The sequence below is a fragment of the Salvia splendens genome, chromosome 14 (assembly GCF_004379255.2).
Source record: "Salvia splendens isolate huo1 chromosome 14, SspV2, whole genome shotgun sequence".
NCBI lineage: Eukaryota > Viridiplantae > Streptophyta > Magnoliopsida > Lamiales > Lamiaceae > Salvia > Salvia splendens.
Genome location: NC_056045.1, coordinates 23,646,279 through 23,768,996, shown reverse-complemented (window position 1 = coordinate 23,768,996; position 122,718 = coordinate 23,646,279). Strand labels below are relative to the sequence as shown.

The following is a 122,718-nucleotide window of genomic DNA, read 5'->3' as shown; positions in this document are numbered from 1 at the left end:
TATGAAGTAGCTCATGGATCCATTTTAGGCCCATGTAGAAAATGTATTAGGCACTGACTAAAATTAAGAAAATACAGGAAATGAAATTGATACATATAACTTTATTATACAGTGCATGGGCAATTAATCGTCAATCCGCATACATCTTTAAAAAGCTAATGCATCTTTAAATAAATTATTATCAAATTATGCTTTAAAATAAAGTACAAAATCTCTCGCTTCACCCACAAATATTCGCCTCTCATATAAAATCCTTAGCATGGATTGCCAATAATTTTGAAAAAGAGTATTTTCATAATTACACATTTATTTATAAATTAAAAAAATAATAATAATACTCCTATTCAAAATAGAATAATTGAAAAATAACTTATTTCTAACTCTCCTCACCTCACCTCACCTCACCTCACCTCACCTCACTCACACAACAATTAAAATCGCATCAATTTTTGTCAAAACCTGCCAACGTTGTCGTTTGATGTTGGATGTGCGCCAATAAAAATTTTCGTTGAACCTCCCAACGTGAAATGTCTACTCCATCACTATGTAGAGAAATGGATAATTTTGAGATCTAGCATATGTGCATTAGAGATATTCTGTAGGCATATCCCTTGAAGATGCTACAAATGCCAACCTAAATTTCACTTCTTTTTTGTCCCTTTTTGTTTGCCTTTAACCAAAGTCCAAAAGTGACCACAAATTCCTACTTAAGTCACATCATTCTTTATTGGCCTCATGGCTTCCAACATATGCATTCTTTATATAACATCCAAACCACCCTTCTTCATCACTCCCTCTTAATTCAAGAGAGCCAGCTGCTGAGTGGATCCGCCTACTACATGGCAGGGCGGATCGAGAAAAAGGCACGGCCGGCAGAAGCGGTTGCACCACCACCTGCATGGTGGTCATTGGGCTTGATCTAAATATGGTGTGATTCTTGCTTGATAGGGCAACTTCCATCCTTTGGCATTCTATCTCTTTTCTAGCCTTACTCTATGATGGTAGGCTTCATGTTTTTGGTTTGAAGTTTAATAAATGTACTGCTTGACCTTTGCTTTACACAAAATAAGGATTGTTTCTCCAGTTAGTTTTTGTAATTTGATTAAATAACTCTCTCATGTTGTTTGATGTTTGATTTGTTTTCTTCTTGGAATTTGTTGATTTTATTTAATCTTTTAATTTTCTTCGTATTATTGGATTTGATTGGTAAATTTAGGATCAAATATGTAGGTGTTCAAAAACATGAAGCATGCTCTTAAAAGAATAGATAAATATATAATACATGATTATGTAATTAATGTTGCTTTGTCGATGTCGTTTCGGTGCTCGTTAGCTTTAATCGGACAGAAAAGTTGACGGGTACTATTAAGTGAGCAATTGAAATAAATACAATTTGTATTTATAAATTAAAACATTTAAAACTAAAAATTATGATGAGATCAAAGTATATATGGGCTATAATTTATGAATAAAGTGTAAATATTTACCCAAACTAAAAAATTCAGTAATTCAAAGATGGAAAATGAACATAAATTAAAAAATTTATATTGCCAAGATTCAAATACAAAATCTTTAGCCTTATATAGTAGTATCAACTTATCAGTAGGTCAATTAACACAGAATTAGTAGTGTCGTACTGTACATAAGGCTGCCCATCACTATTTTGGGCCTGTGGTTTAATTAAGGGTGAACGTACTTTTGTTCTGATAGTGGGCTGAGTTCACGTTTGCAAAATAGGCCTAATTTAATTAGAGTATTGTATACTTTATGGTGTCGCATTAAAGACCAGTTATAACAACTCAATAAAATGTTCTAAAAAATCAGATTTTCAGATAAACTGCAAATATAAATGTGAATCAAATTTGTCCTTCCCTCTATCTCATTAGAAATGAAACATTTTCTTTTTTTGGTTGTCCCTTTAAAAATGAAATGTTTCATAAAATGGAAACAACACTATCTCTATTTTTTACTCTCTCTTACTTTACTCTATCTTCATTAACTCACAAAACAACACTGCATAAAATCTACTTTTTGGTTTTGTGTACTTTTTTAAGTATTTTATAAATGAGTGAACTATCTCAAAAGTCCATAACTTTTCTGTTTGTGACACTGCAGATGACCCTAACGTTAAACATAATCACGAATCATATTTTTTTAGCCACTTTTCGGACGAAAATGCCCAAATGGCTTGAAGGGCATTTTTGGCAATCCCTAAATTCGCTGACATATGAATTATGTCACATTTATTTTAACAAATTCTTATGTGATATTTTAATAAGTTCTGATACTTCATACGTGATTAAAGTTTTGTCAGTCTTTGTACACAGAAAAAACTTCTTATATTCCTCTATTTCTAGTTAGTAGTAACAATATACTAGTTATATCATATAGGAAATTTATTGAGAAACAACAAAAATATGGAAAAGTGAAGCTATTTATGAAATAAAATATGAATCAATAATACACAGAATAAAATATATTTCATATTTAATTAAATGATACATTATTATTTTCTTGAAACACTGACATTTAAAATATTTTTTCATCATATATCATCGAACTAATTTGTTAATGTAAGCCTAACTTTAAGACGATTTTATATTTATTAATATTTTATTAAGAATTTTAATTTAACTCAAACTGAAATTTTTAACATCATATGAATATTCAATCTTTATATATAAATTTGCATAGTTTCTTGTCATTCATGATAAAATTGAAACATGAGCAATATTTTGAAAATATTCAAGCATGTGACATTAGCTATTTAATCCTTATAGATTTTTTTATTAATAATAGTATCTGAAATTAAGACAATGTAAATTTATAAATTAATACTGCAAAATTGGGATACAATCATAATAAATAAAATCGATCGATAAATCAAGGTAAAAAATAAATAAATATTAGAGGAAATAGAAAAGATCGTAAAATACCTGAAAATGAGTTTATAAGGAAAAAAGGGTCTCATTTTATTATTTTCATATTAATTAATGCAGATAATGATAAATATGTACATTATAAAAAAAATTAGAAAGTGTAAATAATGACAAAATTTTAAATACGTATGAAGTACTAGAATTTATTAGAAAATTACATAAGAAGTTGCTGACAAAAATGTGGCAGAAATCACATGTCAACAATATAATGGAGTGACAAAAATGCCCTTTTAGGGCCTGAGGGTATTTTGGTCCGAAAAAATATGATTCGTGATTATATTTAACGTTAAGGTCCTCTGGCGCTATTTTTTTTGTTAAGGACCTGCAGTGTCACAAATCGAAAAGTTAAGGACTTTTGAGGTAGTTCACTCTTTATAAATTCATTATGGTTTAAGATTGTAATATGGACTCAGCCCATATCATCGTTGATCAGCCCATATGGTTTAAGTATTTTATAAATTCGTTATGGTTTTAAGATAGATATGGATTTTCAAGATATTCTTGTGATGTGAATCCGGGTATTCACAATCATAGGATACAACGACATCGAGGGTCATGGGTTGATTGGGGTCCGAGAAGAAGGTGGAGACATGACAAGGACCCAAGCCGGATTTAGAGGTCTGATTCAAACCAGAATATTCCTATGAAGATAAAGTCCAAATTCTCTCCTCAAACTACCATTGTCTTCATCGTCGAAAGAGCTTCGCGTGAGTACCTTGCACGCTTCAATCGGAGCCTGGATAAGGAAGTTATGATCGTTTTACATAAGTCGCGCAGTTCACAAGCAAAACGCCCGACCCGGGCATTTTAACACTAAAAACGCCCGATTCCAGAGAAAAACGCCCGACGCGGGTATTCCTAAGGAGGAAAAATGCCCGACTGGGCATTTTGTGCGACTTGCGTTTTTGAACTCTTTTTGCCTCTTATTTTAGCAATTTTATCCTCTGGTATAAATACCCATGTCTAGGGTTTTTGTCATTAGACTTTGAACATTATTGAAGAACAAAGACTCCATTGTGAGCTCACATCTTCATCATTGAAGATTTATCCAAAATCCCTTGTGGCTGCATTTAATCTATTGCCGGGCATAGATTATTTATTAAGGTATGCTTGTCAGTTCTTGTGTTGCTAGTTGGTGAAGCTATTAGATTTTTATTTGTGAAAGTAGCCATCGGATTTTTCTTTCTTGAGCTTTAATCTAAATCATAACACATATCATCTTCTCCTTCTTTTCCATCTTTTTATTGTCATATTTCATGTTTGGGTTATTGGGCAGTTTTGCAATAACAAATTCGGGCACATATGATTCTTGAATCAACAAGATTCCCATTATCTTGCCTTAGTAGTAAGATATCATTTTGAGTCATAGATTATGTTTTTTATCTTTATATTCTTGAGTTTTCTTTATCGGCTTTTTCCCGAATCGTATTAGCAGTCGAACTGCATAGAGTTATTAGAGATATTATAAATAGATATCTATGCTTAGTTAATTTATTTTATTTCTTCAGCTTATTTCTATTTAATCTTTTTAGTCTTTAGGAGTTTTTCATCCAAGACTTTTTTCATGGATTCGACTCTTATTTATTACTCCATTCGTCCCTGAAAAGTATGAATAGTTGGTTTGGCACGAGTTTGAATGTGTAATTATAAAGTAAGAGAGAAAGATATATAAAGGGTATTGTAAGATTTCAAAATGGGGGGTCCAAAATTAAACTTCAAAAAAAATTACATAAATTAAATTATAAGGTTCAAAATGTAAAAGTCAAATGCAATCACATCATAACATTTGTCTTCTATTCTTCATCTTCTGAAATCGCTGTATAATAGTTTCATTGGTAACTTTAACAAACACATCCTTTTCGATGTAAGGAACTAAACAATCATTCAATAGTTGGTCTCCCATGCTATTACGTAGAGAAGTCTTGATGATCTTCATTGCTGAAAAGGCTCTTTCTACTGATGCAGTGGCAACTGGTAAGATCAATGACAACTTAACTAATGAATAAACCATTGGAAAAACTTCATGTTTCCTTGTAGAAACCACTGATTCCTGATATTTGTGAAAACTTTGTAACACTATATTCCAACCAATCCTTAAATTCATCAAACCAATGTGAGACAAATTTACGTTTTCGATTTCCATCTACTGTAGGACGAAAATCATGATTACGTGGTTGACACGGACCTTTAAGTAAGTAAGCTCTGCGAACTTGTTCTATTAAATTTGGTGGATAACTCATTATATCAGGTCGTTCTCCTGGACCACTTGGAAGATTCTCTAAATCAACCTTACTTTTATCTTCATTCGATAATTCTTGAGGTTGAAGAAGTGAAGGTTCAACTGATGAAGAATCAACGGAAGAAAGTTTCTTGAAATAACGATCCATATACCTACAAAAATAGTCAACACTGATTAAGTTCAAAATATTTGATATTTTCTGTATGCAAAACTATTAACACACACATCAAATAAAGAATTGGAGTTATAAAATTCCAACTACAGAACCACCGTAGTCCGTAGCCATTGAATTACATAAGCTATCTTCTTTCTCCCCCTTTGAATTATTATTGCAGCCAAACAAAAAAACAACCTATGTAGAAAAATTAATTGAATTATATTTGAGTTTTGAATATACCTAGTTCTAGTTTACCAGATTTCAGACTTGGAACGGCAGAATGAATACGCTAAATTCAGACTTGGATTGGAACGGCAGAATGAATACGCTAAATTAAGAGGCACGATTCATATATATTTTGCTGAAACATATCTCTAATATTATATTTATTATAAATTATAATTATTGTGAAATTACTAAAATACCCCTAAGTTTTATAAGAATTAGTGGGGGGACCATGGGCCCCCTGGCCCACCCTCCCTCCGCCCCTGACATCATTAGTAGTGTAGTATAATGATATAAGTTGTAAATAACATGATGAGTAGGGTAGTGTGTTGTTTAACTATTTCAAAATTAGAAAGTTCATACTTTCAGGGATTGACTAATAAGGAAATAGTTCATAGTTTTCATGGACGAAAGAGTATTTTTGATATAATTTTTTTTGAGTTTATGAATGTGCTTAAGGTATTTATAGCTTATTGTGAATATGTGCTAGATATTTACATCCTACGTATCACAACTATGTGTGATAAAAATTCGATATTACAAAATACGTACTCCATAATAATGCATTGAATGAGGAGGATGAATCTATCAGTGAATTTGACGATTCATATATAGACAAAAAAAATGTTAAGGATGTTCTACAAACTTGAAAACTTGTAGGAGCTTTTGTCGCATGCTACAATTGTTGTAGAGTGTTTTTCAGATTTTTAAGGCCATATCATTTTTAAAATACAGCATGAAGGCCGAATCATAAAGTGTAATTCAACCTAAAATTAATTGATACTTCTGATATAAAATTAAATATACTAATATGTGAAAAACTAAGAGGACTATACATGAATTTGGGCATTTCTTCTCCAGAATATCTCATTCTAGAATATCTTGTTATATCTTTATAAGATTATATCCTGTTATTAACTAAATCTCACTAACTAAATATGTACTAGTATTATATTTGATTCATCGAATAGAATCTCACTAGCTAAATCTCAAATGGATAATCCTTTAATAATAAATTAGTCCTTCTATTTCAATTAAAATAATCTCACAATCTAATTCTAAATAAATAATCATATAATAATAAGTTGGTGACAACCAAATAACATCTATATTATCATGTATAGTTGGCCGAGTAAATAACTCTGATCCACACAAATATAGTTGGCCGAGTAAATAACTCTGATCCACACAAATCCCATCTCTGATCCACACAAATCCCATCATTGTAAATTACTCTCTCCGTCCCTTAATAGGAGTCGTTGTTTGACTGGGTACGAGTTTTAAGAAATGTAAAGAAAAGTTGGTTGAAAAAATTAGTGGAATGTGGGACCTACTTTTTTATATTGACTTTATAATAAAATGTGAGTGGAGTGAGTTAGTGGAATGTGAGACCTACTACCATTTATGGTAAAAATATAGAGTGACTCTTAATGGGGGACGACCCAAAAAGGAAATTAGCGACTCTTGTTTGGGGACGGAGGGAGTATTAAATTTCCTATTTAAAACCTTTCTATCACTAGAAAGTTCATGGAAAAAGTCACATGGATAGTTTGGTATACCTTCTAGAACACACCACACGATAGAGCCTTTTATTTTTCTATGAAAATGATATCTTGTGGAGCTACTTGTCTTGGTTTTTAATGGCTACTAGTAGTACCATTTTTTTTATTGGTAGCCCAATTCTAGTTGAACAGACAGAGAATTCATTATGAATCTAGAACCTCTCACATCAATTACGATCATATTATAGGGTAACTTGTAAAAATGTCTGAATTATAAAATGTTTGTTGTAGGAAATAATTGAAAAAGTGGGTTAACGTAATTACGTAAATCGATAAAAGTTAATAAGAAAGTACATAATGGTTATTAAAGTGACAGGCACAATGCTTCCATAACGTCATTTTGCGGGCACACACAATCGACTTACATAATATTATGAGGAATCTGTTTTTAAGCACTTGCAATTACTAATTCTTCAAATTTCTTTATCGCATTTCTCTATCTTTAATTTCTTTGAGACAATCACTTGATCTATCCAACAATGCACTTACTACTTCCACCAAAAAAAATCATTTAGTAATAAGAGTAAGATCCTACAGCCACAAAACTTAATAATCATGATACAACTACTCACTTACTTCCACAAAGAAAATCATGTTGTTTAAGCTTACAGCCACAAAACTTAATACCTCTCTCTTCGTGTGGCATTAAATTTGCCATTAAGTTATTCATATTCTTATTTTGGAATGTCAACTAATATCCATTACATATTTTTTTTTATATTTTTTGATAAATGAATAATCATTTTCGATTAATTCATTTCACCAATATATTATTATAAAAAAGTACTTTAACTTCCCACTTTTAGTTGATGTTTTTATTTTAGGTGAGAATTGAGAAAAAAAATATTTAATGAGGCAAGTATAGAATTAAAAAGAAGAAAGATATATATGTGAGGAAAGAATACTACTCCATATTTTTTGTTAAAAGAAAGAAATAGTGATAACATAAATATGAATTTGCTTCAACTCTAATAAATTATACTATGACATTAATTCATGATTAACAAACTAACATGTATTCGAGATATAGAATCTGTGGTGAAGACTGTATACACTATACACCCTCCTTTCAATGCTAATTCCTAAATTTGACTAGTAACTCTCTAATACATTGACTGCCATTTCTGCATTAGCTCTAACCACATCTTCAATAAACAACGTGACATTCAAGAAAGACGAACCCCCATCTTCAAACGCATCCGTCGCCGCTCTCGCAAGCGCCTCCGCTCTCTCTCTCATCCCTCTCTCCCCCATCAATTCCACCACGGCAGATCTCACCCGCTCCCTCCTCACCAAACCCTGCTTGTCCGCGCAGCTCTCCACCCCAACCCTCACCCCAATCCCCAACACATCCACCACCATCTTCTCATTGTAAAACTGCTCCGCAAACATGGGCCACGCGATCATGGGCACGCCCGCCGCCACTCCCTCCAGAGTCGAGTTCCATCCACAGTGCGTCAGAAACCCCCCCACCGACGGGTGCGCCAGGATCATCACCTGCGGCGCCCATCCCTGCACCACCACCCCCCTCCCCCTCACCCTCTCCTCGAACCCCTCCGCCGCCAGCCACTCCTCCACTTCTCCGCAGCTCTTCTCCTGCTTCCTAATAACCCAAATGAAAGGAGAATTAGACTCTTCCAGCCCTAAGCCTATCTCGGTTATCTGCTCAATTGATAAAGTGCACAAGCTCCCGAAACAGGCATACACGACAGAATCCCTTTCCATGGAATCCAGCCATTTTAGACAGTAATGCTCGTCGATGGACGCCTCGTTCCCTCTCGAGAATCGCTCGGAAGCCCCCCGGTTTGAGAGGGAAACCGGGCCCACGCTCCACACGCTACCTCTCTCCTCCATGCATGCGTTAAGATACCACGGCTCGAGCTCCTGGAACGTGTTGACCAGCGTGCCCCGGGGCGGAGCCGGATCCGGGGTCGGTAACCGAGTCCGGATACGTGGCAGCTGATTTCTGGAAAATTCAACGCTGTGTGGAATTTGTGGAACCTGGAAAAGCTCGGAGTCGAAGGAAACAGAGTCCACGAGGTGAGAGATTTTTCTGGAGCAGTGGAGAGTGAAGGAGGAGACGGTTTCGAAGACGTATCGGGGGATGCGGAAGGAGTCGGCGAGGTCCTGCGTCCAGGAAATGGCGCTGGTGGAGATGATGCAGTTAGGGGAGGGGTGGAGGCGGCGGATGAGGTCGTGGAGGGGGGATTTCAGCAATCTGCAGGCGTGGAAGAATTGGCGGGCGAGGTCGAGGGAGTTGAGGGAGTCGAGATTCTCGCAGCCGTCGGGGAGGCCGGCTTCGCGGCAGGGGAAGTGGAGGGGGATGAGGTGGATTCGGGGGGAGGAGGCGAGGGTGGGGTTGTAGCGCTTGGCGTTGAGAGGGGTGGTGACGATGGAGACGAGGGCGCCGCGGCGGGCTAGGGATTTGGCGAAGTCGGTCAGGGGGATTATGTGGCTCTGTGACATGAGGGGGATCATTAGGAAATGGAGCTGCTGCGCCATGGCTGATGACAGAGTGAGAGAGAGGTGTGGATTGTGTTGCAATGAAGGCCGTGCTATATATTGACTCGGTTTAGTAGAGTGTAAAGAGTTTTTTTTTTAACAAAAAATACTTTATTCTTTAATACTCCCTTCCTTCTTCGCTAATAATTTATCACAATTTAATCTGATACGGATTTTAAGAAATATAAGTAGATTAAAAAAGTTAGTGGCATATAATTTCTATTTTTATATATTAGTTTTATAATAAAATTAGAGTAGAAATAAGTTAGTACAATGTGGGGTACACTACTAAAAATATAAAATGAAAGGTTTTCATGGAGAGAGTATTATTTATTCATTCTTACTATTTATAACTCTATTTGTCTTATTAAAAATGAATTTTTTTTTTGTCTTCTTTTTATTTTTCTATTAAAAATGCAATATTTCTTAGAATAGAAATAACAATATATGTATTTTTTTTACTTTATTATCTTTTTATTAATTAACAAAATAACACAATATAAAATTTCATGATAAAAATTAAATGTTTCATATTTAATTAAACAGTGAAAATACTTTTTGACTTAAATTTTTAAATCATACTCCATATTTAAAACAAATGTCTGACTATTGTAAAACGGAAGGACTAGAAAGGAAAAGGTTATGACTGACTCTCTGAGTTGTTGACACAGAAATGCATTATGGCGCATTTAACTCAATGAGCTGTTATTGAATGGATATCAAAATCTTCTAGAAGAGAGGTTTTTGAATAGAGTGATGTCTAGTACAGTTTCGCGAACCGTTACTTAGATTTTTTAACTACTTAGATATCCCAATTATGATTTCATCGAACGTTTTGATTATGGAAATGCAGAGTACAAGTAAAAAGTAATTATTTATTTCAAGGATAATGTGAAATGTATACAATATTCAATCTACATTAGGACCAATTACATACCATTAAATTTTAAAATGAGTGAATCAGATCAAAGCTTACAGATTACAATAAACAGTAGTAATCCATAAATAAAATATCAACAAAATGGTAAAATAGTCAATCTGTTACAAATATATGACATGATAAATTCAACACAAGTATCCAAAAACATCAACAATATTTCATAGATATTGTATATGAATTATATTGAGATTTTTTGATACATTTATTAATATAAAATCTGCTTATCAACAAATACGAATATTGAAAATAAAAATTATAAAAGTCATCATTTGATCATCGTCAGAACATATGCAATTGAGATCCCGTTAGAATCCTTATGAAGTTACCTTTAATTTGATACAATTTTTTACGGAAAATAATTTAAATCAAGAAAATTACATAAATTTAAAGTTTCAAGATGATTTTGAGGAGAGAGAAAGTGGTTTATTAACTAGTACTCCCTTCGTCCCACTACAAGTGGGGCTTTCTTTTTGGCAGTTATCTTGCGAAAATGATAATAAATACTCCCCCCTTACCACAAGAATATGCATTTTTTAATTTTGGAACTATTTTCTTTCTAATAAGGTGAAACTCATTCTCCACTAACAATACTTTATTTACTTTATCTCTCTACATCTCTCTTACCCTATCACTTTTGCACTAAAATTTGTGCCGAACTCAAAGTGCATATATTTTTTGAAATCGGAGGGAGTAGTTTAAGTGGAGAGAAAGTAAAGTAAGAGAGGGAATACTATAGAAGAGAGTCGTATATACATTATTCCCTTACTTTACTTTCTCTCCACTCTAACTATTTATTACTCCATCCGTCCGCTATTAGGAGTCTCATTCCTTGGCGGTACGGGTTTTAAGAAGTTTTAAGAAAAGTGGGTGGAAAAAAGTTAGTGGAACATGAGTCACACTTGTATATATTAGTTTTAAATGAAATATGAGTGGAATGAGTTAGTTGAAGGTGAGACCCTATTACCATTTATGGTAAAAGTGAACCGGGACTCCTATTCGCGGACGGACTAAAATGGAAAAACGTGACTCCTATTAGCGACGGAGGGAGTATCATTTTTGCAAAACAACATCCAAATAGAAGCGCCTCACTTGTAGTGGGACAGAATGAGTATCATATATAAGAATTGACAATAATACTCTTTAAGTTTATTTAATAATTCTTTTTAATTTAAAACATAATCTACCTGACATTATTTTAATCATTAGAACTCTCAATCTAATGGCTAAGATTTGGTCTTAATTTGGATTGCTAATTAGTTAGCAATTGATCACTTCCTTAGGGGTGCGTTATAATACTATTTTTTCTTAAATTGCTAACTCATGAACACAGTGTATTAAAAATGTCAATACGATTACAATAAAATGTCAACATAGTGTATTAAAATATCAACTAAGTTTATGTTGACATTTCAATATCATTGTGTTGATATTTTTAATACACTGCGTTGATGAGTTAGCAACGGATCACACCTCTCCCTTAGATATATATACTGAAAAGATATGTCATGATGTGGTTATATGGGAGCACTAGAGCGCATTCTTAATTAGAATGCTAATGTACATCCAATCTCATGCTGTCACGTGGCACAAAAAATACAATATTGTAAATACTAAAATGCAGTATACATTTGTGAAGCTGTATATGCATGTTCGAAGATTGCATTTTAGTTATAGGAAAATTGCATTTTATATTTTTGCATTCTAACATAAATTGTCTACCATGCAAAATAAACTATATATAAATGCAATCCATCTATATATAAAATGCAAATTAAACAATCTATATATGAAATGCAAAACTCAACAATAAAAAATGCAATCTGCCGAAATCCATTTATCACTTTTACAAATGTATATTGCATTTTAGTGTTTATAATATTGCATGTTTCGTGCCACGTGCAGCACGAGATTGGATGTACGTTAGCACTTTAAAATTAGTTACTACTCTCTCCGTCTCACAAGAATATGCACTTTTTCTTTTTCAGTCCGTCCTACAAGAATATGCACTTTCCAATTTTAGAAACTCCTTTTCACTCTAATGAGTTGGAACTCATTCTCCACTAGCAATACTTTAATTACTGTTTCTCTCTACCTCTGTCTTACTTTCCCAATTTTACATTAAAACTCGTGCCGATCCCAAATGTATATTCTTTGGGAACGGAGAGAGTATATTAGTATATCGCTGTGGTTAAATTTTGACTTTAATATACTAGGAGTATATGATATTATTTGTGTAATTCCATTTATAAATTTATTCGGGTCCACAATGTCAAAATATTCTAAATAATTACTAGTATTTGGTATCCACGATTGCATAAATAAACCTAAGATAATTTTTGTGAAAATTTTAATATTATTGCTACTATATGGGGTATTATTTGTGTATGTGTGTTTGGTACGTAGGAAAGGAAAGCAATACAGTATAACATTAACGAGAAGATGTGCTAATTTGGTGCCCTGGTATTATTTTTATTTTATACAACCCTTCTTTTTTAATGGCAAAAAGAAAGATTAATAATAACTTCTTCCTTTATCCCATGGAGAAGCTTGGACCTCTAGCAATAGTCTTAGCAACGAATTTGCGCTTTAGGTATATCACAACGTTCCCTTCTGTAAATCATAGAGACCATAGCAATTATCCCAAATTTTATGACCCCTGAAATCGATCGGTTTATCGTCGCAAAGGTGCATTTTCCTTGCTTGTTCAACGAGTACGGCTCCGTAGCAATTAGGAGTAATCGCCGCCATAAAGTTGACGCAACAATCACCAATGTAGACTGAAGCAAATTCATCTTGGCATAACTTATTATAAAATGTATTCAAACATTCTGTCGGAATATCCTTAATACAATCTGGATCATAATCAGATCCTTCAGTGACGAAGAATGATACTCCACTTAGTGCTAAGCAAGCTAGGATACGAATTATAGTTTTGGATTTGGGAGTCATATTTTGTTTTAGTTTATGAAATTTAGATCTCATTTAACCGACGAAAGTTACAATTTAATGCATTTATGTCTGATTTAAATGCATGGAAGGAAGAGAAGAGAAGAGAAGAGAAGAGAAGAGAAGAGAAGCTATGGGTAAAGTGAAATTTATTGACCATATAAATAAATCTATAAAGTACACCAAAAAAATTTATAAGTAAAGTTCAAACTGAATTCATATTTTATTGTATCTGTGAAAAAGTTAATGGTCAAGAACCTTTAAGTCAAATTAGTAACTTAATTATATTTAAATTAAAATTAAAAGGAGAAAGTCATTCTTTTTTTTTCTTTCTTTTTAAATATTTGTGTTTTTTAAATTTAAGTATTTTCAAAATACTATATTTACTATCAACTTTTTGACATAATCGACTAATATTTATTGCATATTTATATAGGAATGTATTCATTTCCTTTTCTCATATTTCCTCCTATTTCCTTCTTAATCTTAGCCCTTGATTTTCGAAATCCTATGACCTAAATTTGTTTGTATAAACATTAAGTTTAATGATTAAAAAACCCGAAAAGGGCTAAAATGGAAATCAAATTTGGATCAGTTTCTCTCCACCCTTAATTCACGTGTTTCCTTATTTTTAATATCTCAAAATAGTCTTCAATCTGGAAGGAAGATATTCACGAAATCGTTGTGCCAATCAATTCATTCATCAAAATCGTTGTCAACACCAGTGAATTCTATCCTTCAATTACTATGATTTTTCTCGAAATCCAGAGAATGATTTGTTCTCTCAAGTCCGACGATCAAATCGAATCCAAAACCGCAATTCGAATAAAATCTAGAAGGATCCTTCAATCGCTGCAACGACGTGATTGAACTTCAATTGGTACGGAGATTGACGATTCCGCTCCTCTGCAATTGGTGAATTCAGAACTGCAATTCTTTCTTAATCAACTCTGAATTTCATAGAGTTTGACGATCCCCTGTCATGGAGATGAGTCAATTCCCCGAGGGTAAGAAAATCATCAAGCCGTCGTAATGTATTCTCTAATTGAAATTCATGAATTCCTTGCTGCAAGTCATTGTTGCTCCTTCGATAATCTGTAAACTTCATGTGTTTTTTTATTAATGATTATTTGATAATCTGCAAATTCATCGTTTGTTTGATTCATAATTGTTTGATAATGTGTAAATTTCATGTGTTTTTAATTAGCTTTGTTAATCTGAATTTGATTCATGAGTATTATTTATTCTTATTTGTCTACTTGATTTATTTTTGGTGTAACAAGTTGTATGAATCTCATATGTTTGGTAATGTATTATGAATTGCATTTCTTTGAACTTGCAATTGCACAATTACTGTTCAAATTCATATTGATTCGTTTACGAACAAGATATACCGTGTTACACTGTTGGCACACGTTTCTTGTTTCCCCCAAGGGTTTAATAAGATTAGGGGCTAGGGTATAGTACGTACACATTAATAACAAATTATAAACTGATTTGAATAATGCACCAAATTGTAACGAGTAATGAATACTAGTATTTACACCCGTGCTATGCACGGGGCATATAATTTTTAAATAATGAATATAAATTTTAATGAAATATAGAAACTAAGAATTAAAAACAATATAAAGATTTACAAAAACATAAATGTGATTATAAATAAAACATTTATAATAAATGAAGAATTTACTCATCAACTATAAATGGAATATTTCATATTCGACAATCAATTTTATACAATTTTAATTTATGATATAAGTGGAGTAAAATAAATGACAAATAAGAGATGTATGACTAATGATCAAAGAGTATGAGTTAGTTAGAATAAGATACACAAATAAAGAACCTGTTATTTGAGTAGAGATTAAAGAGAAAAATTAGAAAACAACAACAAACCAACCAATAGTTCATAATTTTTGAAAAACTTCTTTGTAAACAACATTAACAGTAGCATCGCTTCTATTATCATCTTCATCTCCACAAACTAAAATCTTGAGACCTCCACGACTCGTAACTCTAGATATAGCAACATACAACTGTCCATGACTGAAGACTGGTTTTCGTAAAAATAATCCAACATGAGACATATAATTATACCTATATTTTTAAATTAAAAATCTAATAAAAGGCAAAATAATAATATACAAATTTAATTACAAAAAGAATTTAAATTAAAAGATATTATCATTATATTTAAAACACAAATATAATGATAATATAGCCATAACACCCAATTTGGAACTCTAAATTTTTATAAACTAAAATACCAACACAAATAAAGCCCAAATAATACACTCATTAAACTAAAATACCAACACAAATAAAGCCCAATTAATACACTCCTTAAACTAAAATACCAACACAAATAAACCCAAATAATAGTACTCAATAAATTAAACCCTATATGAAAAAGCGGCGCCTCGACTAAACCCAAACAATAGCACTCTTTAAAACTACTCGACTACAACATCCTCCATTTTTTATTTATTTTTCGATAGAAAACCTACAACTTTATTTTCGAATTCATCAAGTTAAAGATTTATTTTACTATATATAACAATTTCCAATAATTATACCTATATTTTTAAATTAAAAGTCTAATAAAAGGCAAAATAATAATATACAAATTTAATTACAAAAGAGAATTTAAATCAAACGATATTATCATTATATTTAAACATAAATATAATGATAATATAGCCATAACACCCAATTTGGAACTCTAATTTTTTATAAATTTTTAATCATAAAATTCATCACAAATAAAGCCCAAATAATACACTTCATAAACTAAAATAGCAACACAAATAAAGCCCAAATAATACACTCCTTAAACTAAAATACCAACACAAATAAAGGCCAAATAGTACACTCCTTAAACTAAAATACCAACACAAATAAACCCAAATAATAGTACTCCATAAATTAAACCCTATATGAAAAAGCGGCGCTTCCCTCCCCCTCTCCCCCCAAATCGGCGCTGCACTCTCACTCTCATTTCCCTCTTTCTCTCTCAATTGGAGGAATTGACTCGTGCATCGCCACCACGCCGGCAAGCCCATCAACCTGCATCGCCGCCACGCCTTCCGCACTGCCTCGCCGCTCCTCCATCCCCCTTCCTCTGCCGGTCTCCTAGTCCGTACTCTTGCAGAAAATGACGTCCGGCGATGAGGGAATAGATGGAGTTGTGCCTTAGGGTGTATTGTAGAACGACAGCTGATTCTCCCAAAACCTACTCCGCCGGTCTGCTCGCCCGGAGAAGACAGCCGAGGTCGCGGCTGTCTCGGAGTTTGATCCCCGTCGCGGCTGCTACTCGCCATCATCAAACGCCGTCGTCTCCTGCAGCAGGTCGCTGGTCCGGATTCATGGGCAGCATCGCGTAGCCGCAGACTGGCAGCCTTGCCCCCGATCAGATCTTTTCACCTTCTTTTTCTTCTTCTCATCTTTCTCTCTAATTGCATTGAAGTATTGTTGTTTGTTTCTGTGTTGGTATATATAGAGATTTTGTTTGTGTTGGTTTATATAGAAATTTTGTAAATAGTTTAAAGATTGACTGGTACGCTTTGTCTATACTTGCAAGATTACAGCTTTTTATTTCTTGAAAATTGTCGCACAACCTGTTATTCACTCAATTTTTCTCTCTTGGAAACTGCTGAAAATATAGGCTGCAGTATAAAAAAAAATCAGAAAATAAACTCCAAATTTAGCCAACTTGATTTACCAAAAGTGCCCTCTCACATACTGTAATTTTTTCTCGCCAAAAAGGATAAATTTGTCTTTTCATTGAACTGTCACTTTAGATTTGTATAGATTATTGACTATATAATGCAAAACATGTGAACTGCAATGCATACGAATAAGATGTACCGTGATACGATGTTTGGCACACGTTTCTTGTTTCCCCCAAGGGTTTAATAAGAATATGGGCTAGGGTATAGTACCTACACATTAATAACAATGTTTTTAAAAAGCGCTTGTTTGTACTTGTATGCATTCGCTGAACTATTTGCTTTTTTTTACAGTGGTGGTTGTACTTGAATGTTCGTCGGAGTTGAAGCCTTTATATCTCTCATAATGCAACGTTTGGTTTTTATTTAATGAAGTCAACTATGTATCAGTTGTGTTCGGATGGATTATTTTGTTTGTTCCAATTTTTTTTTGTTTTCCTAGGTCATAATGCACCGTTTTAATTAAATAATGCACTAAAATGTCTACTGCAGAATTTATTTCCGATTTTATTATTCCATGGACCCCTGAATTCTGGTGAAACGTTTAACTTAAATAATTCACTTATTGGAGTAAATAATGCATCCCATTGATAGTTCGTATTCAATACAAAATTTAAATAATGATAATATCTTGGTAAATAATGCAACGTTTTAATCAAATAATGCACTAATTTATCTATTGCTGAATGTATATCCAGTTTTAATATACCATGCACCCCTGAATTCTGGCGTAACCTTTAAAAGAAATAATGCACTTATTTGAGTAAATAATATAGCACATTGAAAGGTGGTCTACCATACACCATTTTAAATAATGATAAGGTCTCGGTACATAATGCAACGTCTTAATCAAATAATGCAATTATTTGTGTACTGCTGAATTTATATACACTTTAAATATACCATGCATACTTCTTATAATGCATAATTAATTGTACATAATAACAATATAATTACACATAATGCTCAGACTTTGCATATACACAATTATTATCCTAATGAACACTATATTGCAAATAATGACAGTCGATAAAGGAATAATGCACAGATTGTAAACCACAATGCATAATCTTTAATGCTGAATAACGATAATTTATGCAGAGTCTCAAAATCAGTAGCTAATATTCGAACGCACTTATTAAGTTGCGAAAAAGTACAGTGTTAAATTGAAACATCTATTCGAATATCAGTTAACTCATTAACCAAGTTCACCCTATAGCCGAACCAAGACTCATGCTAGACCATAATTCTCGACCCACTATTCAAAGTTGAACTTGGGAGGTCTCTCTCTCCAATAGAGTCGATCAGTTAAGGAATTCTGACGACGTTCACCGACAGTAGAGTCGATCACCTTTTCGACCTGTAGGTTGATTCGGCTCACCCTCACTTCTAGACGTACTTGCGCCTACATCAGCCAATCTCTCTCTGAATTTTTTTACCAACGCAACTGGTATAATGTCGTCCACTGCGTCGTCTATCTCGTCTCTAAGCTGCTTCTCTGATATTACCAAACAACACAACACATCAGAAAATTATCACCAACTCAAAAGACAGCATGATATGAGTTGTGTAAGTTTGTTGTGGGAAGTACATTAAGTTAATCAACAACCTGAAACTTAATGCATAAAACAGAATCAATAATGCGTTTGACAAAGCAAATAATGCACATGTATTAATCATAACAAATATTGCTTCAGTCAGAACACATAATGCATAAAACAGTACCCATAATGCGTTTGACAAAGCAAATAATGCACTTATTACCATCAAATAACATATTTGTCAATTTAATCAACAACCTGAAACTTAGTTTCTAATCTGAGGCAATTAACAAATACAATCAACACCTCTTATGTGCTTACTATACTCCTAATAGTTACCTAAACCGGTTGTACAATGGCATGCCAGATACTAATAATACCCTGTTATAATGCATAATATACTTCACATAATGTAAATTTCATAGGACATAATGCATTGTCTAAACCCAAAAATGCACATGTATTACACCCAAAGACTATTAACCAATATCAAGAATACAACTCATAATGAACCATAAACTACAACATATGCATAATTACAGATTCATACTCCAATTCCCAGACCAAGTATTAACCATATTCAATCTAGACTGAGTTGTTTAAACATCATAGACAATACCCGTATTTATGCCTAATATAGAGAGCATAATGCAAAATACATGATACATAATGCACAGTCCAAAAAAAATAATGCAAATATACAATTATGCCTGAGTTTATTAAGTAAAAAATAGGACATAATGCATTGTCTAAACACAAAAACGCACATGTATTACACCCAAAGACTAGTAACCAATATCAAGAATACAACTCAGGCTGAACCATAAACTCCAACAAATGCATAATTACAGATTCATAATGCACTTCCTACACCAAACAATAATCATATTTATACTTTGTCGGAGTTGCTTAACCCCCGTAGTCAATACCCGTATTAATGCATAATATAGCCAGCATAATGCAAAAATCATGTTACATAATGCATAGTCCAACATAAATAATGCACAAATATAATTTTGCCAGAGTCTAGTCAGTAAAAAACACAACACCCTACATAATGCATCATTTACTGCACATAATGACACTTACATATATACATAATGCATTAATCACACATGCAATTATCCTTCCACAAAAAATATAAACACATACAGATTTTTAACGAAGCTCTTTTCATCAACAAAATTAAAGAACATGGTACAATTATTCCCTTTTTAAAATGGATAATGCGCAATAAACAGACATGCAAATACCATTCCACACAATCAACAAATACGATATTGAATTGCACAAGTAGCGACGCAAATATACCTGTAGCCTGTGATGCTTGAGAGCGCGGACGACCTCTCTTCGGCATTTTGGATCTGGCAGAAAACAAAAATATAATATACCGGAATCCATGCCTTTTTAACCCAACACAGTGTCTACCCGTCAGATACAGAGAAAACCCTAAACAAACAACTAGTTATTTCTGAATTTTACCAGCCGGGGCATATTCAAAGTTCCAATTTTTACTTTTCGGGTCTACAAAATCAGGACAAATAAGTACCGAAATCCCTTTTCAAACATACCTAGTCGAATGGTTGAATATAACACGAACCGGGTCATCAGTCGTCGGTTTGGGGTAGATGTTAGCACCGGTGGAGTGTTATCGCTGAACTCTTGGACGACTGCTGTCAATTCTTCAATCTCGCAAAACGGCGGAGAGTATTAGGGTTTTAGAGAGTGGAGATAGGGGAGAGAGTGGATTCAGATGAGAGAGTAATGAATGAGAGATGTTGAGGAGACGGATGGTTTCAAATCGCTTGAAATTCGGTCTTTCCAAAAGTATGTCGGTTCAATTTTATCCGATTGACTATATTACCCCTATAATGCATAAGGACATGCTATATAATGCAACGCGTAACTAGAGTTGTAGCATCAATCTGGACCTTTGATGCATAAGATCTAACGCCTAATATTAAGAAGAAAAAAAGGATCTTAGGGGTGAATAGGAGAATAATGCTCCCCTATTTATATATATCCAAAATATTTTAAGTATCAAAATATTTATTATACTCCATTTTTTGACAAATAGGTTGCACCCCACACCACACATTCTTAGCAGCTATACAATAAAGTATACATAAGCTTAATATTTACAACATTTGTAAAAAAATAAAATAAAAAATAATTGCAGTCAGTTCACATTGCCAAAATGGCATAATAGTCATTTCACCCGACTAACACCTTTTACTAGTGTATATATATAGATATAGATGGAAAATAATTGCAGTCAGTTCACATTGCCAAAATGGCATAATAGTCATTTCACCCAACTAGCCCCTTTTACTAGTGTATATATATAGATATAGGTAGAATGAGTCATCTTCTATTGCTTATAGCATCATAATCCAAAATAAAGACCAAATTTCCACCATTAGATTTCAAAATGAGTGGATGAGATTAAATCTTACGAATTTTAATAAATAGTAGACAAAATATCAAAAGGGTAAGATCGTCATTATATTATCATATCATAATTTTCGTGCTTTTTTTATATCATCGTAGTGTATTACAAATATCAACACAATGACATGAGTATTTCAACACAAGTATACGAAAATATCAACACAATTTTATTGAGATTTTACATTCATTATGTTGAGACTTTACATACATTATATTGAGATTTTACATGCATTCTATTGAGATTTTACATTCATTATATTGAGATTTTACGTACATTACATTGAGATTTTTTGATATATTTGTTGATAAAAACTGTTTATCAACATATACGAAAACTGAAATAAAAATTATCAAATTCCATCATCCGAACGTCGTCGGAACATATGCAATTGAGATCTCGTTAGAATTCTTATAAAATTACCTTTAAATTGATATATTTTTTACGAAAAAATAATTTAAATCGAGTTAGTTACGGTTTAAAGTTTTGAGATAATTTTAATAATAAAGAATTGACATTAATACCCTTTAATTTTATTTAATAATTATTTAAATTTAAAATATAATCTAATTGGCATTATATCAACCACTAGATATCATAATCTAATAGTTAAAAATTGATCTTAATATTGGATTGCTAATTATTAGCAATTGATCAGCTCCCTAGACAGAAGTTAGTAATTTTTTAAAATAATAATATTTTATTCATAATAGTTTTAATTAATCAATTTCCATGAATATTACTCTCTTTGTCTCATAAAAATAAGGACATTTTCCATTTTGGGTTTCCGTTTTGGGATGTCCCATAAAAATATCCTCATCGGTTTTTAGTACTCCTTACTATTTTCTCTCAAAAAGGTGGGTCTCATTTTCCGTTAACAATACTATAATTATCTTTTCTTTCTATCTCTTACTTTACCAATTATGCATTATTTCTCGTGTCATCCCAAATGTCCATATTTTTTGGAACGGAGAGAGTATTATATTATAGATAGAGTATATCGTACATGTATGGATAGTGGTGCTTTAGAGTGACAACCAACGTACCACCAGCCTCGTGCTTCCACGTGGCACATAGTATGCAAATTTATAAACGCTACAATGTAACATTCATTAGTAAGCGTTGTAGATGGATTTCTGCAAATTGCATTTTAAATATAATCGGATTGCATTGTAGATCGTTTAGTTTTGCATTATAGACAATTTTGTTTATAATATAAAATAAACAATCTATTTTTATATTGCAAATTAAACAATATATATATATATATAGGGTTTTGATCTATGCAAAACTAGATTTAAATACAGAAACGCAGAACAATATCATAATTAGGTCACTTTTAGGTCATAATTAGGTAATTTTTAGGTCATGCTAACAAAGCATGACCTAAAACGATCTTATCATGACATTAAACCCAAATATTATAATATGACCTAAAATTGCTTAATTATGACCTTCCGTGTTTTTGGTTAATTATTGACCATTAGATCATCTAATCCTAGGGCCAAGATTTGGTCTGCATTTCTGGATTTAAACACATACTTATTTTGATCATCTCCCTATATATATATATATATATATATATATATATATATATATATATATATATATATATATATATCTATAATGCAAAATTAAACAATCTATACACAATTTTATTTATAATGGGATGGAGAGAGTAGCATTTATAATTTTGTATGTTACGTGCCACGAGGCACCGTGAGGTTGGTGGTTGTCACTTTAAAATTTATTGTCAAATTAATACATCCTTAAATGCATATATTACTTTAAAATTTATTGTCGAATTAATACTCCCTCCGTTTTTTAAAAATATGGAGGTTTGAAACGGTACGAGTTTTAATGCACAATTTGGTAAAGTAAGAGAGAGGAGGAGAAAATTTGGTAAAGTAAGAGAGAGGAAGAGAAAAATTGGTAAAGTAAGATAAATGGAGAGAAAAAAGTAATACAATTAATGTTAGTGGATCATAGGGTCCACTTTAAGTTGTTAATTGTAGTGGTATAAATGATAAATAAATTGATGTATATGAGTGTAAAGATTTCCTAAAATAGAAAGTTTGAAAGTTGCTATTTTTAAAGAACGGACTAAAATAGAAAGAATTGCTTTATTAAAAAAACGGAGGGAGTACATCCTTGTAGGCATATATCACGTATTTAATCAAGATATAGTTAAAGCCCAATGCATTAAAGGCAAAGCCCAATAACATAACTAATGCCCAAACCTAAATTCATTTCTTCCACGCTATTCCTCTGTCTCTTCTTTCCCGCTCCGGCACCAGCACTAGAACCACCCGCCCTAGCTGCCTTGCTGGAGCAGCAACTTGGCTTGTGCTACGGCCATCCCTGGTTAAGAGTCATCCCTACTTAGTTGTTAGTGTAAGAGTTTTTTTTCTTTTTTTTTTAAATAAATGAAGAATCCTAACCCTATCAATATAGTATGTTACTTGGACCGGTTCATGAATTTCGAGGCTCCTACTTAAAACTGCAATTAGAAATTTAAGTTGGCCAAAAATTGATCGATAACATTTTTTATTGTGCTCAATCTTCAACTAAAAATACTATTCACTCGTCTAATTAGGCGACAACAATATAAACTTGATGGATAAAATTTTTCATTAACAAGTTGAAATTCAAATTCAATAGGTTTAGATTAAAAAAAACTCTAAAAATAATATATGAACAAACAGGTAATTAGTTATTGCAGTTAATAGGATAGGAATTTTTAGTGTCTACAAGTCGACAATGCTCCTCTCGAAATACCAATCCCCCACGGCTTGTTGAATTGTCTGTAAATTCAAATACAAAATACATAATACAAAAATTAATTATTTAATTCATGATCCAATTCAAATCTAGAAAAATCACTGGTAAATTATTTGAAATGAAAATGCAAGTAAAATCATTAAAAAAAACTTGCCTTATTTTGCAAAGTGGGTGTTTCTTGCCAATTGGATGGATTATGGATAAAACCATGAATATAGCACGAGTTGATGAATAATCCTCTTGATGGATTATCATCTAGCCCCTCCTCCAATGTCTTCAGAAACACAGTCTGAAAACCTGATATCAAATTAAAATGATTACAGAGGATAAGATTAATCAATAATTATGATTGGAAATTTAAATACTAATAATGAACTGAGAGTACCCATTAGTATTATGTAGTTAACTATGGTGTTCATTAATTTTGAAAAGAATTACTTCATGTATTTAAGAGAAACCTACTTTCATATAATTCAAAGAAGCTCAAACTAATGATGTAATTTCTAAAAGCAGTTTTAATTTCTGTAACTATAGAAGATAAGATAGGATAACATGTTACATATTCTCTTTCATCTTTCCTTTTAATTCATATTATAGTTTCTATAATTATTAAGAACTTACTCGATATTTATAATATTTATATATATATGTAATAAAAGAACTTATAATATTATAATATTTACGTATAAATAATAAAGGAACTTACTTGAAAACTGTCAACATTGGAGTTCAACAGAAGTAGCGGCGTCTGGATATCATCGACCACATTTTCCGGGAAAAAACACTGATATTATTATTAAAAACTCAATTAGTTAAGAGTCATGCTGCAAATATAATAATGAGAAGAAAAGAAGACTGAAGAAATATAAATCCGTCACCAATTCTGGGACCAGTCTCTGTGTGCATGACTTCGGTAGATATTCGGCTAATTTCTGAAGGAAAAAAATTGAAACTATAAAATGGAAAATGCCCACATTATATGTTACCAATAGTTAGAATTTATATTACATAAATAAAAATACTTACATGAAACTCTACTACCTCAGAAAAAACGTGTATGGCAGGGCAGGGTCTTTGGCTCCAGGGAGATCTTTCCTACAGGTTCCGAAACAAACAAGATGTGTAATAAGTGTGCATTAGAAAAATTCAATTCAAGTTTTATATTAAGTCTTCGTTTGAATCTTACGCTTGTATGAAGAAGCCGGAATCTGAAATGCATTTTACACGAGAAGCATTGGGGAGAAAAGAATGGAAGCGATCACAATTTAGGATCGTGGCCAACCCACCAGCCGAGGCTCCAATGAGTATAGCCTGGTCATCGATACCACCAACACCCTTACTATGTGTTCAAAAATGACAATATGTTTGAATAATAAAATAATAGTAATTAAGTCAGAATAAATCATACATTTGCAGGCGTTTCTCATTCCTTTAGTACTCATGAGCTCTTCCAATACAGAGGTGAAGATTCTCCGGCCTCTAAGATAGAGTTTTGTTTCCTACACATAGTAAAAAGTGTAATGTTATAGTAGTAATATTTATATGTATTAGTAAGTTTTTGACTATTTAATAGGGTGAAAATAGTAATGAAAAATAGTCATGGATATACCGGATCGACGGCTTCGACATCTGCCATAAAAGATGCACCGTCACAATACTAGATCAAAACCATATTCCAGTTATAAAAATCTGAAATAAAAATTAACCAGTTATTAATTTAATCCGTAAAATGATATTTTAATGAAATTCATGCTTGATGCTATTGCATGCACACATACATGAATTTGTACGACAATTAAAGCTCATACACACATAGTAGCATTTTCAAACTCAATTAATTTATTTATATTTAATTAATACCTGGATTTGAGCTTTTGTTGTGACTCATGATGGTAAAGAAGTCTTTAGGAAGAGCATTTTTACTGGTTCCTGTGTTCGGATAATACTTGCTCCTTTTGAGGCATTCTTCCTTTGAATTACACCATGCTCCTCCCTAATATGACAAATTCCAAACTCTAGTTAAGTAAACTAATCAAACACCACTTCTAAAATATCATATAGATGTCGCATATGCATATATAAATATTCTATGATTTCTTCTACTAATTAAATGAACAAAACAAACTATATAACATGTGTGGGTGTGAGTGTTGACCGGTAGATAGATAATCCAGTTGTCGATCCCATTTTCAAATCCTGGAGAAAAAAAATATGCTCCGGGGGTTCCATCCAACCAAACTATAAAAACAAATTGTTTATCAGCACATTATAACTATACAATATTATTAATAAATAGTTGGAAAGTAAAGTTATTACCGGCCCCTTTCCCTACACCATCTGTGATGAATGTAACATTGACTTTTTGGTCAATGTTTTGACCATTGACTTTAGATTCAATTAACACGATCATGTAAAACATTATTTTGAACCAAGGGGCAACTGTAATTTGGTTGTGACTACCCATCCTTTATGGGGGAAAAACAAGAAACGGAAAATTACAAATCTATTTGCAGTCATAATATCTAATAGCATATCAGATATTAAAATAATATTAATATATGTTCACATTTAAGATGCATAATCAGAAAACTAACACATGTATCTTTGAATAAGCCAGAAATGTTTTTTTTAAACAAACTAACATTATAAAGAAACAACTTGTGAGGTTTGAACCCCATATATGCATAAATAACAAGGTCTGTTGGAAAGAAAAAAATTGTAGTACTATTGAAATATATAATTCATTTCAAATAATTTAGTCGAAGCTGATTAGGAATATTTATGTATTTTTTCATGGGCGGGAAATTAAACTACACATTAACACAGCATATTTTATTACTATACAATGAGACAGTGCTCAAATTTTCTATTAAAATTGTTGTAATTAAGAGACGCAAATTATCATATAAATATTTTTTTACTACGAAAAATTAGTAATTGCGGATATAGTAACAGAATATATATACAATACAGATTAACGATGAGTCTAATTTTATTTGAAACAAACACAAAGTAAAATAATGAAAATATTCATACAAAAAGTTCAGTAGTTACCTGTGATGGTTCTTTTGTGAAGACAAAAGCGAGCAAATGAAAGCATAATGCTGAGACAAGACCTTCCATACCTTAAGTAGAGAGAGACAGAGAAAGAGAGAAGTTAGATTGGATAAAACAATAAGATTGTATAATAGAATGTAATGATTATCTTAAACCATACGTTTGAATACAAGAGGGTGTTGAAGCTAGAGTTATGTGTTGCAGCAAAACAGAGCGAGAGAGAGAGAGAGATATTTTGTGTTGGTGGTGTTTTGAAGGTGAATGTGTTCAATACTTATAGAAGAGTTAGGTATATAAGTTTTGTTAACGTTAATGATAAACATAATAAATAAGTCATCGAATAATAACACATTGTATTTTAGCACTTATCATATCTGAATCAATACATCACATTTTTACAAATTATTTAGTTAGGCTTTCCTAAAAAGTTGGCAAAAATTGAAATCCATGGCAATTCCTTTTGTAGAAACTGTAAAATCTTATATATCTATAATCAGATTTTGTGAAATCTAGAAAACAAACAAATATATATTACGGAGGGGAATCAGACAGTTAACTAATCAACAAAATAATAGCCATGTAAATTATCTGCACATAAATCAGAATGCAACGTCCATTGAATTTCATCTATAAATGATGGAATTAGGTGGCGTAAATTAATGCATCGCCCTCCTGAAATATTGAAAGGATTGTAATATGTTTCGATTATCTCATTAGTCAATAGGTGTGCCTTAATATAGGCCATATTACATCCATGTATAGTAGGGAATAATCTATTCCTAGACTATATAATTGTGTATCAATTACCTATTAATTGTGTATCAATCATGGGCTAATTACATATTTTCTTGCCTTTTTTGCCTTGTGCTTTTTTTGGTAAGTCTTTGTGACACTCCCCCTCAAGTTGAGCAACGGCATCTCTGATGCTTAACTTTCTTAAGACTTCCTTGAACATTTTTGGGTTTACTGCTTTGGTAAGAATGTCTGCAAGTTGGTCTTGTGATCTGACAAATGGGAATTCTATAATCCCTCATTCGATCTTTTCTTTGATAAAGTGACGGTCCACTTCCACGTGTTTCGTTCTGTCATGCTGAACCGGATTCTCAGATATGCTAATAGCTGCTTTGTTGTCACATAATAACTGACTTCTTCTTTTGGGAGGAAGACCAATCTCAGTGAGTAAACGCCTTAACCACATAACCTCTGTCAGACCACTCTTGATTCCTCGGAACTCAGCTTCAGCACTTGACAATGCTACCACTTTCTGTTTGTTGCTTTTCCAAGTAACTAAATTTCCTCCGACGAAGGTAAAGTATCCTCCAGTAGACTTTCGGTCTATCGGGTTGCTCGCCCAGTCGGCATCAGTGTATCCATATACTTCAAGATCATCATTCTTCTTTAGCAATATTCCATAGCCTGTTGTACCCTTCAAATAACGAACTACCCTTAGTGCTGCGTCCATGTGATTTTCCTGAGGTTTGTGCATGAACTGGCTTATGACTCCTACTGCATAGGATATGTCTGGCCTTGTATGGGCGAGATATATTAGCTTACCGACCAGACGCTGATACTCTTCTCGATTGGCTAGTTTTGCCCCATCTTCAAATCTCAGGCCATGGTTCACCATAAGTGGTATGTCTGCCGGCTTGCAGTCAGGAAGCCCAGTTTCTCTAAGGAGATCCAACACATACTTTTTCTGTCGCAGGAATATCCCTTCTCTGGATCGAAGTACTTCAATCCCTAAGAAGTATTTGAGTGCACCCAGATCCTTCATCTCAAATTCCTGAAATAAGTTCCTCTTCAAGTCTTCTATTTCTTCTCCATCATCCCCCGTGATGATCATATCATCCACATAGATGATTAAACAGGCCATGCGGTCACCTCTTCTTTTTATGAACAACGTGTGGTCTGATTGGCTTTAAGAGTATCCATACTTGGTCATGGCTTGTGAGAATCGCCCAAACCATACTCTGGGGGATTGTTTTAGTCCATAGAGAGTTTTCTTCAATTTGCACACTTGTCCTTCTCCGAATTCCGCTGAGTATCCTGGAGGAACTTCCATGTACACTTCTTCATCTTTCTTCAATTCTCCATGTATGAAGGCATTTGTTACGTCAAACTGGTGCAGCTTCCAATCCTTGCAGGCAGCTACTGAAAGCATGGTTATGGTATTCATTTTTGCCACTGGGGAGAAGGTCTTCTCATAGTCGATCCCATAGGTTTGGGTGTACCCTTTTGCCACCAGCCGTGCTTTGTACCTCTCGATGGTTCCATCTGCCCGTCGTTTGATGGTGAACACCCAACGACACCCTACTGGTTTCTTTCCGTCTGGAAGGTTGCATTTTTCCCAAGTATTGTTTCTGAGAAGTGCATCCATCTCCTTTTTCATTGCCTCTCGCCAGTGCTGGTTCTTCATTGCTTCTTCGGCTGATCGTGGAAGATCCTCTTCATACAAGGCTACTTTAAAGGCTCGAGCCATCTCAGTGAGGTGCCCAACCGAGAGGTTTGCCATAGAGTACTTTGTTTTGCGTCCCTTCCAGTCAGGTAAATATCTTTTTGGTGGTACACCCCTTGTGCTTCTTGGTGGTAGCTCAAACATTTGGCCACTCACACCTGGTTCTTCACTTGTCTCATTTTCCTGTCTCACATGGTCAGTATTAAGCTGAGCCGTGGGAATATTCTAAGGATTACTAACCTCAGGAATTGTAGGCGGTTCTGACGGTGAGGCTAGTTCATTGGATTCGCAAGGTAGATCATGGGATGAAGACGGCCCGGTAGTGCCGCAGCTCGCATCGTCTGTTGGACCATCTTCTGTCACAGGGCTTGGCAATGGCAATAAGTACGGAAGTGGCTGGTCTGAAGGTAGTGGATGATCTGGATTTGGTCTTGGGGACCAACTTAGCGGGTCACTAGTGGGTTCAAAACCCTTTTCCTCCCCCTGACTGCTAAGTTGGTTATAATAATATTCATTTTCCACAAAATCACAGTTCATGGTAACGTACAGACGCTTCGTTTTGGGATCGTAGCACCGATATCCTTTCTGATCCCTCCCATATCCTACGAAGACACACTTAACTGAACATGGTGAGAATTTCGTTCGGTCATGTTTTGGTATGTGAACAAAGACAGAGCACCCGAAAATTCTTGGGTCGAGTGTGAGTGGTGGTGGGATTTGGTTTTGTGTAGAGAAGACATCGAAGGGAGTTTTGAAGTTTAGGATATGGGTGGGTAACCGATTGAGTAGGTATACTGAGGTAGCTACAGCTTTCTGCCAAAAGGTTTTTGGGACGTGCGAGTCGATTAAAAGGGCTCTAGTCATTTCTAGGATTTTTCAATTTTTTCGCTCAGCCACCCCATTTTGCTCAGGAGTATGTGGACACGTAGTTTGATGTACTAACCCTTTTTTCGGGAAAAAACTGTTGCATTCGTGAGTTAACAAATCCCCCCCCTCGTTGTCTGACCTAAGGACTTTGATTTTTTTGTTATACTGAGTGTGCACCATATTGTAGAACAAGGTAAACTTCTCAAAAACATCAGATTTGGATTTCAAAAAATATACCCATGTTAAACGTGTGCAATCATCGATAAACAACAAAAAATACTTAAATCCAAGGCTACCCAAAACAGGAGCTGGGCCCCAAACGTCAAAGTGAATCAAAGAGAAAGTAGTGTCCATACGAGAGTTGTTGAGCTTATATGAGTGCCTATGGCTCTTAGCAAAAAAATAAGTATCACAATTGAAAGAAAACTGAGTAATGGCTAAACTGGGAAAAAGCATACGCATGTATCCTAAGGAGGGATGTCCTAAACGGCGATGCCAAAGCCAACCCTGTGATTCTGTTGGTCCGTGAGTCAGCATCGCAGCACCTGGTTGGGCCATCTTGTCCACATAATACAGTCCTTGTTGTTCAGTGCCATGCCCAACTGTCGTCCCCATCTTGATATCCTGTAGAACACACAAATTGGGCTCCATTAGAAGCTTACACTTTAATTCTCTAGTTACATGACTAACTAAGAGTAATTTGTGTGCCAACAACGGCACATATAGGCAATTTGACATCTGCAATGTTGGAGTGATCCTGATTGTGCCTGCCCCTTGGATTAGAATTATACTTCTTATGTGGAGTAGACATATTAGTAAAATCAGTGAGTTCATAAGACATAGTATCAGTAGCACCACAATCAAATATCCATTCATCATTTTTAGATTGACTTTCAGACATCGAGGAGTGTGCCAGGGCATGGAATTTATTGTGGCAAGGGATATTGGGGTTGATTTCCAATTTTAAGGTATCTGGGGGTGTATTTGCAAAAGTACAGTAACTGGTGGGTGCTTTTGAATATTTCTCAGAAATGTGTGGGTGTTTTGTGATGGAGACTATTTTCTGGGGGTCAAATAGAGAATACCGAGAGTTGGGAGGCCTTTTTAGAGGTTTATTCAGATTATGGGGCAGAATTCCAATTTTATGGATCTTAGAGCATAAATCGGAAAACATTCTACCTCCTTCGAAAACCCTAGCCGCCGATGCTCTGGCTACCTCGTCGCCGCTGTGGGTCGTTCCTTCATCGACCGCCTCCCGTCGAGCTGTGCCAGTGCTACCCACCGGGTTTCCGATGTCGGCAGCCCGGTCGGTGATTGCGATCGCCGCTCTTCCTCATCCGTTTTTGTTCAGAGTCCGCGCCGCCCTAGCCTTCTTCATCTCATCCCACCAATCGGGAAATCCGTTGAGGTGAAAGCATCCGTCTTTTGTGTGTTTCTTTCCGCCGCAGTGGGAGCACGTTAATCGGCTTCTGTCCTCGTCGAGTCGTCGGTTCCACGGTCGATTGGTGGTGGTAGGTGGCTGGTTGGGACGTCCACGGTCGATTGCGGCGAGACCGGAGCCTATTCCGTCCTTCACGGTTCCTCCAGTTCCGACGCCGAGGATGGCGTTGTTGTTCGATTCACGACGAACGATTCTGTAAGCCTCGCGCACCGTTGGTAAAGGGTCGCGTCTGATTATCTCCTTCTTTATCGCATCATATTTGTCATCCAATGCGGTAAGAAATTGGTATAGCCGTTGTGTTTGCTTGTCCATCGGTTTTATTTCCCGTCGGTCGATTGACATCCACAGCCCTTGGAATTTATTCCATATGGCTTCGAGTGAGGTTCCTTCTTGTCTAACTGTGTTGGTTTGCCGATGTAGGTCGTAAATCTGGAGTGGGTCCCCCGCTACCGTATGTGATGGCGAGACCTTCCCATTGGTCGTATGTCATCTCATATTGCGAGACCTCATTAATCAGGTCCGTCTCGATGTTATTGATTATCCAATTGAACACGCAGTGATCGCATTGTTGCCATTTTGGAAAAAACGGATCCGATCGGGCTGGGGGATTTGTAACTCTGTCTATGTGAGATGACAACCACTTTCCCCCGATTCCGCGATCCATCAGATTGGACCAGAGAGGGTAGTTCTCTCCGTTTAGTTTTGGTTTGACTGTGATATCGCCCAATGATTCTGGGTGATGGGGGTGGTGAGTTGTTGAAGCTGTGTTGTGTTTTGGTGATTCGGACGCCGATCTGAGGCTATTCTGTTTCAAGAATTCTGCGAATTGCGCGGCTAATTCGGGTGGAAACACCATCATGTTGGATGTTTTGGTGGTTTCGTTGTTGCCGGAGTTGTCCTCCATGTGCGACATGTTTGATAATGCCGCTGGTTTTGCCAAATGTTTGAGAAGGGTTTATGGATGATGATGATAATTTTCTGAATCCTTACCCGCTCGTGATACCATCTTGAAATATTGAAAGGATTGTAATATGTTTCGATTATCTCATTAGTCAATAGGTGTGCCTTAATATAGGCCACATTACATCCATGTATGGTAGGGAATAATCTATTCCTAGACTATATAATTGTGTATCAATCACCTATTAATTGTGTATCAATCATGGGCTAATTACATATTTTCTTGCCTTTTTTGCCTTGTGCTTTTTTTGGTAAGTCTTTGTGACACGCTGTAGCACCCCGGAAAATTTTTGATTTTTTTTATTTGATGGCTTATTTTCGTTTTATTAATGTGGATGTTGATTTGGAAATGCATTTTTGGAAATTGATTTCTATGAGGTTGTGTTAATGATGTGAAATTAATGGTTGAGAGTTATGTGGAATAATATGATATGTTTTCCAATGGGCGGGATTTAATTAAATAGGATCATGCATATTTGTGCCAGTTACCTTATTCAAATTCTTTTCGGCATTTCTATTTATTGGAAGTAATATCTTCTTTCTTGGATTTATTTATTTATTTTGGGATATCTATCCAAATTAAATCCAAAACCAAAATATTCTTATTTATTTTTCCATGATTTTTGAAATCTCCTATTTTTGGGAGAGGAGAAATTAAGTATTCTATAATTGATTTCTTACTTATTTCTTTCCATGAATGAATTGGAATATTCTAGCCAATCTTGCATTACTTTATTCTATTAAAGATTTGGAAATTTTTCTGGTGGGAGGAACCTTAAACCACACGCCTACTTCTCATTATTTTTGGAGGATTTTACAAATTTCTCTACTCCGTATTATTTTATTCTACTCCGTGAAATACCAAATTAAATCATAAGCTAATTAAATAGCTATGATTTTCAAAAATCCTCCCCTTATTTCTCCCCATAATTCACGCCTCCCTCCCCCCCCCCAAATCTCTCAAATCTTTATTTGATTTATTCTCCCAAATCTTTAATTAATTGCGGGATATATTAATTCCTAACTCTATAAATAAAACCAAAAACCTAACCCTAAACCCATCTCACACGCCTCCCTCTCAAATCACACGCCCCTCCCCTTGCTCCATCTTCTCCCACACTTGTTTTTCTACTCTACTCAAGATCCTTTCGATTCGCCAAGAGTTTGTTGAAGAATCAAGAGTTATATTCGTTTCTACCGATTGTTTCGTTCAAGAAAGGTACAATCAAACCTCTATTCTTCATTCCTCTCCATCCAAATATCCTTTCGACTCCCTCATGCATCGAGTGAGTGTAGGGATTTCAAATCTAAGGATTTAATCGGTGAGGAATTTGTGTTTGCATGAGAACTTTGATGAATATGCGATTTTGAATGAGTTCATGTGAAGTTTGATTTGAATCTTTGGTGAATGATGTGAGTTTATGTGCAAACATGGTTATGAGAACCTTTTTAAGCATGATTGTGTATTATAAGCATGAAAAATTTGTATTTGGATGAATGAAGAAGAAACCATAAATTCGAATTTGTGAGCCTGAAATCTGTGACGTTCGAACAGCGGTTTCTGATGTATAATTGACCTATCAAACCATCGAATTTTGACATGCAATTTTTACTGAGTAAACTTCAAGGTGTTTCTTATGTTTCGTGTGAATTTCAGCCCTTTTTATCGAAAAATGATTTTTTAATAAATTTTTGAAGTTGACTGCGAAAATCTGCCAGAAACTCGTGTTCTCACCAAGAATGTTTCGTTTTCTGTTTGACTGACGAAATTACCTCCGATTGATGTGATTCTTGAACTAGATGAAAATTTGAAGTGTCTTCTGAGTCGTGTTAAATTTTCAGCCTTTTTGGGCATTGTATGAATTTATGGTGAATTTTTCAAATGAACTGCGCAGTGCTGTCAGAAATTGTATGTTCCGACCAGAGAGTTTAATATGTGATATGACTGACTAAATGACGTGATTTCGGTGTGAAAATTTTCATGGATGAACTTGAATGTGTCCTCTATATTGTGACCAAAATTTTAGCTTCATATGAGGTCGGGTGAATTTTTAGTGATTTTTATAAAACGGTCACGTAGTTCTGCCAGTTATATGCCTTGATAAAATGACACTTATTTTCAAGTTTAAAAGTATTATATGATGCATGTATGTCCAAGGAACGTGTTTAATGATGTGATCACGTGAGATACGTTGAAATATATTATGGTGTGTTTTTCCATCTTTGTGACGAACATTGGGTTGAGTAAATTGAGAAAAACGATGAGAGAGAAACGATAGGACATGCATGGTAATATGATTCTGTGGAAGGCTGACTTGTGTTGTCGTTGACAAGGGTGATTGTATTCGTGAACTCGAGGAACGAGAGTTGCCATAAGTTGGATTGTGAATTGTTAAGCGAACGAGGTGGGCTTTCTTTTCAAACCTCTTTATTTTTCCGAAAATATGATGTGGTGTTATAAGGGTGGTTTAAAGTGTTATGTCATGCCGTGATTGTTTTGATGTTGAGATTTTTGCCTGATGCCTAGTTCGTTTGAGCTTGCTCCGTTAGGCTATAGGGCTATGTTGAGATTGTGCTTGATGCCTAGTTTGTGAGTTCGCTCCATTAGGCTATAGGGCTATGATAAACGAATTCGGGTCTGAGTAGGGCCGCAAACCCTATCAGGCTGTGTACACAGAGGGGATCGTGAGCCGTCCTTGCTAGTCGGCCGGTCTCGTGGGCGAATAGTGTGGCCATACTTTCGTCGCACTATGGTAAGAGGATGTGATTGATTGATTGATGAGAAAGTGGGGAGATTGTTTTGACCGGCCGGTCTGTGAAAAGTGTTTTTGTGATACTCGTGATATTTCTTAAATAAACGTAAAAACTCGAGTTCACCGGTATGGATGACATAACTGTTATAAAATGTTTTCGGCATGAGCCCATTGAGTACAACAAGTACTCAGCCCTGCATATCCTTTTTCTTTATGTGCAGGTTGAGAGGTGATGTTGCGGCGGATGTTGAGTGAGCTTTAGGAATTCCCGGATGCGTCGTGTGTTCAAACATGGGAGTCATCCTATGACTCTCCTCTGATACTTGTTTTTCCGCTGCCGTGTTTCGAATCGTTCTTGTTAAAGTCTTTCGTTTTGCCCCACACTACTTTTTAACATTATTTACCTTGAGATATTAACCCGCTCCTTAATTGTTTAATCGATTAAAACTCTTCTTTTGAAGCTTTGTTTAAGATGTTCTCTCATTGTTTTCCCCTTCTTCTTCCCCGCTCCTTAGTCCCTTCCCTAGTCACGATTTCCCCGTCTTTACTATCCTTAGTGAGGGCGGTCGTGACACACGCCCTCCATTTAAATGGTAATTTTCTGAGATTCCAATAATTTTAAAGCGAAATATTGGGTGAAATCATAACAATTACAGTAATGAGCTCAAGGAACATACCGGTGAAGAGATGCCAATAACGATGGAGATCAGCATTGTGACGGGTAGGGGCAGCGCTGCTCGCCGGAATCCACCACGATGGCGACAATTTCACGGTGACAGAAGAAGAAACGAAGGGGTGAGTGAGAGAAGAAGTGTGTAGAAAATGAGGGGTACGATTTAGGAATAGTCGAAAGTAAAGTTGATTTGTTCACATTCAACTTCTCCTGTGTGTGAAAGTGAAGAGATGTGAATAACACAAATTCTTTTACTCCATTTTCTTTGTTGAATTAATAAAACAACAATGTATTCAATTAATTAACAAATACTCACTTCGTCTACAAAAAATATAGTCTTATTCGTGGACGGGACGGATTTTAATAATAAAGCAATAGCGTAAGAGAGAGAAAAAAAAGTGGATAAAGTATAAGAGATATGAGAAAAAGTAAGAGATGGAAGGAGAAAAAGTGGATAAAATGTGAGTAAAAATTTCCGTTTTTGAAATGGGATGATTTTACGTGGACATCTCAAAATAGTAAAATTAGACTATTTTTCAATGACGAAAAGAGTTTTATTGATTATAATCTTAGTTTTCTTATAATTACATATATAAAGATTTATTTATACCATGTTTTTTCTTTCGCTTCTTTAATCCTCTCATAGTCATGATAAAATGAGTTTTTTATGTCAATCCTTTCATAATCACGATAAACTAAGTTTTCTATGACGTGATAGTAATAGTCCCTTCGGGGAGCCATCGGAAAATTTCTTTTTTTTGTTAATGAATGTTAAAAGAATTCCAATTTAATTAAGAGCATTAGATATATTCCGGCTCAGTGAGTGACGCATAACTGTTGTGCGTCGTTATTAATGAAACGCACAATGGTTATGCGTCTTTAAAGAACGACGCACAAAGGTTATGCGTCTTTAGATAACGACGCACAAAGGTTATGCGTCTTTAAAGAACGACGCACAAAGGTTATGCGTCGTAAATGAATGACGCATAAGAAATATGTGTCGTTTAAGAATGATGCATAAGAGTTATACGTCTATAAATCGGGCTTAAGAGGGCAGAAAGCTCCCAATTCACTGACAGAAGCAGCGGAGCAGCGCGAAGAGGCGATTTACTCGACGATTTTCGGCGATTTTAGACGTTTTCCGACAGATTTCAACCAAACTCCAAACATATTTCGGTAATTGTCCTTCCACTTGGCTACATTTATCAATTATTGCTTAATTTGTGGAGCTTTTCCCTAATTTAGCAAAGTTAGGGTTTATAATGAAATTGATGAATTTATGGTCGATTTTTGTTATTGTGTTGCTTACTTGTGTTGTTTTGTTGCGTATTTGTGTGTTTCACATGTATGCCAGTATCTCTTGTGGAGCTTTTCCCTTATTTGTGTTGTTTTGTTGCGTATTTGTGTGTTTCACATGTATGCTAGTATATATTGTGCAAAATTGTAACATTGAAGTTATATAATGCTAGTATCTCTTGGGTGAATGTTTTGAAGTAGATGGCATTTGCAAGTTCCGAACAACAGTTATGTTATGGACCTGAGGATCCATCACTACTGTTTCATCAGAACGAACACATTTCAGCCTCTTTGTTGGCGAATGACACAGCAAATGTGTTGAGAGTTCGTAGGACGGAGTGTAAGGTTTGGGCATTGCCAATACATGAAAATGTGATGTATTGGCTTGATGTATGGGGGTTCAGAGGCGTGGTTGAATATGGAAGGCCGATGAGGATGGACAATGAGCTAATAACTGCCTTGATCGAGCGCTGGAGGCCTGAGACACACTGTTTCCACCTTCCAGTTGGTGAGGTTATTGTAACCTTACAGGATGTGCAAAGCCTGTGGGGTTTGAGAGCAGACGGTCGTGTTTTCACTGGTCGTGACTACCCTGTTGGATTTGAAGATTGGCCCAGCAAGTGTAGAGATTTGTTGGGATGGATACCTGATGCAGAAACAGAAACGAAACACTTCCTAACTTCCCACATATTGTCATGCGACCTTTGTGTAACTGAAACCTCCCACTTACATTCCCTCGCCTTTTCAGCGTCGGTGGTGCTGATGATGCCTGCCCCTGTCACTGTCGTTCCTGCTGGAAATTTGCATACAGCATGCCACCTTCTTAATATGCTCTCGACAACCTTAAACTGTTTTTCATTCCACAAACTCCACATAGTTATAGCAGTCTTCACGTGTAGCTTGGAATCAAATTTTGTTCCCAACACAATCTGATGCGGCTCATTCTCATTCCAATACAAAAGGCTGTGTTCATTACCACCCACATTATCCGATACTCCAGAAGGACGACTTGGTAATTCATGAAAAAATCTAAACCCACTAGGATTGTATTCCGGAAGTGGTTGTTCACCTTGCATAACAGGTTTACATGGTACTATCTCATCACCAGAACTACCACCGACATCATCAGCACCATCACCATCACTAAGATCGGGGTCTGACTCTGTCTCAGATAGTGGCCTTGGCTCATCAAGCTCATCTGCAACATCTACCTCATCATTCAATCCAACACCAACATCAGCAACATCTACAACATCTCTCTGCTCATTCATACTACGATCAAAGCTCATTTGGCCCACCCTCGCAGATGATCCAATACCACAGTCAAAACTTATTTGTTCAAACCTCGCAGATGATCCAATACCATAATCAACAACTGGTGGGATTTCTGCACTCCTCACCGGTGAATACTCAACAAATAATTCAATACACCCACTTGAATTTTGAGCATTGTTGAACATAAACATTACACTTTCATCATTGCAAATCACAGAACATGTATAACCCATACCGGAAGCAAAGACTATACATTGTCTCCATAATAATTCAATTGTGTGTTGGTTCATATCTATTCTCATCGCATCACAGATCATTGCTACCAATTCAGCATACGAAATACATGAATTTAATTTGATGGAGCTCCTCGCACGAGGTGGTTCATAACCAATACCCATATGTTGTAGTTGAACTACTCTACCACCCCAATACAAACTCACAAATACTTGCATGATTTCTGCATCAAAAACATTTAAAACAACGATAATTATGGACATTTTTCCTACAAGCCCTAATTTGTATAAATTGGGTAAAACTAACAAATGAAAGCACAATAAACATGAATAATGATGAATGTAGCTAAATTGATGAACAAATTACCGGATCTTATGGAGAAATCGCCGTAAATCGCCGAGAGAGGAAATGAAAGTGTGTTCTGTGCGCTGCGTCTGCCTGCAGGGGGTTAAAAGCCGACTGAACGACGCATAACCCTTGTGCGTCGTTAAAGAACGACGCATAAGGGTTATGCGTCGTTAACCGACGCATAATCCTTGTGCGTCATTAAAGAACGACGCATAAGGATTGTGCGTTTCATTAATAACGACGCACAACCATTATGCGTCACTCCCTCATTCAGAATAAATCTATTCTCCTTCATTAAATCGGAATTCCATTACTTGCTTAGAACAAAAGAAGAAAATCCTCGGGAGCCATCTTCAGTGCTCACTGCACGGATTTTAAGTTGATCATATTTCTTTAGCATCTTATTGATCCAAAATCTGGACATTTTTTATTATGATTGTTGCTTTTAAAGTATGGTGTTTATAATTTGATAAGCATTATTTCAAACTTTAGTAAAACAAACCAAGCACCTGTCATGCAAATGCAATCTTAGAAACCTAAAATTAATTAAGTCTCTGGTGGCTTAATTTATTTTCAAATTTCAGTCGATTTCCTATGACAACCACTAATAAGAATTGAATTTCAACAAAAAAAACGGTCAAAATTAATTTTAACATCACTAAGCTAAAGTTTCTTCCAACAATGGCCTACCTCCTAATTCCATAACTTGCTGCTCTACATCTTGAATCAACAACATAATATTCCTGTAAGAAGACCCTCCTTCTTCCAACGCCTCCCTTGCCCTCTCCCCCAACTCCTTCGCTCTTCTTCTCCTCTCTCTTCCCTCCTCATCTCCCTCCATCAACTCCTCGATCGCCCTCTTCACCTGATCCCACTTCACAAACGCACCCTTCTCATCTCCCTTCCCCGATCCCGTCTCGACCCCGACCCCGACCCTCACCCCGGTCCCGAGCACGTGCACGATGAACTTCTCGTTGTAAAACTGCTCCGCGAACATGGGCCACGTTATCATGGGCACGCCCGCGCTCACCCCCTCCAGAGTCGAGTTCCACCCACAGTGCGTCAGAAACCCTCCCACCGACGCGTGCGACAGTATCATCACCTGCGGGGCCCACCCGCGAATGATTAGTCCCCTCTCCTCGAGACTATTATTTTTTTCCTCCAACCATTCCACAACTTCTGCGGTTAGAGAAGCGTCTCTTATGATCCAAATGAAAGGGAAACCCGAGGCCTCCAGCCCTAACCCGATCTCCTTGATCTGCGCAGCTGAGATTCGGCATAAGCTTCCGAAACACGCGTAGATAATCGTCCCGGCCTCTTTTGAGTCGAGCCACGACTTGCACTGGCGCTCGTCGATGGAGGCCTTGTTTCCTCTGTCGAGTTTTTCATTGGGTCTCTTGTTGCACACGGACACTGGGCCGATGCACCAGAGCGCTCGTGCCACCTCTGCATACCCCTCGACGTATCCAGACTCAATCTCCTCGAAGGTGTTCACGAGCGTAGCTCGTGAAAAGCTTCGAGCTTTTTTAATCTGATCAATGACTGTTTCGATGTTATTGTCGGACGATTTCTTCTTGGCCTGATGCGGCATCTGCGCCTTGGTGAGCTCGATTCTGTGGGGTATATCCGGCACCAGAAACGGCTCTGAGTCGGATTCTGCTGCCGCGATCATCTCCTGCGTGCTGTCAAGAGACAGCACGTGGGAGCAGAACAGAGTGAAGCACGATATGGTTTCGAAGATATACCTCGGAATGCTGAAGCTGTCTGCGACCCTCTGCGTCCAAGGCAGAGCGTTGGTGGAGACCACGCAGCTCGGCCTCGGACGCAGCTCGGCCATCAGCTTCAGCAGCGGCGCCTCGAGCATCTCGCACGCAGCGAAGAACTCGGGGGCGAGGTCCATGGAGGTTAGGGAGTCCATGTTCTCGCAGCCCCGGGGGAGGCCGGCCTCGTCGCCCGGGAATTCCAGCGGAATCATCCGGATTTGGAGGCCAGTGCTGGCGGCGTGGGCGATGGCGGCGCTGTATCGGGTGAAGTTGCGGGGCGTGGTGATGATGGAGACGATGAGGCCGCGCTGCGCGAGGAGCTTGCCGAAGTCGGTCAAGGGGATGATGTGGCTCTGAGACATGAGTGGGATGAGAAGGAAGTGGAGAGGGTGGGGTGAGGGAGGCATTGGTCGATGAGGTCGAGGGGAGGAGGCGGCCTTGTTTGTTATTGAGTGTTGAAGTATGTATGATTGGAGTGGAGAAATCATGTGGAAGGCATCTTTTGTTTCCGTTGTAATGGCATGAGAGGTCGCTTTATGAAGAGAATATAAACGGGGCAGAAAAAAACAGTTGATAAGGTTTATGTGGTCCGTAGCAGGTCATACTCATACATTTCTCGTGAAGTCAGACGCAAAATGTCTAGAAAGCAAGGACAAATGAGTAGATGTTTACGGAAAAGTACAAAAATTTGGATTGGTATATATGTTAATTGAAGAAAAGATTTTGTTAGGCAAAGCAAAACACATCATTAACTACATATACTCTGATAATTTGTTTTATTAGATTTTTGTACAATTTTTTTGTGTTAGTAGATTTTTTACTTTCAAATTGATACCATGAAATCCTTAATTAAAGGAACTAACAAAATTATTAACCTTTCCTTCAGTTAATCACCTACTATAAAAAAATTTAAACGTTAAAAAGATTGTTCATAGGAGGCAAGCGGATTGAATAGCCATATTTGAAGCTTGACAATTCCAGAAGAAATTTGTAAAGGAAATATGCAGAGTGAGTTGGACAAGCTTTTTTATTCTTTTTCTTGGACAAGAAATTGAAGCCTATGCAAACATAATAAATACTACTCCATACGTACCAATAAATATCCTAAGATATATATCAAGTACCACAATAGTGGAAGAATTTTTATTAAAATAAAAATAATACTACTCCATACGTATTAATAAATATGAAACATTTGGTTTCCAACAAAAGACTTTATACAATTTTGTTTTGCAAGTTAATGAAAAGAGAATAAATTAAGACAAGACAGATGAAAAATTAGAGATGTTATTTTCATTTTAGGAAATATTTTATTTTCACTAGGACCATTCAAAAGGAAAAATGTTTCATTTTTAATAGGAAGCAAGAATCTAACTAAACAAATGATAAAAGTATATGGACTCATGTTTTGCCATTCCGTTATAATTTAGCAAGCAAAAAATAAAAACTAAAAAAAGGGGATCATTTAATTGAGTTACACAATCTAAACTATTCTACTTCAAAGTAATTCAATTATTTTGATTACATAATCGAATACTGAGCAGCTTGTCTAATTTGTAGAGCTGTGTCCTATCATGGAATTTGCGATGTCCTGAATTAGGAGTGTAATATTTTGATAAGAAGATCCACCTTCCTTGACAGACCTCCTGGCCATTTCTCCCAGCTCCCTCGCTCTCTTCCTCCTCTCACACCCTTCCTCTCCCTCATCCATCACCCTCTCAACCGCCTCCCTAATCCCATCCCTCCCCACTCTATCCTCACCCTTCTCCTCCACCCCCAAATGCACCACCCCCCTCGCCCCCACCCTCACCCCAATCTCATGCACCTCCACCACCAGCTTCTCATTCAAAAACTGCTCCGCAAACAAAGGCCACGTCACCATGGGCACGCCCGCCGATATCCCCTCCAGAGTCGAGTTCCACCCACAGTGCGTCAGAAAACCCCCCACCGCATGGTGCCTCAGGATAGCCACCTGAGGCGCCCACCCCCTAAGGAAAAACCCTCTCCCCTCAACCCTCGCTTCGATCCCATCCTCATCGATCCATCTCTCTATCTCCGCATCAAATTTCACCACCAACACGAAATCACGCCCGGTCTCCTCCAACCCTAGCGCGAGCTCAGTGAACTGAGCTCGCGAGAGGCGGCTCAGGCTGCCGAGGCAGGCGTATACGACGCTCCCAGGCTTCTTCTCATCCAGCCATTTCAAGCAGTCATGATCCGATATGGGATTAGTATCATCATCATCGGATAAGGGCCGATGCACCAAATCTTTCCTCTTTCGAGCTTGCGGAACTCATCCACGTATCCGTTTTCGAGTTCTTGGAAGGTGTTGACGACGAGGCCGTAGGATAGGGCCTCGGTCTGCTTGAGGCGTTCGCGGTAGCCCTTGACGTCGGTGGGCCCGGGATTGAACAATCCCGGGAGCTGGGATTGGGAGAAGTGGATGTTGTTGTTAGGGAGATTAGGGACGGTGAAGAAGTGTGTTGGAGGGAGGGTTTGGTGGATTTTGGAGGCGTAGATGTGGTGAGTGATGACTTGAGTGAAGCAGCTCATGCCGTCGAAGACGATGCGCGGGATGTTGAAGGTGTTGGTGGTGTGGAGGGTCCAGAGGATGTGCTTGTCGCAGAGGAGGGAGGAGGGAGGAGGGGAGAGGCGGCGGAGGAGGGATTCGATGGGTTTTTGGAGGAGGTTGATGGCGTTCATGAAGTTGGGGAGGAGGCAGAAGGAGGGGAGGAGCTCGGCGCTCTCGCAGCCGGGGGGGAGGCCGGCCTCCTCGCAGGGGAAACAGACTGTGAGGAGGCGGATTTTTGAGTTTGAGGCGCGGTGGAAGCGGGAGGCGGTGAGGGGTGTGAGGATGATGGAGACTCGAACACCGCGTTTGGATAAGAGTTTGGCCATGTGGATCATTGGGATTATGTGACCCTGGGCCATTAATGGGAGCAACACGATGTGAAGAGATTCCATGGAAATGGACATGTTTCTTTCTTTCAACTTTAGCTCTTTGTTTGTCGTGGACTTCGGCTTCTCCGTCTTATGATGGATGGGGCCTCATTCCTTAAATTTATTCCTCTAGTCACATTATTTATACTTTTATACAACCTTTATCCACAAATAACTCCCACAATTCACGTTAAACTTTGGCTATTAAATTTCGTAAATATACTGCATTAAGTCTCATTATATACAAATTCTCTCCTTATTGTCCTTATTGTAGAACCGCAGAACTCCATCAAATTAAGATTTTTAGATCTAGTTTTTTATGGATGAGATGCGCAAATGTATAATTTTTTTTCGTCTTCATTAGGAGCCAATTTTACTTCAGCCCAAGACAAAATAAGTCATACTCCCTCCATCCCACAATAATTGTCACTTTTATTGTGGGCACGGGTTTTAAGAAATGTAAAGAAAAGTTGCTTGGAAAAGTTAATAGAATGTGAGACCCACTTTTTTATATTGGTTTTATAATAAAATATGAGTGAAGTGAGTTAGTGGAATGTGAGACCTACTTACCATTTATGGTAAAAATGAAGTGTGACAATTATTGTGGGACGGACCAAAATGGAAAAGTGTGACAACTATTGTGGGACGGATGGAGTAACATATTAGGAGGATTTAACTTCATTCCAGAATATATATTACTTCATTACAGTAGGTTTTTACTTCATTTCAATAGGATTATTACTTCATTCCAGTACGTAAATGCAGTTTTGCCTTTGCGTACCGTTCTTTCTCTCTTCAATGTCTATCACCGCAGTCATGGCGCTGACAACAAATGGAATGATAGCCTAATTGAATGGTGTAATAAGCACATGGAATGATGTATACTATCTGAATGAAGTATGTGTAGATTCATTAAAAGTCCTACTGGAATGAAGTAAAAACCTTGTCTAATGAAGTAATAACGTTTTTGAATGAATTGTATTTTTTAAAGTGAATAAAATAAAAACTCAGTTCAATGAATTCGAATGAAGCATGTGTTGGTGGTGATTTTCTAATAAAGGTTTTTTTGAGGGGAAATACGTGAGGTAAGGGAAGACGATGAAATGGGAAAAACTATTTGATGGAAAATTTCACGTAAGTCGAGAAATTATTGATACATTAAAAAATGATGGCCAAATTTTTTTAGGACATTTTAAAATAATATATTAAACTCTTTGGATACTTTCTTATACTTATTCAATGATTGAGATTGTTAAGAGTATTTTGAGCTGATACAAACACTCCAATGAATCAATGAGTTCAACGGAGGCACTTAGAGGTTGGCAATAGAAGGATCAATTACAACGAGCAAGAAGCCGTTGCATGGAGCAGTTGGAGATCAGTTACACCAACTGATCTTACTCTATCTTACACTCCCTATAAATATTGCCGTAATCCAAAGAGCTCATTGAGAAGAAACGAGAGAAAGAAATCAGGTGAGGGATCATAACAACAATCTATGGCTAGAGTGAGAGATACACACTATCTTTGTGAGGAACTAGCTTGTATAGTCTTCGGTGTGATATGAGTTCATATGCGAAGAGGGAGTAGCTTGTTCTTGAGTGTGTGATCTTGTTGTATGATTGTAGTTCTTGATCGTGATTGAAGTAAATCGATTCGTTATTCTCCCGTGGACGTAGGCTTACGCCGAACCACGTATATCCTCGTGTTCTTGTTGTTCCATTTCGTTTTTGCTCCGATCTCGATTTCCAACAAATGGCGCCGTCTGTGGGAACGAGGAGAATCGTTGGAAGAAGTCGGAGATGAAGAACGGAGGGAGATGCTGAAAGTAGCGTCTCGAATGCAGCGGTCTTGGAGAAGGAGATTGAGTTCTTGATCACGTCAGTTGAAGGGGACGACGGTGTGGTCAGTTTTGGTTCGTGCAGCTTTGAGCGATATTGTTGAGAAGTTTTTTGCATTGGCGATTCATTGTGGAGAGAGCTCGAAGGTTCATCGATCAAGAAAGAGGGAAGTTCTTGGTGATCGTTGGTGTAGCTCGCTCAATGATCGTTGCTCATACTGATGATCCATAATGGGATCGAGTATGGCGATATGCAACTCATTTCCGAAGCCTATGATGATGTTGATGGATATTGAAGGCCATGAGAGCCTTGATGAGATGATGCTTCAGAGGCAGACGACGATGGTGAGATATCTTGGATGGTGCAAAGATGGTGTTCGACGAAATGCCTGAAAGAGAAGTAAATTGACGAATGAAGGGTTTCTTGAGGTTCCAACGGTGCATCCAAGTGGAAACGGTTACAAAATGCGGTTGCAGCATAGGCCGTCGTCAAGAAATGCCGGAGAGGAATGTGATTGCTTGGATGATAATAATCGCAAGGCACGTCAAAAAGGAACTCGAGTAGGACGGAGGCGTGACGACGACGCCATGGCTCTGCTCTCTCAGATGGAGACGCTGGGTTATCGCCCCAATTTGGCGTCGTATTCGTGTTTGATAGCTAGCCTCGGAGACATCGGGAGGACGCTGGAGGCGAACGCGATATCCCAGGGAATGGTTATTTCGGGAGGTAGGCCGAAGGTTGGGCTGTTGAATTTGATGCTCAGAAGCTGTTTGATGAAAGGCCTTTCAGATTGGTCCGACGAAGTTTTTGTGCGCGATTTAAAATTGATCAAGGGAATCTGAGCAAGCATGTGAATCAGAGAAGTATACTTCAGAATCAATCTGCTGCATGATGCAAAGTCTGAAGACGAGTTACTCAAGGAGCAGCTCGGTCTGTTGGAGATCTCAATGAGAGATGCGAAGATGAGTAAGAGCAACGTCGATGACGTCGTGCTCGTTAGTGGTCCAAGCAGCGATCCTAAGCGATGAAGGTGGCATAATCTTGGCAGAAATTCAGATATCACTCATGAGAGATGTGTTATATCTCTGGGGATCAGCAACTCCAATTCTGAATCGGGGAAGATTCAAATTAGGTGGAGGTTTTATCGTCCGGTGGAGGCGATCGTCCGGTGGAGGCGTTGTGGCTGATCAAGGAAGTGATAAAGGAGGATCTGGGGATGATTCTCGGAGTCAGGATGCTGACAAGAATAGTCAAGATTGGCGCTACTCGGACATGAGATCGACAAAGAACAAGATGATCGAAAGAAGTGTTGTATCATCTCAAAAGGTGGAGGATTGTTAAGAGTATTTTGAGCTGATACAAACACTCCAATGAATCAATGAGTTCAACGGAGGCACTTAGAGGTTGGCAATAGAAGGATCAATTACAACGAGCAAGAAGCCGTTGCATGGAGCAGTTGGAGATCAGTTACACCAACTGATCTTACTCTATCTTACACTCCCTATAAATATTGCCGTAATCCAAAGAGCTCATTGAGAAGAAACGAGAGAAAGAAATCAGCTGAGGGATCATAACAACAATCTATGGCTAGAGTGAGAGATACACACTATCTTTGTGAGGAACTAGCTTGTATAGTCTTCGGTGTGATATGAGTTCATATGCGAAGAGGGAGTAGCTTGTTCTTGAGTGTGTGATCTTGTTGTATGATTGTAGTTCTTGATCGTGATTGAAGTAAATCGATTCGTTATTCTCCCGTGGACGTAGGCTTACGCCGAACCACGTATATCCTCGTGTTCTTGTTGTTCCATTTCGTTTTTGCTCCGATCTCGATTTCCAACAGAGATATTTCATTAAATCGTTAATACGAAATACTAACAAAGTTGAATATTTGTCCTTGAATCTATCAGTACACAACCTTGTAGCTAAGTTATTTTAAACATGAGAGGTAGGCAAATCCGTGCTCATAAATCATATCCTATGACAAATGTTAGGAAAGACAAATACATAACTTAACATATGTCAATAAAGAAGGACAAATATAACTTTGCTGTGGAGCTATGACAAAAATACATTTTAACGTATGTCAATAAAGAAAGACAAATATATAATTTGCTGTGGAGTTATGTACATTTATTTTCTTACTTCATTTACGTAAGTGCTTACATGAGCACTGGTTGAAATTTCCGTTTCGATTCTAACGTCGATTCTAACGTTCTTGAATGCTGGACACGTGTAACAAATACACTATGCTTTATACTGTGACAATAATTGTTTGGAATTCATGTCTGATCCAAAATGCTAAAGTTGATTCTAAAGAAGAATTTTAATCATAAATTATACTCCTACAGTTTTTATCAAAAATGTCTTTAACAAAAAGCTAAACTTTAGATTATAGAGTAGTACGTTACGTAAGTGCTTACATGAGCATTGTGTACTAATTTATGATGGACTAAGGGCATCATTAACGCTTGGGGCCGGGCTGCAAAGAGAGTCCCGGCCCGGGCGTTGCGTTGGATGAGCGGAAGTTGCGGCCAGGGCCAGTCCCGGGGCCGCAGTTGCGGCCTGAGGACGCTCCCGGGGTCCGGTCCGGCCTAGGGTTAATTGCTTCGGGACGGGCCGCAAACCCTCAAAAAAAATTATTTTTCTTTTTTTTTTATTTTTCTTTTTGCCTATTTTTACCCATTTCTTCAACATTCTTCCACCAATTTCTCCATTTCTATCCTCTAAATTATTTCAATATTTTTTCTAGGGCTTAATAAAAAAAATTTCTAGGATTTGTAATTTTTTTTTCTAAGATTTGTAATTTTCTTTTTTCGACTGAACAATGTATTTTCCCAGCTTGAATTGTTCAACGTATTGCATTTACGAGTAAAATATGTTGAAGTTGTGAATAGTGTCATTTATTAGTTGCGGCTCGGGTTGGGGCCTGTAGGGTTAGAGCAGTTGTGCCTGAGACTCAAATTTAGGGGAATGGTGACGTGGAAAGGACTTGGGGCCTGATTCTGAGACAGGGTTAATGATGCTCTAATGAGCTAATCTCAATCAAAGAACGTAATATAGGTTTTAGTGATGTGAATTTTACTCACAAACTCACATCAATCGATTTGAACCATAGGAATTGAGATGGCGATGGCACTGTATATACATCATTGTCGGTTTACTTCCATATCAACAACTCTCTATAATTCAACTTTCTAAATGGGGAAACTTAACTTTTTAATTATGTTTCATTAACATTAATGCCTGTTGATATGGAACAAAAAATTGTTGCTGAAATGGTAAATTAAATTATAAGTATAAAATAGAAAGGTTAAAAATCTATGGTACCATAAAAGCAATACTGTATACTTTCGTATAAAACAATATCAGATTCCAAACTCCCGATTTATCAAAGGTGTTTGTATTTAAAGCTCAGACAAACCAGTGCACACAACATAATTACTATCACAACTGATATGCATCAAAAAGTTACACACACAATACAGGCATGTACACAAATGAATGAAATCACTTGGCATATATACAATCATACTTGAGTTAAACGATTTCAAGAGCTTCAAAAACCATCTCTTTTGTCGCCACCCAAAAGCACATGGTAGAACCACCTTCATTGTCGAACACAACTCTTACTATAGAGTCCTCATCTTACGCTCGTCCGTGTGTGAACACTGCAGGGTTGAGATATTAACAAACCTGCAGCCTGCTTGCATCTGTGCTTCATGACCTCCAAGAAAATTCCGTTTCGCGTCCCACAAGGTGCGAGTCTGGTGCATCTAGACGAGTGGATTTCCAAGAGGAATTGGTTGATTTTAGTAGCAAACCGAGAGCCAAAGAGCCCGTTGCTCTCACAATTGCATCCGGAGATCTATTTATCTTCCCAATCAACATGCCGAAAACCTAAAATCAAAGACGGAGCTCTAAATATGTAGATTCAAATTTTTGTGATTAGCTGAAGAATTGTAGTAGTTCAGTAGATGAATACCTGTCTTAAGTAAAGGGTGGAGATATGCTGAACACTCGACAAAGCAATTATACTGCTACACAAGTATATGGCATTTGCTTGAATTACTGGCCAAGGTGCCTCAAAAGCCTGAACATATACAACCGGACTAACTCAGAAGATGACGCCTTTTAGTTACCCAAAATTGAAACTTATACACATTATATTGATTACTGACATGGATGAAAACCATGGAAGTACTTTACTATGATCTAAAAGAGTATCTCGTCAGCAAACGCGGACCTGTATTAGTGATGCCATGTAAGTATCAATCCTGGAAGACATGTGTTGAGTGAATAGCTTCGCAATATCTCTAAGAAAGTCTTTATAGTCACCTCTGAGGCAGAATTTGTAGATCATTAGGTGAAAAAGGAGTTCATAGCAAAGTCATCAAATAAACCTTAGGTTGGGATTCACTAATACATACCTATGATCAGAGCTAAACCTATGCGTGTTTGCAAGAGCAACAACACTATCAAGTTCCATCAAAGGAGCAATGCGCTTGAATGTGTTCTGACAGACATAAATGTAAATTACAAAATCAGCAATCATTAGCATATAAAAATTAGAATCCAAATCTTGTTGAAGGCACTGAAAAGAAACTTCTCTAAAGTTTTCACTACCCGGCAAGCGCGTCGCACACCAAGGTCATCATCATGCAGATGCAAGACCAAGCGCGGAAAGGCAGCAAGAACCTGATCATATAAGATTAACAAAATTTAAATGTCTTGGTAGCCATTGCAAAGTACAAAAACTACCTAGAAAATATACTGTAGCAGAATATTTCTTTTTGCACAACATGGGTCTGAATAGTTGGGCATCCACACACAAAAAATACTGTAGCAAAATTTACCGCTGCAGAGGAGAAGTGGAATCGGCAACTACCACAGTAGTGGGACAGCTTAAGTGGGAAATATATTGCAAACTCTAAATCTACTAGAATATTATATGGAATATGGAAACACGTGGCCTTATATATGCATACATCTACTCAGTCCCTGTGCCATTTAGTTGTTGACAACTCGAACACATGATCATCCTCAAAATATAACGAGTGTATTATATTATGGTATGTTGAGAATAATAATGAGTATCATTGAAATGTCAGCTTTGGTATAAATCAATCTTTCCGAATGTCAAGTAAATTGAATTAACATACCTGCTCACGAAAAGCATCATGTTGTGGCCCAAAACCATACGTGCTTATTGCCCCAAATGCTGCAAATGCATTAGCTCGAATCTTTGCATTCATGCATACCTATTGCAAGCCAGAAGAGAGAAGCATCGAAAAACTTACTAGAGGCAACCAAAGGTTCTCACCAAATTCAGACCTCAGAAAACTATGATGCATGAGTATTGATAATGATAAACTTACTTGAAGATTACGCAGCCTAACTGAAAGATTAAACAAAATGGGTTCTACAGCTTCAGTAGAAGCAGATCCAAGGACCTAAACGGTCAACAGAAGCACAACAAGTGAGATTCTTAATGTGGTGAGGACTTGTTAATGGAGTAAAGTATGAGACAAATCACCTTTTGCAAGCATGAGACAGCAGTTAGCTGAACTGATTCATTTGGGTCATCCAGTAAAGCAACAATAACACTGAGAATCTGAATGGTATACTGGATAACAAGGACTGGTGGCATCTGCATGGAATGTAGGCAAGTGATCTTATTAAAAATCCCAGAAGACTAACTATAAAAGGCACTAATGCTCTCAAATAATGTCCATATAGCAACATGCATCTCACAGTGCGAGACCATTTACACCGCCCACCCCATACCATGCCTCCCTCAACACCCTATTTTAACTACAAAATACAAAAAAAAAACATATCTACTGCTATCATGAGCTTCTCCGATTGCTTATTTCAGCAACATGAAGCTTTCTCTTCTCTGTTTATCTTGATTAGCAATATCATGGCATAGCCATGACAATCAGTTAACAGAAAGAAGAAAGGGGCATGGTGGAGAAGCCTTGTGAATGTTGTGCAAAAAGAAAAGTTGAGTAGACAGATAGCAGCAATAATTAAAATTTGTCAAACTTCTAGTTTCCATAGGTTGCATAAAGGATGTACCGATGTAGTCGTTGCAGACCCGAAGGTCTGTAAACAAGCTGAAAATCTTCAAAATTCATGAGACATACGTTGTTGAAAGTGGATGAACTAAGGAAGAGTTATATAGTTGATTCTTAAGACAAGGGAATGGGAATGGTGGATAAGTCAAAGTTGAAGCACCATAAAGTTGATTCTTAATATGGTATTATTATAATCAGCTACCTGTACAAGTCCTCTTAGACAAAGTCGCCTAACATTAGGAGAATCATCAGAAACATGTCGAGTCAATCCTTCAACCAGCTGCTCCAACAAAGGACCAAAACTCTCACTGCAAAATGTTAAACCTCAGCAAGAGATATTGATATTTGAGAACAAGACAAAGTTTAACGTAACTTGAGCTAGACCAACACCCGCCTACCCAAAAAAACATAATTTAACTTTAAAACTAGGAGATGGGGAGAAAAACATGTGAACCTTAGTAATAATGACCCCGGGTAGAACCTATAATATCTATCATTACCAAAAAAGAAAGGAAATGAGACGGTGTTTTATGAACATGAGTACGATAGGTTATTTCCATTGCAGGACAACCATCAAATAATAGTGTTCAAATAAGAAAATCTCAGTTCACAAAATACTAGGAATCTAGAAATTTTTTGTGATTCATCCAGTGCTTAGCTTTCAAGTGATGGTAATTTCAGATGGTGGCAAAACTTTCCAGATCTTTCATGGAACCATCCATCACTATGTTGAATCATCAATGTTGATAGCAACTCACTAACAAGTTCAGTAGATCAGTTTCCGCCATGTGATCAATAAATAATTAGTACCTAAAGAAACGGTATAACTAAATTTATTTATTTCCTAATCCCTGAAAGTGAGAAAAGGCAATTTTCTCAAAGGAAGGCAATTGCATAAGTTTTCAGATCCTAATTCAATACAATTTTGAGAGACAAATGCTGCTAGCATGCTATGAATCTTGTCATTGCCAAGCCATATACAGTGTACACCAACCAAGACTTCCAGAAAGTATTACTCCCTCCGTTCCATAGTAATAGAGTCATGTTGCCATTTTGGTACGTTCCATAGTAATAGAGTCGTTTCCCTTTTTAGTAAAAGTCAACACATTTTTCCACGCCTACTTTACTCTCTTACTTTTTTCTCTCTTCATCTCTCTACCATTTTTCATTTTCCACTTTATTCACCCTTTACTTAACTCACCTAACACATTTTTTCTTAATCTCCGTGCCGAAAAGAAACGCCTCCATTACTATGGAACGGAGGGAGTACTACCAATTAAATTGTGGGGTGTACAAGCTGAAGCCTTAACAAAGTCCAGCATCTCACAGAGAGAGAAAGAGCAGGGTTCTGAATATACCTGAACCTCACAAACTCTGACAGTGCAGCAGCTGCTGCTTCCCTTAAATACCTTGAGGGTCGATCCAGTGATTTACAAAGAATCAAAGAAATTATAGGTACCTGTGTCATTATAAATAAGTAATGTAAGAAATCATAAATTAAAGAAGCAAATAGGAATCAGCAATTAAACTGAGTGAAATATTTGTAATATTACAAAGAGGAAACTGAAACTTGAGGCATTTAAAATTCACAAAGTTATAGGAATAACAAGAACAGATCCAGACAACAGGAAGGCGTTCAAAATGTGATCAAATCTATGGAGTATATCATTCTAAGGCCGCATATTTCAAGAATTAAATTCCCACGATTCTTTTCCTTTGAACTGTAGTCTATTCATAAGCTATTATCCTGTGTATAAAAGTTCTAGTAGCATATGAACACATTTTGTACAAAAATATCTCAGCAGTCAAAAGGTTCTAGTAACATATGAACATATGAATCCAAGACTGTACCTTAAAGTGTCAAAAGTAACATAAAAAAATTCCAATTCTAGTTTTATTCAACTCAAATGAGGGCGCGTTAAGCATTTCAATAATTCCATGGCATGTACAACGAACTTGCAGCAACAACTACTCCAGAACTATAGGACCAGTCATTGCCCAACTTTACCAAATGCGGGCATAATAGATTTGAAACTAAATATACAACTAAGGAGTGTCTTTGTCAAATATGGTTCCTGTTTAGGTGAGAATTTCATGCACAGAATTCAAATATATTATAGGCTCCTATTGGTGGTTTTACAGTATGCTTCCGATGTGATCAAAAATCAGCCAGCAGTTAAGAGTTTAGTGGCAATAACTACCTCTTTAGGCCTTTTAATGGAAATACACCAAGCAAGATCCCCGATTAGTCCAATCCATGTCTCCTCTTCATTTTGTTCCCTGTCCCTGGCCAGAATCTGCATATGATTTTCTTTTTATTGCCTCTCAAAATTCAAAAGGTTGTAAAACTTCCACTAAATAGCGGCCAAAATACCTTCCCCATCTCGAGATCACCAACACATTCACAAAATGCATTAAATGCAACCAATAGCGCGCTGAAAGTCATATTTAGAAGATTAAATAAAAGAATGCAACAGCATTAATACTTTGATTCTTCTAGTGTGCATTTAAGAACAGCATGAGTATTACCGCAGTGGTTCCTGTTGGCCAGAATTAGCTAAACTATGACAATTTCCTAAGTGAAGCACAAGAGTTGCAAAAACTGCACCATAAGTTTGCTCCGCAGACTTTTTTCCAACTCTCGCGCCGCCTCTGCATACAAGAATATACCATTCACCACCATAGACACTGACGGAGAAACATAGTAATGCAATTAAAGATATACCTGAAGAAGGCAGTAAGAGCTATCATAGCAGCGTGCAGCACATTATCTTCTACACTACTTTCACCAACATTATTGGAAGTCTCCCCCTTAACTGAATCTCCTTGAAATATAGGTCTTTCATTCAGGATCGAGATTATATGCTCCAAGAAAGAATGTGAAAGAACTGTGTGCTGGGAAAATGCCTAATAATTTCAAGAAATAAAAGGAAAATAAGGCACAACAGCCTGAATAAATGAAATACCACCCAATGCAACATGTCATTTGTAACATAAGGTCCCAATTCTATGAGAAAATAGTGCAGCTAACCCATAAGCTGGATGAGAAATACCAGCCTCAGTTGCTCACATCTTTGACATGTATAGCTGTGTATTTCAACAGAATGGTGAGTAACCTTTCTAGAGGAAGGTTCCTCTTAAAATAAGTAACTCAAAGTACATGAAAAAATGAAAAGAATGTCATTCAATATACAACAATGTTAGATAAAAAAATGAAAATAAATACCATAGTAAATTAGATATAGGGGTGGGATGCAGTGAGAATTTATTTCACGTATGAATTGAGAATGACATAAATGTGAATTACGCATGCATAAGCAAAGTATATTCCATGTATACGAAATTTGTGAATAGTTCGCCACTAATGGGATTCGAAATCAGGTGCTTTTCATGAATTTCTTATCCATAGAATTTAACATGCTTAGAAGTGTGTAATCCGTATTGAACGTACTTATGTGTCATTCTCAGTTCTAGCAAATGTTTATCATTCTCAACACATAAATATGAATTACGCATGCATATGCAGTATATTCCATGTAGAAGAAATTCATAAATAATTCGCCACTAATGAGACTCGAACACAGGTTCTTTTCACGAATTAGTAAAAACACAGTATATTCGATACATAAGATATTCGCCAATAATTCGCCACTAATGGAATTTGAGTCCAGGAGCTTATTTGCAGATTTATTATGCATGGAATTTTGACATGCTTATGAATGTGTAATTCATATTTATGCATTGTTCTCAATTTATCATTCTCACTGGATCCGTCCCCTATGTGTGTCGTATATACATCAGTAGTTTGCACGTTTTGGGACAATAGTTAAAAGCAGTATTGATGAATATTTCAAACATATAAAAAGGAATGATGCAAAAAAGAGTCCCCCAAAATTGTGAAATGGCAAATCTATGTATCTAGGCATAAAGTAGGAATTTACATGAAATACATCCTGTACTGGCCAGCCCCCACGTAATCTAGATACATCTTTTGTAGCTATATCTTTCTCAGCAGCAGCCAACACTTCATCAAAAACAATTCTTGATGTCGTATTCTCAGCAAGGGCAGATATCTTTTAACAGTCAAAAGAAACTACCCACAGGACCAGATTAAATCATTTGTATCCACATCATTTGACAGCTTTCATAAACCAATAAATAAGCATGAACATCAACAGAAAATAGATATTTAACCACCATGACCAGATAAATGAAAAAAAAAGAATTAAAGAGGATACAGCATTAAGTGTTTCTTGACGTAGATACTTCTCAATTACATGGTTTGTAGCAGAAAGCAAGGATTGTGTCGTCCTGATAACACATGCAAAAGGACCTGATAAGTCAAAAGAATTGCTAATTTATTTCTTAAATCAAATTACGCTTCACTCAATATTGTCTCAGTCCACCTTGCAATATCAGTGTCATTTAGCTCCCTACCCCTCTTAGTGATAAACTCATCCACAGCTTGAATAGCACCTTCGGCAGACTGCCTGACCTTGTCACATATAGCAGATGAGCTACTACATAGAGCAGCAACAAGCTATACAAAAATTGAGATGAGATGAGACGAAGTTTAGTGCACATCTTAGAAGCCTTTCAACTATCTCGGAAAGTTAATACATACACAGAAGATAAGGACAGTCAAATTATTACCTCGTCCTTAGTAAATAATATGCACACAGATGAAACGACCCTGTTGAACACCTCTGACGGATCAAGTGATGCATCCTTATATGAAAAGTTAGTAGTGAGGAAGACTATTCTTGAATTGGAAGCAGAAATTTAGAGCAAGAAACCCATCCTGCCTTTCTGCATTCCGTAGGAAAGTATGATAAAGTGATGTATCAAAGAAGAGGTTATGATTTGACTTACTCTCCTCAAAATAGCAACCACATCCTCAAGTGCTGATAAAGCTCCATAACACAATTCAATATCAAGATCAATACTAGAGTTTGCAGACTTCGGTAAAGAAAGGGATATATTGAAAACTAAATCAAGAATCTGCAGGTACAGAACATGATCAAAATATGTAGAGTCGGAGATAGATCAGCAGAAATAAGAGATAAACACCATAGCTCATGTAATGTGGTTCTTGAATAAAGTAGAAAAGGGTAGCATCACAAGTTACTGGCCTGAACGGAGATTTTTCTAACTTCAGGGTTTGTATCTGCACAGCGTGACAGATATACCATGATCCTCTCCCCTAAACACAAAGCATCACGACTCGGGGATATAAATGCACCTGGATAAAAGCCAAAATAAATAAGCTTTAAATCACAGATGAACGGTCAAAAGCATCAAGAGATATGTATATATATATATATATACAGAGAGAGTACACACACAGAGAGAGAGAGAGAGAGAGACAAACTTGGTAAATTAGAAAAGTTATTATTCATAACACGGTCAATTCGTTTGTTGTGGGTGCAACTTCCTTGGCAACCAAGTGCACAGTAACCACTAACACATATAGTTCGGAACTTCTGAAGCATCTCATATGCCGCAAGACAGCCTCTTTTTCTCTGATATTCCACAGAGGAAGAAACATATGGATCAATCTGTTTCAATATATGCAGTAGCTGTTCTGCTCGACTTCTTCCATCTTCCCCACTAATGAGAAAAAAACAGCAAGTTAAAACAACAGATGACTGTATCTAAGGGCATAGTACTAAACCAACAACCATAGTGACAACATGCCCAGATGTTTGCTCATGCAACATGACTAATCAAAATAATCAGTAAACCAGGCAGTCTGCATCCATATGGCCTGATGAAGAAATGCTTATGTCCAATATTTTCATTAAAGTGGGTGAACATTTTCTGAAACATGCTTGAAGGCTATGGCCCTTTTTTTCTAGGAAGAAAAGGAATCTGCCGGATATTTTCCAGCCTTATAAAGATAAATTGAACAAAATCCCCAGTAATATATCTAAAGAATAAGAAAATACAAAGAAGACAATAGTTTCTCACAAAGCATGTGATTAGGAAAAGAAGATCAGAGTCCAGACTGGTCACATACACTTGAAAATATAAAACTAAATCTTAAAGCACATTGTTCTAGAAATGGCTCAGTGACATGCATCAAATCAAATCAAGGCCTTCAACGAATCTGTGTCAAGCATACATAGATATCTTTAAAGTAAATTTTCAAATACCCAAGCCAAACCAAAAATCTAGGCCAAGCATTATTGAGGGAGAGTACCTTGTAACTAGGATTGCACAGAGAAGAGTAGTAAGGTTGTGTATGAGACCATTAATAACATCAGGGGGATCATCTGGTAAACCAAAGAATCCCAAAGTGGCCTGTCAACAATGTAAAATACTCAGCACCATAACCAAATAGTTGTTGCAAGAAAAACTGCATTTAGTTGCATCTTCACCTTCAGAACATGGTTCCTTGTTTCAATTGTCAATTTTGGCTCCACAGAAACCAAAGTTGTACAAGCACTCAAAGCAAGGCACTGTATAGAAGAATCAAAATTCAGGAAAAACAGAAAGGAAATACTGTCAAGGAAGATAATCACAAGTGAAAAAAACATTCCCTCAGATATCTGTTATAGTAAAAAAGATGTGGGCAGGGGGGAGGAGATAGGTGGCAAGACAAGTTCTACAAAAGACAAGAACATTCCGTCTTTCTTGACATATCGATCACCCAACCCTTCTAAAGAGGAAGTGCGTTTTCAGTTACAGAGTAATATTGTGTCACCTATTTATAAGGTTAATTTTCAGGAAGGATTATTTCCTCTATTTATATCCAACAGAACGTTCTTATTGCTGTTAAGCTTTTCCAACCATCAAGAAACATTGATTCTGTACAATTACCAGGTTGTGAGCAAAGATCAAGAATCCCAAAAATAAACCTGAGTGTTCAATAGGTCCAGGTTAGAATCAGAAATTCCATCTTCTTCATCTCGGCCCATCAAAGTTAATATGTAATCAAGAAGCACATCTCTCTTTTTCAATGGAAACGATGTACCACTTTCAGCAGCACCAATAACAGCCTGACCTACATTGTCAAAATAAGATAATCATTATGAATTTTATGAAATAGGTCAACCGAAGAGTAGGTACCTCATAAATGATAAATTTACAGCAGGATGACAATACAGGAGATGCATTATCATGCCCACACCACATGTTATGACTTATGACAACATGTATAAGAATATTTTAACAACAGCCAGGTAACAACGATGCACTAATTCCAGCAACATGGGGGAATAGATTAATAGTTTTCATAACCTTCTTCAGTTATACAGATTCTTCAGACTTAGGATCGGCCCTGGATCTCTCCTTACAAAAGGCAAAACCTCTAAGTTTTATGTTTTTATTTCTCCATAAACCTTGCTAAAGATACATACGATATCCAATCGTGTGAAAGAACTCATTTTGGAAACCAACATTTCAATGTGTGCACAGAAGAAGATTGGGGGGGTGAACGAAAGAGCTATGGTAGTCAATTATGGATCTCCATTTTAAAATACTTCGTATCTGACCAAATTTGATCTTCTAGACAAGATCATTTGGAAATAGTCGTTAGAGAAGAAAGATGCCATCATGATTGACAAGACAGCGAACAACATCAAAATGAACCCACAAACCTAGTAAATCAATAGCTGTGATAACTGCCTGCTTTGCTGTAGGATGGCGAACATTAAGAAGACGTGAAAGCATATTGGTCCCCTGTCATACAACAGAAAAATATATCAAAAATAAAATATTTAAATAAACACATATATGCAGATATCAGGAGTCAAAACACAATAAACTGTGCAACAATTCCCAGCCCATCAAGACAACATGCTAAGAACTGGATAACTGTTTCTGATGGCTATGTAATTGAATCAACTGACTAGGAATTATCATATTATCTTTGAGCTTTTACTAATATTTTACTCCCTCCGTCCCTTGTTAAGTGATTCGTATTCCTTTTTGGGACGCCCTAAGTGAGTCATTTCCTTTTTGGTATTCTCTCTCTTACTTTTCATCTCTACTTTATTCTCTCTCCACTTTACTAACCAAACCCCGTTTTCTTAAATCTCGTGCCGAAAAGAGATGCCTCTCTTAGCAAGGGACGGAAGGAGTATTCATTTTGAGTTTATCGTCTTGGCGAATGGAAACTGTGATAGATACTATGTGCAATCTCAGGATTATTTTGAAGAATTAAAAGATTGTCCTTTTGGTCTTATTTGTATAGTATTTGCAGAATCAATGGAGTTCATTCCCTTCTACTAAAAATTTTTAGTTGAATCAAGTTAATATGCATGCATATTGGCACATGCCACCAAATGTCATTAAGCTTCCACCACATACAATTTCACTTAAAAACTGCTTTTGAGCAGGTGCTGAGACGAAGGAATTATTTATATTTAAGTTATGCACTTATGCTAAAGAAAAGCACATACATAGAAATAGACCCATGCTGAGCACATTCATAAATAGATTAATCAACAATGAAGACATAGTAAACTAACAAAATAATAAAGCAATGATTCCACTCTACCACAAGCGCATCTATTCTGGCTTCAATGACTGTAGATGGAGCATACTTAGCAGCATAGCCATACATAAGAGCTAAAGCGGCATGAATGTCATCTGACTCTTCCATTTTAGCTCTATCAGAAAAGAATGATAGAATCCTGCAATGGCGGTTATCACATTCATAACAAGATGCCAGTATGTTTACACACATATGCTATCATACGAAACTGAAATACAAATAAATATAGATATATTGTAAGGGGTGTGATCCGTTGCTAACTTTTCTTAAGTGGCTAACTTGCTAACTCATCAATGCAATGTATTAAAAATGTCAACACGATGTTACTGAAATGTCAACATAAACTTAAGTTGACATTTTAATACATTATGTTGACATTGATATTTAAATGTCACCACAAATATGTGATGACATTTTAATGTGATCATGTTGACATTTTTAATTCACTACGTTGATGAGTTAGCAAGTTTGCAATTTAAGAAAAGTTAGCATTTTAACGCACCCCTTACAATATATCCCTATATTGTAAATATGAGATGCACCATGCTCTATATATAACTAAATGCAAAATATAATAAAATTTTGCAGCACTTTCTTTATATTATGACTATGAACATCACATCCTTCAACACTAACAAATCTTTTTTTTTTTTCTACAGTGACTCTGAAACGTCAATCCTCCAACACTCAGGCATGATTTGTCTACTTCAAACCATCCTTATGACTGACAACCATAGCCAAGATTCTTATCAAAAGTGAAAACATGGACGCATACATGTATGTGATTCAGATCCCATAAAAATTTGACAAAGACAAGCTCCCTGCATTTACCTTTTAAAGAAACTATCACCAACATTATCGAGAATGTCTTTTAGCTTATCCAGAACTGTGTCCAAGTGTGATGCAGCGACCTTTATGTCAAGACAGCAGCCAAAAGCATCATTTATATAGTATTATTAATAGAAACTTTCTTCAAAGTATTGTGTTGATACAAGCATGTTACGTAGCACTTTAATACAAAGAATGATTACCAGTCCCATGGCCTTGGCTAAACCAAGCCTATTCACCGGCAAAGCAATGTTAGCTTGTGTGTACATCAAGTCAATCTTAGCATGGACATAGGATCTATCGTGAATTTTCTGCAGCAAAATGCCCAAGCATCTGCATTAGGGAAAGCCAATTGATTTCAGCTCTCCATCTAAATAAGTGGCAGATCATGCATGCAAAAGTATTTAAGCAAGTACCTCTATATTAGGACTAAAGGACACATGTCAGTGAATATATAGTACAAACAATAAGATCCTGACCGTATGTAAATCTATTTTTCAGTACCAACGCTACCCAAAGCAAAGAGATATAGGGGCAAAAAAAAGAGGGGAATCAACAGGAAAAATTATAAGTACAAAGTATAAACAAACCAACTGTCAAGATTCAACAAGATCAACAAATCAAACACATACTAAAGTTCTTTTCCATAAATTATAACGGTGAAAGTATCAATTATCAAGATCTCTCTATGGGAAATTAAATAAATACTTTCTATACAAAAAATTATGGAATCAATGCATCAGGAAAAGAAGTTGAAATCTCTAATGACTCTCCATCTCAGGATTCAGGATTCAGGTTACGGTGGATTTTGAGACTGCAGATAACTTAAGTAGAAGAAACAGTAACTATTCCTGAGACATAAGGAAAAAAGGGTGAACTAATACATCATACCTGTGAAGCAGCGAAGAATGCTCATCCTCAGGAGAATAAATTTCATATTGTTTAGCAAAAGAGTTCCCAAGAGATATTGCCCAACCAGGATCCTGAATCACATCCAATGACTCCGCAACAAACTGTTTCAACAGACAAAGGTTATACACCTATCCAAAATAAAATGTGGTCCTGTATACTCAAACCGTAGCAACATCCATGACATCAAGAGCTGAGAAGCATATGCAAAGTACAGTTGAAGGAATTAATCACTGTTAACCAAAACCAACATATATTTCCTTTATGAATGCTTCAGCACCAAGATAAAAGAGCGATGCAAACATGTCAGCAACTTTTCTCCAATACAGTGAGTGTGGCTAGGTAAGTCAAGAAAGCTTTTGATTGGTAAATCCCAAAAACTTTTCCATAACGGTTATGAACAAAATGCATGAATTTAGAAAGAAAGATGAACAAGCTTACATTAACAACCATGTCATCCCAAGTCTCTTGATACAATGGATCCTGCTTTAGGTCTTCTGGATCACTCACATAAGCTTTCATTTTTGGAATCTAGAGCTTGCAAAAGAAGACAAACGGTTATAAGAGAACTATAATTGTATATCTAACAACTAAACATGTGCATGCAATTCATAAACGAGAGATACGAAAAAAAAGGTTAGATTCAGCAATATCCTCAATTTTACATAGATCAGCTAACCATCAGCAAGCGATCTAGCTCACAATGGTCATGCATAGAAAAGATGGTGACTATAAAAAGTGGAAAGATTCAACAATACTCTCAAACATGAAGCCATACAATTCCAACTACAAAATAAAATTTGTACCATACAGAAAATATACTAAATAAACATTACCAGTACGTGAATTATGTTAGGCATTCATTCATTTAATATCCCTGGAAACCAGGCCATAATTTATGCAAGGAGTTCATCATTCTCTACCTTAATGTTACACAATCAAACTTCTATGTCCCCCACCCAGTTCTATAGTTTGTTTATTTTCATCCCTCAACTCCATGATGCTAGAAAACAACTAATTACTACATAGGGTTAACCTATTAGTAAATAAAACTATTGCTAAGCAAACAAGGCCACAATTTATGCTTGGAGTTCATCTTTGATGCTACTCTACCTAAAAATACACAGTGGATGAATCTACCATTGTCCACCAACTCAGTGGGATAGTTCTTTATTTTCATCCCTCCACTTCATGGAACTAAAAAGCACATTCAATGGCCAGATGGGATTCTCGAGCTGATGTTTGAGCACCAGATGCTACGGCATATAGTAAAATAAAATATCCTCAAGGCATGCATATAAAAGTAGTCCACATAAAGCAAAAATATAGTTAAAAAAGTAAAAACAATAGAAAACCAAACAACAAGCTTCTACACCTCATCTTGCCAAAATAAGATCATATTCTTTGGAAATAGAGGAGCTAACTGATTTAGGACCTGCAAAAAAAATAGATGTAAAGACTAAAGAACAGAAAAATTTGCCCAGTTTCCATGATGCGCTATGATTCACTTCTCAAGGAGACAAATTACGGTTTGTATTGATAGTGCTTCTTGCTAAATGGCATCAAATGAGTATTTCCTTTAATTTTGTATGCTCAACACATGCCACCTAGTACCTAACAAAGTCGGAGTTGTTTTGAGACAATCATTAGAAATTAAAAAGGACTATGCAGTTTGTGGGCTCAGCTTGAAACCAAAATTAATGTCTTCTCTAATTGAAAGCCCAATCAAATGATAGCAGGAGAAGCAAATGTAATGTTTTGCATCTTAAGAGTACACCTTTAATAGGTTATTTGAATCTCATAAAAGTGTAAATAACAGCATCCAATCATGTAAACAAGAAATAAATGGTGGGTAGACAAGAACATTGTCCAGGTATACCTAAAATGGTGATCAAGAAGACACGGTTATTAATATTTTGTGTGCGCACGTTTTTTACATGCAATGACTGGCCAAATTTGAAATTCGTTCTTCTAGAAGCATACAACCATATAATCCCCCCTTCTCCCATGAATCAAATGATTTTATATTGTTTTGATCAATGATCAAAAATCAGAAGTTGTATTCTTTTGTTCAAAACTAATATAAAAGAAAAAAATATAGAATGAAAAATGTGAACAAGCGAAAAGAAATAGTCAAATCAAATCAAGAAGACAGACTTTTGGTAATTGTATATTTTATTGGGTAGAACATTTATTTTTCCTATCTAATGGTAACTAGCATAAAAATGTGAACAAACTTGGTATGGCAAGTTCCCTATCTAATGGTCAGCAATGCTTGCTTGCTGAATACAGTACAAAGCTATGGATTTAAACAATAACTCTTCGGTAATACATTACTGTAATATATATCTCTCTCTCTATATATATATATATCAGATTGATAAGTAAACTTACAGCCAGAATATGAGTCACTAACTGCTCTCTCGCAAGTGGATTATGAAGAAGTACCACAAGACGTGCAAAAAGATCCTGTATTTTATGTTTCTTAGGTGATAATTTTCAATCAGAAGAGTAATTATAATTACATTAACAGAGGATATCAAACCTCTGGAATCGGGAGATCTGCACGAGCTTTAAAATCAGAAACAATTATATCACTTTGGGTATTTTTATGCTTGCATAATTCTGAGATGCACCTGCAAACCTGCATAAAACATCAAATCACGGAGAAGAAAAACACATTACATAATGAGGATCATATTCCAGCTGATAGAGAAACTAAGTGAGCGGAATCCTGAGACAAAATGCTAGAGATGTAGTATATCTTACCGTGGCAACTGCTCCAGTGTAAACCCGTGGTATGATCATCTTCAGCAAAAATGGCCAGAGCACATGCTGTAAGTTTCAAACACAATAGCTTCTATTTAAGTTTCAAACATAACTAGCATAAAATGGCTACGAAAAGAAGGGAGTACCACTGACAAAAGAATTAACCCAAGGCATTATTATACCTCCATTTCAGGGATGGTCACAGTTATCAAAAGGAGACCTTTTTCACAGGTGTCACGTAGATCAGTTGGGGATACACCTCCAATCTTCACCTGCAAATAACCCAAGAGTTTCTAATAAAAAGAAGACTAGGTGAGGACAACTATTTATATTTGTAAATGGTCCAATAAGATTCCCATGGAAGTTCTGGCACTTTTTTTCTTCCATGCTTAATATCGCAGGAATACTACCACTATTACCAGTTGGCAAAAACCTATTCATGTTGATGGTGTTCAATAAGTCTCATATTTATCATTTGAAACCCAAATTAATGTATTTTTCAAAAGATATTTCACTAGGAGAAACAAATTAAAGAATGATGTCAGAAAATATCTTATGTTGATCATCCAAGTACCATATTCGTACTGAAGGATGGCTTACATTACAATATTCATAAAATTTGAAGTTCATTTGAGTTACAATGGAGTAGCATATTATATACATGCACACACTATACCGTGATGACATAAGTAAAGGATAGTCACTCCACAGTGTATTATCATCAGATTTTGTCAGCAGATGATCATGTCCAACAATATGCAGTCAAACAAGAGAGCCAGACATTCTAAGCTGTAAGCAGACAACCAACCTCTGATTTCTTGTACATGAAAGGATTGAAAGAGCCAGTCGACTTAACAAAATCCTTTGAACTGTCATTATCTGACCCATTTAAATCTGTTACAGCACAGTGTCGTACCAAGTATTCCACAAATAACTCCCCTACTGGACCAACCAAGTAACAATGGGAAGCCATAACAACAATCAACTGCAATCAAAGGTAAGTGCAAGCCATTATATTATATGGACATTGCAACTTTGCTATGGAGACACTACCTCAGAAAGTGCCTTGCACACAGCCAAATCCCTCTCTTCTAACAAACTTTTCACTGCTTCCACTAGCAAAGGCCGTTTAGCATGCCAAGATTCAGACAATCTTAAATAGAAACCAGTGAGAGCATAAGTTGGTATAAGATCTTGAAATCCAAAAGTTTAAAGAAGAAAGAATGCTAACCTAGGTAAAAGATGTTTTAGGACAGAAAGTGCACCAAAAGTGAGAGGATCTTCTTTTAACCTGCATTTCTGGAACATACATCATTCAGATACTCTACAAAAGACATTAAAATCCAACCTGTTCAACTGTTTTATTTCTGTCATTTCTTGGGGCTTGGGTTTTACTCAAGGGGGGGAGGGGATTCATGTTGGACTTTATGCCTTACAGAAAAATAACTAAACAGAATTTCACCAAGACAATATTCTATAATTGTTACCCACATAGAGAAGGAATGCAAAGATATCTTCCGGGTAAACCTGACCAACTGTGAGAAAGCAATGTTGAACTTCATTGTAGGTCTGCATGTACATAACATACAACATATAAGCTCGGTACTCCAAGAGAAAGGATCTCCATTAGGAAACTTCATAATTAACTAATATAAAACCACAAAATCATGGTCACCTGAAATCTGTGTTTTATTTATCAGAATCTTCATATTACTCTGAAATCCCTACTGTTGTGGAATAGGTATCCCACATCAGTTAATATTCCCTAGGCAGGCCTAGTCTCTTGTAATATATATAGGAGCTTTAAAGTGATAATAAAAGAACTAGTCCTTTTCTCTAATATTTTTCTATACTTTTCCACATGTCTATTTATTATTCTACATGGCATCAGAGCGGATTCAAATCCGTCACTAATTTAGTCTGTAAAAAATGAAATTAGGGTTTCTGTTTCTGCTGCTCTGCTACTGCTCTGTCTGTTCTGCTGCTCTACTCTGCCAGTTCTACCACTCCGACTGATCTGCTCTACTCTGCCAGTTCTACTTTTTCCGTTCTACGACCGTGGCTGATCTGCTTAGGGTTTGCTCTCTGTCCTATTTTAAATATGTCCTACAATAAACCTTCTCTCGGGATGCATGTGGATGCCAACTACGGAACTTGGTTTGCTTATGATCGCTCTGTCATGACTTGGTCCAGGCTATTCGCCAGGACCATCTCCGCTCTTCCCTATTCTTTTATGCCGCTGATACACTGTTCATAGCAGACTCTACATGGTTTCTAACACTACTTTGAATTCCTACTCTAATGTCGAATAGAGATTCTAAATCCACTTTGGGACTTTTCCCCAACTGGACTGCCGACTTTGTTCGGTTCTGACTGCCTCTGCCACTAAAGTCTTCTTTAGTGTTGCCGCTGCTGCTAACTACTCTACCGACTTTGCTCGATTTCTACTAAAACTTTTTGCTTAGGTTTTTGGTTTTTTCAAATCGTCGATAATGTTGTAATTCCAAACCTAATTCAGAGAGCACTACCATTTTGAATGTTTCCAACTAGTACTACTAATACTGTTGTCATTGTTGTTACTACTACTACTATTGTTGTCAATGTCTTCACTAAACTGTTGAGAGAAAATCTGAACATTGTACAAAGTTGGACATGATTGATATACATGCTCCAGTTTGAGGGGGAATGTTGTAGAATAAGTATCCCACATTGGTCATGTATCCCTAGTCAGGCTTAGTCTCAAGTAATATTATAAAGGAGAAAGTGATAACGAAAGAACTGGAGTACTAATACTTTTCTCTAATATGTTTCTATACTTTTTTCACATGTGTCTATATTTTTTTGTTCTCACCTAGCAAGCTCATAAAAATATCAACAAAAATGTGGGATTTAAAAAAATAAAAAACTTCCTTTGCAATCCGTCCCATGAATCTAAGTGGGGAAAAGAGGGAGGAAATAATAGCCATAAGTAAAGACCTGTTACATGAACATTGCAGAAAATACTAAATCTTGTTTGAACGAGGTAGGTCACAGATAGGAATGAAGATATTTATATTCTTATGTACAATAAGTTCAGGGTAAACAGGGGCAGAATTCTCGAAATGGGTTAATCAAGCAACCAAATACCCTAAATGAGTCACTTTTTTTTCTTCTGAAAATGGGTGTTACGCATTTCAAGAATGTACAACTAGTTACGCATTCATACTCCAGGAAATGTAATCCAGCCACATTAAACTATGATTACATTATGTCTATCAAATGTCAATATACTATCTATTATATTATGTTACACTTTGGGATATTAAACCCTTGTACTTAACTCTATTTTGTATTGGTAACTTGTTCTTTTTCATGTCAAATTATTTGTACTTATGAACGCATTGGAATACCACTAGATCCTACCTTCAATCCCACTGGAAAATCTGACTGCTGTTTATTGTCATTACTGATACAAACCACAGGAAGAAGGGTTGACAATATGACAGTGAGATCCTGCAAAATCACAACCCATATAATACCACAAAATCTTGGAGGAAACAAGAGAACAGGTTTACTAAATCAAACAAAACAAAAGCTTCATCATGTAATATCAAACCTATACCAATATAATACTCGATGCACTTTTAGTTGTTCCTGTTAGAAAATCCATCATGTAATTTTCTAGTATATGTATTTTTAACACAACTTTCCACTGATTGTTCAACAATAAACTTTCTGCAGTTCACACTGTGTCAGTATGATCTAAGAAAAGTCGAAGCTAAAAAATAGCAGCAATAGTTCAACCTTATTTGATGAGAGCATTGCTACTACTCAGAAAATCAAGCAAACCATATATCATTAGGTAACCACAAAATGAGAAAAGGGAGCCCAAATTTATTAGAAAGCTGAAAAGCTTCTAGGATGATGCCAAACATGCAGTAAAACATACTCCTACTTAAAACCCGAAACTTCATCTTTCACAATATTCAAAGCAAACGTATTCAACCTCAAAGTCCAGCAAAGGTGGTCCACTTTCTGAAAGTAACGAAGCATTCAAGAGATTGTGGAGACTACATGTTGCCACAAATGCTGCCACTTCTTGATCTTTCTTATACCTGTATTAGCAGAAAAAAGGAGGGGGGGGGTGAAATGGAAAATATTTAGGCAATCTATTCAGCTGATAAACAATATATTATCGAGTTACCAACATCAGATAACCACCGCAAGTCATATTTAAAGTTTTAAACTATGAACAATGCTTCTACAGCAGGAATATTGCATATTATTAGTGAACTGAGAAGATACATGGACAAACAGATCAAGCTAACAGCTCACAGTTCCAAAATAGTGGGCACTAATCTTGGCAAAGCCGACTTCAATTGCGTCCGTGTAACTAGACCAACCATCTGGCCTAAGGCCTCAACTGTAGATACGCGAACCTGCAAAAACAAAACAAACTATCTTTGGCAAAGCTCTGACATTTCTAATTGTCTACTGAACTTCAGCAGAGATAGTCAATCACTAAATACAAAAGTAGCAACCTTGAGATCCCGTGAAGTTGCCCAAACTCTCAATAAAAGCTCAAATGCAGAGTTCAGGAAAGACCTGCACCAAAATGCCTCAGCAAAGCCTAAAGTGAAGGTGTGCAGAAAATGGAGTAATAAGTATGCACAATTGGAGCAAAAGCTCAAAACAAGCCTTACATGACATCACCATCAATAGCTGTATGCATCGGGAAATCAACCCCATACTGCCAACAGGCTTGACACCACGACTTGAATGCTGCAAGAGGACAAAAAGTTTCTTGGTTCAAGTAGAGTATGGTGTAAAGTTTCTGTAGGACTATCATAATGCGATGCCATTTCTACCAAATACTAATAAATCAATGAAAAAAACAGCCTAAAGTGGAAGGCAGAAAAGGAAGAGCTCATTGAAACAGCAGCATAAATGACCATCCATTATGATCTTCTTCCCAATCAGAGATCTATAGTTTGTAGGTTCTTGTGTCACTGGCATCTGAAAATTGTTTTGCGCCGAGCATGACATCTACCAATTCACTTCTACAAGACCTATGCAATTTCACCTCTGTTGAGTTGAGAACCAAGTAGAGTTGTTCATGTATGTGTCAAACTATCATCAACAGCCCACATTATCACCGAATCTCATCATCTTAGCAATTCTAGTTTGAGTTTTTAATAATATAATGGACTGAATGGTCAGGCTAGAGGCATAGCATGTTTTATTCTCTTGACATTCAATAGAATACTGGAGCAATGGAAAATATAAATCACAAGATACCTCGTATCATAGATGCAACAAAAGTAAACATACCATTTGCAAAAATAGGTCGATGTATGTCTTTTACATTTCCAAGAATAGGAAGCACTCTTGTAAGTACACCTTTGAGTCTTGGAGTGAACTGAATAGCTTCACATATAAAAGAAAATTACATCAACTACCCATTTAAAAAGATATATGTAACAATATGTCAGTGTAAAAAAAGGCTAGAGATACGAGAATACCATCAGAAGAAGCAAAATCTGCAAGTATTTGAACCATGGCAGGAAGAGCTGAATTTGTTCCAGAGAGATGAAGAAATATTTCTTCCATCATCTGAAAAAATAAGTAGATAAACAACATGTATTGCATATCCGCATCTCAGGTCAACAGAGAAGTTGTTGACACTCATTATCAGTTATGTCTAATGACTTGGCAGGTCGTAGACTCCTAGCTAGTGAAAATAGAGTTGGCTACAATGAGTAGCCATCAGACTGATAACAATATGAATATATATGATGTTCTCATAGGCACATAACTCTGATAGCAAAGCAATAATTCATGTCAGAGTAAAACTAAAATGTATACTATTCTCAAATGACGAATACATTGATGATTCGGCTCCAACACCAAATGAACAGCCAGTATTAAGGTTATGAAATATTTTCCATTCAAAAGTCAAGGATCAAAACTTGAAGAAGGTTTTAGGTAATCCAGAAGAAATGTTAAAGTAAGTGCAGAGTACTTACGTTAACCTCAATTGGTCATGCATGTCCGTAAAACTTCAATTGGTCAATTTGTAAAAAATCAAAAGAACATGCTTCATTTGCTAAGCCTTCTTAATTAAAAAAATTATAAATAAATTCATCTTAATTGATCTAAGCAAGGAACTTACCAGGTCAGGGAGATGTAAACCTAACGCAACAAGCACACCTGATGCAGCCTTTTGCCAATCTGCATTAAGTTCCTGTAAGACGAAGAAGATAAAGATGAGAAACATTTCTATATTTCATTATCATTTTATTCCCACAAAAAAATGAAATCGTTGGACCAACCAGCATTTGAATCGTTAATATGAATTCTACCAGGAATTTGTTAGTTGTGAACTTGATAAAGACACTATCAAGCTAATGAGTATGTGTCTTCAAATATGCAATCATGTAGGCTATGCACTTCAGAAACTTCTATCTTGCCCTGGCACTTCATCAAAATTTTCATTTTATGAATGAGGTTATATTGGCATTTCTCTAATTTAATTCAATAATATTCTTGAGAGTCTAAACTTAAACAAAAACAAACATAAAGCCGATATTTAAATAAAATATCACTTTCCTGGAAATTTTGAACTCCTTGCAGTTTACCAGGACCAAATTTGACCCTTCAACTATCAAAATTCATGTGGTACAGATTGTCTTTTGTTGCTTTACGACATGGACTAAATCATTTCAAGTACTCAGACAACTACAATAAAAGAACTAGTGAAGCTCACAAGAAAAGCATCTCAATTGCTCTCTCAAGAAGCTCAATGAATGTCAAGAGTTTATTATTAGACCAAGTTCAAGGCTGTTAAAATCTTGTGCTTGTTCAGAGCTAAAAAAAATAGATGTAGCAGAAACGTAAAAATACTACTATCAGATTAACAGCTTCTCCGTGGCTCTGTATCAATAAAAATCAGAAGAGCTGATTAGGCCTAAGTTCACATTTGTTTAACCTTGCTGGCTCACACACATGCAACCTAATAGTATATTACTCCACTACCTTGGTTGAGATGATCTCGGCAGAGGCAACTTTAGCAAACTTTGCCAGATATAGAGGATCAACATCAGCTTTATCCAACGCGCGAATTGCCACAGACATAACTCGAAATAATCCAGCAATTTTCCCAAATCTCTGAAATATATGTAAAATGCTCATTCATTAATACTGATATCATACTATCACTGAGACTCAATAGTCACACAATTTGTGCTCAAACAAGAGAGCATGAAACGCGACAATACCCTTCGACCACCACGCGACACGGTCCAGCAACAATCAAGAACCAGAAGCGGATTCCTGTAGGCATTGCAGAAACTTATTCAAGCTTGAACAGGACTCAAAGAATTCATTCCATCACTACAAACATCAACATGCTCAAAATTGGAGAAGCGGGAGCAAGAAATTACACGGAAGCAATGTCCTTGAGAGTAGCGGCCGAAGCCTCTCTGACCACCAGAGAGTCGTCCGCCAACGAAGAGATGAGAACTTGAACTGCCTCTGAGAATTTGAAAGAAGCCCCCAAACAACGGAATTTGGAGTGCAAACTATTATCAGGAAATACACGCAAAAATTGGTCGAAATTGAATCAGAATTGTCATCGAGCATACCGGGAGCAGGCACAGAATTGCCGGAACTAGAAGAAGCCATGGATGCCGAGAAGGCTGAGATCGAGGAGGAAACGACGAAGAAGAAGAATTAAAGAAACTGAGTAAATAATTTACAATTAGAGCCTCCGCAATGATGGCGCCGTAACCCGCGTCCGTCCGCGCCGCTGTCACGGACGTATCTTGCTGCCGCTGCACTCGCGCCGTGCCAGCGAGCAGGTGACGTGGCGGCACTCGATTGGGCAACGGCATAGCCGTTGCCTTTGAATTTTTTTTATTTAAAATTCGTTATTTAATTATAAATAATGATAAAAAAATAACAAAAAAAATATTTTCCAAATCCCAAAAATATTGTCGTTTTTTGCCCGTTTTTCTGAATTTTTTGGAATTTTTTTAATTTTTTTTCCCTCAAAATTATCTATAAATACACACATTCATCATCCATTTATCACATCAAATCATCTCTCATTCATCTCTCATTCATAATTCTCATACAAACTATCAACACATTCATCCCTCACTCAAAACCTAAAATGGATTTCACTCATCTCTTGGCGGAAGCGGAGCGCGACGAATAAGAATACTACGAACAACATCGTGCCGCTTACGAAGCCAACAACGACTTGAACGTGCTCTATTCGTAGGGCTGGCAATTTTTGGCACGACACGATAATACGACACGAACCCGCACGAAATTAATGGGTATGTGTCGAAGCTTATTGGGTTCGTGTCCTTATCGTGTCGACACGATAAGGACACGAAAATTTCGTGTCGTGTTCGTGTCGTGTTCGTGTAACACATTAAGAAATATTATTATTATAATATTATTTTTTTATTTATTTTAATATTTAAATTAGGTTTAGTACTTTAGTCTTTAGCCTTTAGCGTTACTTTTACTTTCCAATTTAGGGTTTGCCACTTTACAAATTTAGGGCAGCGCCGCTCTTCTCTCTCGCCGTTCTTCTCTCTCGATCTCTCCGTCTCTGAACTCATCGCCGCTCTTGTCTCTCTCGGTCTCTCCATCTCTGACTCACGATTTGCTCGATTTGCTCGTCATCGCTCTTCGTTGCACCGCTGCTCACCACCGCTTCGCCTGTGTTCGTCGATTTCGGTATATTACTTCTTCATTCCTTTTTGTTTTCCGTTTCTAGTGTATTCTGCTGTAATCTATTGCTTGCTTCTTCATTCCTTTTTCGTATTCTGTTTTTTTAGTATATTGCTTCTTCATTAAAAATGTATGCCCTGCTGTTAAAGTCCAATCTGTTAAAGTCCAATCTGTTGCTTTCCAATTTTTTGAATGGCGATGAGGAAACTCAAACTGGAAGCTCTACAGCTTCCACATCCACATCCACATCCACCACTTTTGCTTGAAAGCTTCATAGGTTAGACTTTATACTTGCTTGATTTGTACAAGACATATACAATACTTCAATTCAATTGTTTCTTATGTGTATACAGAGCCTCCACATACTGGTTGCTGGTTGCTACTTGTTGCTTGCTACAATGATCAAGAATTTTGGAAAAGAATGATGTATGTTGCTGCAATAGCCAAGAAAATTTGGAACAAAGAATGATGTTTTGGATTTTTCTATTTGTTGTACGTTTAATTTGTTGAACTATTTTTGTTTGCTAAATCAGATTGTGACATTGATTTTAAGTTTTTTATCCTTATTGTGTTATCAGGTCCTTATCGTGTTATCAGGTCTAATTATTAGTGGGTCGTTATTGTGTTGTGTCATGTATGTGTCGTTATCGTGTCGTGTTGACACGAATTGGTTCGTGTCGTTATTGGGTTCGTGTCGTGTTAGAGTCGTGTTCGTGTCTGAGGGTTGCGTGTCGTGTTCGTGTTCGTGTTTGGAGTTTCCTTAACGTGTCGTGTTCGTGTTTGGTGTTATCGTGTCGTGTCGTTATCGTGTCGACACGATAACGACACAACACGCACGATTTGCCACCCCTATCTATTCGTCACTCATCTTCAATGATGTGATGAATGGTGTAGCACCGGCGATCGATTTCACCGTCAACGGAACTACATACCACATGGGTTACTATCTCGTCGATGGTATCTACCCAGGGTAGTCGACTTTCGTGAAGACGCTCAACAACTCGCACGACCCGAGACGGGTTCTTTTTGCGCAGCGTCAAGAGTCCGCACGGAAAGACGTCGAAAGAGCCTTCGGGGTCCTTCAAGCCCGATTCAACATTGTGAAGGCCCTGGCTCGGCTGTGGTACGTGAATAATATCGCCGACATCATGTTCACGTGTATTATCTTACACAACATGATTATAGCCGACGAAGAGCCGAGGGCGGCTAGCTTCTACGACGAGGATGAAGTAGGAAGCTCAACAGCGAGGTCTCCCCCACGCCGAGGTGAGCATACGACGGTTGGCCAGAGGATCAAGACAAGGCACACAATGCGCGATACCCGAACCCACATTCAGCTACAAGAAGACCTACTCAAACACATGTGGGTGAAATTCGGCAACGAGTAGTGGTTTCTTTAATTTTTAGTATTTTAATTATGTAATTTTCAATTTTAGGATTTTAATTATGTCGTTTTTATTTTAATTGTCATTTGTAATATTATTTAGGTTTTTTTAATGAATTTTAATATTATGGAAATGTTTTTGTTTAATTGAATTTTAAATTAATTGTGCTCGTCCTTGCGGAAGAGCACAGCTGTGGGTGTTATGCTCTTGCTAGAGAGCAGCCAGAAAAAGTTGGGCCGGGCCCATAACCGTACCGCTGGCAAGAGCACGATTGTGGATGCTCTTAGTGCTTAACGGTGCGCTGTCTCTGTTGCTTTTTAAAAAAAATATGTTTTGATATATTCACATTAAGATCATTACATAATAAGTGTACATCACTTTTTATTTTTATTTTTTATATATATTTATTTTTATCTTGATTCCTAACTTTAGTATTTTTTTCTACTGAAAAATCTTTTTTTCCTATTTGCATTAATCTTCTTTTTTAAGTTGGGCAAGGAACGACAAATAGAATATGACAAATACTTTATCCAAGCTCCTTGGCCTAGTGGCAAAGGGCGCTGGATATCGCGTCCATCCTGAAGGTCACGAGTTCGACTCCTGGGAGGCGTATTCTGGGATTAATTTCCTATGTGTGCCATAACAAGATTATGGGCCTATACTCATTTGGGGGTGGCTAGTTTCCTTGTTGGCGTTCGACCCCTGGGAGGCGTATTCTGGGATTAATTTCCTATGTGGGCCATAACAAGGTTATGGGCCTGTACCCATTTAGGGGTAGCTAGTTTTCTTGCTGGCTTGGCAGTTTACGGGCATGTACCCATCTGGGAAGCTAGTTTACTTGCTATTTATTGAACTCATCATGGGAATAGATGGAGAACCATTGACGATCCTGTTAAAAAAAGAAAAGAATATGACAAATACTTTCGAGTTTAACCATACACGTTTATTTTTTCTTCTTCCTTTTTTCCCTTTTGGGCTATTTTATTGAAAACTGTTTTACCTTTGAGCCACTTTATTTAAATTAGTCATTTTCGACTATAGATAATAATTACAACACTCTTAACTAGTAATTACATCAAATCCACCATTTATTGTAGAACCGCGGAATTACACCAAATTAGGATTTTAGATTTAGTTTTTTATGGATGAGATGTGCAAATATATAAATCTTTTGCGCCTTCATCACGAGCCTATCTAACTTCAGTCAAGGAGGATTTAACTTCATTTCATAATATACTACATTATTTCATTTCAGGAGCTTTTTTACTTCATTTCAATAGAATTATTAATTCATTCCAATACGTACATGTGTTTCGCCATCGCATACCGTTCTTTCTCTCTTCAATGTCTATCATCACTGCCACAGCGCTGACAACAAAATGGAATGATAGCCTAATTGAATGGTGTAATAAACACATGGAATGATGTACACTATTTGAATGAAGTATGCATATAAGCATTTGAAATACTACTGAAATGAATTGTATTTTTAAAGTGAATTAGTTCAATGAATTCATATGAAACATGTGTTAAATCATTTCAAAACATATTGGAAGTAAGTAACAACAAGATATTATCTACCAGAATGAAGTAATAAACCTACTACAATGAAGTAAAATTGGTTTGTAATGAAGACCGAAATAATCACATCAGCAAATCTATCATAGTCTAAAGTGCAATTTGGATGAAAAGACATTGACGCATTTTTTGAGGGAAAATGGAATGACGAAGTGTCTTCATTTAGTCTTTCCATTATAAAACATTCATTTAGTCTTTGGCCATGTATAATTGAAGTGATAATTTTGCTTTTTATACATATATGTGGCGGGAAGTAAAAAATTATTATTTCCAATATAAAAAAATTATTTAGTCTTTGGCCATGTATATTAAGTTATGATATGGTATGAAATTAAATAGAAGAAATAAATAGTCAATTAAAATGTGATTATTAGATAATACAAATTTTCCAACTTGTCTTCTCAAAGAAGTTTTAATTTTTTATGATTTAAATTATTCATATATTTAATATGGATATGTTTAATATCCTTATATTTTATTCATTTTTTTAAAAAGCTATTAAATTTATATATTAATTTACATTTTTTATTTGGACTACACCGTCAATAAACATCTTTACTCACGCATACTTTCTTTATTTGTATATCTTATTCTAATTAACCCATACTCTTTGATCATTAGTCACACATCTTCTTTTTGTTATTGTTTTTATTCCACTTAGATTATAAATTAAAATTGCATAAATATTTCATTCATTAGGGAGTAGTAAATTCTTTATTTAGAGTGAGACAAGATAAGTACATTTCAGTTTTTAAAAATTTTCACATTGTTTTGAATTCTTATTTTCTATATATTTATTATATTTTGTATTCATCATTTGAAACTCTTATGTCCCACTGCATACCACGGGTGTTAATACCAGTCTCATAAAAAACTAAATCTAATTGCACTTTAAACTAGATCTAATGGCCCCTAATTTGATCTAATGGTCGGTCTCCCTCCGTGCCGCCTCCAACTCGTCCTGCAGGCTCATGAGCAAGGTTTGAAGCACGCTCTTCTCCACGGGATCCGTCGCCACCCGCCATTCGGCCATCGTCTTGATCAACTGAGCGCGCGTTTGGGCGCGAGCGAAGAATTTGAGATCCTCGGTGGATTGGGCAATGGGGGATGCCGACCGGACCTCCTGGGAAGCCCCGGCGTTCCCCCTCGCCTCCCGATGAGCGCGCTTGCGCCCCATCGGGCGAGGTCGGCCACCGACAGAACGCGGCGTGGGGAACTCCTGCGTCGTCTCGGGGAGGTCGTGGGAACCACCGCTGCTACCGCTGAAATCGCCAGTGTAGTTCAGTCGTTGCTTCTTCGGCCAGCCAGAGTCGACACCTACTCGGAACTTCTCGGACTCGTTCAGCACAAGATAGCAGTTCCAGTAGGTGAAGTCCTTGTATACCCCCTTCAGTGGGAAGGCTTTATCAGCTATTCTCCTGCAGTCCTCCTCCGTTTGGCCACTGCTCATCATGCGGAGTGCGTTGGTGTACAAACCCGAAAATCGGGAGACCGCACCCCTGATTCGGTTCCAGGCCTTCCGGCAATCCTCCCCGTTGCGTGGCCTCCCCTCCGGGCAAAATCTCTGGTAGGCTGCTGCTATCTTGCCCCACATGTTGACGATCCTCTGCTCGTTCGAAACGAGAGGATCGTCGCAAACACTCACCCACGCCTTGCAGAGCGCGACGTTCTCCTCGTCCGTCCACCTCCTCCTCACCCGGCTGCGACGACTTGCCGACCTTCTTCTTGCCCTTCTTCGCGGGGGCGCCACGCCCCCGCTCTGCCCCCCTTCAACGAGAGTTCCGGAGCTCCGAGAGTATCAAACACCAAGTCATCTAAGGAGAAACTATCAAACCCCAAGGACGTTTGGGTCGATGTGTGCGATGAACCAGTCGAAAAATCTAAACTGGGGCGATAGACATCCCCCGTCGTCGCCGGGGACCCCCCAGAAGTCCACTGTGTAGCCAGTACGACCTCCGGAGTCCCCTGTGTCGGCGGTACCCCCCGGGCATCATCTGCATCCCGGGTGCCCATCCCGTTGGTGCCCACCCCGGTATCGCCGGAAACCCCCTCGGCGGACTCCCCTCCGTTGGCATCCCGGAAAACATCTGCTGCCACGGGTACATGTTGTAGTACCCGGGCATCTGACCCCATCCACTTCCCACGGGGATCTACGGAGTTTGTGACCCGCTACTCCCGGAACTAGGCTCGTTGTTGAGATCCATTTCCCTTGTTGATCTTGTACAAAAATTAAGATAGAGAGAGTACTCGTTAAAACAAGTGGTGCGAATGAAAATGACGAGCAAAGCGCGTATATATAGTGTTTCGGAAAAAAAAATTAAATTTCGCGCTAGGCGGTGCGCTGGGCGATCCGGGCGCTGCAATAGCGCCGAGCGGACCTCCCAGCGCACCGTCCAGCGCCACGCGACCGCCCAGCGCTGCGTGGTTTCTCTCTCCATTCGCCCGCTGGGCGACTACAATAGACCGCCCAGCGAACCGCCCAGCGCCGGCGCTCGGCTGGGCGGCATTGTGGATGGTCTAATTACTTTGACATTGATCACAAGTCTATATCTATATTTTTATAAATTAAATAGCTTGGATATTAAATATAAATAAAAATTTATATATAAATACAAATCTAAAAATAATTGCAATATATCAAGAGAAATAAAGAAATATTAAATAACTTAATATTTAAATTTCTTTTATTTAATAAAAAAATTATAAAAGTAAATATTAAGTTATAAGTATATGTACACGCTATTTCAATATTTCGAGAAATCTAAAAAATAATGAGTAAAATTCTTAAATAAAAACTAGTATATAGCTTAAATATAAAATTCTATACGTACTATTTTACTATTAGAGCCCAAATTTTATCCTGCATTATAAGCTCAAATTCATTATTAGAGATTTAGAGCCCAAATTTTATTTTACATTATAAGCCCAAATTAGAATCCAATAACTACACGGCTTCAACCCTAAAAGATACATGCACCGGCCCCACTCTCTCACTCTCACGGCCACCCCATTTTCTCTCTCACGCCGCCCCCTCTCGCCGCTTCCTCCTCATCTCCAGCATCTCGCCGGCGCTCCTTCCGGCCTGATTCGCCGGCATTATTGTGGTGTGCTACACTCGAAACTTATCACTTGAATCCGCAGAAAAAGCTCTCTAATTTTTCGGAGGTTAGCTTTTCTTTCACTACGAACTAACTAATCACTTTACTGCTTGTTTCTCTTTACTGCTAATTTAATGCTCTTTATCAAAAGGGTTGCTTTTATCTCGACGATTTTGCTTGATTATTCGATAAAGTTAGTTTCTTTGCTAGTCACTTAAAACCTGTATGCAATTTACTGAATTTTACAGATTGTTATCTTCTTTGTTTTTAAAGGGATTTGTTGTTTGTCAATAAGAAAAACATGAATACTTCCTGCAAACCAAACACAGAGCTCTACCGCTGTATCTGGAATTCCTCTAGTCCTATTTGTAAAGGTGATTTAGCAAGAGGACTCTTGCCTTTCTTTTCCAAGAATGAAATTAGAATTAGAAGAGGAACTAGGAAAGACAGAGCTGTAGTTTCTATGTCGAGAACCGAGGCCGCAGAGAAGAGTAATGGACTCACGTACAAGGATGCCGGTGTTGACATCGATGCTGGCTCCGAGCTTGTTAAGAGGATAGCCAAGATGGCTCCAGGAATCGGAGGTTTTGGGGGGCTTTTTCCATTAGGTATTGCTCTATCGTTACATTCAATAGTCGATGCTGAGATTTTGTTCACTTGTATTAGAATTTGATTAGCATGAATTCGTGTATATTTATCTTTGGCTCATGTATTAGGGGATTCCTATTTGGTTGCTGGCACGGATGGAGTGGGAACAAAACTTAAGCTTGCTTTCGAGACTGGAATCCATGATACTATTGGCATTGATTTGGTATAAAAACAAAAAATAGTCCATGGATGTTATTTGTTAGTCATGCTGGTGGTAATGTGTGTGTGTGTGTGTGTTTTTTTAAACGTTCAGGTTGCAATGAGTGTTAATGACATTATCACATCAGGAGCTAAGCCTTTGTTTTTCCTTGATTACTTCGCCACAAGCCATCTGGATGTTGACCTTGCGGAGAAGGTATAGGTTTTTACCAGTTGATTTCATTTATCATCTGAAAACAAAGTAATTTTGTTATATATATACGAATACAGGTCATCAAAGGCATTGTAGATGGTTGCCAACAATCTGATTGTGCCCTTCTTGGGGGAGAGGTACTTTTGGCCTTCTATTTCAATCTCTTTAGTTCTTTGAAAAATATGCGGATAAAATGTGAGGTGTTTTGGCTACCATCTAGCTCCAAATGTAATTAACTATTCATCCTCTGAAGTTCTTAAATGTATATTTTTTCATATTCCAAAAATTAGCTGGTATATATGTTAAATTTCTACTACTTTTTTTGTCAGCTGATAGTGTTTATTGAGCAATTTCTATATGGATGACGGAAAGCAAGTTACTGTTTCTCATATGCCCAATTCAATTATAAAGTCTTGTCCTTATAATACAGTCCCCTCATTCTTAAGTAAATTGTGCTTTTGGAATTGGAAACCAATATCTGACCATTGTTGTAGACTTGACTCGACTGTCCTTGATATCTTTCAGACTGCAGAGATGCCTGATTTTTATGCTGATGGTGAGTATGATCTGAGCGGCTTTGCTGTTGGCATCGTAAAGAAGGACTCTGTTATTGATGGAAAAAACATCGAGGTTGGTGATGTCCTCATTGGTCTTCCATCCAGTGGAGTGCACTCAAATGGCTTCTCCCTTGTCAGAAGGTTCGCATTTGTTCCTCTGAGATTGCCCGTTTTTTAGTTATTGTCATACTTTCTCGAAACAAAATCAGCTAATAGCCTATCCCGATTGCACTAATCCAGGGTTTTAGAAAGAAGTGGCCTTGCTTTGAAAGACAATCTTCCTGGCTCGTCTCTTAGTCTGAGCGAAGCTCTAATGGCCCCGACTGTTATATACGTAAAGCAGGTAACGCCTTTAAAGTTCTCGCTTCAAGGTGCTTAATGTACGACATAATAACACATGCTACTTGTTATCCACTTCGTTAACCTTTTTGCAATGCGTGACACAGGTTCTTGACATCATCAGCAGAGGCGGCGTCAAAGGGATTGCCCACATCACGGGCGGTGGTTTCACTGACAACATACCCCGTGTTTTCCCAAAGGGCCTTGGTGCTCTCATATATGAGAACTCGTGGGATGTTCCTCCTGTTTTCAAGTGGATTCAAGAGGTCAGCATCTATTTGTGTTGGCCTTATTATCTCTCCCTCTCTCTTCTGTTAACACCACTCACTTTAACCTTTGATGAATTTCAAGGCCGGAAGAATAGAAGACGCGGAGATGAGCCGGACTTTTAACATGGGGATTGGGATGGTGCTTGTGATGAAGGAGGATGCGGCACTCGCATTACTTCAAGACGGTCATGGCAAGAACTCGGTGTATCGGATTGGAGAGGTTGTTAGCGGGGATGGTGTGAGCTACCGATAGTCTTATGTTTCGGACACAATCATGCCGTGCTTTGCCGCATCATTAAGAAGTATTCTAAGGGAGTCCTGGTTAAAATTGAAATGTTGTCGTTATTCGGTGTGGGGCTATGAGCTTGTTGCGGAACCTTGCTCGCCTTGTTTGGGCTTGAGCTTTTCTTTTTATTAAAAAAGAATCGAAATATCGTGTTTATCCACAACTCATGCCGATTGTTCACACAGTTTATTAGCCAGATCTGTGGGGTAGATTTGCAGTGTTTAGTTACTAGGGCTGCCATTTAGGGTGTGTTTGATAAGTTAGTAATACTAAGATAGAAAATTATATATAGACATTTCTAATTGTTTGATATCATAGTTAATCTTAACTCAAAGTGGGCCCTTCCTAATCTTATTAAAATTATAATTTTAACCATGTTTATGTGAATTTAATATAATATATACAAATTTAGATGATTTCTTTTTTATCAAACAACAATAAAAAAAAATCATATCTTTACATATCTTGACATGAAGCCTGTATTTTTTTATCTTGTTTTACATATCTTCTCATATTCCATTTAAATTCATGATTTTTAAAGAGGATCGATGATGGTTTCTTGTCTACCCTAACCCTTGGTTTCTTGTCTATAGACTCTAAACTGGAACTACTGTGATGATTCGAATATTCGATTTATTTACGTTTTGAACCTCACATGCATGGGCCCATTGGTTTGTGATACATTTTACGTGGGTTTTGTTTTGGGCATTTCACAATTAAAACTGGTTACTTTTATTTTTTAGTGTGATTTGGATGGTATGATATCGACTTTGTTTTAACTTTATTCTCGGTTTCATCATAGTTCAAAAATAAATAGATACTCCATACTTGGATCATATGAAAAAAAAATTGTTATTCAATGCAGGAATAAAAACCAAATTATTCATTTTTGTATAATCACAGTTATTGCAACATGAAGTACCATTTTAATGTATAAAATATGATAGAAGAGTGTTTCTCTAAGGCCATCATAAACCAACACAACCACACATTTTATCGAGGAAAAAAACCACACCGTTTATCTTCAAGATAGATTACAAGAAACCCATCAGCAAGGGGCATTACAAAAGAAGTTGCAAATCCAAGGATCTTGATTAAAAAAATTCGTCATTTGGCTTAGTAAAATTTATAGTAATAAAAAGGATACAACTATTTAATCAAGTAATTTATCAATCATAGTAAATGGTCATGATATCATCTAATCTAAGGTCTGTTTAATTGAATTAAGAGACTTTGTTCGTGAGAGAATATAACATATATATATCCGCTACAAATGATGATAATAGTTTATTTTACCATCACGTATGAAAATGTATAGTAATATTATACAGCCAAAATAGTAAGTACTTAAATCAAGTTGAGAAGAGTTATCAAACGGTATGATTTGGTAGCAAAATCTTAGTACTATTTCTCAAAATAAATAAGAAAGAAGAGAAAAGAAAAAGAGAAAAAGAGAGAAAGTGGATTCATTCCATCCCACACCGATGGTTTTAGAAAAGTTGTAGGTGTAAGTGTGTATTATAAAAGGAAGGCTGAGAAGAGAAGTTAAGTATCTTTGCGCTTGGGGCAATGACGTAGCTAGGGAGGTTCTAACCGAGGCGCGTCTATTGCTGGTTGAAAACTATTTCCAAACTCCCTCTTCAGCCTGGGCTTGACTCGGGCCGTCGAGAATTTCTTGAAGGGCTCCCTCTTTTGGGCAAGCCCTACAATTCAGTGAAAATATTTTGGGCCCTTTCCTGCCCCTTTTCTCTTTTACAACAAAGTTTGTTTAGTAATGTCTCTAAGAATTTCTTTACTTCTCTTCAAATTTTCCAAAATATTGAGGGCTATAGTTTTGTGTACTTTATTATTATAGTGTAAGGGCCAACTTTAATTCAAATATAGTGAATTATAAACTGAATCGTTTTAATTGAGTCTCATTTATTTATAATTGGTAGATAAATTAAACTATAATTAAATAATTCTCATATGTAGGTGGGCATATTTTTTTGCGATTTTGGTTTGAGTTGGGCTATTGCTCTTTCAGTCGTCAGCCTGGCAGATTAAAGTGTGTTAGCTTTTATTCAACATAATACTGATTATTAATATATACCAGAACATTATCATAACAAATTTTTGTAGGTGTGAAGAAATATTAATAATAATAATATTGTTATGATCGATAGCATTATTATTATTATTATTATTAAGTAGCAATTTTCTATTTTATTTTTGAGCCAAAGTATGTTTCATCAATATCAAAACCATATATGAATAGCATATGAGTAGGATCCATTAAGAATTATACTCCTGCCGTCTCCGAAAAGTATGAACTATTTCCTTTTTTAGTCCGTTCTTGAAAAATATGAACGTTTTAATTTTGGACACCACTACTACACTACTAATAATATGGACTTCACTCTCCACTAACATTATTTTCACTATCATTTCTCCATTTCTCTCTTGTTTTATTAATTGTGCATTAAAACGCATGTGCTCAATCAAAAGTTTATATACTTTTTTCAGGGACAAAGAGAGTATTTGAAGAAATGAAAAATACATATAAAAACGAATTATACACATAAATTCCATGAAAAACAGATGTATTATAGTGAAAAAAATAAAGCAACTCATAGTATTATTTTGTCGTATCTCTCTCATATTGGAGTGATTTTAGAAAATTCAAAGTTGTACAAATAATAAATAAGAAAAATTCATGGTATTTGATTTTGCTACGCCACACCGAAGATTTAAATGCACATGTTCTGAAACTTCGACTTCTCATGTGCCTTAATTACTGGAGTTGTTTATGTTTGCCCAATACCAACTTGCGTAGTCTGATTTCTTTCCTTCTCCCAAGGAAAATATGCAAGATCCATTCACTCCAACTATCATTTTCCTTCTTTGCCAACATGATAAGATTGAGAATTTGAAAAAACAAATTTTATTTTGTTTATACTATCAGAAAAGCTTGAAAGAAATTGCAGAACTTTATAGATCCAATTGTTTTGTTGGTTAACAACTTGTTAGGGAATGCTTTCTGTAATTTTGGTGAGGCAACAAAGATCTGGAGTTAAAATTGTCCAATTCCCTTCTTCTTTTATTGGTATGATCCTATGATCTTTCTAACCTTCTTCTTTGTAACTTGGAATTATCCTATTAGTACTTGACAAAGACAATGCTCCCAGATTTGATTGGTGAAAAGCCTTTGGTTGCCATCAAAGTTTATTATACAGTGTAGGGTTAGTTTGCAATACCACAAAAAGAATATTTCTTTCAAAAAAATTGCAAAATATAGGATGACTCGGAAACAAATAAATTTTGACACGTGCCATATTTGTATATGCAACTTTTTGACAAAATGTTGTGTTTCTAAAGCTGGAAATGTTTAATGTCAAAGTTTTGGATTGAGTTCAGATTTTGTAGTGATCGTTCTTGTGTTGCTATATGGAAAACAAGGATACATGGAAGAATAAAAAAGTTAGTGGATTACACACAACAAGTTGATCAAAAAGTTAGGTCCAAAATGACGATAAAGCTTTCTTCCAATTCAACTATTTAAGCCAACATCTTTTTAGACTTCCCATTTCCCTTTCCGTGTCAAGATTTACTTGAAATTTCTCATAATTATTCTACCATAACTTCGCATCTTGCTTGCTGCAAACACGACCACATTTAGTAGATGCCGCCGGGTAGTCAATATAAAACGTCAATTATTCCTTTTCCCTATTTAACTATATTTGGAAATTAACTTATCTTAATTAGTACTAACATATTTTCTCCTAAAAACCACAGCATCTGTCCGTATATATTGTTTGTCCCGCTGCATTTCTGAAAAGATAATGTCACATGTAGGTAATAGAAACATTTTGAAAATTAATATTCCTTTAATAATAATATAATATGCATTCTTTTCTTTTCAGTCCATTTAGTATTTTTTAAATTTTAAAAAGGCTCTTTCTCTCTAAAACGGTGAACATAGGCAAAACTACATATACTTGAGGAGGGGCTTTAGCCCTTAATGAATTCATATTTTTACTTTTTTTCTAATATAAAGTTTTAAAATTTATTCATGTTTTTCTCATATTATTATATAAAAGTCTCTATTAATAATCTAAATTATCTAAAAGTTTATTTTTAGAATAAAAATTTAAAAATTTAGCCTCTATTTATTTTCATTCAGTCTCCTTAATTAGAGGTGAGACTCATTCTTATATTTTATTTATTCTAATTATTATAATCATATAAAAAGTTAGAAGTAATAATTACAATTCTCTCTGTTTCATAAGAGTAAGAATTGTTGGTTGGACATGAAATTTTTATATAGAAAAAAATAATTGAATTTATTATTTATAAAACTTTTGGTATCAACTTTGTTCACGCGCACTGTAGGTTGCGCGTGAGATCATACTTAAGCTGAGGAACAGACCATATGATAGATGGGACCAATTTATTGTCACAAAATCTGACAAAATTATCCATTTGTTTGAAGAAAACAAACCCATAGAATCTAATTCCAGTTTCGCCTGTTTTAACAAATTTACTGGTCTCAATTTTTTTAATGGTCACCCAATTTAAAATATCTTTTACTATAAATTATTACTACTACTAACTATACTTTATTCCTTTTATTATGTGAAATATTCTTTCAGCATTAGATTTTTAAAAAAGTTATCCTACTAGTTAGTTAAATAGAGAGAAATTAAAATATTGATTTTTGAAAAAAAGACTTACTTAAATATCTTAAAGCGGGTATGAATTTCAAAGACTCACTTAGATATCTTAACAATGGTTATGAATTTAATAAAGATGGAGAAAGGGGGTATGAATCTTATTAAAGGGTGGAGAGAGTATATTAAATTAAGATAATTTTACAAGAATTGCAATAAAAAATTTAGTTGCATAAATCTCCCAACTAAGTTGAGACACTTTTTTTTAATATAGAGATTAAAAAATGTTGTTAATTGAATTAAATAAAGATGAATTAAAATAAAAAAAGGAATAAAGTAGTACAAATAAGAAAGTAAAGTAGTAGAACACATAATAAAATAATTTTATTTTTATAAAAAAATGAAATTATTAAATTTAATTGGGGTGAAGGTAAATTGTGTTTAATCAATTTTGAAATTATAGCAGCTTCGAAAAGCATTATTCATTGGATATTTCCAAAGAGGAAAACAGCAAGATTCAGTACACATCGTAACATCGTTGTCAAGGAAACAAGAATTGTAGAAAAGCACAGAATATGATTTGCAGTTGAAAACTAGTCCATGTGAGTTCCAAGTTTAGCTACAAATACGCGCGTTGTTTGTCTTCACCAGCATCATTATTGGCCAAACCCAACTACAACAACTTCGCACATTCATATTCGAAGCTCTAACCTAAATTATACTACTATTTTCTTCGCGGTGAAGAAAGGGATTGCATCGTTTCTAACCAACCATCTGCAAATTTAAATCTCTAATTCTCTTCGTTGAGTTTGGCATAATTGGTGCCCTTGAATTCCATCACAGGTAATGTACATTTTTTTCCTTTTTCTGAGAAACGGCTGATGAATGTAGAGAAGGATGGTGTTATTTTGGAATTTTGAGGGGTCCCTTTTGGGGATTTTGGAGTATTTCGATTAGTTTTGTGTGAAAGATGCAATCTTTGATGGGATATTACAGGAGGGCCAATGTGCTTACTTTTCAAGATTTGACATTTGTTAATTTTTTTGATAATTAGGGTGTGATTGATTGCTTATATATTTATAATCCAATCATTGTTTTTTTTCCTACAGATCTATGTTAATGGTTTTCTTTTCTGTATTTGATTTTTTATATTCTGGTTCTTGTTCCTTGTGAATTTTCAGGAGGGTTATATCAACATTTCTTTGAATTTGGAAGAAAAATGGACGGTGATCTGAAGAATCATGAGAAATCTCATTCACATGTAGATGGTGATGAATGCAGGACAGCGATGGGGTTTGGCAACTATGGGTATATATCTCAAAATTTCACTTCATTTTGACCATTGCTTCAAATTTGAGTTGTTTTGAATGTCTTGCTGATTGACCTATGATTGTTTCTTATGTTTTTTTATTTGAAGATTGAAGCTGAAGCCTCTCTGTATAGGTAGATAATGTTTTTTTCTAAATTTCAGCTGCTCGCATTATCGGAGGAGGTGCAAGATCATAGCACCCTGTTGCAATGAAGTATTTGATTGCAGGCACTGCCACAATGAAGCAAAGGTGCTCCAATATGATTCTAACTTTGTGTATTGAAGAAGCTTATGTGATTCCATTTGTTAGCTTAATTTATAACCATTATTTTTTATTTATTGAGCAGAATTTGATAGATGTTGATACACTTGAACGCCATGATATCCCACGTCATGAAGTAACAAGGGTCAGTATTGTGTGTTTTCATTCTTGAATGGAGTTCTTGCATGATCGATAATAAGTGCTCTCGGTTACCTTTAGAATAAGGAGAGGGTGACTTATTTGGTCAATCTGATTGAACCAAGTTAAGATTTTCAATTTTTTTGATGTGGTTGCGGAAGTAGTTTGAATGTGCTCATTTTGTTCTGTATTTTCCTTGTTTTCGTAAAAACTTGTGTAGTTTTAGTTATTGTACAAGTTTTACTTAGAACATATGCATGTTTTAAGAATCATATATTATAACTTTATTTTAATATCCTATCTGGTTTCAGGTCATCTGCTCATTGTGTAATACGGAACAAGATGTAAGTTTCTGCATTCATACTTACGAACTAGGGATGTTTTATTCAAGTTTTCTGAAGATCTCTTTATTAAAATATTATGCTTTTCCTTGCCATGTAGGCTCAACAAATATGTATTTCTTGTGGTGTTTGCTTGGGGAAGTACTATTGCTCAAAATGCAAATTCTTCGATGATGATGTAAGATTCTTCATTATATTCTTTAAAAAATTAAACCCTGTTTCTTTCTAAATTATCTACTTAAAACCAACATGGTTCTCATTCAGGTTTCAAAGAATCAGTATCACTGCGATAAATGTGGAATCTGCAGGTTGATTGCTTTTCTCTGTCTCTCATTTTAATTCAAAACAAGGTGTTATAAAATATGTCGTATGGTGCATCATCATTGTCTAGTTTCATAAACTGTAATTATATTTTTCATCCAGCCGTTGGTCCTTGTTCCCCTCATTATATCTCATGTTTCAAAACAACCACGATTAACGTATAACAACAGCTCTATTTCCTTACAATGTTGCGCACCCTGTCCCCAAGGTCTCACAGAGAGTTCTTTTAAAACTTACCTGTATATATATTTTCTCATTTCACTTCTTTCCTTTGTTGCGTAGAACTGGTGGTGAAGAAAACTTTTTTCACTGTGATAGATGTGGTAAGTCGAACTAACCAACCTCATCGCCTTTTTCTTTCTTTTATTTAGAAATCAAGCATTTGAAGTTACTCTAATTCTTGTTTCAGAGTGTTGCTACTCAAACTTGCTGAAAGAGTCACACTTATGCATAGAGAAAGCCATGCACCACAACTGCCCCATTTGCTTCGAGGTAAACACAAGTTGCTTGAATGAGGTGCTAGCGAGTGATAATCAGTTGTTTGCCTAAAGTTTAACTTGTATTGCCTCCAAATGCAGTATATTTTTGATACAACCAAAGACATAACGGTCCTCCCCTGTGGCCACACAATTCATCTCGACTGTGTTAAAGAGATGGAAACTCGTTTCCAGTAAGATTCTCACTCGTTTGTTAATGATTCCCCTGACTACATATCATTATCCATGATCGGCTATTTAAATACGAGCTTTGGTTGCAGGTATACTTGCCCGGTATGCTTGAAATCGTACTGTGACATGACTCGCGTCTGGGAAAAGCTTGATGAAGAGGTTGCATTGACACCTATGCCTCAAATATACCAAAATAAAATGGTAGGAATTTTGTATAGTTAAAAATCGAAGCTTGTTTTACCTATAAACAGAAAATCTAATGTGATTGGTATTTTTATTAGGTGTGGATCCTTTGCAATGACTGTGGAGAAACAAGTGAGGTGAACTATCACATTGTGGCTCACAAATGCTTGAACTGCAGGTCTTACAACACAAGTCAGACGAGAGGAGGCCACGCGTCCTGCTCGTCTGGAGTATCCGAGATGCTCTGATGATCAGCCTTCCCGTCTATCGATTGCAACCAACACGTTGTTGGTAGCTTGCATTGCAGCTGGAAGATCCATTTAATTTTTTCCTTCATTCCTTAATCATGCCTTATCTAATCATTCTACTTTGATGCATAATTTCCATGTACTACTTTTACTTATTCTCATCTGATCAATACAAGAGTTTAATTCTCTTTCTCTCTTTTACAAACACACAATTGTAAGCTAATGCATGTGAACAACAAAAAGACATGAAATTTGAGAAAATACAAGGAGAAGTAAAGTGACTTTTCCTTTTATTACAAAATACTAAATCATACAAATTTATAAAATGTGATTCAAATTTCATCTACAGGGCTGCAAATGAAAATGTCTCGACTGTTTTCGGGTTGCAATGGCCTTGCATTTTTCTCAACGTACTATCAAGATAAAAAAGAATCATTAGTATACATATTTACAATATTAAATTGTGAGAAGGAAATATTAATCTACATACGAGTATAAAGTCCATGATTAATAAGAAATATATCATCGAATAAATTTTCTATTGATAATTTGAATAATCTAAGAAATATATTCTAGAAAACATAGCCATTACAAATCTCTTATATTCTCGAATAAATTTTCTATTAATAATTTAAATTATTTTTGTTTAAACTTACATCATGAACAGCTTCTCTAAGCAACTTCACCTGGTCCATGGAAACAGTTCTAACCTGAAAAATGGGTCAAAATCATCTTATCGTACCGAACCCCATTGTATATCATTTCAAGACATTTTAATGCCGTAAACTGCATAAAGATAAAATAAAATACGAAACATAATAAGATTGGTTAGACATACAACATGACAATAATATTACCTTCTTATTGATAGTCCAAATAACTCCTTGGGTACATGGAGGAACAGTGAGAGATCCCATATATCTGTAATACTTTTTGTTGTGCACATTGATTTCAGTTGCATCGATCATCCCCACTGCTACCTCTTCGTCTTTCTTATCAATCATCGACCTTATACTCGGAATGAACTGACACAACAAAAATATTAAAAATTGAAAATCGAAAGTGTTACATAAATATGAAATACTATTAATATGGAGTAGTACATATAGAAGACCTTGGAGAGAAATTTGTCAGGTTTTCCAATCTTGTATAGGACTCCAAGGACATAAATTTTGTTTTGGAGGTTGGGATCTGTACTGAGGTGCACCAAGTGTAACTCCATGTCATAACTGTTCCAAAATAAACCAACTATTGATTTTATGGTGATTATATAACACTTAAGGACCGTTCGATAAGAAAGATGGGATAAGGGAGTAATTAGAACATACATTTTAGGTCAGATAACTTCAAGACAAAAGAGTTATCTACTCTAGCAAACGGATCCTTAATCATGTGTGTGTTTACTTACCTTCTTCCGTGGATAGTGTGCTCGGAGGGAGAGTGCCAGTGGGCTTGGCGGAGAGGGTAGTCACTGCCATTGATCACAACTGATCCACCATCACCAAACCATTCAATCTGCAAACATTCATCCATCCTTCCTTAGTTATTCAAGTTTCGTTCGACTAATTATAACAAACATGATGTGGTTTAGTATAATCTTACTTGAATGTCATGGCCTCTATTCTTGACAGTTGCATTAGCAGCTCTATAATTGATCTTCTTATCTTGATCTGAAATAAGTCTAACTCTCTCATTTGACAAATCAATTGGAGACTGCATACTTCCATTGCTGCATTCACTCCATTCCTTTTTTATCTCTCCCCATTTTGCTGGACCTTTTTCTCCATTTTCTGAATAGTCAAACTCTCTTTCATCCTCTGATCAAAAACACAAATTAAGAATGAGATTCATTACATGCTAAAACTATCAAGAGAATGTAAAGTCTTCGATATTGTTACGTTACATACCCACTTCTTGAGCAGTGCTTGATTCTGATGCAATCAAAATGAGCAACAGAATCAGCATTGGATCAAGATTGTTGTGCTTCTTGCTCCTGCTCTTCATTATGCTTTTTCCTCTTAATTTTCTCCTTCTCTTCCTTCTTTTTTTTTTGGTAAGTTTGGGGTTGGACAAGTACAACTATTTATGTCTATTTTATGTAAGAGAAACAACAAAACAGGTCACAATTTTGTCATTTTTCAGGTTGGGGATTAACTGGTGATTTTTTAATTCTTAAATTATAAAACTCCATCTAGAAATAGTAACTTAATTTGCTGGCACCAATTTCATAGTATAATCCAACATGCATTGTACTGCTGGCACATTAAGCCATGCACATTACAAAAATATGCACCACAGACATATAATTATTTTATTATTCTATACAAAGGAAAATTAATAGTTTATATCTTAAATTATTACTTATCGATCAAAAATGTCTATATTGACAACAATAATAATAGTATAGTATATATATATGAATTATCTGAAAATCAATAAAAATATTGTTATTCATGATAATTATAATAAAATACATATATTATCTAAATAATATTAGTACTAATATTTTGCATACAATTATACTTATTAAAAAATAATCAATAATTCAGTATATATATTAACTACATATATTCTATTATAAAATACCACATGGGACTTACTAACTTTCTACTCTGATCAATACTTAATTTGTGGTATTTGGAACGATAACAACTTCATAGTTTATACAGATTTGGAGAGGGTTAATATGATTTTAAAGCTTTGTTAAGGGAAGACTGTATCACTTAATTTATTTGGTAATAATTATTTCTGAGCTATATTGCATGCATTACTCTTTGGACTGAAACAATAATTGAGAGGTTCTAACGGAAATATTCGCGAACATCAGTAATGATCACCGATCCGACGTGGTTCTTGTTTCCTTCTGTTTGTCACGACTGAAAAGAACATTTTATATTATTATATAGTAGTAGAGATAATTATTTTAAATTTTTTGAGTGACTGTGGAGTAGTTCATAATACAAAATACATAATAATATAATCCATTCGTATATCACCATTAACGACACAGTGATAGAAAAAGTTTTTCTTGATTATCAAAAGCATGGCTGCTCTAAAAACATAACATCATATTCGTACTATAAAGTTGGAATATTACTTGCCATAGACCATTATTTAATACTAGAGTGAACTATAAAACTAGTATCCAAAAAATAGGGTTTGCACATTTTTAATACCCAACATTTATAAAATCACATTTTCAATCCAAAAGTTTTAATAAATCCCAAATTCAGTCCCAATTTTTACTATAATATCCTTTAGCCCTTGAGGGGTATATTTGTCCAGTTAGTTTGATTTGAAGACCAAACTTTAATATTTGTCGACTGTGTTGAAAAGTTTGAAGTTTGTACAATATATAGGTTTGTATTTTATCCCTACCCTAATACTATATCTATAAATAATTTCAAAATCAGAAATTCTCGTTTCCCACTTATTATTTTTATACTGAAATAAAATCCTAATAAATAAATATAATGTGTATAAAAAAATGAAATTCCTAGGTACTTGAAAGTTTGGGCCCTAAAATTCTAGCTCTGGAAGTCCATTGGACTTGAAGTTTGGGTTCATAGCCATCAGTTATTATGGAAAGCCAATTCATGCCTTCTATGTGTACTTTTTGTTTTATTAAATCATTGTATAATATTTTATTTTAATAAGTATTTTTATATTTTATCTCGTCCAGTCCTTATGTTATGATTCTGTTAACTATTCCATATTTATTTTAATAAGTGCTTGCATATTTATCTCGTCCGATTCTTGTGTTACGATTCTGTTAACCATTCCATCATGTAATAACATGTCTCCCATTAATTAATGAAATAAATTTAACTTATTATTCTAGCTTGAAATTTAAATATTGATATGAAATTTTCTTTTCGCCAATCTCTTTTTTAGTGACAAATTGATATGGGTGCATCATCTTCGTCTATAAAAAAGAAATTGAAGTTAAATTTTGTTTATTTAACCCACACATAGCATTTTAATGCTAGCTATGTATTCATAATACGACATGGAATTATTTTAAATAAAAATGGAAGGCATGTTATTTAGTTTTAACGGAAAATATGATGGTCCCTTTAAATTACGATCAAATAAAACCAAATACTCTAAAAATACCAAAAACTCATTAAAATAAAAGTTTAAATAAAAAGTTAATAAATTAAAAACAATTCGTATAATAAATCTTTTAGTCGGAATCAAAGCTTCGCGAACTTTCCACAGCAAAAATATCTATACTTATTAAGAAAGAGCAAATGCAAGTGGACTGGCAGAGGGGGTGACCGGTAGGGGGCATGCGGTGCGGTGGCCGATTTCTATTTGAGGAAAATTTATTGTAAGCACTCAGCATATCTAAATATGGATGACCATGACATATTAGTATATTTATTGAATAAACGAAAAGGGTTCATGGTCAGTTGTTTTAGGAGCTAATAAAAAACTATACAGTATACAAAGTACGATTATTCAATAAAAGTCTAAAACGATAAAAATAAATAAATAAATAAATAATTGTATAAATATGTATTTTTTGTAGAACAAATTCAGTGTTTCGCGAACTTTCCACAGCATAATAAATAGCGGTTGGAGAAGCATGCGGTGGCAGATTTCTATTTGAGGAAAGTTTCTACTCACCAAAATATCTAAACCCTAAACTGAGGGATCAACGGTTAATCATGGAGCACTTAACCAAATTATTGTTTTGGCGGCTTATTATTTGATTACGTGTAAATCCCACATTTCTCTATGCTCGCTCCACCTTCTTCCATTCTCTCTCAATGACTCTCTCTATATATATATATATGTGTATGGACGTATGGTATATCTCCTCAATACCAGCAAATTAAGTTGAGAGAAGAAACACATTGCATTGGTAGTTATGGCCTCCAAAAATAATGTAGTAGGTATCTTGTTTCTGCTGCTTCTGCTGTCGGGAAACATTTACATAGATGTAGCAGCTTCAAGTAATAGGAAATTGATGGCGGAAGAGGTGAAGAAGAAGACGACGACGGATCAGAGAGAGACCGACCAAGTTGATGTAAACAATCACCACTCCATTCCGAGGAGCTCTTGGGATAACGGCCAGAATGGCCCCTGATGTTGTTTGCATGCAACTACTTCCTACCTTCTTCATGTTTTATTTTATTTCTACAAATTACTTAATTATCAAGCATATTGTTTAATAGTATGATTGATGAATATACATCTGTATTACTTAGTATCGTTATAACTGCAGTAAGATTTAAAACAAAATGCATAGTTAATGTTTCTTCTTTGTCCCTGTTCCTATTAACAGGGCAGGGCATCTATGTGAAGTGTGGTGTTGTTGGTGGATGTTAAGGAATCAAAACTTAATTAAGGAACGACCATATCATAATAAGCTACAATTGAAATTTGAAACTACTACTAACCTAGTGTAGATCATACTATCTGAGAATAATTTTAATTTGATGAGAGGAATTAAAAAATTATCTCCTAAAAAAATTGATTTATCAGGCACGTGTATGATTAAAGAGAACCCCATCCAATTTAACAAGTGCGCTTGCATCTTCCATAAAAATCAAAACGCCATTATTGAGAGTGCACTACAAATTTCAATCTAGAGCACATGCATATGTAATATTGCATCATCTATTACCTCACTTCCCAAACTGATAAACAAAAAATATTGACAAGTAAAAGCAGTTTCATCATTTCCCACTTAACTAAGTCAACTCCACTTTTCCTGATCCCTGAGATACACCCAAAAGTTTTTTCTTTTTTTTTAACCGGTGTTTTAAAATTTTGAGTTCAAAGTTTTCATGTAATTTGGTTTGGTGATTAGAGCCTTCATACATCTATTAGCATAAAAAGTGTCGACATGCCTGGACAACCAAGTTGAAGATACGAGATAAATTTCTCCCAATTTATTTGTTTGGTACAAAAACAAACAAAACTCACAAACCGGCAGCATATAACATCTACGGTTACACTGCCATTTTATTTGCCACAAAACAAGGACAAAAAAATGTTAATACAAAATTATGTACCTTGGAGATTTGAGACTGAGGAGATGAATCCAATCCAATCTAATCTTCTTGAGGATCAACTGGCTCTGTGAAATCAGGAGGCGATGAACGTGTTCCTTTGTCCCCCTAAATCACACTGCAGAAGTGGCAGCTGCTTCTAGCCGTTGCCATGTTATTTCTCGTTGTTCCTCCAGCTCCCTGCACTTGCCTTTCCTCTCTTCGTACTGCTTCCGGCACTCTTCAAATAGATCGCCATCCATCTCCATGAATGTTATCCGGACATTAAGACTTAAGCCGTGTACTAACTGGTTCCAATGATACTGTGTATTCTTTTCCAAAGCATCAAAAAGGATTGGCAAGATAACACTCCGATTCTGGGAAATCAGCTCTACAATGTGGTCATTGTTCAATAAGAAGAGAGCTCGTTCTGCAACCTGAAACACTCATTTGGCCGACCCAATAAGATACAGCAATGAATATATACTAGTACTACCACTATTTATCTATGAGAGGGATGAGGAAAGTTAAAGAATAACATAACAATTATCCTACTTCCAAACAAGTTTATAGGGTGAGACATATATGAAAACAGGTGAATTTAAAGCAACCTCTATGAGAACTTGAATAATCATTTGCATGTAACAAAAGAAGACTTGTACATTAGCAACCATTCAAATACAAAGTGAATGCTTCACCAAATCACTATTATATGGATATACCATATCATTAAACAAGCACATATAGATCACAATTCTGAAGAGATAACAGAATGTAAGCCACGAAAGCAGCAGAATCAAAATAAATCAACGACTACACGGACAGAGGCATGTAATGAACGGTAAAGTGTCATTGGAAGGGCACAAAATGCACCAAACCCAGAGGTCATTTTGATGGATTTGAAACCAACTAGATAACACGTTTCCATGCAACGTAAACAAACAATAGAGGCAAAAACGCAAATAGTCGAAGACAAGCAGAGAAATCAATAATTGATCATACAAAGAAATTAACAATTATACCAAGCAAAAATCAGTTGATTTAAGAAGCACAAGGAAAAGAAAAAAAGCTAGTAACAACACCGCAATGCAACCAAATACTATATTGAGTTATGTTGAGCATTTGAGACCTGGTAGTGAGAGCTATTGATAGAACGAGCAATCTGTCTAAACAGAGGAACCATGCAGCGCTGAAACTCCACGGTGTTCGTCACATCCAACACTTCCTCGAGTTCCCCAAGAAAAAGAATCTCCTTATGCGAATTGGTGACTGGCCAACACTTCAATAGGCCCATAATAACGGTATCCGCCAGTCTGCAATCCTTCTCCACAAACTGCGTAATACAATACGATAGCTGGCCGTGATACATCCCTAGCGCCTTTGGTTTGTGGAGCGGTATCAAAACTCGTGCCAGAAACACCTTGTGCTCGTCCTTCATCGGCAATGCAAAACCATTGATGATGCTCCCTAGTATCTCCAGCAGCTCCGCCATCCCATTCTGCCTCCCTGTCTCATACACGAAGCTATAGAATATATTGTTTATCGCCTTCCTAATAAATGGCCTAAGAACCATAAACTTCCCATATATCCTATGCAAAATAGTCTTCACACACTCCCTCTCCCTCGGATCTTCAGAATCAAACAAATCAATCAATTTCATAACAAATAAATGATCAATGTAGCGCTTGGCAGTCTTTGTATCTGTATCCGGTGAGACCACATACTCTAATAGCAGCTCATAAACCAGATGCAAATGTGGCCAAGAAGGATCAAAAAAGGGATTCTCATCGTCAGCTTCAGCATTCACAGAATCTGTAGTTTCGTGGGAGGCAGGGGGCAAGCACCGGAAAATGTTGGTAGAAATCATCTTAATCAATTCCCCTTGATTCGCCTCGGTAATTTTTCCAGAACCGGATTGAATAAATTCGACGAGCTCAATCAAAGCCAGCCGCTTAATTTCCTTCTCCTTGGCGAATTCCAGAGTGTCGGAGAAATCAAATTGCACGCAGCAGATCTTTACCTTCTGCGAAAACAAATCGTGGCGATCCACGGCTACAACGTCTCGAAACGTCGGTAGGTTTTCGATCTCCGGCGCCACGGCAGCAGGAATTTGCGGTTGCTGGGGTAAATTTGGCCGTAAATCATCATCAGATTTCGCCACCTTGCGGTGGCCTATCTTTATAATCTTGTGAAACATCTCGGCTCTCGTCATCTCGTGTATGTTACGTATGTATAATGTATGCATATACCTATACAAAGATGTAAAACTATATTGTAGATGTATAGGTTTTGGCAAATCGGAAAAACAAAAGGTAGAGATGGATCGAAATTAAGAAATGATTTAGGGATTGTGCAATAGGAGCGAAAAATGAATCTATTGCAGAAACGGGTCGGAAGAAAATACGGCGAGTTGGAGAAGCAATCTGGATCGCCGGAGATCGGAAAGCACCGGCGATCGGAGCAGCGGAAAGGAGAGAATGTATTGGAAGAAGTATGTCCGCCTAATTTTATTTATATACGCGCACCTATATTTGAACGTGTGGAAATGGCGGACCAAGGGAATTTATTTACTCCGTATTTTCCTATCATCTTTCGAAATTATAAATACAGAAATACTCCACTAGACTAGCTATTACTCTTAATATTTTTTTTATATAAATTTAAATAGCACGTTTGGAAAGACTCGAACTCAAAAATTTTAGCCTCACACATTAATTGTCTTACTTTCAAGATTTTTCAGAAAAAAGAAAAAAAATTAATGCAAAAAGGTTCTTAATGAGCATTCTTTGTTTCTATACTTTACTATAATATAATTGGAGCATTCATAATAGGAATAGCCCAACCATAGCCTAGCTACAAACTCCTCCTGCAACATCATCAACACTAAAAATCCTCCTGCCACATAATAAATAGCCCAGCCACATCAATAGCCACATCACTAATAACAATTATATAAAAATGAAATAATTGACAATCACACAATATACGGAATTTAATTTACGAGACATATACGGGAAACATTAATAATACTATTAAAATTTTAAAAAGTACAATAATTTAAAAAAATACAATAATTTAAAAAAATTACAATAATTAACAAAAAAGTACAATAATTAACAAAAATTACAAGCGGTGCGAATGAAAATGACGTGCAAGGGGCGTATATATAGTGTTTCGGAAAAAAAAAATTGCACTAGGCGATCCGGACGCTGCAATAGCGCCGAGCGGATCGCCCAGCGCACCGCCTAGCGCCGCGGAACCGCCGAGCGCTAGGCGGTTTTTAAATCCGGAAACCGCTAGGCGGTTGCAATAGATCGCCTAGCGCCGACGCTCGGCTAAGCGGTGCGCTAGGCGCTATTGTGGATGCTCTTAGCGGTCATTTAGTCATAAATCATCTTTAATTTTTTTTCAATTATTGTACTCTTGCTTTCTTCTCCTTTTTCATCTCTTATTTCTCCTCTCTGTAAAAAACTGCAATTGAAGTTCATGGAGTCATTGTGTGATAATCCGCTCATTGTATGATAAACTGATCCTTCTTCGCCACCTGCTTCCTTACCGGCACCCGCACCGCCGAGGGGTCTCCGTTTTCAAACACGGAGGCGTTCGTTGGCTGCTGAGGGAGCATTGATGGCTAAGTAGAGTCCAGAGAAGGCATCGCGGTGGTGGACTGGTGATGGATTCTCGTGTATATGTCTGCTGGTTAGTGCTCGTCATCTTTTTTCGGAAATTAGAATAAAAGATTAACTGGTGGCCTGGTGGTAGATTAGGCTAAAATAATTCATGATACAGTGTAGTCGGACATTGTCAATAAACATTACATTTCAACATTTAAGTTAAGAACTTCCTCACTCCAGATAGGAAATCACTTGTGGTCTACACAAGATACAGATCATCTTTAATCTTGCTTGACATCATCAACTCCAACTGGTTTTGGTGACGGAACAGCAGCAGCAGCAGCAGCAGCAAGGTCCTCTTTACCTGAAATCTTTTACACAAGGTGTCCTACTTTATTGACCAATTCAGTAATAACTGAAATGCAATGGCACACCAGTTAAAGAATTTAACTATCAAATCTTCTTAAACAATTTCAGAGTTCTACTAAAGAATGAAACATGGAATGACATGAAGCAACTAAAATTCAGATCTTGACAGCAATAAACACACCCTGCTATAAGATGCTATGATCATGTACTGGGATTGCAGCATACAAACAAGACAATTTGTACATGAGGAGCAAGCAGAGGCTACATGAATACAATGAATGACCTGCGCACAAGGGCTACTCGTGTTGATATCATTTATCAACCACCGAAGTGAATTACTATAGTTTACAATGCAGATTCAAATATATCTTCTTGTTAACTAGCTGCATATTAAATGCCAGCGAATTATAGCATTCATTCTAGCCAATTGTTAACCCAATTTCAAAACTTGACCTAAATTTAAGAGAGAAAAAGAGAAGCATCTAACATGAGCTCTATATTTATCTACTAGCATTGAATTTCACTCACATAACTCTCGAATAAAAACGTCAAATTGTTCCCAACCCTGAACAAAAGCCATCAGAAATCAATAATCAATACTTACTGAACCATTGACGGCAGTCTGTGCGGCGGAGGGTTTAATAGGGCACGCCGGAGGCGATCTCGCCGGCTTCCGATACTCCCATCCAAACAATCAGTAAACCTTCGCCTGTAACACAATTTCCGGTCAAATCAAATCAATTGAGTTCCCCAAAATCAAGGATCGGAACCTAGATTATAAAAATTGAAGGTACCATGATCAAATCGAAGATGACCGGCAATAAGTTAACGATTGGGACGAGAAACAGCGGCAACAAACAAGCCAGGCAAACCTGCAAAACGGGATGAATTACCAATAGAAGATGGTGTGGTAAGATAGAGCGGGAGCGATTGAGAATATCGAGGCTTTACCATGTCCGCGGTGGTCGGATTGACTGTCGGAGTGGCCGAATGCGCGCTGATTTGCGACTGCATTACACTAGTTTTTTTTTTATACAACTCTCATATGCTAACCAATTATTGTTTTCGCCCACAAATAAATCATTGTTTTCACCTCTTTTTTGTAATTTAAAATTTTTATCTAATGTAAAAAAAATTGTAAATCAGTGTTACTCCCTCTATCCGCGAATATGAGTCTCGTTTTTCTATTTTTCTACGTCCACGAATAGGAATCCCAGTGAATAATTACTATAAATGGTAAATAGATATCGCATTCAACTAACTCATTCTAGTCACATATCATTTAAAACTAATATAAACAATTGAAACTCATATTTTACTAACTTTCTCCTACTCACTTTTCATAACATATCTTAAAATCCGTGCAGAAAAGAAATGAGACTTCTATTCACGAAGGAGGGAGTAGATTATTATTTTCTCATTAGTGTGGACATATTTTAGAGGTGCCATTTCAAAGTAGCCTATTAGGATTTAATACTCCACTTCATTAACTTTTAAAACTGAAATGTACTCCAGATAATTTTGATTGGTGTGAAATGCTAATATGAATTAGTTGAAGTCATATTAGTATACCGGACTTGTTTGGTAATCTAAATGGATGAACACATAAGTGTATTATGATTAGAAGTGTGCGCTATAGATCTGAGGGTTCGGTGGTGCTGGTGTGAAAGCGGAGGGTGGCTGCGGCAGATACATAAATGAAGAATGAGAATGAGGAAATTAAGGAATTTTAGAGATAGAAGGTAGAAAGCTGTGGAGAAAAACATAAACAATGAAGCATCTTGATTTGATTAGAAATAATATGATACAAACACCAGTAATATGATTAGATCTGAGGGTTCGGTGGTGCTGGTGTGAAAGCGGAGGGTGGCTGCGGCAGATACATAAATGAAGAATGAGAATGAGGAAATTAAGGAATTTTAGAGATAGAAGGTAGAAAGCTGTGGAGAAAAACATAAACAATGAAGCATCTTGATTTGATTAGAAATAATATGATACAAACACCAGTAAAATGTCGGGGGTACTTTTCTCCAAAAATCTGAAAATGACACTAACACTGTCTATTTGGAAATCCTCAAATCTTCTCGGTAAGTCCAATCTTTCGATTCAAACAAGCCCAGAAATCCTGAATCCTGGATAATCTTCTGGCATCTTGAAAAGGTACAAAACTGAAAATTAGTGGTTTAACTGCAATGATTGAAAAATGATGTAAAGAGTGCAAATTGTGATGAATCCAGCAATCTATCCCAGAAGTTTATTTTTCACGTTTCGTTCTTTGAAGTCTGGTCAATATACATGGCAGTAACATACAACAAGAAAATATACCATTAAACATAACGAATTAAATAAGTATTGCAGAAAATTCCTCACACCATTACTTGTAATTCAATATCAATGCACTTGTCCCATCATAAGGGCTATAGCAAAAATTATTTTCTTGCAGCCACCTATCTTCATAGAAGCATTAGGGTTTTGACTCACCACCCTTGCAGGGAACATTGTTGCAGCGGCAAACAGGCCTACCCGAAGATTCCCAACCATTATATCCACGCTCGAGAACTACTATATCTTTCACTCCCAAATCTTCCGCATCAGCAACATACTCAGCAAACCTTCGAGCACATTTGGGTCCTCGAACCTGCAAAAATTTGGCACCTAATCTTCAGAAAGCTGGTCTTATGTCAAGATAGAAACGGAAAATGAGAGAGAAGGTGGGAAGATGCAAAGTCTCAAGCCGTTATTGCAACAGATGCAGGAGCAAGGCATCAAGCAAACATGATTGTCTCAAGTGCCTAATGTTTCAAAAAGAAAAGCTGTGATTATAGTGTGTTGGTGGCAGAGGTTATCTCTAAATCATGGCTGATAGAGTATCACATAACGTGTGTATCAAGGGGTAAAAGCTATCAAGAAAAGGAATTCAATAGCAGAATATGTGTTGAGGCAGTACAATACTACTTTGAGTTCTCTGTTCTCAATCATTTCATTTTTGTGGTTTCCCTTCTCATTTGTACTCCAATGTTCGACAACAAAAAAATTCCTTCCACAACAGTTGTAAGCTTGTAACTCGTGTCAAGTGCGGGATTTCCAAAACTCTGCAACTTCTATACCATTATTACTCGAACCACATTAGCTACATGTTGAACTAATGACTAAAAACAACCAGCACCAGAACCACTACACAACCCACTATTAGATCCAAGCATCACTATCATGGATTCATGATACAAAAGCAAAAACCAGAGTGTTATTTCTTATATAATGCACTCAACTGCAAGGTTTCCGCTTTCAGTTATTTGGCTGGGATAATACACTACCAAAAGAAGCCAAGCAATTTCAAAAATGCAGTCATTGAAAAAAAACAACCTACATCGATCACTAAAGCACAGGAAGGTAGATATATTACAAACACAAATTAGAAGCTGTGCCATCTGATATGCTCTTTACTCTATAAGGCTCAGCATGCCTCATCATACCAAAAATAACTCACAGGCTTATTCCAATTGAACCGAGGTTGTTCAGATGGTATCAAAGATCAATTGAGCTAGCAATTCAATATGAGTAATCTAGTCATTCCATTATTCTGGTTTGAGAGATAATACAATAGAAGAAAAGAAAAAAGTAACAGCAAGAGAAAAAAGTGGCCAACCCATCCCCATAACAATAGAAAACGCATCTAATGCAATCAAAAATCACCCAAACATAGGGTTAGGAGCAAAACAATACGCAAACTGTTTTGGCCGGATGAATTCAACTACACTCTTGAACTAGAGCACTTCCAAACCCAACCTATTTATAATTGAAGAAAACTGTATGCCAATAACCCTAAATCCACTATAGCAACCCGCAGAATAAAAGATCAAGCATGATCGCCAAAATGTTGACCTGTAAATACAAAAAAAGAGAGGAAGAAATGAATACCTGGCTTAGAGCGCAGTGGAAAACGAGAGTATCCTTGCCTTTGGTAGCTTCAACGAGATTTGGTAATTTATCCATAAACGTATCGCTCGCATAGTGTAAGGATCCCGCAATATGGCCGTCGTGGCTCCTCTCGTCATCCCTAAAATTAGATTTTGAGAAAGAAACAAGTTTTGACTTCATCATGTGAGGATCGTAATGAGAAATTGATTCAGCTAGTAGAAAAAAATTATGGGGCGAATAATGAGTATAAACAGCGTTGAGTTGGAAGCTCACCTGACGTCGATGATGGCGATGTTAGGGCGGCGGATGAGCGGGAGAAGCTGAGAGCTGGTGATGTACGTGATGCTACGCGCCATCTCCTTCGCTGCTGCTGCTTCTGATGCCGTCTTCCCCACTAATCGTTTTTTTCACTTTACTTTCTTGGGCCGCAAATTGGGCCTTTATAACATACGGAAAGGGAGTCCAATATCGTCACATTTTTAAAATAGATACCATAAAACATTATGTAGGATGAGATCAGAGGTGAGATCAAGTTAGCGGAAAAACTCTAAAAAATATTTCGGTCAACTAATTAGTAAATTGACTAAATTAAATCGATGTTACAAAAATACGAAGTAGGATGAGTGAGATATTAGTTTCTTAGATTCCATTTCTTTGCTAGTTTTTGGTGTTCAACTTAGTAGTATATTTCTTTGACAAATAAAAGTCATCTCAAAAAATCCGACCTGCCGGATTCGAACCAGCGACCTAAGGATTTCAGCAAACACACTACAGTCCTCCGCTCTACCAACTGAGCTAAGGTCGGTTGTTGTGTACATCTCAGTTTTATTCATTATACCTTGTAAATTGACTATATTAAAGGATGTGTATTAGTGAAGGTAGAAAAATAAAGAGCATGTTTTTCTTAACCGTTTCTTTCCTTTCATAGTAGCAATACATATTAGATACGCGTATTTTCCTTTGAAAAATTTGTAAACTTTGTTTCAATTCTTATTTGTATATCAACTTCAAATATGTCGGTAAATTATTAAACTATTTATTTATTTCGATTTTACAGACAATTAAGATTGTGATACTTATATAGCTTAATGGAAATTTTAATTTAATAAATGAATTTATTTAATTTAGTATAATTATAATTTTGGTTGACATCAGATAATGTCACATATGTGAGTTATCGGCCAAATTTTAATTTATTGCAAAATTAGAACAAAACAATAATTCAGTAATCTACCTTCATAATTTATAATTAGTATTGCAAAATTAGAATTTGACAAAAAATTTAAAATTTAGAGACAAACTAATCAATGTAATTCGAGTTTGAATCAAGTCTATATGTACTCATTGAAAACAACATATTCATTAAAATTATGAGATCCTTTTTAATATGATGAAATGAAATACTATAGTTCATGTTTTCATTTTATTTACTTACAATGGAATGAATGAGAGAACGAAATAAAAATGATATGAGGTAATATCATTTCATTTGTATCTTTCTATTCCAATTCCATACTCATTTTATCCAAAGGGCATTGGATTTTAATTCAATTCCATACTCATTTTAAAGGGCATTGGATTTTAGTTTTTCCTATAGAGACCAATAATATATAAAATTATGAGAAATATTAAAATACTTTTATTCTTCTAATTGGGAAAACCATCGGCAATCCGATCACATTTTCAGTGGACCTCAATCTCGCAATCCACCTCAAACTCTGATGGGTATTATTTTCAGGTCAATAATGAGGAACATATTCAACTCAACTCAAAAACTTAATTTTTTGGTGTTGAAAGTTGAAACTATTCATATTATTTCCGGATAAACATCTAAAAATAGGTTGCTAACATTTTCAATGGCAACTCCTGCAGTTTGAAGCTAAACCGAAATCCCATCTCTCTTTTTTGAAGGTTAGGCCTTTTTCTTTTCTTATTTCTTGAAACTCGTTGTTAATCATTGAATGAAATGCTTGTTGTTTTGAACTTGGAAGAATCATCCATGTTATCTAGAACTCTTATCATCGGCTCTTTAGCTTTGATTGCTGTTGGATTTTATGTGGAGTTGGTGGTTGTTGGAGTATATTTTAAAATTTTCGAAGCTATGCTGTTGTGGGCTTCTGTAAGTATTGTTTTTTAATTCAAGTTTGGCTATTGAATTGAGTGCCATTGAGTGATAGGATCACAATGCTGGAGAATATACATGACTATGGCCTTTGGTTTGCAGTACATTGAGGGGGTGATGGCAAGATATGATTCACATTGCTTCTGGGTGTAGAAACCGAGTAATAGGATGAAGGCTTTGTATATAGTTTAAAGTGGATAAACAATCAAGCATAAGTTTTATTGGACAGTTGTTTACTCATATTTCTGTTTTTTCTACAATGACTCGGTTGTTTTGTAGAGATCAAGATCCCTTCACATGCATTATATGACTATAAATGATATGTGAGGCTTGTTTGTTGGATTCAAAGATATCAAGTTGATAGTAGTGCATCTTGATTTGAGATAACGGGGGTGCAGAAAATAAGTGTTACAGTGTAAATTGTTGGGATAATTTTACTGCTCAATGCATTCAAACAGGATAGTGATAGTAGCAACTAGCATGTTCACATTCGTAGAATAGTTCAAATCTCATTAATTACCTGTGGCTGAAATACTTTAACCTGCCCTTGTTGTTTAAATTCGTTCTGATCATTCTTGATGGTAAGTAGCTCAATTTACTTTTAGTATCAAGTACTTTTTGGGGATCAAAGAATGAAATCTATTCCTTTTGGAAATTTTATACTCTTTCGTTTCCCATTTCTTTATACCTCACCGGATCACTGTTGTTTGTGCTTGATAGTGAAGTGTTTTCTCGTGAGCGTAGTGTGTTGAACCATCTTGATTGTTAAGACTTTTTCCTGATTACATTGGTGTTTTTTCAGCATCTGGAGAGCTAGTGGACATTTTTTTCTGAAGATGGACAGTAACACCATCAATTTTTGCCTATACACAGACCACCGCCTGGGAAGTTCGGGTGTTGTGAATATAGAAAAGAGGACTGCTAATGGAGATGACCACAACACTCTCTTTGTCAACTATGGTTAATCCCTTGCAACTGCTTATGTTTCTTGAAGTATAATATGTTTCTTGTTCCTTAGAAGTATTCTTCATTTAATGGATTATACTGATCTCGTCCTTTTTGTTTTTGAGCAGAGTATCTTGGAATCTATTTGGGTCTACTCCTGCAGCAGCAATAGCCTGGCATGAAATGCGAAGAGCTTGGAGAGGTGATCGATCTAGTGTTTCCCAGAGAAAGCCTAAGGAGCCAACGATGCACTGGTATGTTCGCACTCATATCTCTTCTTTTATGCTAATCAACAAAATGAGAACGACCAAAACAATTGATAATAAAAGTTCATATTTCTGTAATGTTTTAATCATTAGCTCGAGCACGTTCAAGGAGGAGCCTTTTGATGGACCAGTTCCTTTATCTGTAAGTTCTTCAACCATATTTTTCTCCCGAGCCTTTTGAGTTGGACGTGTTTTTCACAACTGCATTCATTTCTATACGCGCAGAAGATGGTCGAAGCATGGGAAGAAGACTAAATCGAGAAAAATGAATGTCGCTAGCGGATGATCATGGAACTGCTGAATCGCAGTTGTTGGTGTAGGAATTTCAAAATTGGAGGTATTGCTTGTCTTGTGTTACTGGCTTCGTAGATGCTCATGCTACTGTATTAGTTGAATTATAAATTTATAGTACTAGTAGGGTTCGTTTGATTGGTATGAGAGTATTGTGTATGATAGGGTAGTTGTATAGGGTTTCACATGATAGTGCTGATAGTATTATATCTCAATCGGACGTTTGTTTGGGCTGATAGTGATAATCATATAACTTATTTGGTCTTTGGTTGGGCTACTACAAAACCATGATAGCAACACTGATTGACAAATATGCCCTCATAAACATAGCATGTAAATTCCATTCATCATCAAATTAGAGATGAGTTTGAAATACATAATTTTGCTATCCACTTTTTGTAAAATAAAATTTCCATACATCATCGAATTGGAGATGAGTTTTCAAGTTACAAACCACAAAATAACTAAATTTAAATGATGAAACCTATGGCACAATACGAAGCAGAAAAGGAACCAGTTTGAAGCAATTTGCACTTTCTCCCTCAACCCCTTTTTAAAGCCTGCAACAATTTCAACATAATAGTAAATAGTTCAAGAAAATCATAGTGCACTTTATTCAAATCTCAGCCTCCATGAGAATCTCCTCAAATAAATTAAGCTCAAATAATCATGAAGATTGTCAAAATCACAATGCATAACTGCACAAGTACATCTTAACTTGAATATCTCTTCTCTGAAGTGTTCGAACAATAATACTCGGCGGAAAATCACCAAACAGGATCAATCAACTAATTAGCACAAATCGCAAACAGATTGAACCTCCACGAGTGAATACTCGAATACACTAATTCAATCGATTGAATTCAGAACTTAAGCAGAGAGAAATAATACCTTTCCAATAAGAATTTCGTTGGTGTGGGGACCGTAGGCGTCGGAGGTGTCGAGAAACGTGACGCCGGAGTTGATGGCGTGGTGTATAAATTGGATCATCTCATCTTCGGGCTTCCGCTGGCCATAGCTGGCTGACATGCCCATGCAGTCGAGGCCTTGTTTGGAGACCTCGAGCCACTGCGATTCTCGGAACATTCACCCCCATTCCTCTTAATTAGGGCTTCTGCAATTTGGGTTCAGTGGCCTCTTGACTGCCGTCAGTTGTTGGAAAGCAAATGAAGTGAGGGGAGGAAGGGGAGGGGTGTTTTAGACAACCGATGTGTAGAACACAATCTGGATCGGCAACATAACTTCAATCATAGCCTTCAGCCTGGTTAGGCGTATATGAAAATGACATGTAGCTATCATAAATCTTTCCGGGTCATGGAGTTTATACCGGGTCCTCGTGTAGTTATATCATACCAATCAAACACTAGATAGAAGCCAATATCTAGGGCTATCATACCAAACAAACACCCCCGTAATATACATATGGTGAAATTTCCATCTACTAACAAATTTTGTGTTCTATTTTTATATTTTAATTATCGATTTGAAATGTTGGTCAAAGACAATTGCAACTTGTATTTTTTTGTGGCTGCTTGAATTTCCTATGCAATTTCTTATTGAAATTTATCTGTTGAATAATTGTATTCGTGGTGGATTTTCCTCAGAAACTTGGCAATTTTTGTTGGAATTATTGCATTGACTTTTCAGAATTAATTCATTGACTTGGTACTTATATAATTATAAAGACATATTATTGTTATCTATTCGCTAGGTGAAAACCCACCTTCACGAATTGAGACACGAAGTTTGTTTTTATGATAAACTCTTAGATAATGTGATTTAAATGTATACTACATACATTAATTAGGTGTGTATTCGAAAAGGACCAAATACCCCCCAAAATTAGTTTGATATATATTTGTATTTGAAAATGACTTCTATAAGTCGTAGTACAAAGCCAAGTGCATATATCTAACCAAAAGAAATTTAAAAATAAAACATAATTATCAATATATTTATATTTGATAACGACTACTAAATATCACAAATTCACTATCAAAAGAATTTGATACTACTACCACATTGAGCTATAGTTTCTTTAAACGGATAAAAGAAGAAAACGCATCACAACATTTCTTCAATACACCGTAATACCTAAAATTAATGCATTTTTATTTCTCCAAAATAAAGAAAAAAAAGACACTTTTATATCAAAATCTTTTTCATTTAATTTACAATGTTATCTAAAAAGACAAGCCATAAAGTTAGGTATCAACAAAAGAGAAGACTGCAAAATTTTGAATACAAACCAATCATTTTAGAATATTCAGCTCAATGTAAAATTTATCTAAAATCTAAATAAACGAGAGAGGATGAGAAATACGAACGTTGAAATGAAAGCAATCCTTTTCGTTCAATCTTTGAATTCAACGCTATATTTTGATTCGATCAATTTCACATGGAATATTTCTATTTTGGAAAATTAATGGTGTAAATATAAAAAATAAAAACAATGGGAGTTAGGATATAATTTAAAATAAGTATTGATTCGTTTAAGAAAAATTCTAAAAAGTTTGATAACTTATTGTTCGGTACCAATGGAGACAATTATTTAATTTTATTGTTGAGCAAACCGAAAATTAGTCCGAATAATATAAATAAATTGCGACGCAGAATTATTTCTGAAAAGGATTCTTATAAATATGCGAACCTTCTTAAATCCTACTCTCCACGAGTCTTTGAAACAAGGTAACGTTTCGTGCGCTTTTCCAGCTTAAATCTCCAAGTAAATATCTGAATTTGCGTAATTAACATGCCTTTATTTCCGTGTTGATTCATTCAGCAGTATATTATCGTTAGACGTAATTGGTGAAGATTTAGTTTTTTTTTTTGTTTTTCAATGTAAATCGTAAAATTTGAATGTCTTGAATCTATGGAAAACCCAATTAAGTTTTTCATCTAACGAATCGATTTGTGGTTCTGACCATGAAATATTTCTAGAGTTTACTGAAAAATTGATAATTTAGTTTTCAGAAAGAGGATTGATTGGAAGTGGGCATTTGTTGTGGTATGTTTCAGCTCTTGTATTTCTAGAAAGCTACTTTTTTATGTCAGTTTCATGAATTCGAAGATGATTTTGTTTGATTTTCTTTTTTTGTGTGTGAAAATTTTATGTCCTTTTGGAACCGTGCAGAAGGATTGTTTGATACTTTGATATAAAGTCAAAATGGAGATCGATAAGGCCATAAGAGAAAGTGATGACACAAGGTTGAAGACAAAGTACAACAATGCCGTTTACGTAATCCAAAGAGCTCTTGCTCTTTACTCGTACGTGCCTTTCTTTTGTGTTTGCCCTCAGCGTTTAGTTTTTAAATTTTTGTATAAATGATGATTTCAAATGCTTGATTGTGATGAACTGGTGGAAATATGAGATCTAGGTATGGAATTTGTTGTTTTGAGGAAAAAATGTTGTAGAAACTCGCGAGCATTTCTTGAGGCATGTTTCAGTTGAAGGAAAGCAATATATTGGCTTTTTATATGATCTTAGTCATTGATGCGAGTATATAGAAATGGTTGTTTAGCGTTGTTATTAGTGCCGCAGAGAAAAATTAGATTAAACACTAAATTGATTGTATCAACAGAGTTGAAGAGGTCGCCTTCAGCTTTAATGGTGGAAAAGATTCAACTGTAAGTTCTTACATAGACGCACAGGGTCCGTCTCCCATGCCAAACTCATCATGCCTTTCCCATTTACACGATTCTGTTTTGGCAGGTTTTGTTGCACCTTCTTAGGGCAGGCCATTATTTGCATGAGGTTGGAAAGAATCTGTCAGCTGACGATGCTGAAATAACATTTCCAATACGGACCATTTATTTCGAGAGTTCTTCAGTTTTCCCCGAAATCAACTCATTCACTTATGACACAGCATCTATGTATGTCAATATAACTTCTTCTACCCCATACACCTTTGATACCCTTTTCTCTAATCTTTTAAATTTAATGTTATTTATGATTGACTATTGATATGTTGTTTACAATTTGGCAGCTATAAATTGCAGATGGACATCATTCGCCTAGATTTCAAGTCTGGCTTGGAGGCCCTTTTAAAAGCACATCCTATTAGAGCTATTTTTCTCGGTGTTCGAATTGGTGATCCAACTGCTGTATGTTAACAACTTGCTCTTAGGTTTTTGAGCATAATAAGTTAGTACAACTGAGAAAATGGTCTTAATCTTCAGGTTGGGCAAGAGCAGTTCTCACCGAGTTCACCTGGATGGCCAGCTTTCATGAGAGTGAATCCCATCTTGGATTGGTCATACAGGTCAGTTCAGTAGATCAAAGTTGTGTGTGCATTTCTTTTCAAAATTCTCATATACATCTCTTTCCTGAATAATTGCACTTCCACATTCTTGTGATATGTTTTTTTTACATATTCATGGTATGTTATATCACGTATATAGGATCGTTATGTGTTTCTGCATTAATATGAGGTCTCACCTTTTAATGTTTCATGGCAGAGATGTTTGGGCCTTTCTCTTGACTTGCAAGGTTCCATACTGCAGCCTTTATGATCAAGGGTAAATCTTTACCATTCTTCAAAATTTCTTGATAAAAATGTTAAAACTTATAGTAGCATTTACTTAATGCTATTTTGCTTATATTTATGCAGGGAACATTTTTATGTTTCCTGTTACCTGTACATACATTCAGGCAATAAATTTGTTGGGCCCCGTTTTTTCTTTTCCTTTGTGGATTTTATTTTCACTGTTTGGTACTCAGTCATTCTACTATTTTAATTTGTTTCTGCAGTTACACTTCAATTGGTAGCATTAACGATACAGTTCCTAATGCACTATTGTGCCGTAGCAAGACAAACGGAAATGAACAGAATTACAAACCTGCATATCTGCTTCCGGACGGAAGATTGGAAAGAGCAGGAAGAGTTAAAAAGGGCACATCTCAGCCATCACCTGCTACTAGCAATGGCTTTAAGCAGGATGACTCACATTTGAAAAGAAATTTTACAGCCTCGATCATTGCTGTGGGAGATGAAATTCTGTAAGTGATGCAGTTCTATTGCAAAAATATATTGACCTTTTCTCCATTTTTCTTGATGCTCTTATTATGTGGTATTTATAAATGAGGTTGGCTGTCAAGCATTGCTGTGTTTTGAATTCCATCTTTCTCATTTCAGTGTCTCAGTTATCTTGTTTGGTCGTATCTGATAGAGGTATCAGTTTTTGATACTTAGAAATGATATTTGCATCTTGTCATGAAAAACTTTGCATCTAAAGGAAAAGGATAACCTATCTGGAAATGGTGGTCTGCATAAATGTAGTGTATATTTCTATTGCAGCTCCCACGGAGACTTCTTGCTAAGTGAGAATTTTGTGTTGGATCCATAGCTCAGGTTCGGCACTGTCGAGGATCGGATGATGCCCATACTGTGTAGAAAGCTCCACTCTGTAGGGTGGGCTGTTTCACATATTGCTGTTAGCCGAAACGATGTAAGTTTTTCGGTATTTACTGAATTTTCACACATATCCTTATTCTCTTTCTCATTATTATTTTTGTATATTAGGAGTATTATAATGTACATTGTTAGCAAACTTAGCATGGACCTGGTTGTCATAATTATATGTTCAGATGGGTAATCTATGCACCTCGACTCAGTATCCATAATTTTCTTTATATCCACTAAATTGGCAGCTTGGTTTGTGAATTTTTATGTAGTGCAGTTTTAAGTTTTTACTTAGTAGTATATGATATGTCTGAATACTCCCTTTGTTGACTTCCTGTTTAAGTATTCTACTCATCGATATTATCTTTCCAGATTGATTCTGTAGCAGATGAAGTCGAGCGACTAAAGTCCAGTTGTGATATGGTAAACCTTCTGTAGTATGAGTCAGCTTTTATAGTTTTTGTTGTGTGTGGGGAAGTACGAGGGACAGCTGTCACCAACTTTTGGTATGGGAGGAGGATTATATGATGTAATTTCACCTCGATGTGGCATTGATACTTGAAACTGTTGATGTAGGTCTTCATATATGGTGGGGTTGGCCCACTGCCCTCAGATCTCACTGTAGCTGGTGTTGCTAAAGCTTTCGGTGTTCGGATGGTATATTATTCTAATATAATTAATCTCTAGTTTTACGTGTGACTTGATAGTTGAGGCACTAAGTGTCTGCTGTTGCTGTGGTGGGCCATATTAAATTAGTGTTCTATCTTATGCTCTAGCTAGGAACGAAGAAATTTTATGACTAGTTTGCTGGTGTTGCAAATATATCGAGCTAGCTGTATTCCAGTGTTACTGTATTTACTTACACTGTTTTACTTTTTTCCCTGAAGGCTCCTGACGAAGAATTTGAAGAATATTTAAGGCATATACTAGGTGAAAGGTGCACAGGAGATAGGAATGAGGTAACATGGTGTATAATTTTTTTACTTCTTTGTTATAGTCTACCGAAGCTGCATCTTGAAATACGCGAGAAGTGATCAACGAAAATCACAAAAATGTTTATGCAACGAATTAGACGTAAGGCCTAGTTTCTTTGTTTTGCAACTACGATTTTAAGAGATAAATTTTTCTGCTGGCACTGATACTTGGTTCAAATTGTTTTGTTTTTATTTGCTTGTAATGTGTTGAAAGATGTTTCTTCAGATGCTATTTTGTTTTTCAATTACCTAGATGCCTGGATATTGTTCGTCAAATATATTGTGTCTTGATTTTTATGGAGTCAAATGCTTACAACGAGAGGTAGAACTGGAATAGCAGCTTTAATCCTGGACAAAACTCCTCATTTTAAGATCTTCTAGATGCTCTGTCTTTGGTAAAAGTTGTGGCAGTTGGTGTTGAGAAAGTGGTAATACTTTATTAAAAAACTTTTTCCTGATTTTCCCTTTCAGATGGCACAGTTGCCTGAAGGCATCACCGAGCTGCTGCATCATGAGAAACTCAGAGTTCCTTTGGTAAGTTTAAAATGTAATTTTTGATTCACCATTTTCTGTCTCATCTAATGCAGTATGGTTGTTAAACTTTTCCATTTACGCCTCGTAGATCAAGTGCCAAAATGTCATCATTCTTACTGCAACAAATGCTTCTGAGCTGGAAAATGAGTGGGATTGCTTGATCGAGCTGATACCGTCCAACGGACTTCTAGTAATCTCCGAACCATTTATTTCAAAGATACTGGAAACAACACTTTCCGATGTGAGTCTTGCCCATCCGCTGTGCCTATATCCTCATTCAGCAAGAATTGATCTCAGATGAATGCATATATAGATATGAGATGCATCATATAGTTTGTGCTTTGCTTGCGAGGAGAATTTACAGTGTTTATAGTATTTCTTTGAAATTTGAGCTTCAATAATCTATAATGCAGGTTGATGCAGCTCAGCCTCTGTCTGAAATGACTTGTAAATACCCTGATCTCTACATTGGTAAGAATTCTCTCGTCACAAACTATATATTCATCGTTCTTTTTAGGGTTCGTAGTTTTCTAATCCGATTTTCTTGGGGCATGAAGGGGCGTATCGTGAATCAAGAGGAGGCTCTTTGATCGTAACCGTGAAAGGAAAGGTATATATGTCAATCTTTTTATCTCGGCAATTCTTTGTGTGTTTTCCCAAGTGAAGTGGGGATGGAGCTGGGCAAGTGAAATTGATTGACCTTGGTTTTCAGGATAAATCAAGAATTTCAACAGCTGCCGATGCATTATGCAACAAGTTTGGTTGTAAGGAAATTGAGTGACTACCAAAAGTTATTACACTTTGCTCCCCTGGAATTGATCAAAATCCCACATTTCACATTTGCTGGATGTATTATGTTCAGCTTGGCAACTAAGGATTTACTTTTCATATCTAATACTTGGATTACTGCATACGGTTGCCGTTTCAACACCTATGCTTATTGTAATTTAATCAAGTTTTTTACGTCTCTAATCAAACCCCAATTCCATGTACGGTATTCTGTATATTTTGAAATTAGATAATGAGTGCGTATAAAAAACTTACGTTTCATACATTATACTGTAATCCATTTATTACAAGTGATGGAGTAGAAAGCTTTAGGTGATTTTACATCTTAGTTACTACTACAATTTAGTAGTGTACTACTATACCATCACCACACTATTTTACTTATAATTTCACTCAGACATGAAATTTGACTACAACAGATAACGTGTGTGAAGAAAAAAATATGTTGAAACAAATAACTCCACCCTCCAATTTCCCTCACTCAAATACTTGAATCTATAATTGTTCAATCCGCCTTCAAGAAAAACTCAAGCTTTAGGCTTGAGTGTCTTGACAGTCTCCCACGTAAAATCAGCATCATCACGCCCAAAATGACCATAAGCAGCCGTCTTCTGATACCTCTGGTTGCCTCCTCTCTTCAAGTCGAGGTTGATCGCCATCATCCCCGGCCTGAAGTCGAAGCTCTCCTTGATCAGCCCAAGGATCTCCAAATCCGGAATCGTCCCCGTCTTGTACGTATCAACAAACACCGACAGTGGCTCCGCAACACCAATAGCATATGACACCTGTACAATGCAACGGCGAGCCAGCCCTGAAGCCACCACGCTCTTCGCTGCCTGCCTAACAATGTACGCGCCACTCCTGTCCACCTTGGTCGGGTCCTTCCCGGAGAATGCGCCTCCCCCATGAGCCCCCCAGCCACCATACGTGTCGATGATGATCTTCCTGCCGGTCAGCCCAGCATCCCCGTGTGGGCCACCAATCACAAACCGGCCAGAGGGATTCAGATGGAAGATGGTTTTGTCGTCAAGGTACACCGCAGGGATCACCGGCTTGATAACATGCTCCTTCAAGTCCTCTGCGATCTGCTCATTGGTAACAGTCTCGTCGTGCTGAGTTGAAATGAGGACCGTGTGGACTCTGATCGGAACCATGGCGCCACCCTCGTTCCTGTACTCAATGGTGACTTGTGTCTTGCCATCGGGTCTTAGCCAGGGGCAGGTCTTGTTCTTCCTCACCTCAGTGAGCTTGGCTCCGAGCTTGGTTGCAAGGACATGAGTGAGAGGCATGAGCTCAGGTGTCTCATCAGTGGCGTAGCCAAACATGTGGCCCTGATCACCAGCTCCGATCTCCTCGGGCTTCTTGGTAAGGTGGCCATGGACGCCCTGAGCAATGTCGGGGCTCTGCTGCTCAATGTTCACCAGGACCTTGCAGTTGTCAGCGTCGAGGCCAACATCCGGTGAGGTGAAGCCAATACCTCTGCAAGTGTCGCGGACGATCTTCTCGTAGTCTACATTGGCCTTGGTTGTGATCTCGCCAAAGACCATCACCATGTTCGTCTTTGTGCAGGTCTCGCATGCTACTTTGCTCTCTGGATCCTGCTCCAGGCAAGCATCCAGGATGGCATCGGAGACTTGGTCGCAGAGCTTATCGGGGTGCCCTTCGTTCACAGATTCTGAGGTGAAGAGAAAGGTGTCCATGTTCTACCTGAAAGAACTGTTCATATGTATTCAACAAAATCATGCATTTCCGATAACAAATTAAGGAGCAAGTATTTCTGATTTTGAGTATTATGCTATTCCTATTGAAGCATATAAGATCGAATGTGGGAGCTCGTTATTCTAATGAGCAAGGAAACATTTTCGTAGGCAACAAATTACAACTTCATTTAATTTCCATCAGAAAAGAATAAGCATATGCACAAACTCTGACAAAATTATACTAGAACGAATAAACATCTCATCTAAGTGATCTACAAACAAAGTCATTCACATAAAACAAACAGGGTGACTCTGGTAGGGAAAGATGCAGTATAGATCTATAGTCTGTCGAGGTCACACTAAGATCACAATCTCGTACACTGAGATCAGCCATCAAACAGTTCAATTACAATAGAAATTCCGGGATAATCAACTGAAAACCAGGAGACTAAATCCTAATAGGCTAATACAGAATGTTGAACAAGATCTGGAAATCCTGAGAAAGACGAATTAAATCTGGAACACCGCCACATTTCTTCTTCCTATCAACAGACTCCTCCGATTCAGTTCAAAACAGTAGATTCACGATTGGTATACGACAAAAAACTATCATCTTAGGTAGGAAATGGTACAGATCTAAAAAGGAGAATGAATGCAACATTCAACAGATGTAATTCCGCATCAATTCAGCGTGCTTACCTGATTTGGAGAGCGCAGAGATATGAAAGATATTAGAGTAAAGAGGATTATGGAGGGTAGGCGCAACAGCGAATATATAGGGCCGCAGATCCGGATGACTCTCTCTCTCTAACTCCTCTGTGGGGCCCACCTACCGACTCATTTAGTGGGACCCAGTTGTAGGTGCGCCAGCTGGCCAAGTTGATCGACGGTGTGTGATTCCTGATTTCTGTTCGGCTCACTTCAATTTTAGTTTTCTACTATATTAATACGTTAAAAAACGATACAAAATTGGTGGGAGTATTGCACTTTGAAGCAACATTCGACCACCAATTCATTCTGATAAATATGTATCTGGAAAATTAGTTGACATTTATTCGACCAATCAATGACTTTGATCTCAATTCTGTAACTTGTGAATATAATTATAAATATGTCATTTTCCTAATTACACTACTACTTAAACTCATTCTCAATTGCAAAAAAATAAGTATAATCTATATATTTCTGTAATAACTTACATAACAATGTCATTCATAGCATTGATAGGATGTCTAAGTCAATATACATAATGCCCTAATTCATTGTATAATATAAAAAAAATTGTAATGTTGTTGAATTCGTAAATAGTTGTATTTTAATAAAGTATGTTGCACGGTTTAATGCTCGAAGTGCAATATAGGTAATATCAATGTGTGAGTAATGAAATACTCAAACGGATCATTTACCTCTTAATGCCATATTTACATAATACTAATGCCGACTAAAAATCCTAAATCTTCACCATCCATTTTTTAAAAATTTAAGAATTTATATTTAACCTTTATTTTGATATAAAATTAAGAAGATTATAAATTGACGAGATCAACACATTGTCTCACATAAAATTTTGGTGTTAGATTAGATTTGTAGTAGAAGATAATGTGATGTGATTGACCAATTAAAAGATGCATGTGAAGAAAACCCGCATTTGGCTCAAATTATATGCATGAATAGAAGGTGAATTTATTGTCGGTCGCATAAAAAGAAAAAAAAGTGGTATAGCTGAAAGCCTGAATGGGCATAGGTTCAATTATTGTGTTTATAGATCTTAAACTTTATAATTTCACATGTTATATTCTTTCACCATACCTTTCAAATTAGGAAAATTGATTATTATATTCACCATACCCTGACAATTGACATGGGATCTCACGCATACCACATATTTTTAGTTTATGAAGTAAATCTATTTAATTGCATTATCTTTTTATTTAACAATATCGGTGGAGGGTGGGTGGGTAGAAAGATGAAACAAATGACATTTTTGGATGTTAAATATTTTGGTACAAGATAATGACTCAGTTGTATCTAAAATTTCTTTAAAGTATTTGTTTTTATCTTATTATATGTAATATTAAATTCATAAATAATACGTATGCCACACGTAACATTCATTGATCTGCTACTTATATAACCTAAAAGTATGGATTAAAGCCTAAAATGCCATGTGTTGGGTCTTCTTATCTGAAAATGGGCCAATCTTGTGTTGCAAACAGGCCGAATCAAGAAAGCCCGGAGAGAGATTACAGGCCCATGTTATTTAATTTGTAGCCAGCTGCCTACCAAATGTAAATGATGAAAAGCTTATTGTTTTTCTTTTTTTTTTTTTTGTCTTAAGTGAACAAAAACACCACTTTATCAATTAATTCCACATCCATAAATTAAGTTAAACCTTGTGTACATTCAAATGTACAAGTGTACAATGCATCCATTATGAGCAATTGAGCAGTGGCCTTGTCTGACATTTCCCATTTGGGGCTTTTCAGCCATGTTTCTTTTGAAATCAAATAAAAATAAACTTAATTTATAAAAAAATTTCAAATATCTCGAAAATTTTTTCGAAATTATTGGGAAGCTTGTCTCATTTGAGAATTAGAATTTATCAATTTCTTACTAAGATTTTATTAATTACTACTCCTAGATTTAATTCAGTGTTAATGCACTTAGGACTGATTATTTGATTGGTTCAATTAATAACTGAATCGACTATTAAGTTAAATGACTAAAATATCCTTTCAAATTGAGAATTGAAATCGAAATCGGAATCGTAACCAATCCTCTATTTTTTTTCTCTTTTACATATTTAAATTTCTGAACAATATTTGAGTGGTGACTACAAAAAATTTCAAACTCAATGATTGAAAATGGAGTGTTGCAGAAGCCAACCCAGAAGTTCCGACTCTTCCGAAGCTTTCTTGCAGCAGCTCTTTCTGTGCAATCTAGTACTCCAGTTAATTAATTATAATGATACTGTAATTCACAATTAAGATTTTATTTATAAGTAGGATCGGTTATGTTATGTGGTCGTAAAGTATCTGAATAAAATTAAAATAATAAGATTAGCTGGATCGGAAAATTGTCAAGTCGCAACCGACCCTCTAATATTTTCAAACGCTTGCATTATTATAACCTTGATAATTTGGTTACGATGCAAGTCAACGCAAACAAAGACGATTGTCGTTACTTATTTCAATCTTTTAGGTGAATGCTCATTTGAAATAACAAATGCCTCAAAATTATACATGCTGATTCACCACCTTCAATTTTATATAGTGTGGATAAGAGATACTCAAATATCTAAAGGAAACAAATTTACTAAATTTCAAAGTCAAGCGGCATTGCATTATTATTCATATCGACACTATTATTAAACTTCCACGTTGCTATATTATAGTATCGCCAATTGCATCGTTCTATACTTCTATTGGATTATATTTTTAATTCCTTGCTACATTTTCTTTTTCTAAATTAAAATCGGAGAATCTATTCTGTTATGCCCGACATAATATTTGAGTTATGACGTTGTTGTCTAACCTATTACTTAATAGTCATGCATTAAATTGCAATTATCTTGCAGGCAGATATAATTATGCATGTCCATAAAAAATCAGACTGATAATTAGTTTGTTGAATATGTCCGACTTTAATAGTACTAGTATTATTTTAAAATTTAAATAAAAAAACTTCCAATCTAAATAATATTCTTTATCTTGTAATTGGATAAGTACTTATTAAGGATTCTCACTATAAGAATTCCTAGCACTTTGCAATTAAATTTCGTGTTTATTTTGTTAGAAAGATGGTCTCACAGAAAGTAATTTTGATAGTCATTTACACGCCACCTACGTTTATTAAATGGAACCTAATTTTGTGCCAACTTAGTTGAAACTTTCATACAATGCATGTGTTTTTTGGCGATATTTTCTTTCTAGAGTTTACCAAGTATAAGTCATATTTAATACACAATATTTTCACTAGTAGATTATTTATAATAAAATCTCCATCATAAAACATAGGTTGACTTGTAATAAAAGAACTTTGTATATATCACTTAAGTGTTAAGAAGCTAGACTTATAATTAATCTAGATTTATTAATCAACCAGTTCATCATATGGTTACACTTGGACCATTTCCCACGAAGAAATTGTAGTGAAGCTCAATTTAACTACCTCCCCATTTATAACAAGTCACACATAATTTTCTTCCAAAATTTGACTTCGACTATGAACAAAACAAAACGATCAGTACATTCCAACGATGAGTATTGCAATGTCTCATTAATTAGCATAATGAAAGTGATCGGTTCAAATAGCTTATTCTAACATCACTTAACCATTACTATAAACTAATCGCACGTACCAATATTGATATGTCATTGTAATTTTGTAAAAACATTCTTTATTACACATACTTTAATTTATAAAACACTCCATCTATCTGTAATATATATATATATATATATATATATATATATATATATATATATATATATACATCCCTATATATATATATATATATATACTATATCTAAAAGATTTCAGTTGCTTCTCATTAATCTTGTCACTCAATTTATTCGAAGACAACCTCATATATACTATAGTAATTTAGAGGTCTAAGATTCACACTGTACAATTCCGAATTCTAATGTTAGAAAAATTAAAAATAATCTTTTTAAAAAAAATAAACATTTTCAAATATTGTTGAAAACTTCAATATCTCTATTCCGTACAACTTTATAGTTACAATGTTCTTAGCGCCTAGATAATTATGTTCAAATTCGTTATCTTCTTTGAATTTCTTGGTTACTTTGGAAGTTAGTTTGTAATCCTTCTGTCCCCTATTAATTATCAGCTTTTATCATTTTCGTCCGTCTCTTATTAATTGTTCACTTTCACTTTTGACCATAAATGGTAAGTATATCACACATTCCACTAACTCATATTTTATTACTCTCTCCGTCCCACAAGAATATGCACTCTTTTCTTTTTAGTCCGTCCCACAAGAATATGCACTTTCTTATTTTGTAAACTCTTTTCTTTATGAATGAGGGTCTCATTCCTCACTAACAATTACTTTAATTACTAATTTTGTATTAAACTCGTGTCAAATTCAAAGTGCATATTCTTTGGGGACGGATGTAGTACTATAAAACTAATTTATACAAGTGGAGCCCATATTGCACTGTTTTTAACCCATTTTTATTTACATTTCTTAAAATTTGTGTCGAAATCAAAATGAACAATTATTAGGGGACTGAGGGGTACTGCTTTTTTTGATATCTTATACTACTACATTTTTTATTCTTGGTACATGAAGGAACATTAAATTAAACTATTTGAGCACCCTTCTCTTTATTTCTTTTGACTTCGCTAAACTTAAATATTCTGTAACGTGACTTAGCCCAAAATTCAATCTTTTACTTTTACTTTATACTAACT

General features: G+C 36.1%; 11 protein-coding genes, 3 long non-coding RNA genes, 2 other non-coding genes and 1 pseudogene across 27 annotated transcripts; 6 read left to right on the top strand and 11 right to left on the bottom strand.

Annotated features, from left to right (window-relative positions):
* Positions 1-8,013: 8,013 nt before the first annotated feature.
* On the bottom strand, positions 8,014-9,663 carry LOC121763600 (UDP-glycosyltransferase 73C5-like). 2 transcript variants are annotated; one of them, XM_042159653.1, is made up of 2 exons: positions 8,473-9,663; positions 8,014-8,439 (listed from the first exon to the last, which is right to left on the bottom strand). In XM_042159653.1, the coding sequence occupies exons 1-2, from the start codon at positions 9,622-9,624 to the stop codon at positions 8,215-8,217; spliced, it is 1,377 nt and encodes a 458-aa protein (XP_042015587.1). In that variant the 5' UTR covers positions 9,625-9,663; the 3' UTR covers positions 8,014-8,214. The 2 variants fall into 2 exon arrangements, with proteins under 2 accessions (XP_042015587.1, XP_042015586.1); XM_042159652.1 differs by having other exon boundaries at positions 8,014-9,663.
* A 15,957-nt stretch (positions 9,664-25,620) lies between these two features.
* Positions 25,621-27,300, bottom strand: LOC121764690 (pectin acetylesterase 8-like). Its single transcript, XM_042160710.1, has 5 exons — positions 27,230-27,300; positions 27,067-27,137; positions 26,168-26,250; positions 25,873-26,005; positions 25,621-25,701 (listed from the first exon to the last, which is right to left on the bottom strand). The coding sequence occupies exons 2-5, from the start codon at positions 27,110-27,112 to the stop codon at positions 25,670-25,672; spliced, it is 294 nt and encodes a 97-aa protein (XP_042016644.1). The 5' UTR covers positions 27,113-27,137; positions 27,230-27,300; the 3' UTR covers positions 25,621-25,669.
* Positions 27,301-39,551: 12,251 nt separating this feature from the next.
* LOC121763502 (UDP-glycosyltransferase 73C3-like) lies at positions 39,552-41,901 on the bottom strand. The gene is made up of 2 exons (XM_042159524.1): positions 40,062-41,901; positions 39,552-39,734 (listed from the first exon to the last, which is right to left on the bottom strand). The coding sequence occupies exons 1-2, from the start codon at positions 41,620-41,622 to the stop codon at positions 39,682-39,684; spliced, it is 1,614 nt and encodes a 537-aa protein (XP_042015458.1). The 5' UTR covers positions 41,623-41,901; the 3' UTR covers positions 39,552-39,681.
* A 674-nt stretch (positions 41,902-42,575) lies between these two features.
* On the bottom strand, positions 42,576-44,250 carry LOC121764175 (annotated as a pseudogene).
* A 4,989-nt stretch (positions 44,251-49,239) lies between these two features.
* LOC121765327 (protein SHOOT GRAVITROPISM 6-like) lies at positions 49,240-72,758 on the bottom strand. Of its 7 annotated transcripts, none has more exons than XM_042161425.1 (51): positions 72,621-72,758; positions 72,420-72,510; positions 72,255-72,309; positions 72,013-72,144; positions 71,150-71,221; positions 70,500-70,590; positions 70,309-70,404; positions 69,681-69,759; positions 69,519-69,582; positions 69,313-69,416; positions 68,984-69,092; positions 68,401-68,490; positions 66,490-66,567; positions 66,230-66,297; positions 66,049-66,151; positions 65,807-65,983; positions 65,181-65,270; positions 64,999-65,064; positions 64,775-64,873; positions 64,624-64,698; positions 63,605-63,664; positions 62,671-62,760; positions 62,212-62,333; positions 61,524-61,653; positions 61,324-61,403; positions 60,496-60,631; positions 59,594-59,675; positions 58,853-58,998; positions 58,373-58,453; positions 58,195-58,295; positions 57,364-57,602; positions 57,125-57,234; positions 56,865-56,993; positions 56,646-56,720; positions 56,399-56,532; positions 56,231-56,303; positions 55,934-56,065; positions 54,718-54,899; positions 54,522-54,644; positions 54,367-54,427; positions 54,194-54,289; positions 53,351-53,451; positions 52,195-52,300; positions 51,449-51,562; positions 51,291-51,365; positions 51,075-51,173; positions 50,539-50,610; positions 50,343-50,428; positions 50,159-50,252; positions 49,898-50,005; positions 49,240-49,812 (listed from the first exon to the last, which is right to left on the bottom strand). In XM_042161425.1, exons 1-51 carry the CDS (start codon positions 72,658-72,660, stop codon positions 49,633-49,635), a joined length of 5,196 nt encoding a protein of 1,731 aa, XP_042017359.1. In that variant the 5' UTR covers positions 72,661-72,758; the 3' UTR covers positions 49,240-49,632. The 7 variants fall into 7 exon arrangements, 5 of the variants coding, with proteins under 5 accessions (XP_042017359.1, XP_042017360.1, XP_042017361.1 ...); XM_042161426.1 differs by having other exon boundaries at positions 66,052-66,151; XR_006042817.1 differs by having other exon boundaries at positions 49,793-49,812; positions 50,094-50,252.
* Positions 72,759-73,513: 755 nt separating this feature from the next.
* LOC121764721 lies at positions 73,514-74,274 on the top strand. The gene is made up of 2 exons (XR_006042614.1): positions 73,514-73,999; positions 74,076-74,274. It is a non-coding gene; the product is annotated as an uncharacterized LOC121764721 (long non-coding RNA).
* A 5,369-nt stretch (positions 74,275-79,643) lies between these two features.
* LOC121765776 (phosphoribosylformylglycinamidine cyclo-ligase, chloroplastic/mitochondrial-like) lies at positions 79,644-82,401 on the top strand. The gene is made up of 9 exons (XM_042162004.1): positions 79,644-79,850; positions 80,057-80,391; positions 80,500-80,594; positions 80,685-80,786; positions 80,861-80,920; positions 81,309-81,481; positions 81,581-81,683; positions 81,787-81,945; positions 82,031-82,401. The coding sequence occupies exons 2-9, from the start codon at positions 80,085-80,087 to the stop codon at positions 82,199-82,201; spliced, it is 1,170 nt and encodes a 389-aa protein (XP_042017938.1). The 5' UTR covers positions 79,644-79,850; positions 80,057-80,084; the 3' UTR covers positions 82,202-82,401.
* A 1,384-nt stretch (positions 82,402-83,785) lies between these two features.
* LOC121766191 lies at positions 83,786-83,937 on the top strand. Its single transcript, XR_006042928.1, has one exon. It is a non-coding gene; the product is annotated as a U4 spliceosomal RNA (small nuclear RNA).
* A 3,507-nt stretch (positions 83,938-87,444) lies between these two features.
* Positions 87,445-90,543, top strand: LOC121765938 (E3 ubiquitin-protein ligase RZFP34-like). Its single transcript, XM_042162236.1, has 12 exons — positions 87,445-87,726; positions 88,065-88,191; positions 88,355-88,442; positions 88,540-88,599; positions 88,904-88,936; positions 89,034-89,111; positions 89,198-89,241; positions 89,537-89,577; positions 89,664-89,746; positions 89,833-89,924; positions 90,012-90,123; positions 90,204-90,543. The coding sequence occupies exons 2-12, from the start codon at positions 88,103-88,105 to the stop codon at positions 90,351-90,353; spliced, it is 870 nt and encodes a 289-aa protein (XP_042018170.1). The 5' UTR covers positions 87,445-87,726; positions 88,065-88,102; the 3' UTR covers positions 90,354-90,543.
* An 83-nt stretch (positions 90,544-90,626) lies between these two features.
* Positions 90,627-92,398, bottom strand: LOC121765939 (alpha carbonic anhydrase 7-like). Its single transcript, XM_042162237.1, has 7 exons — positions 92,261-92,398; positions 91,956-92,170; positions 91,762-91,868; positions 91,468-91,582; positions 91,211-91,378; positions 91,010-91,063; positions 90,627-90,766 (listed from the first exon to the last, which is right to left on the bottom strand). The coding sequence occupies exons 1-7, from the start codon at positions 92,355-92,357 to the stop codon at positions 90,686-90,688; spliced, it is 837 nt and encodes a 278-aa protein (XP_042018171.1). The 5' UTR covers positions 92,358-92,398; the 3' UTR covers positions 90,627-90,685.
* Positions 92,399-96,227: 3,829 nt separating this feature from the next.
* LOC121764948 (serine/threonine protein phosphatase 2A 57 kDa regulatory subunit B' beta isoform-like) lies at positions 96,228-98,865 on the bottom strand. The gene is made up of 2 exons (XM_042160981.1): positions 97,485-98,865; positions 96,228-96,792 (listed from the first exon to the last, which is right to left on the bottom strand). Exons 1-2 carry the CDS (start codon positions 98,598-98,600, stop codon positions 96,490-96,492), a joined length of 1,419 nt encoding a protein of 472 aa, XP_042016915.1. The 5' UTR covers positions 98,601-98,865; the 3' UTR covers positions 96,228-96,489.
* A 1,223-nt stretch (positions 98,866-100,088) lies between these two features.
* LOC121764642 lies at positions 100,089-101,446 on the bottom strand. Its single transcript, XR_006042579.1, has 4 exons — positions 101,290-101,446; positions 101,133-101,210; positions 100,943-101,047; positions 100,089-100,340 (listed from the first exon to the last, which is right to left on the bottom strand). It is a non-coding gene; the product is annotated as an uncharacterized LOC121764642 (long non-coding RNA).
* A 1,120-nt stretch (positions 101,447-102,566) lies between these two features.
* Positions 102,567-104,683, bottom strand: LOC121764641 (dual specificity phosphatase Cdc25-like). The gene is made up of 3 exons (XM_042160662.1): positions 104,530-104,683; positions 104,257-104,395; positions 102,567-102,976 (listed from the first exon to the last, which is right to left on the bottom strand). Exons 1-3 carry the CDS (start codon positions 104,610-104,612, stop codon positions 102,803-102,805), a joined length of 396 nt encoding a protein of 131 aa, XP_042016596.1. The 5' UTR covers positions 104,613-104,683; the 3' UTR covers positions 102,567-102,802.
* A 292-nt stretch (positions 104,684-104,975) lies between these two features.
* On the bottom strand, positions 104,976-105,061 carry TRNAY-GUA. Its single transcript is given in 2 exon segments — positions 104,976-105,011; positions 105,025-105,061. It is a non-coding gene; the product is annotated as a tRNA-Tyr (tRNA).
* Positions 105,062-105,911: 850 nt separating this feature from the next.
* Positions 105,912-108,161, top strand: LOC121764708. The gene is made up of 6 exons (XR_006042610.1): positions 105,912-105,994; positions 106,129-106,167; positions 107,181-107,338; positions 107,452-107,577; positions 107,683-107,731; positions 107,815-108,161. It is a non-coding gene; the product is annotated as an uncharacterized LOC121764708 (long non-coding RNA).
* Positions 108,162-110,446: 2,285 nt separating this feature from the next.
* On the top strand, positions 110,447-115,842 carry LOC121765027 (FAD synthase-like). 4 transcript variants are annotated; one of them, XM_042161065.1, is made up of 18 exons: positions 110,554-110,568; positions 110,854-110,887; positions 111,014-111,147; positions 111,462-111,507; positions 111,593-111,753; positions 111,867-111,984; positions 112,060-112,142; positions 112,339-112,398; positions 112,631-112,879; positions 113,232-113,328; positions 113,655-113,705; positions 113,859-113,939; positions 114,170-114,241; positions 114,728-114,790; positions 114,879-115,031; positions 115,204-115,261; positions 115,348-115,400; positions 115,503-115,842. In XM_042161065.1, exons 3-18 carry the CDS (start codon positions 111,047-111,049, stop codon positions 115,569-115,571), a joined length of 1,515 nt encoding a protein of 504 aa, XP_042016999.1. In that variant the 5' UTR covers positions 110,554-110,568; positions 110,854-110,887; positions 111,014-111,046; the 3' UTR covers positions 115,572-115,842. The 4 variants fall into 4 exon arrangements, with proteins under 4 accessions (XP_042016998.1, XP_042016999.1, XP_042017000.1 ...); XM_042161064.1 differs by lacking the exon at positions 110,854-110,887 and having other exon boundaries at positions 110,447-110,568; XM_042161066.1 differs by lacking the exons at positions 110,554-110,568; positions 110,854-110,887 and adding an exon at positions 110,582-110,605.
* On the bottom strand, positions 115,817-118,096 carry LOC121765028 (S-adenosylmethionine synthase 3-like). 2 transcript variants are annotated; one of them, XM_042161068.1, is made up of 2 exons: positions 117,979-118,096; positions 115,817-117,286 (listed from the first exon to the last, which is right to left on the bottom strand). In XM_042161068.1, exon 2 carries the CDS (start codon positions 117,277-117,279, stop codon positions 116,107-116,109), a length of 1,173 nt encoding a protein of 390 aa, XP_042017002.1. In that variant the 5' UTR covers positions 117,280-117,286; positions 117,979-118,096; the 3' UTR covers positions 115,817-116,106. The 2 variants fall into 2 exon arrangements, with proteins under 2 accessions (XP_042017002.1, XP_042017001.1); XM_042161067.1 differs by having other exon boundaries at positions 115,817-117,295; positions 117,979-118,089.
* Between the last annotated feature and the right edge of the window lie 4,622 nt (positions 118,097-122,718).

Bases quoted from the DNA above. Each gene is read 5' to 3' on its own strand.
- LOC121765027 (XM_042161064.1), top strand. From the start codon at position 111,047: ATGGAGATCGATAAGGCCATAAGAGAAAGTGATGACACAAGGTTGAAG. The intron at 111,754-111,866 runs GTATGTCAATAT...ACAATTTGGCAG, and splicing joins ACTTATGACACAGCATCTAT to CTATAAATTGCAGATGGACA. The intron at 112,399-112,630 runs GTAAATCTTTAC...TTGTTTCTGCAG, and splicing joins TGCAGCCTTTATGATCAAGG to TTACACTTCAATTGGTAGCA.
- LOC121765028 (XM_042161068.1), bottom strand. From the start codon at position 117,279: ATGGACACCTTTCTCTTCACCTCAGAATCTGTGAACGAAGGGCACCCC.
- LOC121764948 (XM_042160981.1), bottom strand. From the start codon at position 98,600: ATGCATACATTATACATACGTAACATACACGAGATGACGAGAGCCGAG. The intron at 96,793-97,484 runs GTCTCAAATGCT...TGAGTGTTTCAG, and splicing joins TCAATAGCTCTCACTACCAG to GTTGCAGAACGAGCTCTCTT.
- LOC121763502 (XM_042159524.1), bottom strand. From the start codon at position 41,622: ATGATTTCTCCACTCCAATCATACATACTTCAACACTCAATAACAAAC. The intron at 39,735-40,061 runs GTAGGCCATTGT...AAATCCGTGCAG, and splicing joins GCAAGTTATGGAATTAGGAG to TGAGCACTGAAGATGGCTCC.
- LOC121764690 (XM_042160710.1), bottom strand. From the start codon at position 27,112: ATGCTTTCATTTGCTCGCTTTTGTCTTCACAAAAGAACCATCACAG. The intron at 26,251-27,066 runs GTAACTACTGAA...TTGTTTTTATAG, and splicing joins TCACAAAAGAACCATCACAG to TTTGGTTGGATGGAACCCCC. The intron at 26,006-26,167 runs GTCAACACTCAC...TTGTCATATTAG, and splicing joins ACTGGATTATCTATCTACCG to GGAGGAGCATGGTGTAATTC.
- LOC121765327 (XM_042161425.1), bottom strand. From the start codon at position 72,660: ATGGCTTCTTCTAGTTCCGGCAATTCTGTGCCTGCTCCCG. The intron at 69,583-69,680 runs GTAAGGCTTGTT...ATTTTGGTGCAG, and splicing joins GCTATTGATGGTGATGTCAT to GTCTTTCCTGAACTCTGCAT. The intron at 52,301-53,350 runs GTATATTCAGAA...AACATTTTGCAG, and splicing joins TCAGAGTTTGTGAGGTTCAG to TGAGAGTTTTGGTCCTTTGT.
- LOC121765776 (XM_042162004.1), top strand. From the start codon at position 80,085: ATGAATACTTCCTGCAAACCAAACACAGAGCTCTACCGCTGTATCTGG. The intron at 80,595-80,684 runs GTATAAAAACAA...TTAAACGTTCAG, and splicing joins ATACTATTGGCATTGATTTG to GTTGCAATGAGTGTTAATGA. The intron at 80,787-80,860 runs GTATAGGTTTTT...ATACGAATACAG, and splicing joins ATGTTGACCTTGCGGAGAAG to GTCATCAAAGGCATTGTAGA.
- LOC121764641 (XM_042160662.1), bottom strand. From the start codon at position 104,612: ATGGCGCGTAGCATCACGTACATCACCAGCTCTCAGCTTCTCCCGCTC. The intron at 104,396-104,529 runs GTGAGCTTCCAA...ATCTAATTTTAG, and splicing joins ATCGCCATCATCGACGTCAG to GGATGACGAGAGGAGCCACG. The intron at 102,977-104,256 runs GTATTCATTTCT...AAATTTTTGCAG, and splicing joins TCCACTGCGCTCTAAGCCAG to GTTCGAGGACCCAAATGTGC.
- LOC121765938 (XM_042162236.1), top strand. From the start codon at position 88,103: ATGGACGGTGATCTGAAGAATCATGAGAAATCTCATTCACATGTAGAT. The intron at 89,112-89,197 runs GTAAGATTCTTC...GTTCTCATTCAG, and splicing joins GCAAATTCTTCGATGATGAT to GTTTCAAAGAATCAGTATCA. The intron at 90,124-90,203 runs GTAGGAATTTTG...TATTTTTATTAG, and splicing joins AAATATACCAAAATAAAATG to GTGTGGATCCTTTGCAATGA.
- LOC121763600 (XM_042159652.1), bottom strand. From the start codon at position 9,624: ATGGCGCAGCAGCTCCATTTCCTAATGATCCCCCTCATGTCACAGAGC.
- LOC121765939 (XM_042162237.1), bottom strand. From the start codon at position 92,357: ATGAAGAGCAGGAGCAAGAAGCACAACAATCTTGATCCAATGCTGATT. The intron at 92,171-92,260 runs GTATGTAACGTA...GTTTTTGATCAG, and splicing joins AAGCACTGCTCAAGAAGTGG to AGGATGAAAGAGAGTTTGAC. The intron at 91,869-91,955 runs GTAAGATTATAC...GAATGTTTGCAG, and splicing joins ATAGAGGCCATGACATTCAA to ATTGAATGGTTTGGTGATGG.